The sequence below is a fragment of the Trachurus japonicus genome, chromosome 22 (genome assembly GCF_045865225.1).
Source record: "Trachurus japonicus isolate A0001 chromosome 22, Traja_1.0".
In the NCBI taxonomy this organism is placed as follows: domain Eukaryota; kingdom Metazoa; phylum Chordata; class Actinopteri; order Carangiformes; family Carangidae; genus Trachurus; species Trachurus japonicus.
In genome coordinates, this window is record NC_140928.1 from 26,166,896 (window position 1) to 26,298,606 (window position 131,711).

Here is a 131,711-nt window from a genome sequence, read left to right on the forward strand (position 1 = left end):
CAATAAAAGATTGCTGTGTTGCAATCAGTGTTTCTTCTCAGAGGTGAAAGTAAGCTGAAGTAAGTTGGAGTGAGGCCTAACTTACAGCTAATACCAAAACAGGTAAAACAGGTAGAGCCGAGCCTTTGATGTATATGACCTCATTTGCACCATTAGGCATGGTAATTGTCATGTTCGTGTTCGAAGGATGAGGCCGTGTTGATAGCAAGTAACTTAGTTTAATGTCTCATGTTCTCAACAACATACATGTGGCTCCATGCAGTCTTGCTCTACTGTGTTATATGGTACGGTAAGCTGACTACTAACCAGTACTGCCGCCTAGCGGTCAAACATGTAATAACATCTAATCATAACATCCCCCCTTTTCTAAGGTAAAATGCATTAACATGAATTATCACATTAGCTGTGTCAGTTATTTCAACCATTTTACATTCAGCATAACTCTGCAACATATAAGCAGTATAGACAGTTTATATCAGATTGCATAACTCATCTCTAAGCCACTACTAGACCATTTAGAACACATTCACAACATCAATCAATATACATTTTGTTCAACATCTTTAACATGCATATTGAATTTTCTTTGTTTATAAGTTCAGTCTATCAGGCTTTCTGATTTCTCTTGTGGACCTTCTTAACTCAGGTTCGCTTGGAGTAGGTGTGTGAGAGTCAGTGTTACAGTCCATAGCAGGTGTGGGAGTTACCTGAGATTCACCACAGGTTACACTGAGCTCACCAACAGTCCCTTGAGGAGTCTTTAATAGACTGCGACGATTGCGTCTGAGGATTTGTCCATCATCAGTTTTCACTGTGTACGATCGTGGAGCAACTTCTTGCAGGACAGTTGCTTTTGTACTCCATCCATCAGCATCCTCAATCCTGACTGTGTCGTTGGTAGTCAGTGGAGGGAGATGCTTGGTTGTTCTGTCATAGAATGACTTTTGCATCATTTTCTGATGTCGTAGCTTATGTTCAATCTTTGAGTGATTCTTTTGCTTTAATTTGTCGTTTTGATGACTCGGCAAAGTTGTTCGTAGCTTCCTCTTCATCAGCAGTTCAGCTGGTGATAGGCCGCACTGAAGAGGTGATGCTCTGTAGCTCAATAAAGCCAGATAGGGATCCGAGTCACTGTCAGCTGCTTTCTTTAGGAGTTGCTTGAGAATGTGAACTCCTTTTTCAGCTTGCCCGTTTGACTGTGCATAGTGTGGGCTTGACGTCACGTGCTTGAAATCATATTGCACTGCAAACTTCTGCCATTCTTTGCTGCTGAAGCAGGGGCCATTGTCGCTCACCACGATGTGTGGGATGCCATGCCTGGCGAAGATAGATTTAGCATGTGTTATGACACAAGTTGACGTTAAGCTTGTTAGTAGCGCCATCTCAGGGAAGTTTGAGTAGTAATCCATTACCACTAAATAGTCTTTACCTCTGAGATGAAACAAGTCCATTCCTACTTTGTGCCATGGTGCTGTTGGCACCTCAGCTACCACCATAGGCTCTTTGCTCTGCTTGTTCCTGTGTTTCTGGCATGTTTCACATTTACTTATAAGTGTTTCAATGTCTTTGTTCAGTCCGGGCCAGAAAACCGTGTCTCTCGCCCTCCTTTTGCACTTTTCGATGCCGAGATGGCCTTCATGTATCCTGTGCAACATGTCCATTCTCAAAGCCCGTGGAATAACAATCCTGCCCTTTTTCAACAGCAGACCGTCCACAGTACTAAGCTCACCTCTGACATGGTAAAATTGTGGACATGAACCAGCTGGCCATCCCTCATCCATGTTCTTCATGACATGCTGTAGCTCAGCATCCGTTGCTGTAGCCTCCGCTATTTGTCTTGACTTTGTGTCAGACACAGGCAGTGTAGCCGACACCATGTTCACGTGACACTGTATGTCTTCGTCTGTTGCACTCACACTGTTGCCTGTAGTTGCTCTGGATAGGGCATCAGCAAGGACTAGGTGTTTACCTGGAGTATATATCAGTTCAAAATCGTACCTTTGCATCTTCATCATTAACCGCTGAATCCGTGGAGACATTTCATTCAGATTCTTTTTGATGATGGCAACCAGCGGTCGATGATCAGTTTCGACTGTGAAAGATGGCAGGCCGTACACGTAGCTATGAAACCGCTCCAAACCATACGCCAGTCCCAAACATTCTTTTTCGATCTGAGCGTATCGGCATTCAGTTTTTGTCATAGCCCGAGATGCATAGGCTACCGGTTTCCAGTGCTCACCCTCAGCTTGGAGTAGAACGGCACCAATACCATCTTTGGAAGCATCTGTAGACACTTTTATCCTCTTCGTGTGGTCATAAAATGCCAACACAGGTGCTGTGCTCAGTGTGTCCTTGAGTTTTTGCCACTCATGCTCATGTTTCACTGTCCATTTAAACTCACAGTCCCTGTGCAGAAGCTCTCGTATGCATGATGTCTTTGCTGTCAGATTGGGAATGAATTTACCTATGAAATTCACCATCCCCATGATGCGTAGCACCCCTGTCTTGTCTGTGGGCCTTGGCATGTTCTGTATTGCATGTATTTTGTCTTTATCTGGCTCGACACCACGTGCAGACAGCTTGTCTCCCAGGAAGAGGATCTCTTGAACGCCAAACTCACATTTACTCTTGTTGAGTTTCAGTCCATACTTTTGTATGCGCTCCATAACTCTGTTCAGCCTCTCGTTGTGCTCTTGGGCTGTGGACCCCCTATGATGATGTCATCAATGTAGACTCGAACTCCATCCAAGCCCTCGATGATCTGCTCCATCGCTCTGTGAAATATTTCAGGTGCTGACTTGATTCCAAAAGGCAGTCTGAGAAAGCAGTATCTGCCGAAGGGCGTATTAAAGGTACAGTACTTGGTGCTGCTTTCATCCAGTTTCAGCTGCCAGAAGCCTTGTGAGGCGTCAAGCTTTGTGAAGTAGTTGGCACCTGACATTTCACTGAGGATCTCTTCACGTGTAGGTATTTGATAATGTTCACGCTTTATGCTCTCATTTAGGTCTTTAGGGTCCATACATATTCTCAACTCACCATTCTTTTTCTTTGTGATGACCAGTGAGTTGACCCAGTCTGTAGGCTCATTAACCTTTTTGATCACTCCTAGCATGATCATTCTGTCGAGCTCTTTCTTTAGGCAGTCTTTCAGTGGAGCAGGAACTCTGCGTGCTGCATGCACAACTGGTTGGGCTCCTTCTCTCAACTGTATTTTATATGTGAAGGGCAAAACACCAAAACCCTTGAAAACATCTGAAAAGTTCTGAACAATTGTGTCCATAGAGTCAGTTGTTGGGTTTATGGTTGGAACGATGCGATGCACTCTTTTCACAAGCCCCAGTTCTTCACAGGCTCTGTCACCAAGAAGTGATTCACGTCCCTCATTCACAACAAAGAAGAATAGGTGGTGCACTTTTCCTTTAACTGTGACACTCAACCTGCATGTGCCCAAACATTTGATTGGCCGCCCATTGTAGTCTTTCAGTCCAGATTCTTTTCTTTTTATTTGTGGCTTATTTTTCATTGCCTTCACATCACACATGCTTATGAGGTTTGCTTTGGCACCAGTGTCCAATCTCATGGTGACTACAGTCCCATTTATCATTAGAGGAGCTATCCACTTATCTTCTGTAGTGACATCATTTACATTGTCTGGCTTATTTATTTGTTCACTTTCACAATTCACCATTCCAACAAAGAACGTGTCACTGAGATCAGGCTCGTCTATTAAGTTTACAGTTTTTTCTTTTTTCCACTCTTTCCGTTTGGAGAAGCATTGTTTAGCAAAATTATTCTTGCCTTGGCAAGTGGAGCATTGCTTACCAAACGCTGGACACTGTCTAGGCTTGTGCTGTGAGCCGCAGCGCTTGCAGTTTATCATCCCGTCCTCCTGCTGTGCAGGCCGGGTCTGTGTGCGCCGTCTCCGCTGATACGACACTGCTCCAACCGCTGCCGCGCTGTCGCTCTGCGCCGAGGCGACTGCAGACATCTCGCTGAACGTCCTCACGTGCCTCTGGGACAGCTCACTGGCCTGGCAGATCTTAATGGCTCCTGCCAGCGTCAGCTCCATCTCCCGTAGTAGCCTCTCTCTGACCTTTTTATCCTCCACGCCGTACACAATCTGGTCCCGGACCATGGAGTCACTCAGCGTTCCGAAGTTGCAGGACTGCGCCTTTAGCCGCAAGTCCGTCAGGAAGCTATCAAAGGGCTCATGCTGCCGCTGTGTACGAGACTGAAACACGTACCTCTCGTACGTCTCGTTCTTCTTCGGAGAACAGTGAGTATCAAACTTGCTAAGCACTACATCCAACTTTTCATTATCTACAGGACTGTCAAACACGAACGTGTTAAATACTTCTATGGCCTGTGGCCCTGCTATTGTTAGCAGCAGCGCTACCTTTCTTGCCTCCGGCTTTGCCTCGAGTCCCTTAGCAGCAACATACAGGTGAAACCGCTGTTTGAAGGTGCGCCAGTTCTCGTCGACGTTCCCCGTTAGTTTCAAACTTTCCGGTGGTTTTAAATCCATGTCGTTCATTCGACCCCACTCCTGGTACCATGTCATGTTCGTGTTCGAAGGATGAGGCCGTGTTGATAGCAAGTAACTTAGTTTAATGTCTCATGTTCTCAACAACATACATGTGGCTCCATGCAGTCTTGCTCTACTGTGTTATATGGTACGGTAAGCTGACTACTAACCAGTACTGCCGCCTAGCGGTCAAACATGTAATAACATCTAATCATAACAGTAATGTGTCTTTGTTGAAACTCAAAATTAAAGCAGAAGTAAGCAGAATATTTGTGTTAATATAAGTCTTAAATAGTTGTATCTTCCGACAGCAATCACTTATATAGAGTGTTTGGTCTGAAACACGGGTCTGTCAGTCACTCTGCTCTGCTCTGAGCCCAGGAGAAAACTTTCCTTGTATCCTACAACCTTTATCCAATGAGGAGAGAGAACGGCATAAAGGGCTGTGTGTGGGGGCGGTGTGTGGCGCAGTGGGTAGAGCGGCCGCCCCATGTAGAGGCTACAGTCCTCGCCGCAGGCGTCCCCGGTTCGAATCCCGCGTCGGGCAGACCTTTCCTGTGTGTCATTCCCCCTCTCTCTGCCTCCCCATTTCCTGTCTATCTCTACTGTCATCACTATCAAATAAAGGCAAAAAGCCGAAAAATATACTTTAAAAAAAAAAAGGGCTGTGTGTGCAGCCAAGGGATGCGCGAGCATGTGGTGACGTAGGGACGAGGACCAATAGATCCATGACGAGGGCGGGGACTGCTAACTGCTCCATCGGCTGACAAGAAGTTAGCCAAAACGACCGGATCGTTTACTTCTGCTTTAATCAAAGCAAATTAATTAGGTTATTAGCTAGTTCATAAGCTAAGATAGTTTGCCAGGTAGGATGACCCCCAGACACAAGTACCTGTTAATCAGCACTAAAGTTGATCAAATATTTATAGAATTTGACTCACCTTGAAAAAAAAACAGGTACACAGACTTCTCCACATTGGTCACAATAAATCATAATATTTTTGGATATTTCCATTAAAAATCCACCAAAAGGCACAAACACCCAGGAACATGCTCAGTGGTGACTTCATTTGCAATTTATCACCAATTATCTGAAAGCAGACACGCTGAATAAGCATAACTTTAAGACTTTAAACTATTTCACCAGGTGAATTATATAAAAATGTACCCTTCTTGCAGTTGTTGAAAAGGAGGAAAATTAGCTATATTGACAAAAACACTTTCATGTTTTATGTTATATCTGCTGTAAAGTGGGGTACCTTTAAAATGGGAGTCTATGGTGACTAACTCAGTTTTGGAGCTAGCATCATGGACCTGCAGGTTTTGGTGGCTGAGGTCAGTGGTTATATGCCCCTCTATGTAGGACCATGATGAACTGTTTAATAAAAGCAAACCATAGTCGTTTTCCCTTTGCTGTGTTCAGTCGTCTTGGACTGTTGTCTGTCACAATGGGTTACATACGCACAGCTCTAATTGCTTCTTTTTTTTGTATGATTCAACTTTTATAGAGTTTTAAAAAAAATGTTTTACAAAACCAAACTAAAAACAAGTTTTTAAAAAAAGGCATAATTGCTTCTTTCTTTTGAAAAAAAAAAAGGAAATTTAAAAACTTCACATACATACCGGTAAATGATATGATCTGAGAAAAAGTAGCTTACATCATTGTACCTCACTAACTGGTGCATTTAAAGCAGAAGTAAGCGATCCGGTCGTTTTGGCAAACTTCTTGTCAGCCGATGGAGTTAGCAGTCCCCGCCCTCGTCCCTACGTCACCACATTCACGCGCATCCCTTGGCTGCACACACAGAGAGGACTGCCCCTTTATGCCGTTCTCTCTCCTCATTGGATAAAGGTTGTAGGATACAAGGAAAGTTTTCTCCTCGGCTCAGAGCAGAGCAGAGGGACTGACAGACCCGTGTTTCAGACCAAACACTCTATAGAAGTGATTGCCGTCGGAAGAACTAAGACTTAGGGTGTATTCACACCTGCAGTGTTAGTGCGCACTAAATCTGGTGCGCACTAAATTTGGTCCAGTTTGGGTTGGTGTGAAAGCACATCGCACTCTAATGCGCACCAAAACTAGTGCGGCCTGAGGAGGTGGTCTCGGTTCAGCTCCAGCCGAACTCTGGTGCGCACTAGTTTAGGTGTGAAAGCAACCGCACTCTGGTGCGAGCCAACTGCCAGGCGAACTCAACACGTTTGAGCTAAAAGGGCTCCCGTAGTCACTGACAACGGGTTAACGCAGCGGGGAGACCGCCCGGTGCTCCGGTCCTACGCAGCTCTGTCCCCACAAACGAAGCAGCAGCAGCGGGGCAGCCGGTCGCTGCGTGTCCGCTGAGTCCGCTCAGACACCGGACAGGTCGGCGGGTCCGTCCCTTGTGTCCGCGGAGCAGCTGGTTACCAAGCAGCAGAGGTCCGCCGTGTTTAACGTTTAACCGGGAACTAACAGGACCGAGCTGGGTGAACGCAACCGGAAACCAGCCGGAAGTACCAAACAGAGTTATACATGCAAACAATATAGAAATAAATGACAGAGCTACTAACAACCGGCTCTACTTGAGTCTCCATCATGAAAGTTTTATCAATCAGCGCTTCCAGATTCCAACCGGTAGTCATGGAGACGTGACGTTCTCCAAGTTTGGTCCCGAGTGACAAAAAGCAGGTGTGAACGCAACCGCACTAACTGAAAAATGAAACATTGTATCATTTTAACATTTGGTGCGCACCAGGGTGCGCACTAAACAGGTGTGAATACACCCTTATATTAACACAAACATTCCGCTTACTTCTGCTTTAAGGCCTAATTGCCACATTATCTAATATAATGTTGTTGTTGTTGTTTTTTGGGGGGGGGGGTTGTAATATATTTTATTGATTTCACAAACACAAACAACACAGCCAAACTGCAAAACAAAAATACACTAATTCACATACATGAATTGCACATCATACTACATACAAAAACTGACATGGGGACTATACTGAGAAAAGGAGAAGAGAGCGGAAATCAAAGTATTCTATGACTTATTGATGAAGGCTAAATATGGTCGCCCTTTCTGCAGCAGGTCAACAAGGTCACCAAGAAGGTAATTCAGGAAAGGTTGCCAGACACTATAAAACAAGTCATCATTGCCATTTAGGCAAAACCTTGAATATTTCCCTGTACCACTGACTGATGGGGGTTTGTCTTTAATCCACTGAAACAAAACACATCTTCTCGCCAAAAGAAGAAGCTTACCCATTAATGTAAGCTGTTCAGCAGGTAATGAAAGTTGCCCCTTCAGATAGTCCTTGGGCCAAGACCCAAAATTTCACATATCGGTATCACCTGGGAAGGCAAGTTCTAGTTGTGATTTTTTTATTCCTATACACCCCTAGATTAAGTTTTGATATGATAGACCTTGCTGACTGGCAGCTTTATAGTATTTATCACCTCTTAGTAAAGTACAGTAATAGACTGTTGCTGTTCAGAAACGAAAAAAGTGCCTTCCCTGTATATCATCTTTGTTTCATCATATCCTCTTCAGATATCTGATTTGTATCAGATTTATTTCGGCTGTCTTTACACTGCACGGTTCAAGTGGCTCAATTCCGATTTTTTCTCTCAAGTGGCTCAGATCGGATCTGTAACATGAAAGTGTAAACGGGACAAATACGCATGGAATCAGAAATTGTCAGATCAGATTCAGGCCCCCGTTATATGTGGAAATGAATCAGATAGGCCTACCTCTGTAGCCTGTGATTGACACGTGGGGCTGACCGGGACTACCTTGGCCAGTTGTCACAGGAAGTCTATGCGGATCGATACAAGGGAAAGCAAGGGAGTGTGAAAAGAGAGAGCGCGCGGGACAAACACCAGATTTCGTTTTCCTGCCGGCAAAAACTGAATCGAGCCCATTAGAAATCAAGACAGGAAAATCAAACAATGTACACAAATGTGTCCAAGAGGCTTGTCCTGTCTTCACTTGAGTGACGGAGGATTGAACGGTGGCACAACTGTCACCGTCACTGTCGCTGCTCATCTCACAGCAGCTCCGCTCCACGCAGCCACTTCACTGACTTGATTTAGTAAGGACAGACTAGGTGTTCACTTTGTAAACAGTGACGGGTTGGATATAAACTCTGAACACCAGACTCACCTTTGTTTAAAATTATTATGGAATCATAACGTGACAAACTCCCGTCTTAAAAAAAAGAAAAAGAAAAGAAATAACTAGTTTATTTCCAGCAGGTTGTTTCACACAAACAAAGCAGGTGTAAAGGCAGATATCAGATAGTCACTTCTGATTGAAAATGTAAATAGACAGTCAAAAAAATAGGATGAAGGCAACAAATTGAAATTGGGCATCAAGGCCTGTACTGTAAAGACAGCCTTCCACATATAATGGGGGCCTGAATCTGATCTGACAATATCCGATTCCATGTGTATTTGCCCCATTTACACATTCAGGTCCATTTTCCAGCATGGGTGTTTGCTCCGGCTCGAAGGACCATGAAAAAACTATGATGTGTGATGTCCAAAAAGAGTGTTAGATGACTTTAAATGTGTTATTTGGCCGTCTGTGTTCTTTTTGGAATTAATGACAATCTGCCTATAGGGGAAAATAAGAAAATGCGAAAAAAAATATATAAAAAGCTGCTCCTATGAAAAGGCTATCATATTTTAATTTACTTATATTGACCCTAAAAAAAATGTAGTATAGGTAAGGTTTTGCCCACTCAAGTGATACCGGTATCTGGTCTGGCCCAAGGACTAAGAAGAAATAAGATGGGTTCCAGCTTTACTGTTTTGTGAAAGATTGAGCTGAGTTCCTTAGCAATATTTTTCCAATATCTGGCTATGAAGGGACACTGCCAAATACAGTGATAGTAGCCTATGTCCCTACCTCTTTTTTACCCACATAAGCAGGAGATCTGGGGATTTATTCTGTTTAGAAGGTGAGGGGTGCATTGTAGCCTGTGTAGCATCCTGTACTGGCTTTCTCTGAGTCTATTACAAGTAAAAAAAAATAAAAAATAAAAAATCTTTATATATTCAAAGGCGTCTGACCATGCGTTGGCATCAAGGTCAACCTCCAAGTCCCTTCCCCATGACTCCATAAACATGTTGGCAATGACATGATTAACAGAATATAGTTTTGCATAAAACAGGGAAATTATTATTTTTTTTTTTTTTTACTGTTCATGGAAGTTAAATTAAAATTAAGGAGGAATTAAGCTATCAACTGGGCTAACTACTGGTTGGTCTGTTGGGAATGTAAGATTAGTTTTTACAAAGTGTCTCACCTGGAGAAAACCAAAAAAGTGATTGTGTGGTATTCTGTATTTTGTCTGAAGCTGTGTGAATGACATGAAATTATCTTTTTTAAATAAGTCAGCTACTAATCTCAAATCCCTATTTTAAAAGTTTAAAATGTAAACTTGAAACTTTTTCTACATTTCCAGCAAAGAAACAAACATTGGACATTTGTATCATCATCATCATCATCATGTCTGGAAAAGAGCTCCACAAGACAAATGAAGCTGTTTTAATGTAGTTTTTCACCTGTTCTGTATCACTACTTCTATGAGTTACCGTATGTACACGTAAGCTGCCGTTGTCACGACTTCCTGCTGTGAGTGTGGAGTGGAGGAGACGGAACACGCGAGGGGCCGCGTCACAGAACACGTCATAGCGGTCGACGCTCGCGCCTCACTCACTAGAATGAATGAGTTCACCGACACAGAGGAGCAGTGAGTGAGAGACGGACACACACACACACACACTACACTCTGGTCACAACGAAACATGTCGGCGTGAGGCGACTTTCCTCCTTCCTCGGACCCTGAACATTATCGCGACACCTTCAGAGAGCAATTAATTTATTACTTCATTGTCTTCGAACCGCAATGGCACGAGGAGAGGGCGCCGAGCAGTACGCCGCCACTTTATTATCAGTCAAACCTATAAATACAGAGGTGAAGACAGCGAAGGTAAGACACTGGAGATGTATATTGAATATCTGCTGTTAACTGAATGAAATGAAATGGGCTCTCTGTTTTGGCTCCTATTCATTAGGAGCGGTAAAAGGCGCCGAAATTGAACGTTTTATGAATTGAAGCCAAGCCTACTTCCTTTCATCAAACCTCAAACACTTTACCACTTTCTCTTTACGATTTGAATTCCCCTCGGTTTGTGTGTGTGCAGGCAGCGGTGTGTCAGGTTGACAGCTTTAAATGGGGGCGTATTGTAATTCAGTCGTGTCAAATACACCCGGCATTTGATACAGATGTGCAGCCAGCAACAGAGATGTGAAGCTGCTGCTGCTGCAGACTGGTGCACGACTCATGGAGTAGCTATTCGGTTTAGGAGACCAGCATTAAATATATAGTATATTCAATAGCGACATTTATAATGATGAACTATTTGCAGTTTGGAGGGCTCATTCACAGACCAGCCACCACCCTGAAGCATTCAATGATTTCATATTGACAGCTGTGTGTGTGTGTGTGTGAAAGCCTCCAGAAAACCACCAGTGCTGGTGTTTTATATGAAAAGGTGTGACAGTGTTGCAATTTTTTTCCTACAGATTAAAATATAACAGCAATATCATATCACAGGGTATTCCAGCTGTTCTGATTTATTATTAATTTCAGTCATGTTTCAGGTAAAAATTAAAAATAAATGCAAGTTTCAAATTCTTTAAAGTGCATATTTTAAGTTTTTTTCTGCCACATATGAAGTTAAGTGAATGTATTTGGTTTTGGATTGACGGATGGATAAAATGAACTATTTCAATCTGTTAATCTGTGCATCCTTGGGTTCAGGGAAATTAGAATTAGAGCTTTCTGTCATTTTACAGTCAATGTTTGATAATGAAAGTCACAGCCTTAGATTTTTCCCATTCCGTTAGAAAATCCACCTGATGTGTGTGAGAATTTGTCACAGTCACAAAACATTGCCAACGAACTGCATTCACGTCTTCGGCTGTAGTTTTTATTTCCAGCTCCGTATGATAATAATTAATGCCAGCAGAGTCTATGCTGACGAACGGGACACGGGACTGTGTTCTTATTCATTCCCCTATTTGTGTGGAGGCAGCAATTTCTAACATGAGGTGATGCTGCTTTTGTGTCTGTGGCGGATGTGAATTGGGATCTATAAGCCCACCCCACCCCCTCGCTGACATCATCAAACCAGTACAGGTGATTGGCTGTGGCTGCTGACTGTTGGCTACTCAGCATGTAATGTCATACTACCTCCAACATCCTATTGCTGCAGCCAATGACTGCTCCGGAGTCTGCATGATGTAGTTGGTGTGTGTGTGTGTGTGTGAACTACAGTAACCTCATACAGTAGTTTCACACCACTAACTGGAGTGTATAGGCCCACACACTGCATCGTCACTCTAATCTGTCTCTAATCTGACATTGTGAGCAGTGGGGTGAGGTAAATGAACCAATCTCGGTCCTTCACGGTAACAGGTTGTTTAACACACCATCGGTTTTCTCAGAGTTAGTGACTCAGGGATGGATGAGGGCAGCTGAAGCAGAAAACGGGGATTAAATAAACTCCTGAGTGCAGAGTACAAATGCAGATAATGATCATGTTACACTCCACTGCTCTCATCACATCACCTTGATATGTCCCATGAGAGTACGAAAGCTTTATTGTTAGCGGTCAGAAAAGGCACATACCGTACTGTTATACTGTACATCCAAACTAACTGAACAACATCTTTCCTCTGTCCTCCCTCCTCTCCTCTTTCTCCTCCTCCAGTCAAGGCAACAGAGGAATCGTCTGTCTGTGTGCAGCAAACTATGCTATGCCATCGGTGGAGCGCCCTACCAGATCACAGGCAGCGCTCTGGGCTTTTTCCTCCAGATCTACCTGCTGGATGTGGCTCAGGTAAACGACAACACAAAAAGAAGAGCATCACAAGAGTCAGTCAAGTGACACTTTTTGGCCTTGTTTGTCATATGAGGAGAAATTTCATATTTTACAGCAGAAAAACGTTGTAGAAAAACTTGAAGAGGCAAATTAAATCTCATTTATATTCACCACTCTTCATGCAAAGTTCATCTATTCGTCAGTTCTGCAGGACTTAAAGGGATAGTTCAACGTTTTGACAAATTGGCCCATTGCCATAATCCCTATCGTTTTAGGAGTAGGGGCGTTACCTTTAATTGCGTTTATTTAGAACAGCCGAGCCGAGCCGAGCCACGAGCTGCTCAGAGCTACGCTACGGAGGCTCATGAGATTTCTTGGTTTCCCTCATCAAATACACAATCCAACAACTAGAACGTTCTTGTGGACAAGTTGTGACCTGCACATTCAATACGCTATGAGATAATAACGTAACGTTACGAGACAGAGTTGTTCTCGAGGTAAATTCATGCAAAACCACTAATGTGCGTGATGATTTGCCACAAAAACAACTATGTTACAAATAAAGGTAACGAACCTACTGCTATGACTATATGGATTATGGCAATCTGCCAATTTGCCAAAATGTTGAACTATCTCTTTAAGTTGGAAACTCTTTTTGCATCTTTGCAGTAGCAGCAAACACTTTTCTCAGCCTCATATCAGTTTACTGTAAGAGTCTCTGTCCTGCAGCGGTTGGTCAAGCGCATTAACCTGGACCCCTACTGCTTTGCTTTGTTACTCAATTAGCAAATTAGACTTTTCCCTCTCTACACAGTGGGGGCTTCAATAAAGGCCATTCATCTCAACGGATGAGATCATTAGGGTGGCTGTGAATGCTACTCTGCTCTTACACAAGATGTCTTCATAACTTTGTTGATGTCACGACTCTTGTGAACGGTTCACCACATTTATCCAGCAGGAGCCATATGAGGTATGATTGGCTCTTTGTTTTGGTTTCATGCTTCACTCCTTTTTTCCCCCATGTCTTCCCTCCAGCTGGATCCCTTCTATGCCTCCATCATCCTGTTTGTGGGCCGGGCCTGGGACGCTGTCACTGACCCAACAGTGGGTTTCTTGGTGAGCCGGAGTAGATGGACCCGCGTCGGCCGCATGATGCCATGGTGGGTAGTCGCAATCTCCGAATTTTGCACCGAATGCAATTCAGGAACAAGTTTACAAAGCAAAAAAAAAAGGCATTATTAAAGGGATACTTCACCCAAAATCAATCAATAATTCACCAATCATCTAGTCACTGTCATGCCAAGGAAGGGTTTGGAGAACTTTTGGAGTTATCAAAACGCTTTTGGAGTTCCGGGGGGGTCCGGCTGGCAATGGATTTTCATATAATGGCGGCGGATAGAGTTCACTTTTGAATCGTCCAAAACACACACATCCAAATACCTCCATACTGTTCGTCCGTACTGACCCAAGTGTCCTGAAGCCGCAACATGAAAAAGCGTTTTGATGACTCTGAGAGTTCTCCAAAACCCTTTCTTGACAGTGAGTAGAAAATTGTTGAATTATTGATTTTGGGTGAAGTATCCCTTTAAGGAAATGCTGAAAATGGGTAAATATAGAGTGGTGTGAGGAAAATGTACTGACAAAAGGCAGCGTATAAGCCATTAGCGGTAACCATGGAAACAAGGTTGAAGTGACTGCTGAGGAAGATCAAGTGCAAGAAGTCTGTATGTAAAGTGAGTGTGCAATACCAACCCAACGTGCTTACACTGACCACAGAAGGCAAACACAGACGAAGCACTTGCACTTGATACTTTGGATTTGTCACCTGTTCAGAGATGCAGCTGTTGGGGGGGCTCAAGAGACCTGGCTCTGGGACAGGTTTTTAAGACGTAGCTATATAGGCACAAGAGGGAGTCGTACATTTAACTGTGTGTACCAAGATGTATCCTATGGCATTCCCTTGTAAGCAAAGAAAACATTTAGTGTTACTCATCAAACGGTGTTGTTTGTATCCTTGAGGCCTGACAAACATGTCTGGTGCATCTTTTCCCAGATAAGACATTTAAATTGTTGATGCACTGTTTACATTCCTGTTTGTTTTTGTGCATCATTTCCACTGTGTACTTTTGCATGTTTGTCCTAATGCAAATATCCATCACAGCGGCCAAAAAATCTAAAAATGGAAAGAAAAGCCACCTTTTGTATGAATAGAGAGTGCTATATAGATAAAATATGCTATTCATAGATAGATAGATAGATAGATAGATAGATAGATAGATAGATAGATAGATAGTTACATACATACATACATACTCAATGCGTTTTATTTTAAATAATAGGCTAGTTGAGGCGTGTAACTTAGTTTAATTGTTAAAATTATTTTCTTTAAACAACTGTAACTGTTTTCTTATTTAGAGAGAATCCAATTGTGTGTTTGTCTACAGTACATGCACTGGCTTCATGATACAGCTTGCAACCTTTCAAGGGTAACCTTACCTCTTGCTAAATGTCAATTTTGGCCTCAGCTTCTTAAACAGATCAACACGGAACAAGGAAAACTGCTGCAACTGTAAAGCTGTAAAATGTAAATCATCTGCTTCAGAGGACATAATGACTTCTGCTACCACATTTATACAGCTGCAAAAACGTGACCATGTATTGCTGACAGCTGGGGGAAGTCCGTTTGTAAAGGCTGACGATGACCTTGACACTCTGCTCTTGTAGTGAAACATGCACGGCTTCATTCACACACATGAACTGTGCGTCTGAGAGGGGAAGCAGAGTGTGAAACGCGGCAGTGTCAGGAGAATGTCTGCTTCAGTAACCACCACGTTTTGCGGGCATTTTCTCTCACATGATGTCACGGTGATATCTTGAGCATCGTGGGTATTTGTGAGTCAGAGATGCCGGCTGTGTGCACGAGCTCCGCACATTGTGGATTGGGGGAGGGGGAATGCTGTGATTGGTCAAACCCACAACACACCATCAGCTTCAAATGCAAAAAGGGGTGTGTCCACAGTGTGTGTGTGTGTGTGTGTAAGTGTAACAGAAGCAGAGAGTCAGAGAGAGGTTACCTTGGGTCGATCTCTTGAATACTGGAGGTCATTGTTAAAAACGGCAACATGGACATGATCCTCTGTGTCGGTTTTCAAATGATGAAATGAAACTAGGACTCAGATTTGAATACGCAGATGTCCTCGCTGCCATTTCTATTTGTGCTACAATATATTTTAACATATTATCAATTATTTCTGTTGTCATTTATTGTATGTACCTCAAGGTCATTTTTCTTACTGACCTCAGCTCTGTGGCCTGTTTTCATCATCATCACTGACTGGCCTCTATTTCCAGACAAGTAGCTCTCATTAACCTAATTTTACTCAGACATGAGACAACATAAGGAGGCAGTTTCTTACTCATTGCCTACATGTGCCAAACCAGAATGGGTTTGGAGTCCGGGAGGGTGAGGGGGGTGGGGGGGGTTTCATATAACCATGTGTGAGCAGCAGAAGCACCATGTGGCATGAGGACGTGCCTCTGTGTGCAGTGTTATGGCTCCCAGAGAAGCATTTCCTCTCTCCTGTAAGACGGCTCAAAAACAAACAAAAAATTGGAGAAAAAATATTGATTATATGTCAGACTTGTTGTTATTTTATAACACTGCAGGAGGGTGAACTCAAAAAGTGAAACTCTTAACACACTTGATAATCAATTTAACTTTCGTCTGTGGTTTCAATAAAGTTTTGCATCTAGAAAGAAGAAATGACAGCTTTAAATAGTTTGTTTGATCAACTGACAACCTAAAATTCAGTTAGATATTCAGTTTACTATTATATGAGAGTGTGAGAAGAATATTTGACATTTTTGCTTGTAAAATGAGTTAAAGACACCCAGAGGAGTTTGCTTTTGGTTATAAAAAAGTCTCATATTAATGTGGATGAATCTGCGTTACCCAGACTTGTTAATGGGTCCATTTTTTATAAATATATCGTTTTGTCTTTATTGTTATTTTGATATTATTATTAGTGGTTGACTCGCCCAGCATTTCCTAGTGTCAGTTTTCCGGACGCTGCCCGGCGGGTCATGGGAATAATGCCACCGGGTCGCTAGTTGGCATTGTTTATGGTCGGAACTACGACAGTATCTGATCGTCTTCCAACCTCCGACTTTCATTCTTGATCAATGAAAACATTTGTGGCAAATTATTTCGCTTTCATCCGTCTTGCGCCGGCCCAGGAATTTCACAGTGCGCGCAGAGGCTCATGGGAAATGTAGTCTGAAAAAACTTCTGCTCTCCAAAACTCCTCATAGTCTACATTGTTTCTCAACAGAGTAACCAATTATTTTCAGTCATTTGCCAACAAAAGACCTGTTGTGCCTGTTGGCACAAAACTATCTAGTAATGTTTCTGTCTGCTGCTCCATAGCCGTGCCCAAGTCCTGACTCAGATTTCCTAATCTTTACTAATAGTCGCAACTGGACTGTGGTCTGTTTTAAAAACAAGTTTCTGAAGTGGCACCAGCTCCTCTGAGCGAGCCCTGGCACTGAGGTCAGCTGGAGGGCATAACAAAAAGCCCACTGAAACTGAGTCGGGGGGCGAGAGCGAGGTGTGCCAAAGCGGCTTCCCTCGGGTCGGCCCACCCTCACCTCCTTCTGCAGCCCAGACTGAGCCCCTTTCACCACACACGAGCTCCAGCAAGGCAGGATTAGAGGGATTATTATGCACAAAGCGAGAGGGAGAGAGTAGAAAAGAATTGGCTGAGATGGAAAGTTGGGGGTTAAAGTACAGTAACAGTTGGCAGAATTCATTGAACAAACTCTTTCACAGCAGGAAACAGACGGCAGAGCGCTTTTTAGTTGCAAAGCAAAACGGCACAGAATGAAATTCACATATCTTTTTTGTCACTTAAACAATCCTCTACCCACTTCTTCACAGGATCCTTTTATCCACTCCATTTGCGGTGATGACTTACTTCCTAATCTGGTACGTGCCTCCGTTTGAGCAAGGGAAGGTCATCTGGTATCTGATCTTTTACTGCCTCTTCCAGTCCATGCAGACGGTTGGTACTTCATATTGACACACCCCAGTGCTTCTTCTCCCCCTCTTATCTTTATTGCCTTATCTCAACAAACTGTGTGTTTGTGTACATTCACAGTGCTTCCATGTGCCGTACTCAGCCCTCACCATGTTCATCAGCAGCGACCAGAAAGAGAGGGACTCTGCCACCGCCTATCGTACGTCAGCCCTCCTCTTTGTGATCCAAATCGTTTTACACGTGTGTTCTCCTTCATGTTCTAACGCTCAGCTCCTGCGTTGCTCTCAGGTATGATGGTGGAGGTGATGGGCACAGTGTTGGGCACCGCCATCCAGGGCCAGATTGTGGGCGGCTCCTCAGATTGCGACACCAAGCCTGACGGCCTGGAAAGCTGGAACTCCTCCGTATCCAACGCATCAAGAGTTTCACTGGCGGAGACGGTGAGAGTTTGGATCTCTCTGCATGATGTTAGATAAATGATGATGATATTTATCATATCTACGGGAGTGTTGGTCCAAGCTAATGTTGTCTTTTTTCTGTCTCCAGAAACAAGCTTACTTACTTGCTTCAGGGGTGATCTGCATCATCTACGTCCTCTGTGCTGGAGTCGTGTTTTTTGGAGTGAAGGAACAAAAAGGTATGAAACTACGTGATAAGAAGACAGGTTGTCAGGTGGAATGATTCACTTGTGCTTTTTGACGTGGAATATCTGCAGATCAACCCCATGCACAAAGATTAAAACTTATGCCAGGGGGGAAAAAAAGTGTGTGAAGGGATCAAAGCTACGTTTTCTTGACAACTCAAATACTTTGAATCAACAAAAAAAATCATGTTGCATGAGCTCAAGGGAAAGCTGTGTTTGACTAGCGACTACGACTTCACACCAGTTTGTATCAGATGTGAAACATTTGGCCTCCTCATCACTCTGATGCAAATATCAAGAGGAAAAAACGTGAGGGTCAAAAGTTTACAAGATAGAAACTAGACAAATACAAGCCGACTGTGTCTGATTACAGTGGGTCTTACTGTGTATTAGACAGAGATGTTCAGCTGGTTTATCTCTGTTCTCCTCCATGTTGCATTTCAGGGAGCCGACATAAGAAGGCAGTCCCTCTGACCTTCCGTCAGGGCCTGTGGCTGGTGATGAGCCACACACCGTACGTCAAACTGGTCATTGGCTTCCTCTTCACCTCTCTGGCATTCATGGTAATGTTGTGTGATTGTTTTTTGTTTAATTATCTGTCTTGTAGTGGAGGCGGTGGTCATTTTGAGTCTAAATTAAAGGAGTAATTCAACACTGAGGGAAATCTCATCATTAGCTTTTCTTGGTGAGAGTTAGCTCAGAGGGTTGATCCCAGTCTCATGTCCTCAGAGTAAATGTAAAGATTGGAAACAGCTAACCTCAAAGCAAATAAATGTTTATTCTCAAATGCTGAACTGTTCCTTTGACTGTAATTTTCTCAAATGTGACATTTCATTTCTTCTTATAGCTACTGGAGGGAAACTTCGCCCTTTTCATCACCTACGCTCTGGGGCACAGGAAAGATTTCCAGAATATCCTCCTGGTCATCATGGTGAGTGTTCCCATTTGGCACCGAGGGACTCTCTGCCGCCTTGTAATGGCCCTAATGGGCATTAGATGTGGAGGACATGAGTACAATCTGTAGCAGTAACCCTGTTGGACTGGCCTTGTGGCGCAGATCAAACTCCCGGTGTTCGTGGGGTTTTCAGCTTTCTCTCTGAAGCCGTTCCTCACACGAGGGGATGCGTGGCACCGGGGCTGAAAGGGCAGATTTTCAGGGTGAGAGGAGGTGTTGTTTGGGCTCCTGGGAACCTGTCTCCCGGCCACACATTCACTCACAGCTAGCAGGAGATGAAGGGAGAGACAGACACACAGAGGAGCTTTTGTTGCCCAGGCGATCTCTCACTGCCGCCATGGGAACTGCAGCCACTGGTTGCGTCCTCCTTTCCACTCTCCCCTCCTTTTGGCCTCTGCTCTGGTCTTTCCCTACTGATGAGGAGTGGAGACATTGTTGGGCACCAAGCATCATATTTGTAGAGGTGGGAGTGAGGGGGCAGAATTGAAATACTTCCTCAAGGCAGTCTTCTTCTTGTGTGGTCATTTAACACACTGGTTGACCACTGACCAATAGGTCAAAGGTTGTCTGCCCCCTCCTGGGCCAAGTCAGGACCCCCACAAAGCATATTGTAGCCTTGTCCCTTGACCTCCTCCTGCTCCATTGGACACTTCATTCTCTCTGGTTCCCACATTTCCCACAGCTTGGTTTTAGGTCTTAATGATTTCAATGGAGAATCATTTTCTTTTAGGGATGACCATCCATCCATTAGATATACTGCCTATCCTGCAGGGTCACGGAGAAGTTGACATAGTTAACAGGTCACCAGTCTATAATAGGGTTGACCTATAGAGACGAATAACCTGATGGGTTTAGGGATAACCATTTCACACAGTTCATTCGATTAATATTCATACTCAGAGGATTTTAGATGTATTGAGGTCTTATAATACCACAGGTCCTACATGCAGCTTTTTTTCTAGATTGATAAGAATAGGTTGGATAAGAATAGAAATCAGGCCTCAGATGTAGCATCTTTGTCCATTTTCTTGCATCTACATAAAAACATGGTTATATGAGACTAAATTCAGCACAAGATGATTCAAGCCACAACCAGAATATCAAACTACAAGTTGGTTTTGGTGCCTAATATTCGTCTTGTAAGCTTTTCTTCTCCCACTCATAATTTCCACCAGTTTTGTTTGGCACAAGACAAAAATCACATCATCAGTTTTATACTTTTTTAAGTGAACATGAAGTAGTATCTGCTCATATAATCACAACATGATGTTTTTGATGAAAACAGAGATTCAGAGGCCTTCTCTTTCTTTTCTTTTCTTTTATCATACAAAAAAATACATTGGCAGCCCTTATTTTACAGTCTGCCTGTGTATATAATAATATTTTATAATACTGATAATTCATGTGTCATTGCCTCCAGATATCCGGAAGTCTGACTATCCCACTGTGGCAGTGGTTTTTGACCCGGTTTGGGAAGAAGACAGCAACTTACTTCGGCATCTCAGTAAGTGAATGATGCTTGTTTAGGTACAACAAAGACACTCGTCTGAAGAGGGGGAGTCGTTATAGAAGTGCTCACATCCATCTGTGTCTCTCTACAGTGGGCGGTGCCCTTCATGATCCTCATCGTCTGCATCGAGAGCAACCTCATCATTTCCTACATGGTGGCGGTGGCGGCAGGTGTGAGCGTGGCGGCAGCTTTCCTCTTGCCCTGGTGAGCACAGGTTCATTCACAGGTCATACAGATCCAGATGGATCACAAGCAGGGTTTTGTTGATTGTGGTTTGACTTTGCCTCTGTGTGTTGTGTTTGTCTGTTCAGGTCAATGCTTCCTGATGTAGTGGATGACTTCAAGATTAAGAACCCAGACATCTATGGCCATGAAGCCCTCTTCTACTCTTTCTATGTGTTCTTCATTAAGTTTGCCTCTGGGATATCCCTGGGTATCTCTACCCTCAGTCTAAAGTAAGTTTTTTTTTAACCTTTATTTAACCAGGCAGAATCAATTAAGAACAAGTTCTTATTTACAATGATGGCCTGACAAGAGGCATAAGCTTCTTGAGGGGGAGGGGGAGGGGGGCTGTGAGGGAGAAACGATAGGTTAAAAGACCATAGCAAATATGCACAACTATACAAACATTCAGCAGAAAACAAGGCATAAAAGTTAATAACAAGGATATTCAAGCATAAAAAGACAAGATTTTTACAAGCATAAAAGAGTAAATAGCCAAGGTTTTTACAGACATTACAGGATTCTTTAGAGAGCCTAAAAGTTGAGAGAGAGAGAGAGGGTAAGGAACAGGGTTATCAGTAAGGATTATTTACATAGAAACACTAAAAGACAGAGTTAGTTTCAGTAATTAGTACCAACAGTGTGTCACAAAAAGTGGCCTAGGCTGACGGCGGCAGGTACGGGCATTCAACAAGCAGAAAACTGAGGAAAAGGGTTAAATAGTTAAATAGTTAGATAGTAGGGAAGCAGCTGCAAGAATCTGTAAAAAGGTGTGAGATGGCGTCTTTGAAGGCCGGGATGGAGATGAAGTTATCCAGTTTAAGGTGTTTTTGTAAAGCATTCCAGTCAGAGACAGCAGCTGACTGGAAAGATGCAAGGCCGGATGTAGATCTGGTTTTAGGAGTTGTTAACAGAATGAGATGGGAGGACCGAGTGTTGTATGTGACAGGAAGTCGGTGCAGCAAGCAAGACAGGTAGGGGGGTGTATGTTGAAGGAGGGTCTTGTAAATGAGAGTGAGCCAGTGGGTCTGACGGCGGGTGTGAAGTGATGGCCAGTTTACCAGGGAGTAAAGACTACAGTGGTGGGTATTGTAAGGGGCGTTAGTGGCAAAACGGATAGCAGAATGATAGAGTGTGTCCAGTTTAGCAAGAGTGCCCTTACAAGCAGTGCGATAGATGGTGTCACCGAAATCGAGTGTAGGGAGAATTGTCAGTTTAATGAGAGTCTGTTTAGCAGAGGAAGTGAAGGCGAGACGATGTCTATAAAGGAAACCGAGTTTAGCCCGGACCTTAGCCTGTAGTTGAGAAATGTGGTGTGAGAAGCATAGCGTGGAGTCTAACCAGATGCCGAGGTATTTGTAGGCAGAGACATGGTCCAGGATAGCTGTTGGATAATAATTAATAATTAATGAAGTTAATGTATCCATTCACAATTATTTATAACTTTTGTTTTCATCTTTCTTCACTGTCATCCCAACTTTGTATGACTTCATCAGCACTCTGCTAATGCTTGCTAACCTGTGATCTCTAACATTATAAGAGATTAGTTCCACATTAGAGTCCATCAGTCCAGTGGTCATGTGGCCAACAATCACATAATCCTCCAGCTAACCCATCTTGCCAAACTGTACTCACATCAGCTCAACTTTGCTCCCTCTTTCTGCATTTTTCTGCAGATTTGCCGACTATAAGACCGGGAGCTGCACACAGCCCGAGGCGGTCAGTTTAACCCTGAAGGTGCTGGTGTCTCCTGTGCCTGTGTGTCTCATTGCCGTGGGGCTGTTGATATTGAGGACTTACCCTATTGATGAAAAAAGGAGGCAAAACAACAAAGACCTTCTGCAGAAAATCCTGTAAGTGAGCAGAGAAAAGCACACTCAAGCACACACACATTTAAAGGGATAGTTCAACATTTTGGGAAATTGGTCCATTGCCATAATCCCTATAGTCATAGCAGTAGGTTTGCTACCTTTAATTGTCAGTGCAAGCTATTTTTAGAATGGCGGAGCAGAACCGCAAGCTGCTCAGAGCTACAATACAGACGCTCATGTGATTTCTTGGTTTCCCTCATCAAATACACAATCCAACAGCTCTGTATTGTAACGTTCCATTATTATCTCATAGTGCGGAGAATGTGCGGGTCACAACTTGTCCATGAGAGCGTTTTGGAGTTGTTGGATTGTGTATTTGATGAGTTTGACGAGGGACATCAAGAAATTCCATGAGCTCCTGAGCAGCTTGTGGCTCTGCTCCACCGTTCTAAAAACAGCTTGCACCGACAATTAAAGGTAACAAACCTACTGGGCCAATTTGCCAAAATGTTGAACTATCCCTTTAAGACATTGGTCTTTTATCCAGGATAACTGGATGAGGCTTGGTTCTTGTTGCTGTGCTGCAGGCCTCATGTATGGCCACAGTAAACAAACCAGAGATACTAAATCCATCTCCCATCTGTATAACTGATGATGAAGTACTTTGTTTCTTGTCATTTACATTCATCATGAACACAATGTCTGTAAAAGCCAAATCATTTGTGTGTGACCCTTGACTGTTCTCCTGTCCTTTAAACAGAGACGCCGAAACAGACTCTGAATCAGAAACTTCAGCACTTGGGAGCACTGTGTAGCAGGCGGAGGATGAGCCAACCGCAACCAATGGTTTATAAGTTTACACAGGCGGTCGCTGGGCATGGCCACCTACTCTGTAGTACCAGAGAAGAGACCACAGACACCACTGCTGCCCACACATCATCAGCACTGATCGGCTCCCTCCAGTGGCTCACACAGGTTGACGTCGCCCTCTAGTGGACAAACAGTGCCATTATGTGTGATTCAAGTATTTTCTGTTGTCCTTTATCTCCAGCTGGTGTCCCACCTAAACAGCATTTACTACAATGAGAAACATTTGTCCGTTAGTGTAGAGCCAAAGTCCTGGGTTAACCTCTGTTTTTGTCGCTTTCACTTCTCAATATGCGTTTTACTTTTCGCAGGTTTTCTTTCCATGTTTAGCTGAAACACGACACTGGGATCTGCCCATATTTTAACCTAAAAGGGTCTAGACCACTAAACTGGACAATAGAGTTTGATCACTTTATCACTTTAAAGAAGACAAGACATTTTCACCACTACAGCTCCTGTGAGTGAATGGCTGAGGCTCATGGGAGCTGTGGTCAGTAAATCTCGGTGGAGTTTTCCTCAACAAATGGAAATTAAACATTTTTTTTCCAAAGATGGATCATTTTGTTTACTGAGATGATCCTTAGGTATCTACCTTGAGTAGTTGTAAGCGGCACCTTCGTTTTGTTTGTGCATTGCATTGTGGGACAGTAGTACTCTACTTCCTGGGACACTGCTTGTGATTTGTGTTTTTTTTTTATGAAGTATTTATTTGATAGTTTACAGGATTGGACCTTCACTCGTGCAAACCTGAGTGTGATGTTACCATTGATGTTTACCATGTCTGAGAACAGCTCTAACTTTCCATTCAGAGCTCTAAAGGAAACATGTTTCATGAAGGGTGTACCAACACTATTCCACTCACTGCAGTTGTGTGGAGCTATTTTTTTCCCCAATTTTTACCTTTCTGCGGGTGGTGTTTCCTATAGATCATTTCATCAAGGCAAAAAAAAACTATTATTGTACTTGAATCTTCTGAAGGGGAAAAGGCGCCTCATGATAATATGTAGTGAATGTTGATCATGTGAATCATTGCCTTATAAGCACATCTTGTATAATTACCTTGCAATGAGATTTTCTGTTGAACTTGTTACTCCAACTGTTGAGTTTATTTTTCTTTTTTGCTACTGAAAAGGATTTCCCATCACACCTTATTGTGCTTTATTATAGCCGACCTCCACTTAAAGACATTTCATCTAGCATGTTCTCACTTCCCAGGGGAAGAAAAAGATGCTTTATTTAACTATTTATTTAAACTAAGGGATTATGATTTTCTTATGAAAGCACATGTGTATAATTTATTAACAGCGAATGGTTATCGATGGTTATGTGACCAGGTGATTTTATAGTCCTGTAGAAAACGTTTCATTTGTTTTTTCTTCTCGTAAAGGAAAAACATCACAAGTTGCCATAATGTGATTAAACTATCTGCCTTCACAGTATTGTGACTCCACAACAGCAGCACGAACCCAGATTTTCTATCATAAAGATCTCTTACATCCAGGAGATGTGTCCTCACTGTCATTCACTTGATTTCACCTTACCTGTTCTCAGACACTCACTGGATAAATGAAGCCTCAAATCTAAATCTTAATATATTCCTGTGTAGTTTTCCTTTTTAGACCTTTGAAGTTGCACTAAATGAACTGAAGGAAGCACGTGACATCTGTCCTTGGTGTTAATATGCTGCTGTGTACATTGTAAATACTTTTTCTAAGTCTGACTATGATGAGCACTATATGAATCAGAGAAGAAAAGAAGTAATGTGCTGTACATTTGTAATTTTAAGTCTGTGAATAAAGTTTGTCAAAAAAAACAACAATCTGTTGCTTCACCTCAATGAGGTTTTCTATCAATATTTTAGGAGTTAGCCTTAGTTTTGTTTATTTGCACCATAAAGATCAAGAACAGTAAGTGTGGGAGAGGCAAACCCTATACAGTATGGGCTTATATAAAAATACCTCCCTGCAATTAAAAAACAATTCAATAACAACAACAAAAGAAACATATAGAGTATGATCCAACTTGGAATGGAAACTATTGGGAGTCTTGATATATCAGGTAGGCCTTCAGTCTGGACTTGAAATTAATCAGAGATGAAGATATTTTTTTCTATTTGAAGATGAGAATTCCAAAATGAGGAAGAAAACTGAGCAAAAGGGAGGATGAAGTTTATCAGTGTGTCTTGTATTGTAAGAATGGACCTGAGATTTAACTGTAAAGAATTCATTGAATGATTTGGGAAGTAAATGTGGAAGATTAATAAGTAAATATGCAAGATTCAAGGTATCAATGTCATAAATTGACAATAAGTTTCTGAAATAGAGGGGCAGATGGAGACAAGTAATTAGAAGAGGTGGTTAGTCTAACAACATGAATGAATGAATGAATGATCATTAGGTACTGTAAGTTAGTCAAATGTGCTTGCCCAATCAATATCACAATAACTGAGATGTGGATAAATACAGTCTATGGAGGGCAATCTGAGATATGAAACCACCCTAAGCCTCTTTGATATCACTGAGATTGAACAATAATGCTTCCAAGAATGAAAAGACAAGAAAATAAACAAAAACTTGTTTGGAAACCGGAAGTCAATTGGTGCTCCTCTGATTACCTCCAGCTGTGAGCGGGGGCTTCACGTGCACATTGAAAGAGAAAGGTCGAGGCACAGCAGTCTGCTGCGATGAAAACAAAGTGGCATCTTTATATCTTGTGGAGTGTTTTATCACTTGGCCTCCTCAGCTGTGCAGCGGACACTTATGAATCTCGTTTGACCAGAAGGAAAAAGCTCTTCAGACTGGGTTCTCCGAGATCCGGTCCGGTCCACATGTCAACTACCGGCGACAGGAGACCACCCCCTCGACTGAGCCCCCAGAGGTCTCACCCTGCTCCCACACCTGGAGCCCCTCGGTCCATGCGTCCGGGGAAGCCCAGGGTGAACATGCAGTCGGACTTCGCTCACCTCCCGGACGTCTCGGTCACCTGCTCCACGTCGGACTTCGTGGTGCGGGTCAAACCGGCTTTCTACGGCCTGGGCGCAGAGGCGCAGGAGCTGAGGTTAGGCAGCAGCTGCAGGAGCAACGGGGTCCTGAGGCCGTACGGGGACATCCTCTTCACCTACCCACTGACGGCGTGTGACGCCGTGCGCGAGGTAAGAAGCCCCACCATCTGTCTCCAGAGTGAGAAGACCCTGCTAGTGATGTAAGGGAGGGGGGGGTGGATGTAACACTTTGTCTCAGCTCCCATAACTTGCAGAGTGTTCATGGTAGGACTCTCAAGTTTGGACACAGTGTCCCTTCATTTGTCCTCTACAAATAGCAGTGCTTTAAACTTCTCAAACTAGGGTATATCACAGGGTTCACTATTTGATGTCAAATGCAAGGAGTGCCACTGTTACAACCTACCCTACCAGGGTAGTGCAACACAACCTGGGGTAAATTGTAACAGTGAGATTAAAAACTAAAAGCTGAGACCAAACCAAAAAAGCAAGTATGTATGTAAGTTTATTGTGCATGTTCCAACACTAAAGCATCTTCCTATGGTTCAGTATGAACAAAAAGAACTCATCACTGATGACTGAATGAAGAACAGTGGATCCTAACATTAGAAAGCTGTCTTTAAGAACATCTTCTGTTAATACCAGTGAATGGTACATGTATGAATGTAAACCTTCAGCAGGAAGTCAGAAGCAGCTCATAGTCCATGTATAATTCCAGGAAAGATGGTGACACTTAATGATAGGCTACTAGCTGTTTGACTAGCTGTACCAGCATGGTGGTTTGAAATAAACACTGATGAAATGACTCATATTTTACCTAAGAACCTGCTCTAATCTTTCATTTTATACAGGTTACCTAATTCAAACTTCAGCTGTATCGATACTAGTAAAAATTTAGGTCCAAAATATTAGTTTCTGACCTAAATAAATGTTTTTGGTAGGTTGCAAAACCTACACACTTATTGACACAGCCATGCAAATTCACATGATATTGATCACATAACTCTAATGTTATCACTTATTGGTGAAAGTGATGCTGTTAAACCATCCCCTTGTTACAACCATCCCTGGTCTCCCTTAGTCAAGACCACCTAACCTGAGACCGTCAAGACCAAGACAAGACCAAGACTTTCAGGGGGTCGAGACTAAGTCCAAGACCGAGAGAGACCATTACTGTATTCAGTAATCATAATAATCATGTGGCTTGATATTTACATTATTCCTCAGCTAAAAAGAAAATATGATTATGAAATCTATACCATAGTTAATTGAGACAAAGTTTGGATTGAGCAGAATAACACGGCACAGAACCTGGTAAAGTCTCCCACTTTTGACACTGGTGCAACCAAGTTTTTCAGGTGATTACACAAACATACATACAGAATAATTTAAATTATCTTAAAGTTATTGAATTACATCGCATAAACCAAAGTGAGCAAGTGACAGAGAGACATTTTTTTAAGTATATTTTTTGGGGGGTTTGCCTTTATTTGATAGCACACAGTATATAGACAGGAAAGGGGGAGGCAGAGAGAGGGGGAATGACATGCATCTACATGGAGCAGCCGCCTTAACCACTGCGCCACGCACCGCCCTGATAGAGAGACAGTGAAAAAAAGATGCCACTGCAGCTGTGGTCTTGACTGGTCTTGATTCTGAGCCAAGACCAAGACCTTGAAAATGTGGTCTCGAGTACTACGACACTAGACCCTGGTCTGCCTCTTTAATCTTGAAATCACAGCAGCTGTATCCCCCCGTGACAGGTGCCCCACGGTTACCTGGTCTACAGATACATGCTCCATTACGAACCCTCGCCAAAACGGTTCCCCAGCAGAGCGCACCGGATCAGTGTAGACATTGAATGCCGTTATCAGAGGTTGGAGTTTGTTTCTAATTCTCTATTTCAACATTTAATGTGTAAAGGGCCATTTTCTAACATCCTGCAAACTCTGTCCAGGAACCATCATGTGTACCAGCTGGCTGTGAGACCCACCTGGCAAACTGCTGTCGTACGTAAAACGCTGAAAGGTCGTCCCAGTGACTTCCAGGTCGAGTTGATGGATGGTATGTGTTGAGATCACTTGTAGGTTAATTCAGACCATTATAAATCACAACCTTAACCGGCCTCATGTAATAGCTTGACATTCATTATAAGATTCATGGAGCAAACCAGCCAAGCCCCGTGTGTACCAGCTTGGACAGACGGTAAATGTCCAGGTCTCCGCCCCTCATCTTCCCTCTGGAGGAAAACTGTACATCAGCAGCTGCCATGCAACACCATCCAGTGGCTCTCATCAGTCCCACAGTTACACCATCATTAACAATTTTGGGTATGTCACCAATTTAAAATATCTTGTTTTGTGCTGATCTGTGATTAACTAGGACCAGTGTCCTGTTGTTGTCATCTATAGCTGTATGCTGGACAGCAAGAGCAACCCAGGAGCCTCGCAGTTCATCTATCGGACAGACAAGACCCTACGATTCACCCTTGAGGCCTTCCAGTTCACTGCTGATCCTGACACTGAGGTGAGAGCCGGGAGACAATACGTTTTTTCTGGACTCACACAGTTGTGATTGTGGCTGAACTCTATGTCTGTGTCTGTGTGCAGATCAGCATTCACTGCAAACTATTTGTCACATCAGAGGAAGCAAGTCCTGTACACAAGTCCTGCACGTACAGAGGGAACAGGTGGGCGTTGATGCTATAATTACTCTACCTTTTCTCTACTTCTACTCTACTTTTCACTGTTTCCGAGTGAACTGAGCGTATTCTGTGCCTCTGCTGTGATAGGTGGAGAGCCCTCACTGGTGATGACTCCATATGTGAATGCTGTGATTCACAGTGTGTGACCTCTAAAACCCGAAGGGCCATGATGGAAGGTCTGTGACAGTCTCCTTTTCTTTTCTTTTTTTGCATTTAGTAGATTATAAATATTTAAGCACCCATTTTGTAGTTGATTCATCTTGCACACCAAGTGTCATATATATTTTTTTTAACATTAAAAATTTTTTCCTCAAGGTTCTGCCAGCATTGTGTCGCTGTTAGTCTCCGATCAGCCGGACACAACAGGAGATGGTGTTCTACTAGCCAGCCCCTCCCTGGTCAACATCGGCAGAGAAGAAAATGCTACAGTGATTCGGCACAGTCCAGTGACCCCATGGGACAGTACAGATGTAGTTAAATATGAATATGATGATGATGATTATGAAGAAGAGGAAAACATGGAGGAGGAGCTTAAAGAAGATGAAGTGGAGAGCAGGGTTATCCTTGAAGTGATGACAGATGGAGAAGAGTTAGAGAAACTAGTTTTCAGGCACGGTGTTTTAGTGGAGGAGAGTAAGGTAAAGGATTCAAATGAGACAGGAGTGGATGGCTCTGGGTCAGGAGAAGAGGAGCATTTATTGATGGTTGAAGAAGAGGAAGGAAAATCCAAGGGAAGAGAAAATGCAATCTCTGACGCACAGCAGGCAATCCATTTGAATCAGAAGGAAGGTGAAGTGCTCCGTCACTGGGCACAGCTGGAGAGGCTAAAGGTCAGCCTGCAGAGAGAGTGGCAGCCACCGGCCTCAGAAGGCGAGGAGGAAAACAGGAGTAATACAGGTAGAGGTGAAGAGGATGAGAGGACAAGACCCTCTGAGGTGGAGAGGAAGAACAATGACAGTCTGTCAGATGTAGCAGATAATATGGAGACATGGTATTTCACATGGAGGTAGTATTAGATCAATGAATCTGACTGCTCTAACTCTTCTTAGCCAATTTCATTTCAATAAAAATAGACATGAAAATGCAACTGAGATACAACTGTCTTTTATCACAACTTGCATCAGGCAAAGACACCTCCTTATTATTACAGTGAAAAAATGCATGCCATTGCCGGACAACAACCTTCTCGGAAAAAAGGATCCTCCTCCATCAGTGATTTCATTTGTCCATAAATCTTTATTCTTTTCATTATAAATGATCATGTACTACTTTTACATGATTATGTCTGAAACCAGTTTCAAATATATTATAGTTCAATACAGAAACATCCCACTGTTTGCGCCACAGTAACTCCATTATCAGTAACTAAAAGCAGCAGAAAAAGATGATTCCAGTATTGCTTATGGCGTTTGCTCTGTATTTTTTGAAATCAGGGGGTCATGCACATGGTTAGCTTTAAATCACAAATAAATGATGTGGGATTTTTTGAAAAGTATATTTGGATATGATTAAGAACTATACAAGCAACTTGATTGAAATTAGGATTTACGCAATATTGCAAAGACACTGTCTCTGGAGACTCTCCTCTGAACATGACAGGAAAAATAACTTAAGATAATTTTTTAAACAAATATTATTGGTGGGGAAACTCTTTGGGGTAAATACAGAAATGCAGAACAGAAATTGAAAGCACAGGTCCATCATTATTGGATATGCTCAATGTACAAAGTGTTGCTATATTTACAGGTGAGCAACCAAAAGTCCCATTGTTATGAGTACTGACTACAAGCTCTGAATCAGCAGGACATATAAGTGGTACAATCATTGTTCAGCACTAGAGGGCAGTATATCCCCATCTCCTGCAACGGTAAAGCTCTGAGTGCCCTCTGGCAAAACAAAATTATATTCTTATTAAAAAGCTAAATGTGTACTTTAAGACCCACACCATTAACATCACATTCAAAAGATTTCTATAAAATCCAGAATGTTTCAAAATAAGCATATTCATCTGTCCAGATCCAGTTTCTTGTCTCACACACAGACCAACTTGCAATGAATTCAGCGTTATGTGCAAGTCCTTCCCGTTCTCCTTCAGTCTTAACAATCATGTGGATGATGTGTCTCCTCCTTCAACAGTACATGCTGTCCCATTTGTCTTCTCTTCAGCATCTGAGGTAGAGGAATTAAAACAATTATAGTTTAAATGGCTCCAGATGGACAATGGAGCAACTTTTAGCCAATCTAGGGGCATGGCTATAAGAGAGGAAATGTTAAATGGTTATATGGATTGCCACAATGAGCAGGAATAACCCCTATGATTCCTCCCATTAGCCTCACCTATGCATTAAGTGCTAATAAATTTTAGCATGATAGCACTTGCTAGAACTGTGTTCACAGAAAGTCAGGAACACACATGCAATGTAGATAATCCCTCTACTAACTTTGTAGACACAGCATTTACGTGGCCTAAAATATCACATTTTCCAACCAAATGGTGTATACCTGAATTTAATTCATTCTGATACTACTCATTGATGGTTTCGCGTCCATTTTGCTAACAGTCAGGTGACACTTGACATCACAAAGTGGAGCATATTTGGAGTTGCAGTTTGAAGGTCAGCATATTTTTTCCCTCACTAATTTTGCTTGTAATTGCAGTCAAAAAATGATGGTATTGCAGCCTGTTAGCATTTCATTCAGCGTGCTACCATAAGCACTCAACTGAAGCTGTGCCAAAGTACAACTTAAAGAGCTGCTAGCATGGCCATAGATATTTGTTCAAACACAATAAGCCATCATAACATTCTAGTCTAAATCATCATAGAGGATATCTCTTACCCTGGATACTCTCTTGCTGTGCTTCCTGTCCTGCAGTTTGCGCTGTCTCTTCACTGGTCTCATTCTCTTTGGCCTTCGATTGGGGTTTCTTTGCTACTGGTGGTGGCACTTTGCCTCCCTTCTTCACTGACTCTTCTTCACTCACGACCTTTGTTGTGGGGGAATCCTCCAGACTATTCAGAACGCTTGCCTTGGTCTCCAGGGTCGGCGTTGTCTCAGTGGCCAGCTTCTTGTTGCTCTTGGAGAATATAAAACTCGCTGTGCTAGAGGGGGACTTACGGAGATCTGTTGGTGATGTAGGTGAGTGCAAGCTGAGGCGAGACGTAGGACTCTCTTTTGATCTATCTGCTGTCCTCAGACGAATGGCCTCTAATAGATTCATGGATCGAGTGCCAGTCATGGCAGAAGGAGACTTTTTTGTAGGGGAGGTAATGGTTGAAGATGATGTAGATTGAATCACAAGAGACTGGGACTTGGGTGGTGCTGCTTCTGAAGTATCACTGACAGGTGGAGAGGCGGGTGTGGGAGAGGTCATTATTAGAGACCTTCTGATGGGCTTTTGGGGAGCTTCTGATGATGTTGGGACCTGATTGCTGGGCTGCTGATCCCTCAGTGTTACCTCAGTCTGTGGTTGCTCTTCAGTTTTAGGGGGCTCAGGACTGCTGTTGACGGACCGTAACTTGACCATTTGCAGGAGTGAGGGCGTGGCAATGGGAGTGGGCTCCTCCTGTACAACATGAGTAGGGCTTGGCTCTTGGCCTTGGTTTTCTGTGCTCACTTGACTAGGCTGGTGCTTATTGCTGGTAAGACCTTCCACAGGTAGAGGTGGATGTGCAGGGATGTTTACAGGTGGAGAAGGAGCAGATTCTTGAGCCTTTTCTGGTGTTGGAGAGGTTTCAGGAGCTGGTGGATTTGAAACTTCAGCTTGTGGCAAAAGTGGTGCTTCGTGGGTTGTTGGATCATCAGTATTTGGGGGTTCAACTTGAGGTTGGTGCAGAGGCTTGGTGAGAGGTGGAGGTGGAAGACTCTGAGGGGGAGTGAGAATACTGTTTGATGAAACTGGGTTAGTTTCATCTTCTGATAGGACTTCCTCTTGAGGAACATCAACATCCTTCTCTGACAACTGGGGTTGTGATGCGAGCGGTGGTGGAGGTGGAATACTTTCTGGGGGACTGAGCTTGCTAACAAGTGTTGCTTCTACAGTAGACTGAGTGGTATCTTCTTGATAAGATAATAGAGCAACCTCTTCAGTAGGTGGAGGGGGGATCTCCTCAGGAGGCGAAGGGGAAACATCTATAACAGGGGGCAAGGGGAGCGTCACAACCTCCACAGGTGGTGGGGAAACCTCTATAGGTGGTGGAGAGATTTCCTTAGGTGGTGAAGAGACTTCTTTAGGTGGTGAAGAGACTTCCTTGGGTGGTGAAGAGACTTCCTTAGGTGGCAGGGAAACTTCTATAGGTGGCGGGGGAACTTCTTTAGGTGGCTGGGGAACTTCTTTAGGTGGTGATGGAACTTCTTTAGGTGGCGGGGGAACTTCTTTAGGTGGCTGGGGAACTTCTTTAGGTGGTAGGGGAACTTCTTTAGGTGGCTGGGGAACTTCTTTAGGTGGTAGGGGAACTTCTTTAGGTGGTGATGGAACTTCTTTAGGTGGTGGGGGAACTTCTTTAGGTGGCTGGGGAACTTCTTTAGGTGGTGGGGGAATTTCTTTAGGTGGCTGGGGAACTTCTTTCGGTGGTGGGGGAATTTCTTTAGGTGGCTGGGGAACCTCTTTAGGTGGTGAGGGAACTTCTTTAGGTGGTGGGGGAACTTCTTTAGGTGGCTGCAGAACTTCTCTAGGTGGTGAGGGAACTTCTTTCGGTGGTGAGGGAACTTCTTTCGGTGGTGGGGGAATTTCTTTAGGTGGCTGCAGAACTTCTTTAGGTGGTGGTGGAACTTCTTTAGGTGGCTGGGGAACTTGTTTAGGTGGTGAGGGAACTTCTTTAGGTGGCTGGGGAACTTCTTTAGGTGGCTGGGGAACTTCTTTAGGTGGTGGTTGAACTTCTTTGGGTGGTGGGGGAACTTGTTTAGGTGGTGGAGAGACTTCTCTGGGTAGTGTAGAGACTTCTCTGGGTAGTGGAGAGAACTCCTCAGGTGGTGGCAGAAAGACCTCCTTTGGTGCTGGAGAGACATTTTCAATTGTAAGTGGTGGAGGGGGGGCCGTATAGGGTGGGGGAGGTGGGATATTTATTGGTGGAGATTCCTTCCGCTGGGATGAATTGGACTTCTGTGGTTCAGCCTTTGTGGTCACTGGTGTCACCACAGGTACAACAGATGTACAGGAGGAGTCACCTCCAGGAACAGACCTCTTAGGTGCCACTGGAGCAGGTACGACTAACGCTTCCTCACCAAACAATGGGGGAGGCGGAAGGGGAAAATCTATCTCATCAGGCCCACCGACAGTCACTTGTGGAATTGGCGGAGGTGGTGGGGGCCAGGAGGACTCTGGGGATACAGCAGCTTGTACTGATACAACAGAATCTTTTTTGAGGGGTTGAGGAGGATGGTGCGACACTGGAGGAGATGGGGATGGAGAAATGCGTGCTGATGAAATGGTAGGTAAGGTATTCGTGTAGGTCTCTGTATGTGTCGACGTCTTCTGGGCTACTTCTTCTCTTGTTGGTGCCAGCCTTCCTTCACGTTTCTCTACGGCCTTCACTAACATTCCATTTAATATATCACTTACTCTTACTTTCTCATCTTTTTCTGTCAACGTGCTGTTTCCTTTCAAATCTACATTCTGAGCCAGTCTTTCATCATTCTCTCTATGGATCTCTGCATTCAAAATCACATTCTCTTGACCTTTCTTTCTGTCCAACACATGTAGGGATCCATTGATGGACTCCACTCTTACAGCAGGATTCTTTTGTTTTCTTTCTACCACCAAGCTCTTCACAGAGCCCTCTGCGGATGCCGAGGGTGATTGCCTCTGTTGTCTCCTGTCCTTTGGATTCTTCTTTATGATCGCATAAAGATTGTCAGGTGCTGGGGGCCCCAGTAGCAATTCAACGCTGCGCTTGCTGTGAGCCCACACCTCTGGAGGGGGGGGTGGAGGTGCATGGACTTTAGGTGGGGGAGGGATGTTGAAAAGATCTCTCAAGGTTCTTACAGGGGCACTGACATTGACCGTGTCAACCAAGTCAGATTTAGGATTCCCATTTGAATTTGTGTTTTCCAGCCGTGTGAGAGAGGAAGGAGCCGAACCAGCAGACGAGGACCCAGGAAATAACCTTTGAAGCTTTGCTAAGATCCCTCTCTTGTGACCTGGAGATGGGCTGTGGTTGTGTTTAGAAAGTTGTGGGGACACGGCATCTTGGCTGGAGTATCCACTGGAAGGGGAAATTATTTTGCCTAGCTTATTCTCCTGAAGTGGGGCTTGCTTCTCCTGTGAGGTATCTCTGGAAACTTTCTCCTCAACCTTTGCAGCTTCCTCTGCCTTTGGTGCTTGGGATTTTGTGGGACTGAATGACACAGAGCCTGTTGAGTCGTCCAGAGAACTTGTGTCAGCATTATAGCCTGGGCTGTCTATGACTCTGGAGGACATAGGTGAAGATCTTGATGTGTTTTTTTCATTTTCCTTGCCAGAGGTGGTGATTTGGTGGGGAGAAGAACCCCCTGAAATGACTCTAACCTCTGCTAGATCACGTGATCGTCGTTTCATCTTATTGTGGAGGGAATAGGAACGGTTTGGAGGGGGAGGAGCCTTCTTGGGCTTCATGACAGAGAGGCTACGTGCAAACTGGCCCTCTGATTTAACTGCATCCTTCCCTATGAGCCTACCATTTGAGGTGCATTTGGAAGCCTTGCTGACAGAGGAGTGAACACTGATTTTGTCATCTCCATTTTGCGACCTCCTCTGCCTGGGGGTGCTGCTGCTGGAGATAGTAGATGAGTCAGACACTAAGGTGTCTGAGGACTCGGAATTGCTCCAACAAGAGCTGTCAGACAGACTGGGCAGGTTACGGGAGGCAGAGGTGAGGGTCGAGCCTCTGGAGGAGGTGGTTCTGACTGAAGAGGCTCTAGAGGAAGCACGGGATGGGGCTGGGCTGGAGAGCAGCAGGCTGCTCTTGCTGACAGTGCGGACGCTGCTGCGACTCCGTCCACGGCTGATTTCTACCACCTCGATGGACGGAGGTAACACAGCATTGGGAATTATTTTGGACATGTAAGGAGCCTGGGGCGACATGGACATGACCGGGCTGGGCAGCTCTGGCTGGAGGCTGTTGGCAGTGGTCATCCAAGGAACAGCCAGGGACCTAGGCCTCTGTCCATCTGGCAAGTCAGGACCCAGGCGGTGCAATAAAGCCAGGTCGTCCCTATGACCAGCATGGGTAGCATTGTGCTTCTCGACTTGGTCTTTGTTGAGGGGATGGAACCCCTTTGTGTCCTGCAGGTTGGCATCAGCTCCCTTTAGTGACTCTGCTGCCTGCTGTGTGCCATCAGTGGTGGGACTGTCACCATTATAAAACTGTTCCTCATCTAACTTCTGATTCACTCTCCAGCCAACTCTGTCCAACCCTGATAGAAGACATGAGAACTAATTAGCACAAGTTTGTATAACAATTAAGGAAGTGGGCATGTAAAAAAAAAACATAAAAGTTTTTCTACACATAACACAATAACCTTAATACCATGAAATCTGTAAACATAGCACAGATAATCTAAGGACTAATTCACAGCCTTATGTAAATAATACATTTTAAATAGTATCTGCATACCCAGCTCTCTTTGAACATGGTGTGGAATTCCTGCAACAGTCATCCTTTGTCTTCTTCGTTTCATCTTTTCCTTTTTCCCAGAGTTCAAGGGCCTAAATGTTGAACCTGGGCAAAGAGAGGTGTGAAAGAAAGGAGAAAAACTTGATTCTTTAAATCATGTTCTTTAACTTTGTCTGTGTGCATCACTATAGTGTTATGATCAAGTGGTGTTCTGAATTACGATGAAGTTACCTTGCCTGGTGAGTCCAGAGCGGGATGATCTGGTGGACACAGATGATTGCATGGAGGCGACAGATGTTGTGTCAGCAATGGTGCTGTCTGTTGTAAAACCTCCACCTTCCCCATCTGTTTGGACCGTTATCGTTGACTGGCAAAAAAGAGAAAAAGATCAGTCATAAAAGTGAATTTACAGTGTGTGAAAGAAAACAGCAACTCGTGATGTGTCACTTACAATTGTGCTTTCGTTATCCTGGTACTCCACTCCACTATTGGTTTCTGCAAGGAGAGGGACATTTTACTCTGCTGATTTAAAATGACACTCAAGACAGTGTTCATATCCCTTGGTGTACTGTACACCCTTTCGAGCAACATGTGGACAGTTATCCACATGCTGCCGTGGGACACCTCGAATTTAGTGCTGACATATAGTGGGTGCAGACTCATCATTATAATGTATTTTACCTTCCTGCTGCATCATTTTCAGTCCCTCCAGGGCCTCAGAGTGGAGGTCCTCCAGGTACTTGGGCCTGCTGGCCTCAATGAACACGTTCTCCTGGAGAAGCGGGGGTGCCAGGGTCTTGTCGTCATCATCTCGCTTTGGGGGAGCTTGAAGTAAGAGAAGGGAGAGGGGATCAGCCTGGATCAACTCAAAGCTCTGTGTTACTGTAACAGCAGACGAGGGGTCCATATGGGCAGGGCGAGAGCAGTAAGGTGTCTGCCAGGGGCATTTAAGCACCACAACAGTAAATATGTTTGAGAGTGTGAGTTCAAATCTAAGAAGGCTGAACTCTCCAGGTCCACTCGTGCAGGATTAAACTCAAGTGACTCTGACAATGACTTTTAAGAGAGGATTATCAAATCAAAAATCTGCTGCCTGAAACATATGCTTAGTGTAAGATTTTTTCTGGCCTGAGTACTATTTAATTAGACAGTTAAAAGGCCACAAATTGCTGTAATATCTTACACACATGCTTTGTCAGTTCAGTCTTTCATTAACTCATTATAAAATACCTGGAATACCATGTCATGAGCCATGGTGACAAAAGTGACAATTTACTTTGAGAGCAAGTTGCGTGAAGTCTTATGAACCGCAAAAACCTGAAAAACCTCCTCTGATGACATAGTATCAGAAAAATCATGCTGAGTGACAAGTTTTAATGTTAGAACTTCAGAGTAACAGTCCAAAACACTGCATGAATTACTGTCATTATTGTATTTTAGATCAATTTAATTTCAAATAAGCTACATAAAAAACAATAAACTCAGTGACCACCTTGCATGTGATGCAGCTCTAATACATGTGGTTAATGGGTCTTTGGGCTAACAACCTGCTAAGACACTTTTATGTAATGGTGACAGCTGCTCTACATTTAGCCGCCTACTGCACTCTGTCCCCACTGTCACTGTAAGACCACGCTGGAATTAGCCCCGACAGCCATGTGCTCAGAGGTCTGTACTAATTGTCACCCCTGTCTCTTCTGTAACGGCATTACAGGTGCTTGGGTCTTAGAGAACTCCAATAATCAAGTATCTATAAATAAGCGAAATTCTAATAATTTGTCTCCGCAACAAGCATTAACAGCTAAAGTGGGGCTATGAATAGCATGTTATGTATCAGCAGGAGTAAACATGACACAATGACAGTGCTTTTTATGGTCTACATCTACAGCGAACAACCACACTTTAATTCCTGTATTTGCTGTAATAAATGAGCCGGTCCATCCACCCTCACCTGGTAATACCTGAATCCCAGAAAAGAAATTCCAACAATGGCTCAACTCATAAACCAATCAGGTTTGTTGTCTCAAACAAGTGGCATAATGCTGTCACTCACCTCTCCTCTTGAAGACAGTTGCAAAGCAGTGGATATTAGTACTGGAGTTACTTGCCAAAAGCAGCACCATGATGTCTCTTAAATCATGTAAAAGTGCATAAAACTATGTCCAAGTTGAGGCAAAGAAAAATAAATTTAGAAAATGAGAACTAAAGGTGTCGTCCACAGTACGTCAGTTCCAAAACCATCCCGAGAGAAGATCAAGACAGGTTGATGATCTTGGTTGTTTTTGATGAAGTTGTTATTGTCAGTTCAGGGCTATGCAGAGCAGAGACGTCTCTACAGCCAATAGACAATCAGAGCTCAGACACTAATCCTCAACTGCCTAAATCCAGCCCTCTCTCTCCCTCTCTCTGTATCCCCCCACTCAGTCCCTGCTCAACAAGATACCCAGCATCCCCACTGTTGCTCCCCATCAGCAGGCAAGCTTGCCCCTGATTGGACAGTAAGGGCACAGATCAAAGTGAGATCATACATGTAAACATTGAAAGGGAAGAGAAAGCTGTTGTCAGGGATTTGAGGTATGATGGCGTCACGGGAGGCTCCCTCACAGCTTTAGCTCTATCAAATAAATACCAACATGATGCTTTGTTACATTATACACAATTCCTATATAAATCTCTAGCAGCAATTTTAAATTTACATACTTCCTCAGACTTTTGAAAGACATATAACTTTACCGTTTTGCCACAAGGGGGAGTACCTGAATTGAAATGATGTGGTCCTAAAAAAAGATTTTAAACATTTTTTAAAAAGAGGCCTGGAGCTCCACTGCACATGGTCACACATGTGAAAAATGGTCCTTATTGCTGCCAGCAGCACTACATTAATATAACTGTCACTATACAGACCTTAAATTCCTAAATTAATAAAGAGATGATTTTTTTTCTGATCTGGACACAGATCAAACACTTTTTTCAAAACTTGTTTTGAAGTCAATTCTATGTTGCTGTGACTAATTCTAAATCTTTTTTTTTTTTTTTGTCTTTTCCATTGAGGACACCTCTAACTAATCTGCAGCTAAGCGGTTTGTTCACTTCCTGGTGTGCTGAGCAGACATGACATGGAATGTGTGACATCTGAACAAATGGAAAGCATTCCCATAGACGTGATCCTACCGAGCAAGTTGGACAAAAGCAGTTTACAAAGCAAAGAAAAGAAATGAATCACGTGTTTTAGCCGTGCATAGTAACAAGATGAGACACATCACCGCTTTCAAACAACCAACTGCTAAAGTGGATACTTCAGCCCACAGAGGGTTGATATGAAAGTCTTAGAGTTTTAGGACAACATGTTTCTAGTTACCATGACAGTACGCAGTTGATGGGGAGGCCTGGGGTGATGGGTGGGGTACGCCTGAACGTTAATGAGGGGCTCCTATTATCACTGGTGCTGTGATCACATTGTAATTGCGTCCATATTAATCACTGTCATATTAAAGACACCATCTGTCACTGCTGGATTGTGCGGACGCTGACAGTATTAACAGGCTCCCAGTGATTAAATATGTACGAACCCCAAACTGATGTTTACATCTGGGATTTGGATAAAGACACTAAATCTAATGGATGTGAAACTGCGTGACCAGTTTATCCAGTTTATAAATTACAGCCTCCAGAATGGAAAAAACAATATGTTAAAAAAAATCTGCTGGAGGGGGGAATTATGATGAAACTGTAAGACATGTAAATAAAGGTGGATCTAAATGGAGCATTTTGAATGAGCAAACATCTGTTGGTAAATTTGTTTTGGTAAAATATGGATTGTCTCGCAGTAAACAGACACAGAGGGGGGGGGGGGGCTGAGGAAATACGTTACATCACCAACTACAACAGTAAACAAACTACAGCCGGTGTGTTTATGATAAGTAATACTTTTTTTGATTGGACCTGCTGATTTATCAAGCTACCACTAACTGCACAACGTAAACACTTAATACAAGTCCCATTTAATTGTTATTATTATTATTATTATTTTAATTTATATCATTTTACAGTCAGGCGTAACATATTGGTTGAGAAATAGTAAAATCTTTTTATTTTATGAAGCAAATGTTTAACTCCATGGAGTCTAGAAGTGCTGCTGATATCAGCCATGTGTTGCTTTTTATCTGTAGAACGTGAACCTCCCTGCAGGTCGCTGTGCCCTCACCGTCCTCTGCAGTAACACTCTGCCTGACACCAACATGCCTCACTCTAAACCTGGAAGACACACTGACTTACAGCTCAGACAGTTTTTAAACGTCCCTGCTCCGGAACATGTGCAGGACATTATGGTTTGGAACAATTATGGACAAAAGACGGACGAGTTGTATGTATGTATACAGAGTTCAAATCAGTCCACACGGACATCCATCGGCACAGACAAACTGACATTCAAGTGATGTGGTTCTTCCTCGGACTGCTCCATGGGAATCACACAGATGCAAATACCCCCCCACACACACATACACACACACGCACACACACTACTCATGTCCCTGCCCTAACTTGCCCCTCTCTCTTGTTTTGCACCACTAGGCTGACAGCCATGCAGAGACATTCTCTGTAGCTCTGAGGGAGCTGTCTGCCAGGTGCTTAAGCCTCTCTAATCAGCACAAACCCAACTCAACGCACTGTGATGAGAGTGGGAACGGGCTGAGGACTCACTGTTTCTCTGCACAAAGTCATCCGGGTCCATGCCGTGCGCTCCGCTGACTGTTTTCATGCTCTTGGTTTTCAATGAATTAAACATAAAGAGCAGAAAGGAAGGAAGGAGTAGTGCGGTGCGACGTGGACAACAACCCAGGTAACAGATATACCTGCACCGCCTGGCACACGGGGATACACTCCAATTCACTGTCAGACAACACAACCTGCGTGCCAGCAAATCTGCATCATCACATACCTTCGAAATAAAAACAGGCCCCCATTGCACAAAGATGTATGTCTATATCACCATCATCACATTTTGCAATGCATCATAAACAATTATAACATCAGTCTACATCCACAACCTCCCACTGTCACAGGTGAAAGGTCAAGAGTGAGCAAACTGTCTGACTTAGTGTCTCTGGATAAGTTGAGTTATCAGCGACTGTATTCTGTATTCTTGCCTGTTTTATGTAAACACCACTTTGTTACAGGCTCTGACAAAATGAGATTACAGACAACAGACAGTGTGAGCAGAAACACGACCAGAGGGCTGAATGTCCTCTGATAACTAAGGCAGATTAAGATGACAACTTTACTTAGAACTAGAAAAAGAAACATTTCCAGCAGGAAATGCATGTGAATGCTGAAAGCAGCTGAAGCCATTGCTGAAGCAGTGCTGGATGAGCTGAAGAAATTGTTGAAACAATGCTGAATTAACTGAAGAAACTGACTAAAGGAAACACACTGACATAGCCTACTCTAAACTAAGTGCACAATTAAAAAGGCAAGTGCCCATACTGTGCAAAGTGATGATAAAAATGTAAGAGCACTGGTGCTAGCTCTTTTAAAATGTAATGTAAACATAATAATAAATAAAGTAATAAATAATGCAGATAATGTTCATACTGATATGTACTGAGAGTTTACCTGAAGTGTTAGCATGCTAAGAAGCTAAACTACAATGGTCGTGTCCATGGAAAAAACCTGCTAATCACTGTGCTGACATCGTTAACGTGTGCGCGTCAGCAAGTTAACACAAATAAAGTTAGCTCAAAGCACCACTGTGTCTCTGTGAGGTTTCATATCGTTTACTATTAACTCTAAACAAATGGACGTGTGGATCTCTGCAGCACCTTAAGGCTCTGAATCAGCAGGTTGTGCTGATGTACACTGGGCAGTGTTGTCATATAAAAGCAGCAAAGCTCAGGCTTATCACAACTCAGGTCCTGAGAGAACAGGCTGTTCTCATGTGTTCTCAGAGAGGTAAACTTCACCAACCAACACCTTCATTAAACTTTGCTTACTAGTGAAGTAAAGCCAACAAAGCTATCTTCGTCTTTACTATTTGCAGTCGGCCTTATGGCACCCAAACTGTCAAATTTGACTGCAAAAGTCATGACTCACAATCACAAAACTTTCCAAGCACATATTTATCAGTCTGCCACAGTGTGTCCACAAACTTTTTCCTCTCTGTGACAATAGCCCCCGTGCAGCTGGTGCAAAGCCACAGCAATGTATCTGCATCTCTTAACAATGAAACAATACGTAAAGAAGAAACTGGCTGCTCTGTTGGGTTTAAGAACATCAACACCAAACATTAAAGGACTGAAAAGAATAAAAGCAACTTGGTGAGATGAAACCAGAGCAGAACATTCAGGCGGGACCAGAGGGCAAACTGGCACTTAGTAAAACTTCTCTCACCATTTGACTGACCTGAATATGATCCCCTCTGTCATTTGGGTGTGGTGACAATACACCTATTGAAAGAAATCCAAGTAAATTCCCATAAAACCCTCTAATTATGAATAAGTATTTGTGTGACTGTTTACCATACAGATAGTCAAGTCCATAACTACAGAAATTCCCACATTGTTGATTCACACTAGCTAAGCACAGCGTGTGTGCTGCTGTTTTGTTGTGTTGCTTTCAGCCTGACCTCAGTTTTAAGATATGTTGGATTTCCAGCGACCGGTTGATGCTGAAGTATCATGAAGAGCTGAACTCTCTTTCCCACTAAATGTGTTAATTAACAGAAAGTGTCTTTGACATGAGGACTGGATGAGGACAGCTTGTGTCTGAAGGGATCCGTCTCCCTGGGGGGACACTGTATTAAAAGGCGGTTGATAACTTTCCACCATGAGAAGAAGAAAGTGAAACTTTATCACCTGTCAGTTCTCTCAAACCAGTTCTCCTGCCCGTCACTGTTATTGTGTCATCATCACAACACTATAAAAGACATCCTGTGTCCCACAAATACTGATGTCAACAATATTACGGCCTATTCTTGCCAGCGCTATAAATCTTCTGTTAAAGACACCCAGAGGAGTTTGCTTTTGGTTATAAAAGAGTCTCATATTAATGTGGATGAATCTACGTTAGGGTCCATTTTTGATAAATATATCGTTTTGTCTTTATAGTTATTCTGTTATTATTATTAGTAGTCGACCCGCCCAGCATTTCCTACTTTCAGTTTTGCGACGCTGCCCTGTGGGTCATGGGAATAACGCCGCCGGATCGCCGTTTATGGTCAGAACTACGACGGTATCTGATCGTCTTCCAACCTCCGACTTTCATTCTTGATTAATGAAAACATTCTTGGCAAATGTTTTCACTTTCGTCCGTCTTGAGCCGGTCCAAGAATTTCACAGTGAGCGTGGAGGCTCATGGGAAATGTAGTGTGAAAACACTTCGCTTTCCAAAACTCCTCGTTGTCCCTTTAAGTGGATAACGGGGCCTTTTCGTCTTTGACCTCTAGAAGGATTTATCACTTGTGCTTTTTTACCTCCGTGATGGTGTTTTCTTTCACTTCCCTACATGAACCGTAAGTTGCAAGTTAATTCTCCACTCCTGATTTAAGCTGCGCTATCTCCAGATGTGACGTGAATACAATGTGGACGAGGTCACACAAAAACTAACCTCGTGATGAACCTGTTGAAGCTGCAGATCTTTTATACGGCTGTTATCAAAAAACTGATGTGGCAACGTTTTATCAGAGCTAACCCTCCACACAGCAGCTTGAACTGACCCAGCTTTACATTATGATAAAGTGACAGTGGAGCAACAGATAAACACGCTCAGGCTTAACAGACCTGCTTCGCTTTAGCTGTGTCCACAGCTGAATATTCAACAAAGGAGGTTGAATAAAGTGGTTCATAGGATCTAAACTTGGCGTTGCGAGCCAAACACACACTCTGACACACAAAGGGCTCCCTATTTCTAGCTCCTCAAAGAAATAACTTTATAAAGCTGAGGAATGTGAGGAATCTCTCAGGGAGTGTTTAAAGTGAACAGGTGACCTTCTGGGTGTTCTGTGGTAGGACAGTACGACCTTATCAGTCTTTCCTTCTCTTCGTTTTCATTTTAAATGAACAAGGGCATTATTCTCAAAGCCCATTATGAAGGATCGGAGTGGAGAGTTGCATAAGAGAGGCCTGCTGTCTATTTTTACAGGGGATGGAGTAAACTGACAGCACGGCAGGGCCATAAATCACTGTCAGACTGGTACACAAAGACTCACACCAGCAGCATGAGGAATCAGACAAATGAAAGTGAATGAAAATGAAAAGAAAGATAACCTCTGCCTTCTGCCTCAGGAGGAAACATCGTCCAGGTTATCAGAGAGCACAATGCAGAGTTAATGGGTTAATCGCACTGAAAAAGTTCTCGAGGCCAGAGTTCATCTCTCCAAAACCTGCTACTGCTGCTCTCCCTCCCAGGTCAAACTCCAGGGGCCTTGTTTACAAAAACACATTCCCACAAGAGCAAAGGAAGAGATAAAGTGAAAAGTTCTGTTAAGTAAAACTAGTCGTTACTAAAATAAAAAAAAAACAAAGATTAAAAAAAATAGAATCACAGAAATCCTAAATTTAATCTAATTTTTCTGACTCATCCAGCAGCCAAAGAGTCTTGTGATGATGGAAACAAAACTTTTTTTTTTTTTTTTTTTTGGAAAGTGCCTCCCAGCACTGTTGCAGAAATTCCCACAAATGTGTTGCACATGTAGGTTGATTTGCTTTTCACCCTCCGTCCAGTACAACCCAGGACTGAGCTGCTCCTCCATCGCATTTCCACATATTACTGTATATTGTCTTAAAGGTCCAGTGTGCAATATTTGTCAGGGTTTATTGTTAAAATCTGAATATACTACCAATGAATATATTTTCATAGCCTTATAATTCTTCTTTTATATACTATAGGCTACATATAGCAAGGGTCTTGCTTAGAGAGTGTCGACATCTTGCACCACCATGTTTGTACGGAATGGAAAATCCAGCCAACCAGAAAGCACATTTCAAGGGTTATAAATATAAATAAATATATTATAAATAAAAAATAAAATTATTTAATAGATAAATAATAGAATCAGAAAGCTAGATGTCACCATTTTCCCCTAATTTTACACACTGGACCTTTAACAATGCATCAGTGATTCAACACACAGACAGACTGGAGAGAGATGCACTTTACCTCTTAATGTTAAATTACTGATATTGACTTGGAGAGCAGAGAACAAGTTCACCTGATTGTTGTTAAACAGTGTGTGTTACATCTGATGGACTTGTTGCATGTGTGTCTCTAAGTTAGAAGCTGAACTGCCACAACACACACACACACACACACACACACACACACAGTGTTTGATGCTGTGTCTCGGTGTGCGATGAGGAACAGTGTGAGCAGAAGGGTCAGGAAAAACAGAACCCCTTGTTCCCCTCTCACTGCAACGGTCCTGGCATGGCTTTTAATTAACTGGCACCGTGCCTGCCATACCAGGCATTTATTGGGCAGGGGGGCCCCTCTGGCGTCAATACACATCATCATCATCATCATCATCATCATCATGAGGGGGCTCAGCTTGGAGGTATCCAATCTTACGGCTAAGTGTGTCCTGATCTGGATGCAGTTTGGGAATAGCTGAGCTCTGCTTCTAATCAGAGGAAGCGTCTGGCGAGGAGTCGGCTGTAGCTGTTGCCAGCGTCAACAATCATACACACTCATACACAATGCCTTAACTGCTGGGGGCTCTGCGGCAGCGCGTGTTAATACCTGAGTTAATAGTCGACAGTTCCTGTTTGGTTTGACGATATATTTCTGTCACCTTAAGGCTTGTTGTACTGGTTACAGAAATGTAGCTTCTGGATGTTTAAAGCTTGACTTCTGCTTTACAGAATAAATGCAGACAGTGCAGCTTCTCTCAGGGTGGAGGTGGAGGGCAGACTCTGAGGCGACCTTGGCGAAGAGAAATACTTTATCTCTTTTCACAGTTTGCTCTCTATTACAAAACTCTTCGCTTTGGCCGGAGCCGACTGTAATACAGTGCAAAGATTGCGTAATGTTGTCTCATACTCGCACTGACGCACTCGTCTATACATTTCTACCACTCTACCAAAGCATGTTTATACGTATTCGTCTTGTGCTGTGGTTGCAGTTCGACTGGGAGACTGAATGGAAATCCCCTAGCACCGTTCCCGCCAAACTACAAGATGTGGGCTTCCACCATGAGGAGACAGCAGAACAAAAACCAGGCGGAGTCTCTTGTGTCTGTAAAGCTATCAGGCCAAGACTGCACAAGCACTGCCAGACAACCGTACAGAAAACAGAACTAAGCAAACACTGCTGCCACTTTTGTGTTTTCTTTTTTTTTTGCGCAACCCGACTCAGTACAACAAGCTTTTGTTTGTGCGTCTGCTGTTTTTGTGTTCCAGATCTGACTGCATCGAGTTGTGATTAATGAGGGTATAAAACTAAAGTAAGTACAGTGCACAAAAGAAAAAAAAGCGATGTTCATAAACAGAAGGCTAAGCTGCTGCAGTGCAGCACGCTGACATACGAGTGCACATGTGCAAGCACTGACAAGATCTGCCCAGCCAGCACAGCTCTGGGAAAAGTCAGTGTGTTGCTGTAATTTTCTTGGGAGTGTGTGAATAAGTCTTTTTTTGGTTGTTTGTTTTTTACACATTCACGTTGTGTGCGAGTGTGAGAGTTTCACCTAACATGTTGACCGTGTGCACGCATGTGTGTAAAAGTTGACACACGCCGTCCACACATGAAGCGGATTGGTGGGAGCTGCCAGCACTTGGCCCTGTGTGTAACCTGATGACCAGGTAAGTAAGTGGGTGGCGGTATCACGGAACAGGACAGACAGAGATTTTTCACAGCAAACAAAGAGAGCTGAAGGTCGGAAGGCGAAGTAGGAAGTCATTCTGTTCAAACATCTCTCCGCTGAGCAAACACACATGCCTGGGAGGCAAGGAGCAGGATATTCAACCAGTTCCCAGCACCTTATCCCAGCTCGTCTTGGATGTCACATGCTTAAGCTGCTCTGTGACTAAACGTTCTTGAGAAATGGCTCCACTTGGCAATAATCTACTTTCTATTATCGATAAACATGTTTTTAGACGTCAAAGTCCCTAGGGAAACCTACTTCCCTCCAGGCACCTGTTGGTTCCTTTCATCTCGGCACAAAAAGTTAATGAAGTGCTATGTGGACTATTTACCTTATACGATTATCATCTGTGTCCAAAGGGCCTTGCCTATAGTGCCTGTGGGTCACCTGATGCCACCTGATGAGCGACATTTTTCCCACGACTAATAATTATTCTCAACATAGATTAAACTTAGTTATTCATGTGAATGCATGAATGCATCATATTCCTTTGCAGTAACTTTTTAAACTTTTTAAAAATGTTTTGCTGCTACAGGAGAGAGACTGCCAAACGAAATGTTGTTGTATATGCTCACATATCATATTCAATGAAAATAAACATAAAGAAACTATTATTTGTTTAATCCAACTGAAACACCTAAATCCAAAGACATTTAATTTGCGGTGATATAGGATATTTTTGACACTTCATGTTGACACTCTCTGTCTGTTGACACTCTCTGCAGCAGTTTCAGTTTCAAAGATCTTGATCCTAGGTAGATTAAACAACAGCCTCATTCATTCAAATGCTTCTGCTCTTTCCCCATCAGGTTAATGTTTTATTCCACAGAACGTGTGATGTCATTGTTCCTGGTGGGTTGATTCACCCTAAATTCTCCAGTACTGGCAAACAGTGGATGTTATGGTGCTTTGTCATCAGTCCAGTTACAGTCCATGTACATTAACTTGGAGGAAATGAGTCAACTTTCCAGAGGACTCTACTCTACATCTAGTGGACTGTCAACGACACAACAACTAAATACAAACTCATTCATAAAAGATGGGCTGAAGCTGCAGGGCAGATCCTGTATGTTCTTCTTACCATGACTGTTTCCATGTGGATGCTGTTTCCTCTGCCCAGCAGGGTGTCCGTCCATGGCCATGTCAAATGTAGGACCCGGGCCCACCACATTTTGTCCGTTAGCAGCCAGATTCTTCCTCTTCCTGCGCTTGAGCCAGCCCAGAGCCCGGCCGAGGGAGTGCCTGCGCTTCTTGCGGCCCCTTTTGCTGTGCTTATCCTGGGCGAAGACATGGACCACGTCCTGGGGGAGCAGGTCCCCGAACCCCAGCGAGTCACGGTTTGACATAACCACCTCAGGCCCGGAGCTACGTCCTGATGGAGAAGCAGAGAGGGAGAGAGGAAGAAACGAGGTTAAGGCAGAAATGAAATCTTAGTCATCAGCGTCCAAGCACCACATGTGCTGGCACAGTAAGAGTTAAAGGACCAGTCCAAACCCATTTATTTTCAACCTTTTCTTGCTCCCAGTGGATGTTATTAGTACTGTCAGACAATTAAAATCAACTTACAGAGAGCGTATACTTGCTTCAGTTCCATCATCACAGAGAACAAAAGACAGAAAAATAGTATAAAATTCGTCTCTTTTATTTTCATTGCATGCCAAAGTTACCCTGTCATTGTGTAACTCTAAGCCGGAGAAAGTTATGAAAAACAACCTCATGGAAATCAAAGCATCCAGTATTTGAAAGGTGGCTGCTACAAGGTAACGTCTGGAAGTCAAAAAGCTGCCAAGCGCTGACATCTGATTACACTCCGCCTCACGGCGCTGATCTCCCACCAACAAAGGTCATCTATCTCACACTTTTCCTGCAGTTGATGTAGTAGATGTTGGTTCTAGTTTCTTTCTTTGGATGTACCATTTAAGCAAAGAAACGTGGATTACATGTGTCATATTGGAGAAAGAAAGTGAAGAAAAGCCTGCAGCGTGTAAAAAGAGCTCCAATGCAAAAATAGATTTATTTAGACTACATGACGTTTCGAGCGCACGGGTTCTTCCTCAGATGTTACATACGAAAATGAATGGGTAGAGACGCCATTTAAAGCCAAGTCCCATGCCATGATCATGTGATCTCACACACACACACACACACACACCAGTTGTTCATTCATATCAATCACACCAATCAATAGTAGAAAAATATAAAAACCTCATACATCTAATGTTCTCAAGTAGGGATTCAGGCTATACAAACTGTCATAACACATAGAAAAACCATAAGAGGCGCCTATTTTTAAACATGATACACAATACATAAATAGGGACCAATACTTGATCCTAAAAGTATATATATATATATCTGAGAAAGGCCATTCTCATTTTGACAAATATGAAATCTATTGTGTTTTGGAGCAGGATGGTTGGTAGAAATGTAAAGTGTAACAGATCTCGCTCCACTGATGAATGTAGTCTTCCTGCTACAAATAAATACATCAGCCAACACGTGTCCACAGTTGCAAAGTCTTAGCAGCCGAGTGTGTGTGTGTGTGTGTGTGTGTGTGTGTGTGTGTGTGTGTGTGTGTGTGTGCGTCTCCGTGGGCACTGCTCATTCAGTCCACATGCTCAGCCAACACAGACCCCCCCTCCTGCTCCTCTAAACCAAACTTCACAGTTCTGCAAAGAAAGAACTGGCACCGCTCCCTTCATTCCATAACATGGAGTCATAATTCACAAAGCCGCACCCGTCGTCTCACGCACTCTTACACACACACACACACACACACACACACACACACACACACACAACACGACAGCAGCTAAGGAGCAGAAAAATAAACAGTCACCAATCTGCACAGTGTTTTCCAAGCGAACACGTATGTCTCAGTGCAGGATTTGTTTCATTGGCCTTTATCTTTTTTTTCATTCTCCGTGCAATGAGCTCATCTCCTTCTCCACCCTTCACCTCTGAGGCAGATTTCCGAAGCCGTCCTCCTGGGGATCCGCAAGCTTTACACTGGGCTTCTTCCAGCTGCGTGCTTTATTAGATACTTATCTCCAAATCACAAGCTAAAAGTAGGAAGAAGCTGTTGAGATGACAGGAGCCAGAGCCGGTAAATAAGGAGGCGAACAGGGAAGGGAAGGTGGGAGTGCAGTTGTGAGTGAGGGAATTATGAATACCTTTGTGATTTACAGTTCACGAGGGTTCATGAAGAGTGTTTGACTGCTGTTTCTTCACGGCCACGCATGAAAAAGAAAAAGAAAAATGCAGACAAATTTTAGCGTAAGCAGCAAAGTGTGAGTAATACAGTGGAGTACTTTTCCTGCACCACGACGAGACATGAAACCAAACCACAGAATACTACGTCATGTTGTCTGATGATTAGCTCTGCTGTGTGTGTGTGTGTCTGTGTGTGTGTGTGTGTGGGTGGGGATAGGGGGCATGATGAAACGTTTAAGGAAGGATCATGTACACTGATCATGATTTTTGATTTTTTTTTTTTTGGTGATATTTATGGGGCAGGAAAGCAGGGGGAATGACCTGCACAAAGATCAGCTCGGTTGGGAGTCAAACCGGCGATCAACGCTTCAGGCATATGCCAACATTGGACATGCTCTCTCTGGATCTCTGTGAAGTAGTTCAATGTAATCCAACACAACAGCTCTGCCTCCTTTATTAAACTAATTATCTTCAATTACTCTTGAAAATGTTCAAAATATGTTAAATACACCGACATATTTATTGTTGAAGTTATGGATAAGTGCTGTTGTGCTGAAGTGCGTTATACTGAGAGGTGTTTCTGTTTCTATTTCTATCTATTAAAAACACCTCAGAGCTAAAACATAAATTAGACATCACATGCATCATAAAAAGGAGGAAAAGTCAGAACTAGTTATAATAAGAAGTGATTTTCCGAGCACCACAAATATTTAAAATACAACAGCGGTGCTGCTGGAAAGGCTAAAAACTAAACTAGTGATAAATCTGGTTGTGCTGTGCCCTGAAGGAGAGGCTCATGTCACAGGTATGCAGTCCCTGTTGGGAGGCTTAAACTGAGCACTTAGGAGCTGTTGAACCTTTCTCAAATGTTAGGCTATACTTTGAAGCAGTCTGTTAATGTAGCCAGGCAGAACTTGTTCTTCTCTACAGTACGTCTCGGTGTGTACGTCGTAGCAGACTTAAAGGCGTGCGTCGCAGTGAAAGGTCAATAACAAAGACGGAGCATCCATCTCCTCTCTCTGCACTCAGCCCTGTGTTTCTGCTCCAGATTACAGTCATTTAGCCATGACTAAGATCCCTGCGTGTGCGCTGGCTGCAGTCGCTAATAATCAGACGGCTCTCTCCGGAGAAGAGGGGGCTGCTCCATTCACTTCTAACGAGGGGTGGGAATCTTTTACTATCTCACGATTCGATTCGATTCTGATTTTTGGGGCTACGATTCGATTCAAAATCGATTTTCGATTCAAAACGATTTGATTCATAATGATCCTCATGATCTACTCCAGTCTGTTTTGCAAGACAGAATGACTAAAGTGTCTTTTTCACATTTATTGAGTTTTAAACATTTATCCATGCTTAGATGGAATTGTTGAAACTGTTGCATAAAAGCAATACCACATATTGCTAAAGTAACAAAATTAAAAGTGCCTCTAATAGTGCAGATAAACATGCTGCCTTTTAAATTCTAAGGAAATGGAGGGCAACAGTCAGCACATTTGTTTTATTTCTTTATTTTTGGGACATTTTATATCGATTCTGAATCGTATTAAATGAGAATTGCGATTCTTATGTGAATCGATTTTGTGGCACACCCCTACCTCTAACCCACAATTTCAGTTTATTTAGGATAGCCCCTTGAGATGCACCATCTTGTTTTCAAGGGGGTCCCGACATACAAAAATAACACAAAGACATAACAGCAAATTGAGACACAACAAACAAAAACACAAAAACACACTGCTCTCCCACTTCCACAGCCCCCATGCCCCACAGCTCGTATTGTTTCCATCACAGAGCAAGGCTAAGAGCTGTGGGACGCGGAGGAGGACCACCCAGCCCACACCGCCAGCCTGTGAAGCGTGGGCACGGGGAAGTTGACTCATCGCCACCGTTGCCGTGGTTACGCCAAAAACAACCTGCAATTTTCAGTTTTTGCAAACAAATTTAACGAGGTGACGCAGGCAGCGGAGCGTCCTTTAAAAGCCTCGCCGCTCTCGGCCTGTTTGCCTGTTTTGTTTGTTTTTTTCATTTCATTTGTAAAAGGAAACCTTCACATCTACTCGGTTTATTTAGGCGAAATCTTCCTGTCGCAAGCCACTCTGTTGTAAATAAGCTTTGAACTGGGGAAAGCCGGTGCACTTAAATGTTAATTACAAGGCTGCTTCAATGTCACAGTCATTCTTAACCCCTAACCACACCTCTTAGTTTATAAGGTTGATACACACACACACACACACACACAGGAAAGGGGAAAGAATATCCAATCAGATGTTTTGCATCCGTTTATGAGACAAAACATGGAGAACCTGACTTCAAAACCAGCAGCATCACCTCATCAAGGTGTATCATGAGAACGAGTTCTGATAAAAAAACAAAAAAAAAAGTTGTGTGTCTCTATGTCTGTGCCTCTTTCTCACACACTAAATCCCCTGTGGTTTTCAGGCCCAGCCCCGGTCCTGCCGGAGCAGGCATGTGTTCCAACACGCTGTTTACTTATCCTGCACAAAAGACGTCAGGCCATCACATTGGACAGGAGGCACCGCTCTAACGCAGCAAACCTCAGCGCAGTGAGTCAATACCTGCAGCAGCAACCGGTTATCTGACATTGACTGCAGTGTGTACACATCAGCACAGAGTCAACCGGGGCTGATCATAGTTTACACTGTCAGGAGATGGACTCAGCAACAGCATCTATCGATCGTCTACCTCCGACACCTCACAGCAGATGTTTCGAAGCTCCGGGACATGAATTCCTATGTAAATCTGGGTCTACTGATGCAGGCAGGGTCAGCGGGGTTAAAGCAGCGCACTGCACTGACACCTGTCTTGCCTCCAGCAAATACACAGTAGCGTAGGTTACTGTACACAACCAGGTTCCTAAATCCAGTAAAATACAGCACAGATCTCCATCATCATATTGTTATGTACGCTGCTGCTGGACAATCTGAATTTCCCTCCTAGGGAGTAATAAAGCATTTACTATTCTTTCTATTCTAAAAAGAAAGAGAGAAATCCAGTTACTGAAAATGACTTTAAATCCAAATAAGTGTGCAATAAGTGTGCACACCCGAAACACATCTGTACTGAAGCAGAATTGCAAATAATTCTCAGTATTTCTCAGCAGAACGCCTTAAGGTGACTGGTGAAGGTTTTTCTGAAACTCTCCATCTGTGATGAAACTTAGAGTGAATTCACATGGTGCTCATTTTTAATCTAAAGTGCAATTGCCTTGTGGCAAATATGAACATTGTGAATTTTGTGGGCAGTGACATGTGAGAGAGAGAGGGAGGGAGGGAGGGGGGGAGGGGGGGTCTTCAGGAACAGGCGATGAGTCACATAGGGAAGCTGACGGAGCAGACTCACAGGGAGTGGCGCTGATACAGACAGACAGACACTGTTGTTTGAGTTTGATCTCAAGCAGAAGGCCGTTCATATCTCGGTCCGCTGCGGTGTGACTTGGCCGTCTGCGAGCTGAGGTTAAGGTCGGGTTGAGCGTGGTTAGTCTCTACATGGAGGAAATAACAGATTAGGAAGGTTAAAAATCTCTGTTGTGGGGGGGTTTGGTGAGATCATAAGAACTGGTTTTCCATTTGGGCAATGACAGTTTTTACAAACAACACTGTAGCTGTACTGTAAGTGGTGAGCAGTGCTCCAACTGGTGTTGCTGTGCGGCACCTGCAGGCATCAGGCAGGGCGTTGGCCGTCTTCTCCGGGCATTATCAAACAAAGGAGAGCACTGCTGCTCAAGAGCCGGCGGAGGAACCGTGTCTGGGCTAGAACTCTGCACACGTGTGTGCAAACGCTTGATGAAAAAGAGATATACTGTACTGTGATGGATGATGAACTGGAAAAACCTAAAGGGATATTTCAACATTTTGGCAAATTGGCCCATTCCCATAATCCCTATAGCTTTAGGAGTAGGTTCATTACCTTTAATTGTCGGTGCAAGCTATTTTTAGAACGGCGGAGCAGAGCCGCAAGCTGCTCAGAGCTACACTACGGAGGCTTATGGAATTTCTTGGTTTTCCCTCATCAAACTCATCAAATACACAATCCAACAACTCCAAAGTGGACAAGTTGTGACCTGCACATTCACCACACTATGAGATAATAACGGAACGTTACGAGACAGAGTTGTTTTCGAGGTAAATGTAGAGACTGCTTGCCGAAAAACTGCCCCTAACGGGAATTTACCTCGAAAACAACTCTGTCTCGTAACATTACATTATTATCTCATAGCGTGGTGAATGTGCAGGTCACAACTTGTCCACCAGAGCGTTATGGAGTCGTTGGATTGTGTATTTGTTGAGTTTGATGAGGGAAAACCAAGAAATCCCATAATGAGCCTCTGTAGCGTAGCTCTTAGCAGCTCACGACTCTGCTCTGCCGTTCTAAAAATAGCTTGCACCGACAATTAAAGGTAATGAATCTACTGCTATGACTACAGGGATTATGGCAATGGGCCAATTTGCCAAAATGTTGACCTATCCCTTTAAATCCACCAGTCGATGAGGTTTGAAACGAGTTTCTAGCAGAGCTCTGTGGGGCTAAATGAAGGATTTCCCACCTTAAAAAGAAGCGATCTTCCTCTGTCACAGCACACCGCTCTTTTAAATTGACACCGAGGATTACAGGACACGCCAACAATGGGACCAAACAGCTCATGAAAATGTAATTTGCAGAGCGGGGAGTCCGACGAGGCCACGGGTTTCCTACAAATTTGGTTTCGTACCAACACATCAGCATAAACACACGGCGGTGAAGGACTTGGACGCAAAGACAATTCTGTACTGACATTATGTGGTGTCTTTGTTTGGTGCAGAAAAGGATAAGGTTTCAGAAAAATACCATGTAGGTAATGGCTGTGATAAAAATACACACAACAAGGCTGTAAGACAATAATGGCACAAATAAACCAAAATGCTATGTAAGTGAACTCACTGAGGTTGTAGACACTAAAATGTGTGTGTGTGTGTGTGTGTGTGTGTGTGTGTGTGTGTGTGTGTGTGTGTGTGTGTGTGTGTGTGTGTGTGTGTGTGTGTGTGTGTGTGTGTGTGTGTGTGTGTGTGTGCACATGGTGGCACAGTGCAGAGATCTGTGTGGCCATGCAGCAGCTTGTCTGGTAAGAGCAGCAGCTACATTCCTGAGAGATTCATAATTACCGACTGAAGAACTCTTCTTTCCAAATCTGCTTTCACCCCCCCGACACATACCACCTCCTCCTCCTCCTCCTCCTCCCCCCTTCATCCGCCCGTCATCCCCCTCCCTCACTACCCCCCCCCCCCGCCACACATCCCTCATACAGTGGCCCAGGAGGCCGAGCCATGAAAGAAAAAGGGGATAATGGCTGGCGCATGAGAGTCATTTAGAGATAACATTATAATGTGTGGTTGTGTGCACTGGCTGTGATTATTGTTCAGTGACTGGGCTTTTCAGAGGGGAGTTACAAATATTTTACTTCTATGGCAACAGGGCAGATTTTTCACTTACAGGGGGTGTGGAAACATATTCATCAAAAACACTTTCCAACTACAGATGATAGATTACTGAATATTCTGTCAAGACAAGGAAAATGGAAACGCCTTTTAGTCAAGTGATGTCCACAGTGATACAATTATATAATACTGCATTAAGATGTGGTGTGTGCGTGTTATGTTTAACAAGACTTCTTCCAACCTTGGATTATCTGTGCTTTTGCAATTTCATAATTGATTGATCTGAAGATTATTCTCATGACCATGAATCATTTGGTCAATAACGGTTGTTATAATTCCCCAGAATGCAACAGGACGTCTTCAAGTCCCACACTCCATGTGACCATCAGTTAAAAAGAAACCAAAATATTCAGTCTGGAATCAAACTGGACCAAGAAAATGGGCAAAAACGCACAAAAAAGAAAATCAAACAACTCAACAATCAACTCGGCTCTAATATTACAATCAGCTGATGTAGTGTAGTTGGAAGTGTACTTCAGTGTATGGCATATTGTATAAACAAACGTTTGGACCAATTGTGTGTTTGAATCCAGACAGTCTTAGTTTCCATTGTTTACTTTTTGTGTCCTGGAAAAAAAAAGGGCACAAGTAAATTTTGGAAATGTAAAAAAAAAGAAGTTGTGTGTTGGTATTCGGAGACTGCAGCCTGCACAGACAGAGGCAGAGTCTTTTAGCTTTACTCCTAGAGGTTACCAGGGCTAGAGGTCTGGACTGCAGCCTCTTTGGAGCTTCAGACCCTTGGAGCTAAAGGTCAGACAAGGGGGGGGGGGGGGGGGAAAAAACAAAGTGGTTGTGCAGCAGCAGTGACCAGCTCATATAGTGAAGCCAAACACAGCTGGACACTGGGGGTTTCAAATGCATCCTGGGATTTCGGCGTCTCTGCTTTGCCCCAGTCAAAACAAAAACTCTGGAGCTGCTTTGAATCACTTTCAGCCTGAAGCTCATTCGCTCTGACCGTGTCCACAGTGGACGGAGAAAGCTGCAGTGTGGGAATAAAATGTCCCCAAAAAAGAGAAGAAAAAAAGAAACAAACACTGGCCTGCTTTTCCTTTTTCACCCCCCTCTCCACCCCCACCCCCACCCGACTGCCCCAACAGCCACTGATTCAATTTTGCAGTAAGTGTTGATGAGGACCCACTGATGAGTAACTCATCAGCTAATCCCACTGATTAACAGTAACACAGTGTCCCACTCATCAGCCAGGAGTCTTCCTATAGCTGCAGGCCTGCATGACACACACACACACACACACACACACACACACACACACACACACACGTCACTCGGTCCCTGTGCCTTTCTCCATTACAACACCGATTGTTCCTCCTGTTGCCCTCTCTTAACCTTCAGCGCTCCCCTTTCCTCCACTGAGCTGGCATCTCGTCACTGATTGGTCATGAGCTCGGTAAACACACGGTAAACATGCATCAGCCCAAAGGTGAACCCATACCTGTCTGTCTGCCCCACATACACACTCCTGATCGAGCCCGATCCCTCATCTCCTGCCATACCCCACCACCCACCCACCCGCCCCTCCCTCCCTCCCTCCCGTGTGTTATCATACCGTCCCTTCCTTCATGTCCACCCTTAATCTTTGTCTGGATCTCAGGTACCAGTCCCTGTTGTGCTCACATAACACCTGTAATCTCTATGAGTACAAGCCCTGGCACGGTAGGGCTGGCTGAGGAAGGAGCACCAGTATGCGACACACCCTTTCTAAACAAATGGCTCTGTCTCAGCCTCACCTACCGTAGGGTGCAAGAGGTAAATGTGAAACCATGGAGATACACACACACACACACATAAAAAAAGACAAACAGCAAAGCATTGATCCGCTGCAGACTTTTCTGAAAAGTTGTGCATTTGCCTCTAGTCCAAAGTCCAGGAGTGGCAGCAAACAGAGGAGGGGGTGGGGGGTAGGAGGCGAGGGGGCACCCCGGAGAAGACCTGAGGTTCTGGGTTAATCAACAAGCAGAGGGTCTATAATGAAGAGCACATGGGCTGTCATTGACTGGCATGGATTAAACCAAGTGGCGGTGCAGCACGCTGTCAGCCAGGCTGGGCCACTAGTGACCAGAAAATAACAATAGTCTGCATTGTCATAAGCTTCATAGCTGAGAGAATCACTACGGCTCTTAAATTACCTCTGTGTAGGATCCCTGAAGGCCGGGCCAGGTTGATGCCCCACACCTAGTTTTCATGCATGCCTATACTCAGCCTGCACACTTTACTCAGTTACACTTTAGAGAACTAGTTTTGACATGTGTTGACATTCTGTGCTTTGAGAAGTAACTAAATATAACTCTTTTTTTTGCAGTAGACTGACCAGTCAACATGATGCTGCAGTTTTATTAAAACGTGTTTTCTGTGTAATTTCAAAGTCGATCCTGGTGTTACAGTCCTAATACACACTTTTATGTATTTTGTAGCCTATCTCTGCAAGAAAACTAAACTACATTTCCCTCTCTAGCCTACACAGTGCCAGGGAAAGTTTAGGAAGTGTTATCAGGAGGAACTGACAGATTCCTCACCGCCGGGGAAATAATAACCGCACTCATCTGTCAGAAACTTTAAAACAACAAAACAAAGTTGCGTGGACTGTTCATCATACCTTGTAAAACTTTGATGATCCAGATGTGCTGATTCACCCTCTCTCCATCTGAAACTTCTCCGTCCTTATCCAGCTCCACACTTTCACCGTCCGAGGGAAAACTTCAGGTGAAGAAGCATTTCCGTGAGAAAAACTCTTCAGGAAACAACTGGAATCTGGATTTGTTTGTTTCCCGCTTGGAGCGCCTCTCTCTCTCTGTCTCTCTGTCTCTCTGTGTGTGTTCGATGCCAGCTACTCCGACTGGCACTGCCAGCTCAGTCTGCGGCCGGTCCACTGGGCCGGAGTTGGGAAATGAGGAGAAGTTGCGCTGCTGACGACCTGCAGCTCCCACCTGGAGGAGGAGGAGGAGGAGGAGGAGGAGGAGACTGGGGGCGCGCGCTCAGGTGAGAGTGACAGGCTGCGGTCAATGTTGTGAGGACATCTAGTGGTGAGATGGAGGAACAGCAGGTCACACCAGAGGAAGAGAGGAGGAGCACTATTTATTTATTTATTTATTTATTTATTTAGGTGACTAGGAATATATATATTTTTTTAACTTTAATCATTAAAAAAAATCAGTAACCTACAAAACCATGCAACAGATATAAGACACTAAAAATAGTAACAGCATGCAAGTCTCTGTTCTGTGAAAAACATCCATCTCTTTTCTTGACATTAAAAACAACCCTGTTTCTAGCTATTGATGATCCATTTGTATCACCCAGTGGTTTTTAAACTGTTTATTTATGCTGAATTAGATTGTCCCCAACTAATGACAGACCATAGGCTACACCCCTTCAGAATGACACGTGGAGATGGATGGTTTTTGCTAGGACAAAAATTAGATATAGGCTAGCTAAATAGGGGGCAATGGGCGAGGTGATGCACTTAGAATAACAGACATACATAACAGGCATGTTTCCATGCTTTAGATCAGTGGTTCTCAAAGTGGGGTCTAGGGACCCCCAGGGGTCCTTGAGAGGGTTCAAGGGGGTCCTCAACTTTTTCTCAAAATTTAACCACTTTTCTTTTCAGAAATATTAATTTTTTTTTTCTTGAAATTTTTCAAAGAATTTATGCCATTGGCAGTAATTTGAATGTACATTGACTAAAAGAAAAGTAACGTTATTCAGTCTCAGAACAGATATTTGTGGTGTTTGTCTCAAAATTTTGTCCAATGGGGGGGGTCCATGGTCTAATTTGTGTCAGTTTATGTGTCCTTGATGTAAAAAAAAAAAAAAAAAAGAAAGTCTGAGAACCACTGCTTTAGATAGATATTCTCGGGAGTGGTCTCCACCGTGAAGTTCTTCTCTGCATATCCCTGTGTCAGCTGGTGCATGTTTGAATATATGTCTGTGGAGCAGTAAATTGGCATCATGCAAAACACTGTAAACAAACATTGTACTATGCTCTGTGCAAACTGACTGAGCTCAGTACTATCATGTGCACAAGCCTGCTAATGTGTCCACCTGAGTCTGTGCTGCAGTCTGTCAGGCTGCAGGTTCTTCAGGTAGGAAGTTAAAGGAAGTAATCCCTCAGACAGTTTCTCTCAGATGCAGATGAACATAAAAACAGGCTGTAAAGAAGTGTAAATATAGCTCTGTGTGGCACCAGGCCGCTCCGGTCATGTGTTTGCTGATGCATCCAGGGCATGTAGGGCCAAGTCAGTCCTCAGCACTGACACAGTTTGTGTTCCCATGTGGAGGGGGCAGTGGGGGGTGAGAGTCTTAGATAGAGTTTCCCCCTGTGCATGCTGTGTTATTAATACGCACAAAGTGTGTCTGTGTTTTCCTGGAGACGGACACAGTGCTCAGCTGTCCTTCAAGCTGAAAGCAAAACGTGTCCACAGCTGTGTGGAAAACATCTATGTGGACTGTCGCCTTCGGACAAAGTGAGTACAAGTAGATAATATGAATTGTTGTTGTTTTTTTGTAGAAGATATATTCTTATAATGACCTGAGGGTTTTTAAGGTCTTCCTCTGTGATTGGCTGACTCACTCTATTTGAGATATCTCAACTTTTAACTTCATCAGATTAACAGTGGGTTTTCTTGTTATGTAAATTACCCTTAAATGGATGAGGAGATCAGTGACATTTAAAAGCCACAATCTCATCAGTTATTGACGTTGGAGATTTGAGTAATTACCTTTTCCCTCTTCTTGATGTCTCAGTATGGACGATCAAAGATCAACAGAGGATGAAAAAGACGTTGATTCCGCTCAGGACTCGTCTGTGGGACGTAGCTTTGTTGGAGAGATCACAGAAAGCAGCAACTCTGAAACAGAGACAATCACTCTCCTGGATGAGAGCACACAACACCCTAGTGAGCAAATGGACCAGGCGGTCATGGACAACCTGGGACGGCTGTTCGAGCACTGCATCCAGCGGGTGTCCCATCAGGAGAAGCTGAGGGACGAGCTGATCCAGGAGCTCCTCTCCCTGCACGAGCCCATGCTGCGGGTGGTGAAGCACCTGAGCCAGAAGGTGGTGCAGACGCAGAGGCTGCTCACTCTGGCCCAGCTGGATTATGTGGCCGTCTATGAGGAAGTGCAGCAGGTGAAGAGGAAACTGTTCGCCACGGCCAGAGAGTGCATCCAGAGCCAGGTGACGCTGGCTGCACAGGAGTATGAGGTGGCTCAGTCTGCAGTTACACAGGTAGGAACCGTCAGATCCATCAGCGCTGCTCGTTACTGATGCACTGGGGTGGCTTAAAGGCTATCTGAGAACACATTTAGGTGTGTAGATGTAACATCAGTAACATAGATTATGCATTGATCTGAAAACCATATTACACTAAGTATAATGACACATTTTTTGTGTATAGGTACCTAATCATATGTAAAATACTTGAGCCATGTTTAATTGTTTTTCATAATAAGATGAAATAGAATAAAATAAAATTAAATAAAAGTAAGCAATTATCTTCTATAGCATTGGTTCCCAACCTGGGGTCTGGGCCCCCCTCAGGGGCGTGTCAGAGATTTCAGGGGGTCCACAGAGCTTTGTCTGTTCTGAGGTTATCAAAATTATGTTTGTGCATATTAAAATTTTAAAATCAGCCAATTGGATAATGAAAATCATGTGTAAACAAAGACAATAGGAACAAAATCCTACAACCTACCAGCTTAGAGGGACATGATAACAATTATGACACAACAAAGGAAAATGGACAGAAAGATAAGATAAAAATAAAATGAAATAAAATAAAACAAAAGGAGATAGAACAAGATAGAATAAAAAGAATCAGATGAATAATTCAGAAAGGATTCAAAATGTATATGGGGCTCCTCATACATACCCATGTCAGGACTCCACCTTTTATCAACTGTTTATTTTTGTGAATAAAAGTTTGAATCACATTATTCTTTTGATGCATCTGTGCAGGCAGGGGTTGTGGATGAGGTGGGGGTGAGGGGGGGGCTTCTGGTTTCTTCAACAAAAGCAGGGGGGGCTTCAAGGAAACAGGGTTGGGAACCATGTTCTATAGGATGACTGTCCTTGTCTGCTTTTACATCTGTCTGTAGGAGGAACTCAAGGCCCAGATCCAAAGCCTCACTGAGGAGTTGACCCAAATCCAGGAAGCCCAAAAAAGCCAGTTGGACTCCTTGAGGGACCGGGCCACTAAGCTGTGCCGGCCCAGGGCCATGAGCGACGTCAGCCAGTGCCGGCAGGCGTCCGTCAGGCTGCAGCGCAGGCTGAGCGGCAGCCTGAGGGCGCTGGAGGGCTGGTACGAGCCCCGGCTCATGGCCCTGCTGAGGAGGAGGCAGATCGGAGAGGACGCCCTGAGAAAGAGCAGGGAGCAGGCCACGGACCTGAGGGCCACGCTGGGGCCCCTGACAGACGACATACAGAAACTGGAGGTGCAGAGATCCTGTTTGGAGCGGAGGATCTCTCTGATGGAGAGGGAGCGGGAGGAGAGCGTCACCCAGTACAAGGTAGAGTGACCCAGGTCAAGTAGTACACAACGAGTGTAGAGAATGTGTGGTGAAACTAGACTAAAGACTTTTCTCCACTTTGCCACAGGAGGCTGTGGAGAGATTAAAAGACACACTGGGAGAACTAGAGGTGGAGTTTGAGGTTCAAAAAAGGTCTAAAACACATTTAGAGGAGCTGAAAGACGGCCTGTTGACAGAGCTGACGTTTCTGAGGTGAGTTTATTCTGATCCAGTCGCACTTGCTGCAGATTTGTGTGCATCAGAATTCAAAGATGACTAACGCAGGCCTTATCTTATAGAGGCTGTGATGAAGCCAGTGAAACCACTGCAGAGGAAGAGCCCTAGTTTTCTATTTCCAGTGGATGTTATCTGCGCCAGACCAAGCCACGGCATTACATTTCTTTCTCATGTTTAACAGCAGTGATAATAATATAAAGCACGGTACTGATTCACTTAAGTCATGTACTTAAAACCTATTCATAGAGTTCAATAGTGTACATTCTGTACCGAAAACAAAGCCAAATTAACCAATTAAATGTAAATATTTTTATTATGAATATACTTAAGTACACAACTGACCAGATGCAGCACAGAAATACAAAAAATGCAGAGAAAAAGACACACACATACAAGAGAGACACACAATCTGGAAAATTCCTACTACAAATATCAAGCAGATAAAAGGAAAACCTACAGTATGTACAAATTTATTAAAAATGGATCTCTGTAGAAATGTTTGTTTTTTTTAAACAGAACTAATCAAGAGTAAAGAAATGAAACCATCAGTATGCTGACCTGAATGATGATGGATTCATCTGTGATGGTTTCGTCACAAGCCAAAGTGGAGGACTGGGAGTCTGAAAAACTAAAGATCTAAAAAGTCTGACCGATACTGACTGTATTTTAAATACCTCACGACATGATGACAACGCAGCATTTTATTCTTTAATTTTCTACAAAACCACTGCTGCCCAAAAAATGTGTTTTCTTTTAAAAAGACGTTACTGCTTATGCACCCAACACTGGAAATGTGATCCGTTTTCATTATCTTCGAGCAGGTCAAATGAAGAGATGTGGAGCTTGAGCTCATGCCTGGACCTCTGAATCTGCAGCACCTTCTGGGTCTTCATCATTGTAGATGTTTTCAGCCTGTTGGAAAGAATTGTTGAAATATTTACTGTAACACCTGTTTATTGTAATAAATGCACTTTAATATCAAAGTTCTCTCTGTCCCATGTCAAATGTTGTCTGTTATTATGATTCCACTTGGTTGGATGAAGATGTGCTGCCCACACTGAGGCGGAGCTCTTACCATCTGCCAGACTTGCATGATGTTGTCCTCTGATACAGAACAGATGACCCACGGCTCGTTAGGGTTCCAAGAGAAATCTGAGATCTTTGCTGTGTGTCCTCCATGGATGAACTAAAGATACACAGAGCAGGAGGGATTACTATAACAGGTCAAATACAGTTTTAAACAAGGCATCCCATTTCCTACTTCTCTTCTTGTTTTGATATCCATAAGGATTTTGTTAATTATACAGTATCTAAAAACATAGTTTTGCATCTCATCCGTCTCAAGAGCAGAGCATTTTTGTTGTTACATGTAACTAGAATAAGGGAAAAAAGCTGAATGGGGTGCCGGAACTGCCGGACTGTGACTATATTGAATTGAATTGAATAAACTTTATTAATCCCAAAGGAAATTCTCATGCCAGCAGCCCATGTATACATCCAGACAGAATAACAATAAATAGACAGAATAAATAGATAAACAGACAGACAGTACCTTTAAAATACATCTAAAACAATGTGGTTGAAACATCAGCTTATTACAGAAGGTCTGCTGGCTTGTTTCAAGACAGTTTCACAGTTACAGTACAAATACCCAACATGCAAATGCCCACACACACGAAAAAACATAAATAAAAAACTGACCAGCAGCTCAGGAGGGCCATCTTCAGCATCCTCTGGAGACTGTTCCTCTCCGATCTTGCTGAGGTCCCAGACGTTGAGCCGTCTGTCGGTGCCGCTGGAGGCCAGGATGGTTTCGTTATGAGGAGACCACTGAACCTGTTGTGATGGGCCGAGACAGATGTTTCATTGTGTGAACATTAAATTGAATCCATGTAAACATCATCAACAGTAGTTATTTTCTCAGCAGCAGGGTGCCGACTGTTTGTGGTGTTCAGGCTGTCCTCTATTTACAATGACCCACTTTGACTCAAATCAGAGCTCGGTCGGTTTAATAGGTGTGCTCCAATTCAAAATAAACTGCTCTCCACAACATGGGTTACTGGGTCACAGCATTTTTGTGTTTGTGCTTAATAATATAAAAAGAAATTGTGCACATGAACAGGACCACCTGCCCTCTGATTGGCCTGTTATTATGTAGTCCCATTCAGATGTAAACACAAAGTCATGCAACTTCAGTGTCACATTGGGACATTGAGCTCTGAGTGAGTTTTTCTGTTTTGTTATCTGTTCGCATGTTAACAAAAGGCCTTTTGTGTCCATTTCTACAAAGATAAATATTCTCTACTGCTGTACAAATGTGATTTATGCAATACAGCTTTGATTTATTTATATTCATGTATTCCAATTCTATACAATAGCGTGTACATAATACATTTATGTACAAACTTAGTGCAACATTAAGACACACATCTGCGTGTGCAATCATGTGCTATGGGTATAGTACAATTTAATTCAATCCTGCACTTATGCACTCGTCACTTTAGCAAACAGCACTTTAGCACATGGCACACTAATCAGCACTCTAGCATTTTATAACTTTTCTCTAATCTTTTGGTCCCCTTACATTTTTGGCCAGTTAACTGTTGGTATGTTGTTTAAGTTATGATTTTTTTTTGTGTTGTTGTCATGTCTATCATGGCACATTGTTTTATGTCTTAGTCCTGCCTCTTGTACTTTTTATCGTCATTGTTTTTATGTCTAACATCAACCTGCCAGTGAGACATCACCAGGCTCTTCAGAGAGGAGAGGAGCCTGTTTCTGAATTTTGTCTGCATTCTGGTTCTGGTTCACCAAAGTAAAAGTGTTCACTAACATAAAACCTATAAAATAGACAATAACTTGTAATACAATAAAAGAAAAATGTTTACTTCATGGCTCGGGGATTTTCTTGTAAATTATATTCCTTAAATTAAAAAGTTTCACTGCATTTTATTAGCTTGGTGCTTTTATTTTGACGGAAAGGCCTGTCTCTCTCGCCCTGGTTCCGGTTGCTTACCAAAACAGCGAGTCAACGGCCCCAGACTACTACAATCCCACACATTTACATGCCAATGTTCATTAATATGTACTGTCCCCATTTAAAAAATAAAAATAAATCTGAAATTTGTAAACACAAACTGACCAGAGGTTCGGTCTTACCTGGAAGATTTCGTCTTTGTGAGACTCAAACGAGTGCAGCTTTAACTTCAGATTCCTCAGGTCCCAAAGAGCCACGGTCTAAAAATAAAAGGTGGTTTTCAGTCACTGATTCCCCTCATTATACTGACTTCATAACAGATCATGCGTCACTGCACAACAACTTGCTGCTAACAGCTGTACAGGGCAGGGACATACCTTATCTGCAGAGCCAGTGGCCAGTATGAACTCACTATAGGGGTTGAAGGACAGGCAGTTGACTTCAGCTGTGTGGGCATCCACTGCATGGCTGGGCTTGGAGGTGTTGTTGGACCGTGTGTCCCAGCTGCGCCAAAACAGACAAAAAGCACCATTGTTAAGAGGAGCTGGAGAAACTCTCCGAAGCCGCTGGTGGATTTGAGGAGGAGCTGCTCACATCATCAGTTTCTGGTCGTCAGCCACAGATCCAAAGAGTGACTCATGGAGTAAATGCCAGGAGACGTCCTCCACCACCGCTGTGTGGCCTGTGAAAATGGTCTTTGCGTCCACAATCTTCCCCTCCTTGGGTACGGTGCTGATGTCCCACAGGCAGATAGTCTGTGATAGAGAGCAGAGCCGAGTAAGAAAATGTACTGAGCAATAGAGGGATTATTTGTTTACCAACATGGCGGATGCGTGCGCAACTTGACTGCAGAAAGAACCGCTTGTCATGGTTACCTTAAAGTTTACTCCATGGATCTAGTAGTGTACTCAAAGCGGTGTTAAATTCAGGCAAAACCGCTGATGTGCGTTCCCGTCAGGGGCAGTTTTTCAGCAAGCAGTCTCTGCATTTACCTCGAAAACAACTCTGTCTCGTAATGTTCCATTATTATCTCATAGCGTGGTAAAAGTGCAGGTCACAACTTGTCCACCAGAGCGTTTTGGAGTTGTTGGATTGTGTATTTGATGAGGAAAACCAAGAAATTCCATGAGCCTCCGTACCATAGCTCTGAGCAGCTCGTGGCTCTGCTCCGCCATTCTAAAAATAGCTTGCACCGACAATTAAAGGCAATGAACCTACTGCTATGACTATAGGGATTATGGCAATGGGCCAATTTGCCAAAATGTTCAACTAACAGACAATCATGTTCAGGAAAATACTCTTAGACAATTACAAAACTTTGTGGCTGTGAGGACTGAGAGGCTGCCTAGTCAGTGACCTGACCGCAAAACTGCACCTGCATCGCTGAGTATGTCATTTAAAATAATATAGCTTAACGTTAATTAATCTTAGCTTGCTTTCCATTACTATGTAACCTCGTCTTCAGTCCCTGTTGTTATCGTAGTAAACATTTCACAACTCATTTTCTGCAATTATAGAGCTGTGCCTGTGGGCATATCTAGCTTTATCACCATTCAAACCATTATATATATCACTATTTTTTCTCTCGTTTGCTTGGAAAGGGGTGCAAGTTGACGGTCGGCTGTAAAACTTGCGTATTTTGTTATTTTTATCAAAACAATTAGTGCAACTAACAGCACAATAAGACATGATCATGACTCTTGTTGCTTTCTTTCTGCAGGTGACATGCGCCGTAGAACGTCAGTGACGTAGACTGATAATCCCTCTATCCACCTCTTCCCGAACGTCAAAAACGTAAGCCGGTTTTCGCTCTTCCGGTGGAATTGTATGTTTACGTTTCCATGCTTTTCAGTAGTAGTGGTAAATACATAGATTTTTTTTTTTTTTTTTTTAAACCTGTAAAACGCATGGATCATCACGCCAGCTTTTGACATCCATGTTAAAAGCCAGCGTTAATAGATCCATGCGTTTACAGCAACTATGACAACGACTGAAACCATGGAAATGTAAACATATAATTCCACCGGAAGAGCAAAACCGGCTGACGGTTTCGACGTTCGGAAACTTGTGGATAGGCTTGGGCATCATCTGAGAAGAGAACAGAGGAGAGAGAGAGAGAGAGGGGTTGTTTACGTGGTCATCAGAAGCACTGAGGAGACAGCCGCTGAGGTTTGGGTTCCAGGACAGGCCGTAGCCCTCCTTCTGGTGGCCTCTGAGGCGCAGGTCTGGGGTGCACTCTCCTGAAGGGTCTGCAATAACACAACATGACTGTAACAAACACTGACAACAAACTATTTATTTCAAAACTGTTCAGATCAATTGTTTCGAAGGTCATCTTACCGGGCTTAGAGGGATGTTTTGTGTAATCAAAGACCAACACGTCACTGGTGGGAGTCTTGGTGGCAATAATGCAAGGATTCTGAGGCATGTAACGCGCTCTGTTCACCTCCCCTTCGTGGTTGATCTTGATCTCAATCTCTATTTTCCCACTTACAGAACCAAAGCCTCCAAACTCTGGATCAAGAATAATCATATACATAAGATGGTTGTTGCAAATGTAGATGTATGAAAATGCAATTCTGTTCTACTAAGCATGTTAAAATGGGGTATGGTCGTTTAACTAACTAAAATATTGTTCAAAAGCAAAAGAAAATACATACCTATATTTTCTGAAGCATTAAAGATTTCAGCAAAATTTAACTTTCATTGAGAAAATATGTGAGCCACAACATCCTAATATGACAGTTTTATTGCAATGAAAGACAGTAATGTTTCTGTTTAGTATCACAACATGGTGTCGCTCACCTCCTTTCTCGCTGTCATAGTGTGAGGCGTCAAACTGAGCGTCGTCGTTCGGGAGCTGAACGCTGGCAATCACAAGGTGATTCTGCTCATCAGAGGTGTGTGTGCCCAGAACCAGCCTGTGCACGCTGTAGTCTTTCCCCTCCGGCCTGTGAGGAGGAGCATCATCACACACACACACACACACCTCTCTCTCCTGTCGTGTTACGGTGCATGTCAGACTGCAGCACTCACCTGGTGACGTCCGGCAGCCACTGGGCGGTGAGGCTGGGCCACTCCAGGGCGTGAGTCATAACCAGGTCGTAGAGGAAAGGGGTGTTCTTCTTCCAGATCTTGTACTCCTCATTGATCACCCTTTCCTCCACGGCATCGTCGAACGCAGCTGCAAAAGTGTTATATAATGCCAGCAAGAGTTATGTTCTGATCTGCCGCACTAGAGCGGATCAAAAAATGGCTTAAATAATAATTTTGCTCACTGTAAAAAAAAAAAAAGTCAAACATCCTGGCCATTTCCTCAGAGGACATGCCAGATGATGACAATATTTATAGACAGTGCTGCAAACTGTATGTGTAGGCAAATACTCTTGCTCGCAGGTTTTATTTGTGTACAAATGATGTCAAAATATCTCTGTTCAAAGCGTACTGTACACCACATACCTGTGGGTTAACTATGAGAAAGCAAGCATGCAGAAACTGCAGGTTGCCTACAATGATGCATTAAGAATTTTACCTAAGAGACTTTGCTGGCTGTTTGTTGTGTCAACAATCTTATATGTATAGATTTCTGTGTGGGCATGTCTCATATATAATCAATAGTTGGGATTTCTTCATCCTGCTCCTTTTCATTCATGATGAAAATGTGTACACAATGTATATGTGCAACTATGTGAGAACCATGAATGAAATAAATCAAAATGAAATGAAATGAAATGAAATGAAATAGTTTGACCAACATCAACAGTAGCCCCATCAGGTTTCAGCCTCTGTACTGGAGACACTGGTACAGTTGTCTCTTTTTAACTTTCTAGTAATTTTAATTTTTGACATCAAATATGTAGTTTTTGTTATTTTTTATTTCAGCTTTGTTCTCTTTGGTTGTGTATGTTGTGTGTCTGTTGTTGTGTGGTTCGTCTTGCCTATGGTCCTCGAGTCTGAAATAAAGATATATAGATATATTATTTGCCATGCAACACAAAGCAGTCAAAGGATGCAGTTCTACTTTAGACAAGTCTACTTCCTTGTTTCATCCACACCATCAAGCACTCGAGGTTTATTATGCTGACAGGCTAACATTAGCACACGGAGCCAGAGTTGGATAAACAATACAACATTTAAATTAGACTGAAGTTTGTCCTAAGGCTAAGCAACACCTCAGCCTGTGTTAAAAAGTGAGTTACTAAAAGCCCGGTGTGTGCAGGCAGCCGGCAGCTAGCGCTAGCTCCCGGCGGCTAGCAGCCTGCTGGGTCTACATTACAACAATGAGAGGAGATGCTGACCGGCGCGCCAGCAGCCGCCGGTCCAACCGGAACAGAGCTTTCTGTCGCTCGGGACCACCCGCGCACACAGAGAGCCACGCAATGCATCACTTACCTTCTTTGTCCGCCATTGCGTGTGCAGTTGACCCGCGTGTTTTCGCAAAAAGTGGTGTTTTTGAGAGGGGAGCGCTCTGGAGACAGCACGAAGGCTCGCAATGGCGCCAACTCCGTGGAACGCGACGAGCCAATCAGCGAGCGTCCTCCAAAGTGAACCGGAAGTCGTCACCTGCCCTGCTATTACTACATCCGGGGGCCGCCCCCTGATGCCCATGTTGTAACCCGGTTGTAACAGCGACATGGTGAAGAAGAGAAGACTTGTTGTTCATCTTTTTAGACGTTAAACAAACCCCCAGCTACAATGAGCGACCGTGAGCTGGACCTGACCGCAGCACAGGAAGCCGTCAAGGCCAAATATCCACCAATCAACAAGAAATATGAGTGTAAGTCTAAACCATGTTGCTATAGGCTACACACACAGTCTCTCTGAGCTCATGTAGCTGCTCTAAGTTGCTGTAATAACGATACATTGTCTTTCTCTGTGTTGTCCTGTGTGTGGTTTTACAGATTTGGATCATACAGCAGATGTACAGTGAGTGTGTTTTGATGTATTCACACAGTGTTTGTCAGATCTCATGTCCCTCTGCTGCTGTTTGTCAGTGGTCGTCATGATCATAACACACATTTTCCTTCATCCCAGAATTCACTCCTGGGGAGATTCCCTGGAAGAAGCCTTTGAGCAGTGTGCCATGGGCATGTTCGGCTACATGACGGACACAGAGACGGTAGAGCCCCTTGACACAGTTGAGGTGGAGTCAGAGGGTAAGAGCCACCGTCTGTTCATCAGACTCTGGACCCAGAGTCTGTACTAATAAATTATCTATCTATCTATCTATCTATCTATCTATCTATCTATCTATCTATCTATCTATCTATCTATCTATCTATCTATCTATCTATCTATCTATCTATCCATCATAAGCCTCAGGTAGACCTTTTCTATGAGTCGTACTGTCATTGAACTCTGGTGTTTATGTTGTGTCTTCACAGGTCACGACATGGAGTCTCTTCTCTTCCATTTTTTGGACGACTGGTTATACAAGTTCTGTGCAGATCTCTTCTTTGTTCCCAGGGTGAGTGTGTTGTTGGTCCGTGGTTAGTTACAGTGGACAAACAAACTGCTGGAAGAGCAAACAATTCCAGTTTAGTTTTAGCAGACCTGATTTTTTTCCTGCATGGTGTTTGTTTGTTTTTCCTGTGTCCACATGTGTGTCCCATGACACAAAGACACAATCAGTAGATTGCAAACTGTGAGACAGACAGGGACAATTGTTTTTTAAAGGGGAATTGCTGGTTTTTTTTTTACAATCTGGACCTTATTTCTAGCATCAAATACGATCATTTACTCACCCAGATAACTTTGGTGTCATTACAAGTCGTTCCAACGAAATTAGATCCAGCAGAGAGCTACGTGTATCTACGGGGCAACAGCCTAGCCTCTAAATAACACATTATCTGCCAAAAAACTCATTCATTTCACCAATATTTTGTTATGATACGCTAGTGCCATTCCCTTCTGAGTTAGCTGTTATCAACATGCGAGGTCTGTAGGTTGACCTACTAACCTCTGACCACATTCCGCTGCCCTATAGACTCGCATTATATGGATATGCAGCTCTCGACTGGATCTCATTTCGTCTGAACGACTTGTAATGACACCAAAGTTATCTGGGTGCTTAATAAATGATGGCAATTTATGCCAGAAATAAGGTCCAGATTGTAAAAAAAACTAGCCTGACAAACCAGACTATATCATTAAAATGTAAAGTCTGGCAACGACCGGTAGACCTCGGCTCAATCCAGGGGGCGGGATGAAGAGAACAGATAGAGCGCTGTGATTGGTGAACACAAACGGTGTTCGAGACTCAAAAAGTTCCTATGGCTCGTTTCTAGGCCGACCTGCGGAGCAAATATATTTGTTGATGTCCATGTGTTCTTCTCTTGACAGGAGGTCAAAGTGGTGCACATAGACAGACTGCACTTCAAGATCCGCTCCATTGGGTGAGTCCTGTTCCTCATGACATGATGGATGTTGCTTTGAAAATCTGCACATCAGAGTTTCATTTTGCAGATTTTTACAGCTGTTCACTACCATTCAGTCTGATGTAACCCACACTGGTAGCAGTGTTTGTCAGTGTGACTTCATTACTTCAGATGTTAAAGGAATAGTTCAACATTTTGACGAATTGGCCCATTGCCATAATCCCTATAGTCATAGCAGTAGGTTCGTTACCTTTAATTGTCATTGCAAGCTAATTTTAGAACGGCGGAGCAGAGCTGCGAGCTGCTCAGAGCTATGCTACGGAGGCTCATGGGATTTCTTGGTTTCCCTCATCAAATACACAATCCAACAACTCCAAAACGCTCTGGTGGACAAATTGTGACCTGCACATTCACGACCACGCTATGAGATAATAATGTACAGAGTTGTTCTCAAGGTAAATTCATGCAAAATCACTGATGCGTGTGTCCTTCGGGGGCAGTTTTGTAGGCAAGCAGTCTCTGCATTTGCCTCGAAAACAACTCCAACCTGTATACTCTGAGTCCAAATAGATCAGCATGAAAGGATGTAGTTAAACCAAACCCTTTCTTTTGTTTATTAAAGGTGGGGTGAAGAATTCTCTCTGGAGAAGCATCCACAGGTAAGCCAGTGAAGGAAGTGAATTAATATTTAATAGAAAAATGATCTGATATTAAGAATGAAAGGTTATGTCCTGTATTGTCGTTCCAGGGGACAGAGGTGAAAGCTATCACATACTCCGCAATGCAGATCCATGATAAAGAAAAACCAGAGATATTTGCCATTATTGATATCTGACAACATCTCCAGAGGAAGATGACACTCCTGGTTCAGTGGAACTGGAATATCTACATGGCCAGTTTAAGTGGCCTTTTTAATGCAAGGCACTGATGATTGACTTGTGAAATCTATTTTTGTTTTTTGTTTTTTACCTCTGGGGTGAACTGTTTACTAATTAGCTCTTGGTGAGATTACAGATTAATTATATAACACTGATATATTTTGAGACACATTAGCACAGAAATCATTTATCAAATGATTTTTCATTTTCAAGTTATAACTTGTGTTGATCTTCTTTTCCGAATTTGACAATATGTTGGTGCCTTACTGATCACTGTAAATAAATCAACATATGTTTTTATTTTTATTTTGGGATTGATTAAGTGGTCACTAGCTGGTACTTGAAAGTAAAATCTCATTACAGAATATTTTATGGATATTAAGAGCTCTACATGGTAAATACTATATTGTTATGACTTTTGAGCAATAAATTATAGTAAATATTATAAACAAATTATACCCATATCTCGCATATTTTGAGTTGCAGCACAGCAACAAATTAGAAGCTGTCACGTGGTTTATCTGAATTACTTCAATCCATACAAATTTATATCAATGTGAGTATTTGCTCTTTCTACAAAAATAAATAAATAAATACAGAAGAATTGCAGGGGTTTCTTTTCGAGGCCAGGGGCTGAATGTCAAATTGAAACAAACTGTAATCGTAGAAATGTGCAGCGTGTGTGTCTTAAAGGTTGGGTTGGAGATCTTATTCTGGATCAGTTTTTGCTACTCTGCTAGAAATCCTCTTACTGTAACACCCAATTGCAACTGAGTAAATAAAGGCTTTTTTACAAAAATGAAAAAAATCACTTGCTTGGGAACGAACAAGCCTCAAAAAACACCATCCAATCACGTACAATGTCACATTATAGTCAATTGGATCTTGGAGTCTTCACCCACGTCTGCAGAAAGGTGAAGGCGTGGCTTCAGACAGGAGTCTGAGGAAAGGGGCTGGGACTTTTGACTGGTGTTTTTCAAAATGTGGCCTGATAAAACTGATTTTCCAGGATCTCCAACCCTACCTTTAATTAATCACAAGGGTTAATTAAATCAGAGAGAGAGAGAGAGTGTGTGTGTGTGTGTGTGTGTGTAAATCCTGTGCACTGGCACGTCAAATGTAATATAGAACAGACTTTTGTGCCCCAGATTATAAAGAGGGTTCATGTCTGTGCTTGTGAATTGACTGAACAATCCCATGCAGGCAGGCTCTTGTAGCTTCAGAAACAACTAATGGTTTGGCATGTTGACTGTTGATGATGAGAAAAAGCTTCTCATCCCATATTTCTAGAGCAGGACAGCCGAGTGCAGTTTCACCTGCTTTGGAGCTCACATTGGAAACATCAAGGAGGCTGCTGGCTGAAGACCTGAGGCTTCTTGTTGGCTCATAAGGCACAAGAAATTAGTTATATATCTAAGAGCAAAACCATTTAGTGCCAGTTAAAATAATTTGATAATCAATTCAGCCACATAAGGAAGTAGAGTCGAGTCGTTTTCCAAAATAAAATGACTAGTCAAAAAAAAAGAAGAAAGTTTAAGCTGGAATAGAAATTTCTTCTAGCAATAATAAACTTCTAATTCTGTTTAACTACAAGTGCTGTACCAGCTATTCTGCAAGTTGATTGAATAAACAGGCAATTAGCCTATCACTTGATTTTTTGATCATTTAGTCTCGACTTTTTCACTTGAGAGCTGTTTGTCTCACTGTCTGACTGCCTTGAGTTTCATTAATATATTCAATAATTTATTATTATAATAACTAATAGCCTACTTGCTAATAATTACTGACATGACTGAAATATTGGAGCTCACAACTACAGGTATAACTGTACGTCTTGCATCAGTTGTGCATTCAGAAGATGAACTATGGATGTAGGTACCATGGATGTATGGTAGGTACCGGTAAATAGAGTAGCAGCCATAAGCCAAAGATATTCAATAAATGGAAAGATACTCCATGAGCGGCTGCTCCAATGATATGAAATGGTATACACTTCCTGTCTCTCTAAGTGGGCGTGGCCAACCGTCACCCCACCTCGTCTGTGAACGTGTGTGTGGATTTATACAATTTGTAGGTAGATGAAAGTGAGATATTTATATTTTCTTATGATAACATTAAATATTTACACTACTAACAGTAATATTTAGCATGACGAAAATAATGTAAATCATTTTCACGGGAGTTCGCGGCCGTTTGTTTGACGTTGCCTAGGAGATCGGTGCCAAATCTCGCGAGAGTGTGTCGTAGAGACAGAGACAGGTCTGGAACAAAGTGGATTTTCTCCGGATCTCTCCGTCTGAAAATTACCATTTTGGTGTCAAACTGTTCAGAAGAGATGTGGCTTGTGAGAAATGAGTCCAAAATTTGCTTCAGTGACCGTGGGGAGAAAGACCCGATCATAATCGGTGTTCACATTAAATTGTCCCTCCTGAGACCCGGCAATGCATTTTTGTACACTGTAGTGCACATCATATTCAAACCCATTTCTCTCATACTAAACATGTCACCTTATTAAGTCCTGTTGTTCACTACAGAGGACAACTGGCCCTTTCCAATGATATCTTGTGTGGGGGGGTGTGACCTTCCAAACTTTCTGTGCATCTCTTTTAAAAATGGCCGACATCGCAACAAGCAGATTTTATGGGAAAGAGTACAAGTGAGCATGAAATTTACAATTTTAAGTATTTTGAGTCCTATAGGCCTATGTTGATTGTTTATTATAAATAAGCATCTCAGCAACACTGAAGTCAATTTTCAGGACTGAATTGTTTACTTTTCATATGAAAAAAAGCAAATTTTACTAATGTACACTGTAGTGGACATCGGGACTCTGTACTTGTGTTTCCGTCACATTTCTTTGGGAACAGCTCATTGACAGAGGCTGAGTAAATTCTTATATTCTTAAATAGTTGAGGGGGATTCAGAAATTGATTTATCAGAGGATAACAGTCCATGGTAAAATGATGACCCTGTAGGAGAGTGTAAAAGTTCAGATGAGGAAGAGCCAGATGAGGGAGATCAAGACAAAGAGCTGACGTGGTGCACCATTGGTTTCTATGGGCCGAAACCAAAACATAGAGTTTTGAGGTTTTAAATCAGTGCAAAATGAATGCCCATGGAAATATACTCCAGAAAACAGGTACCTTGATTTTGTTCTTGACTCTAAATAATGATTTAGCAATGAAAACTGTTCATGGATGGACAACAAGCCTTTTGTTGAGGCATTAATCAAAATAGCATAAGATGCAACCTGTTTGTCTTTTGCTCTAAAACGTCTGAATGGTCAATGAAATACCATCTCTAATGATGAAATCACAAAGATAAATAGTGTAGTTGATGAAAAAGAATGAAAACCCTATAATTGACATTTGTTTTTATAATATATTACTGTATTTTACATGATAATTCTAGTCTTTCCATGTACATTATAAGCATCAAAATATTACACGTTTGAGAACAATATAGTCCTGTTGTACACTACAGTGCACAGGTTATAAAATTAAAATAAAATAAAAATTTCAGATTTTTTTCTTTGCAATTTGTTCTTTACCATCCCAACACTTATGTAAAAAAAAATCAAAATGAAAAAACTTTTTTTTCCTGGGTCTCAGGAGTAGCCTACAGAGAGCGCCTCTTCCTCCCCTCGAGCTTCGTCTGAACCTTCCTGCTCAGTGGCGGTGACGTCACTGTCTCCTCCCCGCTCACTCAAATGCAGCTGCGCCATCTCTCCTTTGTCCATTGAACAGAGTCACACCACTTTCCGCGGAAACATACCGGAGGCTGTGTGACGCGACCGTTTTCTTTTTTAAAAACCGCTCTTTACCTGACCGCATTATTTTTTTTTTGTCGGGCAAAAGCTAACGAAACCCGCGAGGCTTTCGTTGTGTCATTCTGGCCGTGCTCGCGCATTATGAGCCTGGTGAATGCTAACAAGAGCAAATCTGAGACAGAGATAGAGTCGAGCCCAGCGCAGAAGAAAATCAAAATGGAAGACACCAAGTACCTCCCGGAGCTCCTGGCTGAGAAAGACAGCTTGGATTCGTCGTTCACACACGCCATGAAGCTCATTTCTGCAGGTAACGTGGCCGGTTTCTGTCTGCAGGACTAGCACGGGCTAGTTAGCGTTAGCGGGGCGCGAGGCCTGGTCGCTTTCTGTTGTCCCGGGCTCAGCGGCCTGAACAATGGCGCTCTGAACACGTGGATGAAGCGATCTGGGTCAAATCCTTCTGCTTAAAATATGTCAGATTTGATCATTTAATTTGACTTATTCGACGATTCATGTAAAAATATTAGATTGTGCACGGATGAGCGTTTCTTAGGCACAACGGTGAATGAAGAGTTCATTCAATAGCTTGACTGACCCAGATTTGTGGTTGTAAGACGCATTTATCGCTGTGGCTCCGTTACTGCACCGATGCAATAATAAGTATGTTTCCCAAAAGAGATGCTGAGTGTGTGCTCCAAGAGCTTGATACTCATAGATTCACATAGGAGAGAAAGCAGCTTTGTGTTGACCGGTGCAACAAAGTCACGTGTTATGCAGCTGATATTTTTTTTGGGGGGGGGGATTACACTGGAAATACATTTCTGTGCACACCAGAAAGTGCCACATTCTGAAAGACATCCCTCTTTATTTCCCACAGAGATCGAGAGGATCCAGAAAGGCGAAACCAAGAAGGAGCCAGAGAAGGAAACATACCTTGATCTGTTTGCAACCAAGAATCTCAAACTCAAAGAGCGAGTACTCATTCCCACCAAGCAGTATCCCAGGGTGAGAAGATGCTCGCTTTCTGTCTTTCTTTCTTTCTTTCTTTCTTTTAATCACACGGTCTTTAACCATTGTCCTCATGCCTACAGTTTTAGGGTGCTTGTCAGCAGATACAATCAAATGAAACGATTGTGGCAAAGGACTCTGAGTCTTTAAGAGTAAATTTGATCAGAAGTCCAGTTTATCTAAGTAGAAGCAACACCTCTTCCACTAGCTTTACCAACGTAGAATACAAGTCACATGTTTTAAGTCTCATTTTTGCATTTTTTTGCAATGGCCTTAGATGCATTAGTGGTAGTAAAGGGAGAGCTATTGCAACTGTGGCATGGTGGAGTTTTTTCTTTGCTGTCCTGACCTGATTTCAGTTAAGTTTTTGCTATTCTACTTCTCTGCCACTATATTTAGTTGTAGTTGCCTTTCTGTAACGGTAACAAGAATGGAAAATGTAAGCCTGCAGATTTTAACTGTAACATTCCCCACAGGTAAACTTTGTTGGCAAGCTGTTGGGGCCTCAGGGCAGCACCATCAAGAGACTCCAGGAAGACACTGGTGCTAAGATTTCAGTCCTGGGTAAAGGCTCCATGAGGGACAAAAATAAGGTATGTGTGTTCATCGCTTCACTAAAGGATGTTGTCCAGTATTATTCGTGCGAGTGTTGAAGCTGATTGGCATCTGCTTTTGATGTGTTTGTCAGGAGGAAGAGCTGAGGAAGGGTGGTGAGGCTAAATATGCCCACCTGGCCATGGAGCTGCATGTGTTCATTGAGGTGACGGCACCCATCCCAGAAGCCTATCTGCGCATGGCTCATGCCATGGAGGAGGTCAAGAAGTTCCTTATCCCAGTACGTGTCCAGGAGAAGCTCACATATATGTTTTCTGCACCCACAATTTAATTTTTTTACACAGATGTGCAGAAAGACTTAACATAACTGATGTACTTGATATTAGGAACCAGGTGAGCACGACCCATACATGGACCCTCACTTCCTGAACGGATCCCAGGACGGTTCTGGTAGGGGACGAGGTGGTCATCTCGGAAGAGGCAGAGGTGGACCTCCTGGTGCTGGAGGACCAAGGTAGGACCTTCATTCTTGATGAGTGAAACACTTAAAGGGATAGTTCAACATTTTTGGCAAATTGGCCCATTGCCATAACCCCTATATTATATCATCAAATAGACAATCCAACGACTCCAAAACGCTCTTTGTGGACAAGTTGTGACCTGCACATGCACCACGCTATGAGATAATAACGGGATGTAACGAGGCACAACTTGTCTACCAGAGCATTTTTGAATTGTATGTTTGATGAGGGAAGCCAAGAAATTCTATCAGCCTCCGTAGCGTAGCTCTGAGCAGCTCGCGGCTCTGCTCCGCTGTTCTAAAAATAGCTTTCACTGACAATTAAAGGTAACAAACAATTTGCCAAAATGTTGAACTATTCCTTTAGTTTCTGCCACTGCACATCATTACATCATCTTGCAGCACATTGAATGTCAGCTAGCAGCATGAAGTAAAAAAAAGTCAAACATTGGTCAACTGTTGTGTTCATGTAGTTGTGCCTCATTTTAAACCCGGCTGTCTTTCCACAGGGGGCGAGGAATGCCACGTGGGGGCCCGCGAGGAGCGATGCGTGGTGGAGCTCCGCGAGGAGGACTAGGACGGGGCAGCGCCCCTAGAGGTGCACCATCTGGTAGGGGTGGTCTACCTTCTGCACCTACTAGAGGAGGCTCAGCTCCCCGCTCTAGACCCCCTGCAGCCGGGGCCCCAAGAATGCTTCCCTCCGGAGCCATGTCCCACCAGCAACACCAAGTTCCCCCTTCAGCATCACAGCCCAAAGCTGATGCCTACGAGGACTATGTGAGTGTCTTGCAGCCTCTAGTTTGTGATCTCACATGAGCTGTTGCTTGATAGTGCTAGTGCTGCCTTGCTTGGAGTAGTGTGAATGCTGACACGGCCTAACTATGGTTTGTTTCCCTCTAGCCTCCATATGAAGAATCCTATGCAGAGCCTGCATATGAAGGATATGATAGTTACTATAGTCAGCAGTCTGCACCTGCGTAAGTCAGTTAATCTTTGGGAGCTTTACTGCCCATTTAGTCTGACCATGTTTAGGTTAGAGGCGTGTCGTCCTAACATCGCTGTGTGTTTGTCCTCAGGGATACTGAATACTACGACTACGGACACGGAGAGGCCCAGGACTCATCATATGAGCCTTATGGTAAGATTATGAATTTTATATTCACTGCTTTGTGTTTCACCAGTGAAACAATCTCTGACACACTGTTAAGATATGATTAATTGATTGAACAACGCCTTTTTTCTTTTCTTCTTGTCTTTTCAGCTCAAGACGAATGGGACAACTCATGGTCCAACTCTGGGGCGGCAGGCAAAGCCCCCCCACCATCCAGACAGTCCAAGGGATCGTATAGGGAGCATCCATATGGAAGATACTGAACGGCTACTGGTAGAGAGTTGCTGCGGCAACTGTCTCCGATTGTAACTCACTTAACTTTACAAAAGTAATTTCCCTCTCGTTTGTTCCATTTTTTTTTAATGCTTTATTTTTATTATTTTTGTTTGTTTTTTAAACTCGGTAGAGACCTTCTGTTGGATGTATTATAGTGCCAGGGGAGAAACATGAGCGCACGCTTTTTTTTTCATTGTTTATACCTGTTTCTATTTAATGACTGTGTCAGTTGCATAGTTGACAGTTGAGGTCCGAGTAACATAAACCAGGGTCGTTTTAGTGATTATTTGATGGTTATTTCAGTTTCAGTGGTTGTGGCGATAAACTTCTCTCACCTAGGCTGCATTTCAAAAGTCCTTCTTGACTGGACAAAAATGTTTCATAATGCCTCAATGTAACTTCACTATAACTAGAGATTTAGTTGCAAACTCAAAGCCCTGAGCCGTTGGATTTAAAAACAAGTCTTATCAGATATTTGTTACTATACTACAATACAAATTTCGTGTTGTATGAAGTTATAGGGTCTCCTAAAATATTCCACTATTGAACTACATTTGACAAAGAAAAATGCCTCTATTTTTGTCGGTCTTTACAATTGGTATATTCTGCTCTGTCAAAATCATCGTTGATGTAAGACTAATTCTTGTTAAGCTTGAAGGGTCAACAATCCTTACTGTGTGTAAGGAAGGCTGCAGCCAACTCAACAATATTTTGTACATAACCTTAGGACAACTGTGTATGCTTTAAGCCGTGCCGTCTCCAAAATGCATAATGCCTGTGTACCTTTGGCTAAATAGGATCCTAAATATATCCCAAAATGTTTTTCTGCAGTGCGTGTTTCAATAAAGTTTCTAGTTTCTTTTTAATCAATCTAAACATGGTATTTTGCCTTTGTTGTACCAAAGGAATGCCTTCAGTATGTGAAAGTGGTCCTCAGTGGTTTCTCAGCAACGCCGAATAAGCTGTATGTATACACGTCAGCCTCATTTAAAAAAAGAAAAATACAAAAAAAAGCAGTGTTTTGCCAGTGACGTTATCCTCCTGTTTTTCAAAACTTACCTAAACGACACTTGTGATGTCAAAAAATAAAGCTCATCATTCCCTGAGGTAATGTGCTGCCAAATACATGTTTGACTTGAGAATGATATAGTGCTTGAATATGTATTGTCATTAACCTAGTTAGTGTATCTCTTCAAGCTCTCGAGAGCAGTGTATGTTCAGCCACTTGAAATAACCGAATTTCAACAGTATTTCAAATCAAGCTTGCAGGGATCTTACTTGACTTTGATGCAAAGTCATGCTGGCTGGTTTTTATAAAAGAAAAAAATCGCAATGGAGAGGATTCTAAAAGCCTAAAGATCGCCACAAGAAGGTAAAACTAACCCCAACACTCATTTGTTAGATTCTTTTTGTTTTGTTTTCTGTGCAAAACATCCAAGTAATTCAAGTCATCCAAAACATATCAAAAACATTGAAGTACAAAATTATGCTATTAGTAGTTATTCCGAGCAAAATAAGCCGTACAAAACAATCAGAAATGGTTGTGATGCAACTCTTGCTCAAATAAAACCAATAATGGTCCATTCATTTCACTTAATACTTACAATTCCATCTTGGTTATTTCTGTAGAATGTAGATTAATGAAAATTAGTAGTTGCACTCAAAGCGTTAAAATATCCCATTGGTGGACAAAAAAAACCCTTCAGCTTGAGTTGCATGATACTTGTAGTATGAAATTAGTCTTGCATGTGTGTTGTCTATTGTGTGTATTAAGGTACCTGTGTGTCCAAGACCTAATTTGTGTTTCTCTTCTTAGGTTGTCAGAGAACTGCGTAGATGCAGTTGGCACATGAAACTCCAGCTCACCAGATCTTTGCAGGTCGGTTCACAAGAAATGTCAGATAATCATTAACTTTGGGTTTTTGTCACCAAGCTGACTGAAATCTTTTGTCTGCGACAGGTTCATTGACATTCCCTGGAGAGAGCAGAGGCCTTGCAGTGTCTCTGAGACCGAGCACCTGCTTATCAATACTGATCCCATGAGGGATTTGTCTGCTTTTTAAGTGTGCAGAGGGAGCTTTATTCCTCACTGAGAAAATGTTCAGCTCTTCTGAAATATTGCTGAAGCATTGAAAGAAAGTATTTTTTGTGAATTTTTTGTCTGATCATTTTGAATCTTTTAAATGTGTCCAGATTACATTTTTACTCTAAAGACATAGCTGTTTTTTATGAGAAATAAATGTCTTTTTTAAAAACTAAATTGTGCATTTATTTTATGTTATATTGCCAAAAATGAACTGTAAGGGTTACCTGGATAATTTCTTTTTTTTTACCTAATACTGTACAGAGGTTTCCCTCAGGATTCAACACGGATTGAACTTCTTATATCTTCCATCTCATAGCAGCAGATACTTTTAAAATTGTAAATGTTTGCACATTTTCATTAACTAAGCTGACATGCACCTTAATACTAAACAGACAGGCAAACCACAGTTTGTAGTTGTATTGGGCCTAAAAGGGATAGTTCACCCAAAATTCAAATTTCACTCATTATCTACTCACCCTCATGTCGACTAAGGGCTGGGAGAATTTTCAGAGTCCTCCGTGCCTTCCCGGAGTTACGAGTCGACATGAGTCTGAGTAGATAATGAGTGAAATTTGAATTTTGGGTGAACTATTCCTTTAATGTGGGACTTGGAACATTGAGTTGGATTTTCAGTCACAGTTAGATCATGCTTACAGGGCAAGAGGTTCTTCATTTCTCTTCATTATACAGCATCATCGACATGTTAGAGCAGTGATGTGCTCAGGGGTCGATGTTAGGGGCTTTGGTATTCCACCTTTATGCCATGGATACATCTTTAGAGATGCTAAAATGTCTGTGCAGGTCACATCCGAAGGTAATCCAGGTGAAACAAACAAACAATCATCTGCCATCTTGATGAAAATATGTAATTTTGAATGTATAGTTAACTTCAATCACATATTGGATCTTGGTGAATTCATTATTCCATCTGAAAATCTTTACTGATACAATTAGTCTGAGAAAGAAAAAAAAAGGCACAACATCAGTGGAAACCAAACGTATTACCCCACCCTGGGATGGAATCACAGTCACGCTTCAAATCAAAGTGAAAGTCATAGGCTGATCCACTTTGCATGAATGTCCTATCAGCAGCAGAGCGATCGCTCTCTGTACACCTCTATGCACACACATGAGTTGGGGCATCTCCTCCTAGTGAACTCCTGGACATGTGGTGGTACCTGGCAGCGCTGGATGTACCAGTACATAATGCCCCATAGGTCAGTTGAATCAGGGCAACATGGGGGGCAGTTAACATATCATCAGTGTCTTTGTCCTCCATGAACTGTCCACCCAGGGTCCACTGCACCAGTGTAAGGTGTCACCCAGCACTTACCCACTACCAAACCAGTCATGCTGGATGATGTTACAAGCAGAGGTCTTGTGTCCAAACTTGGTTTCAACTGGGTAGCTGTAGCAGGAAGATCACAGGGGAGAAGTCATTAAAACCTACTGTCAGAACATGTAAAGCAGCTTGGGGTGCCGTGCTGCTCAGATCAGTAACTAACTTCCTCATGTTATCAGTGATGCTCTGACCACTAGTCTAGTCTAGACTGTCTGAGATCCCTTGTGTCAACCGATAACTGTACTGTAATCTTAATTTCCCATAATGAATGCACTGCCTCTTTTTTAAGATTTTTTATTTTGATATATTTTTAAAATATTTCTTCCAGGCTTTTGTATTTACTCAATTGTAAAGTACTTTGAGTTGCTAGTGTGCATATGAATCGACTTTACTGAAAGCACCTTTGTATTGGCCAGAAACTTTTCAGATATTTCCATTTGTGAGTGTCATCTAAAACAAATGTAAAACGGTCAGATGCCACATGCCATTTCCCTGTTAATACATTTATAGGTCACATGTTTATATCTGATTAGATATAGATTTGCAAGGGTTCTGAAATATGCAAAGGCCATGCAGGAACCAGCATGGTCATTGTGATCACATTTCAAACAATAGTGTTAATCATGGAAGGTAGGAAGACTTTAATATGACCAAAGAATGATGTTAGGCATTGATATAAAGAATATAAGTTTACGGGTTAAAACTTCCACAGGCCCAGTGCCAGTACTGTCCAAAGGTCCTGCATGACTGTAGGGAGAGAGAGGTAGACTTCATGAACGTGGACGGTGTCTGTACATGCAGCTGAAAACAATTTAAAGTAAATTACAAACATTGTGCAACAGCAAGACAAGAGGCACTGACTCTCTTCACCGAGACATGAGACATTCAAAATAATTATGCAATCTACAATCAGTGCACACAGGCTGCACCACAGCACAGCAGCTTTTCAATGCACATTCAGCAGAATGACGTGCACGCACTAGACTATATCCAGCTGTGACCACCACTATAAGGTCACTGTGTGCACTAGTCGAGTTGTAAAAAAAATTCAGGGGGGATGGTCAACTCATGTAAATACGATATCAAAACAAAACACTGAAAAAATAAGACTTCTTAATCCTCTCAAATCAAATCAAGCCAAGTTTATTTGAATTTTTTTATTTGTGCCCTCAGATTTTATTATTTCTTTTATTCAACATGCGTAGGCCTACTCTCTAATGATGAAATAACGAGGGCTGTTAATCTATTAAAATATTTAATCCCGATTAATCTCATTAATGTCATAGTTAACTCACGATTAATCGCAAATTAATCGCACATTTTTATCTATTATAGCCTAAATATCCCTTGAATTATCATTTTAATACTTTTATCAACATGGAAAAGTGGATAGGCTTGATTTGTGCAAATGTTTTTTAATGAAATCAACTATCAATAGATTTTTTTTTAATTAATGTTAAAATTGATTTGACAGCCTATAATTACAAATTATATGTCCAACATTTAATGTAAAAATGGGAGGGATGGAGAGGGGGGATGGCATTTTTTCAGGGGGGATGATTTTGATCGTTTTTATTTCAGGGGGGATGCCATCCCCCCTCATCTCGACTACTGACTGTGTGGGCCACTAAAGAAACATCCCACCACCACCAGCAGCAGCATGTTCAGCTGGCCTCATGTCGCGACGGAATGTTCCTTTAAATGACTTCTCTCCTCCCACAGCTCTCTATCATACCCGCGCCCCCCATCTATCAGCGGCCACTTTCACATCAACAATGAGTGTCTTGGTTGATTTCAGAGAAAAACACGCTCGCGTTTCCACGAACACCCTGAGGATTTATTGTGTCTAAGGTGCAGCGGCGGCAGCAGCGGGAGCAGGACGGAGCCACTGGCCGACGGAGCGACGCTGTGGCCGGTGAGGCTGCGTTTGTTTTCTCGCCCTGCCTGTTTGGTGAGCAGCTTGTCTGGGAGCTAGGCGGCTAAGCTAACCACAGACAGACAGTGCTAGCTAGCCTAGGCCTCAATCTTTGTATTTATTGAAGCGTGGTCTTGGCGGACACACCGGGGTCCGTCCCTCTTTGTATGAAGGTCCACGCTGGCCTCGGCTGCTGCCACATGTCCCCGATAGAAACGGCTCTTTAGGCGGTATTTGACCCGGGAAGTGGACTCTTCGTGCAGCTAAGGAGCTAGCTTGTACTGTCAGCTTCCGTAAAAACTTGCACCATGTTAACGGTTTCCATGTACACGGTGCAAACTTCTTCTAGTCTAGCCGAAGTTTGTGTTGCTGCTGCTTGTGTGTAATGTGTGAGGGTGGACGCAGGTGTTTGTTTTAGCTGGCAGTAAGATGGTAACATTTTAAAGTAAAGTATTTGCATTGTATTTGTTGTGCCACTCCTTTCATTATCAGCTCTCTGTCAAATCCAATCACTGAATCACTAAATATCATGTTCATGTCACTACTGATGCTGGGTCAGTAGCTCTGCCCTACCTGACACATGCCTCAAAACGACTCGAATAATGTATCAATCAATCTTTATTACAGACACAAATAACTGGTCCATGTCGACAGAAAATGCAATATAATAAAGCAAAAGCAAGAGAGACATATCAATTCCCCATCCCCATACAGTTCATATGCAGCCTAGGCTATCCTGCCAGTGTTTTCTAAGCCTGCATGAAAACCTGAAGCAGCTCCTCTTAGTGGAGTTGTTGTCAAGACCACCTGACCCCAGACCGAGTCAAGACCAAGACCAGAGCAGACCAAGGCTTTGAGGGGGTCGAGATCGAGTCAAGACCAAGACCAAGGGGGGTCGAGACTCGAGTAGACCATACAGTCTATGGTCAAGACCAAACCAATGCACCATTACTGTAATCATAATAATCATGTGGCTTGATTACTCAGCTAAAAAGAAAAGATCATTTTATATAAAATCCATCCATACCAAATTTGCATTGAACAGAATAACGCAGCACAGAACCTACTGAAGTCTTTCCCACTTTTGACTCTGGTCTAAGTTTTTCAGATGGTTACATAATCAGATACTTTTGTAGAACAATTTTCATTATCTTAATTATTGAATTGCATTACATAAACCAAAGTGAGCGAGTGACACATTTGTGTTAGAAGAAAAAAGAAAAAGATGTCACTGCAGCTGTGGTCTTGACTGGACTTGAGAAAAAAATCCCGAGTCCAGCTCAACTGAGACCGAGACAAGACCAAGACCTTGAAAATGTGGTCTCAAGACCGGTTTTGAGTACTACAAGTTGCTTTACAGTTAGGTACATATCAGTAAACAAACAGTTGACCAGCACTGGGGCACCTGAAGCAACAGCCTCAATAGGCCTCTATGAGCCGCTGCATACTACCACTCCTCTTCCTATAGCTGCACCAGACATGAGCTGTGTACAGAGGAGTGCAGAAAGCTCTGAATAAAGAACATTTCTACGTCAACTGAGCATATACCGAACCTACGAATGAGCATGATTGCTTCCAACACTGTCTATATGTATCTTTGTCTTCGTTCCATCGGTCAGTCAAGAAAATGACCAACATACATGTCATGAGAGGATTATCACATAGAATAAATACTTCTGACTGTCATGACATTACTCTTCTTGGCATTGAATTTAATGTCATGTCCGATTCTGTAAACAAACCTTAAGTAAATTTAATATCCAATACAATAATGTTTGTGCAGTCATCACACGTGGGCTGCTCCTCCCACTCTGTCTGAGCTGCTTCTCTCTTTGGAGCAGGTACAAAGGGGAGAGATCACACAAGTCGACACGCAGCAGCAGCAGCAGCAGCAGCAGCAGAGACAAGTGAACCGTGGGTGTGTCTGCCATGGCCGGTGGAAGGAGAGGGGCAAACCGCACCACATACTGCAGACCCCCCCTCAGCAGTGAACCAGGCTCCGTGGGCAACGGGAACCACTCCACCAGCTCCCCGGTGACCGGAGTGCGCTCTCGTACCAGGTAGGTCCGGCTTGGACGTACGCATCCTGGTTGTGAGAAGATATACAAAAAAAAATGCTTTGTAAAAGGTTCTATGAGGATTTTGTGCTGCGTGTGTGTGTGTGTGTGTGTGTGTGTGTGTGTGTGTGTGTGTGTGCAGGAATGGGTCGGGGACGTGCATGTCCAGCCCCCCGCTGGCGGCTCAGACCGTGGTTCCCCTGAAGCACTGCAAGATCCCAGAGCTGTCTGTGGACTGCAACGTGCTGTTTGAGCTCCATCTTTTCTTCTGCCACCTCATCGCCCTGTTTGTTCACTATGTCAACATCTACAAGACTGTATGGTGGTACCCCCCCTCTCACCCTCCCTCACACACATCATTGGTGAGTACTGCGCTGTGTCTGGTGTATGCATTAATGTTTTATTTATCCAGATCCATGGACCTGGCTGATCTTCAGTGTAGACAAATTGAAGTGAGATTTCTGTGGTAATAATCCTGAATAAATGTTCTTATTTACAGAATTTTCACCTCATTGATTATAACATGCTGGTGTTCACAATCATCATACTGGCACGGAGATTAATTGCAGCAATTGTTAAAGAGGTAAGAATTTTATTTTTTGTTTTGTTTCTGTCTTTCGTACAGTTTTTTTTCTCTGTGCCTTTGATTCTTATTTCTGTGTCTGACCTGTTCTCTCCCTCAGGCGTCACAGAGTGGGAAACTCTCCTTCCCTCATTCGATCTTTTTAGTGATGGCTCGGTTTGCTGTGCTGACGCTGACGGGCTGGAGCTTGTGCCGCTCCCTTATTTACCTCTTCAGATCTTACTCTGTCCTCAGCCTGCTCTTCCTCTGCTACCCGTAAGTGTCTTAAGAAGAACAAAGAGACTCATATTCATATTCATGCCAGCTACAGGATGTGAGTGATCATTCACATCTTGTTTGTGAGTTATGCATGGTATTTCGTTGTTTTTTTGTTTTTTTTAACACGGTAGTGCAGCTTTCAGTTGAGGCACTGTTTTGTAACATTTGGTTTATGAAATTTTAATAACCTAATGTGGCTTGAAATTGAGCTAGACTGATGTTCCCATCAGTTCCTGGCAGACCGGAGAGCTTATGCAGTTCAGATGCTGTTCACAGGGTGTCCGCGGGGTCTTGAAAAGTATTAAAAGGTGATAAATCAATTTTGGGAAAATTAAGACCCTTAAAAAGTATTAAAAAGTCTTTTCACGACTTTATAAAGTCTTAAATTTTGAAGGTATTTTTTCTGAAGTAGCTGTCCAAGAGTTTGAGTCCTAAAAAACATTGTGAAAGTGTGTGAATTTATTCATTTCATTAAAAAACAAAGATGAACCGGTACATAAAAAAGAAAAGAAGATTGTTGTTTTTGGTTTTTGAGAGTGGAGCAATGTTTTTTTTTTTATAAACTCTGCTGTTGATTTATTATCCTTGAATTCTGTTGTATCATAGTGGTCTAGTCTTTATCACAAACTAAAACTGTTATTACGTTAAAAGTGTCACTGATGTAAATGGTTACAGCTTGAAGTGGCGGTGAGGTGTTAAAAAATATTGAAAAGGTCTTGAAAAAGTCTTAAAAAGGTTTTAAAATTAACTTCAAGATTCCTGTATAGACCCTGGTTCAGCATGGGTGGTTTTGGTAAACGACCTAGCAAATAGATGAACAGATGACAGACTGTAATGTTCAGGTGGCCACATTTGTTGTTCGTGTGTTACACATCCATGATACATACTTGTACTTTTCTCACAATTATGTACCTGTGTTCTGTCAGTACTACTCTGACAGTAGAGATGTCATGAACTGATCCAAGTCATTGTGCCCCACAGGTTTGGGATGTATATTCCGTTCTTCCGGCTGAACTGTGACTTCCGGAGAGCAGGCCCGCTCTCGCCCATCGCCAGCATCGGCTCCAAGGAGGTGGGCAGCGTGGGTCGGGGCAGGGACTACCTGACTGTGCTGAAGGAGACGTGGAAGCAGCACACCAGCCAGCTGTACGGCGTCCAGGCCATGCCCACACACGCCTGCTGCCTCTCCCCGGACCTCATCCGCAAGGAGGTGGAGTACCTGAAGATGGACTTCAACTGGAGGATGAAGGAGGTGCTGGTCAGCTCCATGCTCAGTGCTTACTACGTGGCCTTCGTACCTGTCTGGTTCGTCAAGGTGAGAACCCAAAGTGCATCTTTTAAGTATAATTTAAAGGGATAGTCCAGGATTTTGGCAAATTTGCCTATTGCCATAATCCCCATAGTCATAGAAGTAGGTTCATTACCTTTAATTATTGGTGCATGTTGTTTTGAGATAGGCGGGGCAGAGACGCAAGCTGCTCAGTGAACACAATGGAGGTGAACGGTACAGGTCCCCTGTCCCTCAAAACTAGGCAAAATACACAACCCAACAACTCCAAAACACTCTTGGTACATACTTGGAACTGCTTGAAATCACTCCGCCCAGCAGCAGTGTCTGGAATGTAGTTCCAGCTATGCATTTGCCCCAAAAACAACTCTGTCTCGTAATGTTACATGCTTATCTTATAGCATGGTGAATGTGCAGGTCACAACTTCTCCACGAGAGCTTTTTAGAGTTGTTGGATTGTGTATTTGATGAGTTTTGAGGGACAGAGGACCTGTACCATTCACCTCCATTGTGTTCACTGAGCAGCTTGCGTCTCTGCCCCGCCGATCTCAAAACAACATGCACCGATAATTAAAGGTAATGAACCTACTGCTGTGACGACAGGGATTATGGCAATAGGCCAATTTGCCAAAATGTTGAACTGTCACTTTAACCAGTGAATATATATTAATATCTCCCCGCCTTCAGAGTACACAGTATGTGGACAAGCGCTGGTCCTGTGAGCTGTTCATCCTGGTGTCAGTCAGCACGTCGGTCATCCTCATGAGGCACCTGTTGCCACCTCGATACTGTGACCTGCTTCACAAAGCTGCAGCTCACCTGGGCTGCTGGCAGAAAGTGGACCCCTCACTCTGCTCCAACGTCCTTCAGCACATGTACGTCCCACACAATGTCTGTCACAGGTCATCAGGTCGACTGGGTTTCAGTTTTATGTCACTTACAATCTGACCCTTGCACCTCATTTTTGCACAGCTGGACGGAGGAGTACATGTGGCCACAGGGAGTCCTGGTCAAACATAATAAGAATGTCTACAAGGCCATGGGCCACTATAACGTCGCTGTCCCATCAGATGTGTCCCATTATCGCTTCTATGTGAGTATTGCTGAAGGCCCTCAGAGTCTGTGCTCACATTTTCTGTCTTGTGAAATATTTGTGGTATTGTGGTATTTATGGCTGTTTGCACAAACTGACTGCATCCTGTCTTGCTTCTGCCCCCCAGTTCTTCTTCAACAGGCCTTTACGAATACTCAACATACTCATCATCCTAGAGGGGGCCATGATATTCTACCAGCTCTACTCTCTGATATGCTCAGAAAAGTGGCATCAGACTATATCGCTGGCACTGATTCTCTTCAGCAACTACTACGCCTTCTTCAAACTTCTCAGAGACAGAATAGTCCTAGGAAAGGCATACTCGTACTCAAACAGCTCATCAGACCAGAAAGTCAGTTAGACTTAAGTTATTGTTCGTCACATTCACTTTGGAACAAGACAAACATGCCTAAGAGCTCTGTATTTTATAAACCGCATTTTGTGTCACGTTTTTGTTCTGTTCTGCCATAATAAAAAGAAATATTTTTGTATTCCTTTAAAGTGTTGTCAGAGTCTTTGTTCTTAAAACATGTTTCCATTCTCACCACAAGAGGCCTCTGTTTCAGAAATAAAACTTCAAATTAGAAACAGGAGCAAATTTCAAGTGATTGGCACTAACTTACTCTTTACTGCTTGGTCAGTTTAAATGTTGTGCGGTTGCAGAATCACAATATTTGTTGGGGTTTCGCACCAATACTTTGTATTTTAATGTTTAAGAGTCCAGATGTTTGAAAAGAAAGAAAAAAAGGTTGATTAGTTTTTAGATCAGAAAAATGAAAAGTAAATAAGAATACCGAAGTCTGGATTGGTAACATTCAGACACCAAACCTAAATTTGAAAATTCAGACCACCACATAAGACACCTGTCCAATCAGGCAAAACTATCAGTCATCTGATTGAAGGAGAGATTGTTAGAGTAACTAGATACTCCATACCCTTGAATTTTCTGTCTGACATTATTGAAATGTCTCTTGTAGGAGAAACTCAAAATGCTGCAGATTCACTACATCTCTATTATTGCATTTTTAATCAATTTGATGATTTTGACAAGAATGTATAAAACCAATGGAAGCTGAGTTGAAGTCGCTGTAAATTCATGTTCCAAAAAATGCTGGATCACACAATCCCACTATGCAAATCAGACATACAGTATATGAGGGTAATATTACATAACAACACATCCTGCCCTCAGGTTGTGAGACAGTTTCTTTTTTGGGGGTCTGACAACAGACAATACAACAATGGAATATAATTAAAAAAAAAAAAAAACATTAACATAAGGCATGACACAACTTTCCACATGTCATTTTTCACATTTCTAGATGTCAGCTAAACAGATGTGGAAGATGTAGATAAACCACTGGTTGGTTTATCTTCGGGTGTGCAGTGACTTTGTATCTACACACTCCCTCTCTCTCTGTGGCCTATATTAAGATGCATAAGTGGGTTAGTTGCAAAGAGCCGTCGGTTGGCAGCTGCTCAGTGCTGAGCTGAGCAGGACGCAGCATCCTGTCGACAGCGGCGCTAACGCAGCCAACACAACACATCAACCTGCACGTCTACGCCCCCTGGTGGCGGCACGCAGAGACACGGACTGGCCCTTTAAGGAGGATAAAAGAGCCGAGCGCATCGATGCCGCGCGGCGCGTTACATTTCATCTTTACATTCATTCACACGGAGGAGGAGGAGGAGGAGGAGGGATAATTTAACGGTGCTGCGGTTCATTAAAGCCCACTCTTATGAAGTGGACGTGGACGTGTCACACCACGGAAGGAGGACGCGGCGCCGTGTTTGCTCTCTGGTGCGTAATTGATTCGGTAAGTCTTATTATTGGTGTCATTTCGCCGACGATAAATCTGCTCTGAACGTGAATCTCTCTCTCTCGCACTGAATTCAATCACGACGGGTCACAAACCGCTGACCGCAAACCCCCCAAACCCCCCAAACCCCCCACTACAATAACCCATCACACAACACCCACAGAGTCCAGCTGGAGGCGGGTCTGGACGTCTGAAGTTGGCTTTGTGTGTGAGTTGAGTGGCCATCTTTAGGTTGTACTTGGAGCTGCGGCTGGCGCAGTGTCCACGTCTAAAGTGTTTTTATTTGTTGTGGTGTGGTAATGAGTGGTCGTGGCTCTGTACAGTAGCACTGTGGGTCACCATGACGAGCAGCCATAACAACCACGGTGCTGCTGGGATGGTTGTATAGCAACAAACCCACAAGAACCGGGCGCAGAACTGCTTTTTAAGTCTCATAATATGACTTAAGAGGAAGCGAGTTACTGTGATATGTTTGTATTGGATGTTGCAGTGCGTTGGAAAGATGTTAGCTCGATGTAAACAAACATGGTGGAGCTGAAACCCCCCCAGCCTGGAGGGTGAGTCTCACTAAGAATGCAGTGTATTGATTTCCCCGTTCAGCTGCTTGTTGTTGAGTGATGTACATTAGCTGCTCTTATAGGACGTTGTGAGGAGTCTTTGTTCAGCTCCAGGCACTTTGTCTGTGTGTGTGTGTGTGTGTGTGTGTGTGTGTATGCATGTAACCCACTCAGGCTGTGCTGTGTAAACCATTAAACCCAAGGCCACTGCAGTGTTTTCTAGTTTGTCTGGGTTTGAAACTGCTCTGAACAAAACACTACTGCAGCCTCACACTCTCTCTGGAGGCTCTAATCTAAAAATATGTTTATAGTTTGCTGGTACACTCCCACTTCTTTTTACACCAGGGATGCAAAATCAGGAAATTGCTTCCATTAAAACCGTCATGGTAATGCAATAACATTCATAAAGGTGGGATAGTGGTGGTGCACTCTTCCTACTTGTTTAAATGCAGCTCAGACTGTTTAATTGTTTTTTTTTCCTTTGGCAGATCTACTGTAAACCTCATGTGAGTACATGGTGATGCTGATAAGCTTAAGAAAACATCACTTTAAAAAAAAAATATATATCTTTATTAGGATGTAAGGCACATTAGAACAGAAACTAATGACATATTTCCATTGAGTATCACATCACATCCCTATCACAATTAAAATATAAACATATTGATGCAATAGAAATACTGAAGAGCAAGGCATACAGTCTACCTCCTGGTGTTTTCTTACTTTTGTAGCCCACAAGAACGTGATCGGCCAAAACAAGAAACAATACACAATTAGAAAAATAATAATAATAGATAAATAACTAAGGATACTTGTATGTAATAATCACATAAGTATGTAAGCTATAAAATAAAAGGGAACCCAAAAGGAAAAAGGAAAAGAGAGGGGATGAAAACATCACTATACGTTTATCTGCAGTGTGGAGGATCCTGAGCTGCAGCACTCATTCTGGCACTGTGTGTGTGTGTGTGTGTGTGTGTGTGTGTGTGTGTGTGTGTGTGTGTGTGTGTGTGTGTGTGTGTGTGTGTGTGTGTGTGTCCTCCACTCTGCTGCTGCTGCCTCTCAACTTCCTACCTCTGTTGTTGCAGGACATCCTGTGAGTGATCCCTCGTCGTCTCGCCCCGGAGGGCTTCACCTCGAAAAAAACAAACCAAACCAAACCAAAACAATGGAAGACAAGCGCAAGAAGCGCAGCCCCAAAGTGTCTCTCCCGCAGCCCCCTCCTCCCCCCATCAACCCCCGCAAACTCTCCGTCCTGCCCGCCAGCAAAAGTGCAACCTTCTCCCTCGGCCTGCCGCAGCCCCCCTCCCCCAAAAACAGAGGCAAGTACAAGAGGTCCATAGGTGCGGTGGGGCAGCCCAAAGAGGTGTTCACGGCCGTCGTAGCTCCACCAAAGACCACCAGGTTGGTATCCGTGGGAAACAAGAACACACATGCTGCAAATGCTTTCTGTTTTTCTGTTTTTTTTTTCTTCTCTCCTATCATTCATTTTCCAACACTGTATCAGGAATAAAGGAAGCAGGCCGCTAACTGCTAGTGATCATGATGTATTGTTTTGCTTCTCTAAGGCCCCACAAGGAGAAGCCCAGGGCCCCCCAGCCAGCAGGGCCCAGCAAAGTGGTCCAGTCGTCTCCCCTGCAGCACTCCTTCCTCACAGATGTGTCAGACGTGAGAGAGATGGAGGGAGGGCTGCTCAACCTCCTCAACGACTTCCACTCAGGCAAACTCCAGGCTTTCGGTAAGACGACCCTGACAAGACAGGCCACCGGGGGAATATTCTGTTACGGGCCGAAAATAAAAGCCGGTTGAAAAGTGGCTTTGTTACACGAATCAGACTGAAACCAAATAGCAGTGGCGCTATTTTTACACACCTGCTGCCATGGAAGTACTCCTGACTTTGCTTTTAGTTGAGTTTAGTTTAGTTTAACTTTATCGTCCACCTAAGTGGAAATTTGTCTTTGGCTTCCCCACATAAAATTACAGTGAGAACACACAGACAATAAAGGGAAAAGAAAGCCTACTTAAAATCAGGTGCAGTTGCATTTTTAACACTTAAAGGGATAGTTCAACATTTTGGCAAATTGGCATAATAGTGAGCTCTTTTTAGAACGGCGTAGCGGAGTCGCGAGCTACTCAGAACTACGCTACGGAGGCTAATGGGATTTCTTGGTTTCCCTCATCAAACTCATCAAATACACAATCCAACAACTCCACAACACTCTGGTGGACAAGTTGTAACCTGCACATTCACCACGCTATGAGATAATAACACAACGTTACGAGACAGCGTTTTGGAGTTGTTGGATTGTGTATTTGATGAATTTGATGAGGGAAACCAAGAAATTCCATTAGCCTCCGTAGCGTAGCTCTGAGCAGCTCGTGACTCTGCTACGCCGTTCTAAAAATAGCTTGCACTGACAATTAAAGGTAACAAAACCTACTCCTAAAACTATAGGGATTATGGCAATGGGCCAATTTGCCCAAATCTTGAACTATCCCTTTAATGCTGTAGTGAAGTCACAGCTGTGTTGAACCCCTCTGGTGTCCAGGTAAGGTGTGCTCCTTCGAGCAGCTGGAGCACGTGCGCGAGATGCAGGAGAAGCTGGCGCGGCTGCACTTCAGCCTGGACAGCCACGTGGAGGAGCTGTCAGAGGACCAGAGGAAGTGTGCATCGGACCACAACCTGGAACACCTGCTCAGTAACGTAAGCACATGAACACAGCAGCAGAGCAGAGGGCCGGCTCATCAGTATGCAGGAGGGGACGACAACAGAGGCACTGTCATCAGGGTTATCCTGGGTCTGCTGGTACTAACATGAGGGCTTGTTGTTTTGTGTAGAATTAGTGAAGAATGGTTTGGTGTAAAATACCACAACAGCTGGTTTGTTTAAAGTCTGGAAATTAAAATATTAGAAAAAAGATTCTTAAAGGAGACATATTATGGCCCTTTTTAAAGACATGTCTGTGACATGCTTTGGTCAAAACACCCCAAGGATCAAACATCACAGATCTTTTCCTCCTCTAAACAGCCCTGTTCAAAACGGCTGGTTTCAGTGCCTGTCCCTTTAAATGCAAATGAGCCACTGCTTGCCCCGCTCCCTCCACTGGTACCTGTACTCACAGGTAGGGGTGGTATTATGCAAATTTGAAAATTAATGATGTCATTGTATGACAGCTGAGGGAACAGCTCATAAAACCATGTGGATTTCAACCTAGGGAGCCTGAACATTACAGATGTTTTTGTCAATTCTCACATTTTAGGGGCCGAAAGGCAAGACAAACACCCAAAGCGACTTCAAAAAGTGATATTTCCATAATATGTCCCCTTTAAGATTGCTTTGCCATTTTGTAATTTACATTTAAATAGTACCATCCATTGTCTATACTTCTTATCCATGCAGGGAGGCTGGAGCCAGTCTGGCAATGATGTAACTAGTTTTAATATTTGCATAACCCCACCCCTACCTGGTACCAGTAGAAGGGGTGGGGCGGGGCAAGCAGTGGTTAATTTGCATTTAAAGGGAAACCAGCCGTTCTGATGAAAAGAGAGCTTTGATGTTAGATCCTTGAGTTTTTTTTTACCAAAAGCATGTCACAGATGTCTTTAAGACACCTGGGAACTATTTTAATTTGTGGAAAGGGGGCATGATATGTCTCCTTTAAGGGACAACACTCACATACTGTATATCAAGAAAGACGTTGAGTTTCATAGACATGGTTCTTAGTCATATACAGGTATTAAATAGAATAGAATAGTCTTTACTTTTATTGTACACAAATTGAGCAATGAAATTGGTGGGGCATCCCCGCCCTGTTCACTTAAAACTACTTAAAAAAAAAGTTGTGAAATGCTCCTTATGTATCCAAATGTTATTAACTATTATCCAGCACAATGTGCAGTCAAAGAATGCCATCATAGATTTGTCTGTTGTGAATGTGTGTGTGGCGCTCCTAGTTACCCACGCCTGGGGCTGGTATGCTCGCTGTGGGGAGGTTGCAGTGTTGTGTGTGTGTGTGAGGGAGGTGAGAAAAAGCCTTCAGCTCATTTCAGACGCCGCTGCCAGCAACACTCTCTCGCCGTAGCAGCAGTGAATAATTGTGCCAGATGGGCCGTGAAGTGATTTTTCCTTCGTGTAGATAAGGAAACTGACCGTTTGTTTTTGTAAACACCGCGGGCGAACGATGGAAATTCAATTCCAATATTGATGTGACACGCAGGCTGTTATGTAATATGATCACATTTGGCCATTAGAGCCTTTGTAGTATCAGCACGGTTTCTATTTTTGGCTGTTTATGTTTTGTTTTTTCAGTCCAACCTCTCATCCATGTTCATTCTGTTCCATTTTGTTTCTGCAGCTGGAGGAGCTCAGCACCTCAATGTATCCTTTCCTAATTAAAACCGTTTATTTATGGGAGCTGCCCAGTCGCTCCAGGTCCAGACACAGGATTAAAATAATCTGTTTTCACTTCAAAGTCCTTCTGTGTGAATCCTTGATGTGTGTGCGCTCAGACAAAAGCTCCACTTGGCCGAGAACCAGGACCTGCCCAAGACATCTGGTCCCTGACAAAGTGAGGTGTGGAGGACGGCGACCGAACACTCATCTTCTCCCAACATCTAACCGGTCCAGGTTGCCATGGCATTGATCCAGCTGCCTTAGTAACAGAATGGAAAGATCTACAGGAGGAGGGGCTATTTTTTATTTTTTTTTTTCCATTTGGTCAGCGAAGCCCAGGGAACGACACAGTGACTCAAAGCAGCTGAGCGTTAAATGAACACTCAACCAAAATCATAAAAAAAACCCTCATTCACGGCACAAGAAACGATCAAAGGTTTACGCAACTTATAGAAGAAAACGTTTTTGTGTTTTAAGTTCTGAACATTTTCGCAGAGTCAACGATCTTGGGTTCAGTTGGTAGTTGTATCTCAGTGAATGTACTTTTGTTTTTTTGTTCCCTTTACAAAAAAAAGAAGCACATTTCAGAGAGTTTAAGACGTTATATTAAGTTTCTTTAATCTATGTTACGCTTGTGCTTTTGTTGAATTCTGGACGGCGTGTGTCACTGTCAGCAGAGCTGAGAAATATGAGCCATACCTACACAGCAAGTAGCAAATGTGGCCCTCGACTCGACAGCACCACTGTGGTTAGCTCTGAAGTATAAAGGGAGGCTTCACTTTTGCTATTATTCTGAATGCACACTATAATTTTTTATATCTTTGCAAAAAGTCTAATACTGGAACACAGACTGGATTGAATACTGTCTGGATGAGCCCTTCGTACAGTATGTTAAAGGGACAATGTGAGGACACCTAATGGTCAAACTGTATGTTTCATTAATTTATGCTGTATGTAAAATAGTGAAATGATGTGCGGTCGAGTGTATTTGACACAAAATAATTTACTGTTTGGAGAATTTAGCCAGTGCTTCTTGAGGATAAGTTTTATTTTTTCGAAACAAAGGCCCAGTAGCAGCGTCCCTCCAAGCACAAACTCCTCCAATCTGCTACTGACATGTCTTCTACACGTCATGTGTGTGTTACAGGGGGACATCCAAAGTCTAGACGGGCATAGATCTCTGTGCAGTACTATTTCAAAAGGGCAGCTACTTAGCCTAGCCAATAAAAAGTGCTATTAGTGGTAAAATCTGAAACACCAGAGTGTGTTCTGTTATTCAAAATGTACAATACAAGTCTTTTTGTACTGCTTGCTAAGCCTACCTCTTTTTCCCAGGCCTTTGGAACATGTGATTCATTTCTTATTCTGGTTGGTCCATCCAGGGTCCTTCTCAGTCAGCTACGCTCTGTTATTTTACTTACTAAGAGAGGTAAATCCACCAGAGGGACGGCTTTACACAACATGCAGTCAAAACAACAGAAAAGTTGTGAAGAATCTCATGTGTGTTGAGTGACTGTACCCATGAATAAAGCAGAATTGTGGAGAAGGCGTTGTGATGTGAGTTTCTATCTTGAGAAACAGTAAAATAAAAGGTGTGGTCAAGTCCCGCCCCCTTTAAAAGCTGAATGAAACACCTGGAAGTTAGTTTTACAGAAATAAAACACTTTATTTATATATCAATCCATCTTTGCTCTTGTTCACAAACAAGTTTGATATAATTTAACAACAGATGAATTAAAAGGCTACTTGAAGACTGGCGACTGGCACTATTACTGAGACACAATCAGATCTGGGCCTTCACGGTTTCTCAGGCAACCACAGGAGTAAAGCTCCACTCCCTTTTCCTCTCACGATGTCGTCAACACAACAATCATCTAGGCATCAGTGTACACATGATGTGTGTATGTATATATATATTTATATTTATATATGTATCTCCTTAACAAAAATAGAAACAACTTTGATCCTGCCAGTAAATTTTGGTCATGCAAAAAAGACAGCATCAGCTCACACATCATTTAACATTGACTTTAAAACCATTACACAATAGATAAATTATAAACTGTACCATACAGCATACGATTAATACTGTGCAAATACACATCTGAGCTGTACAAAAGTATTTTGTATTATTCTTGTTAATCTCAATTCACAACTTTTTCAAAACGACTACGTTAAACAGCATAAAAATATCACATTACATCTGATGAAACAGCAAAAATAAACACCTCAGGTCCCTGTCTTCTTCCTTTTTTTTCCTTTTTGTGCATTTTAATCTTACATTCTGCAATAGTGTCTCTGATTTGTCTACAGTACATGTTCAGATGATGAAAAAAAAAAAAGCAAACATGGGATATATGAGTATAATGTAAAACTCATGATGTCTATCATGATAATGAGCTACCTTTTCAAAGTGCAAAGAGAGCAGGTTGAGTATGTATAAGACCTGATGTCAGTATGTTACATTGTCCATGCTTCTGTACCAGAGGAAATCTCACTGAGATAAGAATTAAGAGCGCCTCATTTTGAAGGACTTTCTCTTTATTGATATAAAAGTGCAGGCACTATAAGAAATGTAGAACATCTCTGTCTTCAAGTAAGGTCAGTGTTAATGTTCTTCTCTTCCAACATTTTGGTTGTGTTTGGATTCGGCTTTACCTTTACGATAAGCTCCTCAGGAACTCGTTTAAACCTTTGTGGACGTTGGCAGGCTGGGAGGCGGCGCACTCGCTCAGGCTGGACCCCATCTGGGCGTAAAGGGCTTGGCACAGGTTGGCGGTAGCACCCCTCACGCTTCCGCCCCGGCCGTGAATGGTCCCGCTGTGACTGGAGGTGCCCAGCAGGTGCCACAGCAGGGGCAGCACCTTCTGCTCCACCACCTGGGGTTTGCGAGGGTACAGCTCCGTCACGAGATCTGGGGATGTAAAGTGAGGAGAAACAAGAATGGGTCAGACATACAAATATATCAGAGAGCAGGGGTATATTTGTCTTAATACTTATCTTGGTTTGGTCTTATGTGAAGTTATTTGGGTTCATTATTTTGTATGCACTATTAGCGTAGCCTGACAAGCCAGACTATATCATTACAATGTCTAGTCTGGCAATGACCAGTAGACCTCGGCTCAATCCAGGGGGCAGGATGAAGGCTGTCTTTCAAACTGCCTCTGCATGCAATAGGGCTAATCAGACTAATCAGAGCAAAGAGCAGGATGACGTAGTCAGAGCGGAGCAAGCTGGTAGATTCAACTTTTCCCATATCCCGTCGGCAAAACACCAAATACATCCTTCTTCGAAATGAATGACTTCAGTGCAGTTTCTTGCTCAACTTTTAAAGAAAATGACAAGTTTAATTCTTTCAAAATTGATGCCAATGCCGATTCAAACGATTCCTTTGCCAAAGCCATCTTCTTGTCATGTTTTTCACTGTCACAAGTATGTCGTCATTGCATTAAGCCCGCCCAACGACTCTCTAAACAGATAGAGCGCTGTGATTGGTCAACACAAACGGTGTTCGAGACTCAAAAAGTTCCTATGACTCGTTTCTAGACTGACCTGTGGAGCAAATATATTTGCTGCCGCTAGGGTGCGTCTAGATTTCTAGGCTACTATTAGCTACAATCTCTTGAAAATTATTTGGTGACATAATGGCATACAAATTCAGAATAATGAAACGATTAATTGCATAATTTATTTACATGATACACATCTAATTACTCAAATGTTTTTACCGATAAGTCTGAAAATTAGGGTCTGGAAAAAGTATGGAATTTAGCGTTAGACATACCTGCAACCTTTTCAATAAGATCCACCTTCGCTTTGCCACTTAGAAACTGAGCCTTGGTGCAGAAAGGCTGGAGAAGGAGTATGTTATCTGTCACGGCAACAAAGAAAAGTACAATATTAAATCAAATTCATCAAATTTTAGCTAAACTACAGAAATACACATGCTTGAAGAGAGTACCCAGATTGAAGATAAGTGCATTAATGGCTCCAATAGCAGCAGAGTAGACGGCATTGTTCTTGGAGTTGAGGTGATTGTCCACGATCGCTGGGACCAGCATGTTGACGACTTGGGACAGGTTGTCCTTCATCAGGTGGATGATTTTCTGTAGAGACTCGAGGGCATACAGGTTGACCTTGCTGTTGGACTCCTGCAGCCTGGCCTTGAAGGCATCAAACACCTGACCACAGGAAGGAGAACAAGAAAGAGGGACAGTTCAGTGCATGGTGGCAGGTCAGAACTACGACAGTGCAAAACAGAGCAAGCACTAAAATCAAGAAATGTGTGAAAAAAGGACTGAATGTTTTTCTTGAGCTGATCATCTGCCTTGTCTTTTGTTCTTGTACACATGGATGGGACATCATACACAACAAAACAATAATAGAGACAATAATCTCAAAATGCTATAGCACAACATGCTGTCACCATAGGGCTGGTCAGAAAACCAATATGCCACTTGAAATGAGAAAATATGCTGACTGTGAGCACTTTTAAATCCAGGTTAAAAACATTTCTCTTTTCATGTGCTTATGGCTGAGCTCTTTTTAAGAACTTTAAATCATAATTTTGGATTTGCACTGTATATATATTCTTTTTTTGTACTTTCTTTATTCTTTTTTTTCTTGCTTTTAACTGTATGTTTAATGTTTACAATATTTACTATTCTGGGTTATTTTTATTTTAATGTTTTAGATCTTTTTCCGTTTCTAGTTCTTACTGTTAAATGTTTTGTCTTTATGCAAAGCACATTGAGTTGCCTCTTGGTATAAAATGTGCTACATACTGTAAATAAAGATGCCTTGCCTTGCCTACTGTAGCAGCATTGTCGTCATGGAGATAAAAGCTCTGTAGAAAAAACTAATTTCTGTCCACTGAACTCTGGGGGGCTTTTAATTTGAAATGGCAACAGGAAGTATTGACTTTGCATTAAGGCATAATGGTGGACAAATGACAATGAATGAGAAGGAATCACATTAAAATACAGAGGGAATTACAAGTTATGGAACTGTTACCTTCTGCAGATGAGTTAATAAAAGCCCTCCCTTACCCTGTCATAGGGCAGCTGAAAACAGCTGGGAGTCTATTACATCTGCTGTAAATGCTTTGTTGCACCATTTTCAAAGAACAACGTCCAACTGAACATGTTAAACGCTCCGTCGCTGGTGTTACTTCAGTTCACTGCACTTGTACTAACCGGGAATATACTATTGATGACCATGTTGGGGTTGTGCTGGCAGTCGGCCACCAGCTGGTCGATTCCCTTGATCCTCTCTCTGAAGTCCTTTGAACCCAGCAGACCTGAGATCTGCTTGATGTATTCAGTTTTGTCCGCAATACTTTGTGTTTGGGATCTACAGCTGTAATGGCTATTGGACTCCCTGTAGATGACACAAAACACACCGGATGGTTTGCCTTCATAACAGAGTTCATTATGAACAGCCTATGTATTACACAATGTGAGAAATCAGCTGCTTCAACAAAGACTGTTGTTAGTGTTAAAGGGATAGTTCAACATTTTGGCAAACTGGCCCATTGCCATAATCCCTATAGTTTTAGCAGTAGGTTCGTTACCTTTATTTGTCGGTGCAAGCTATTTTTAGAGCTGCTTAGAGTTACGCTATGGAGGCTCATGGAATTTCTTGGTTTCCCTCATCAAACTCATCAAATACACAATCCAACAACTCCAAAACGCTCTGGTGGACAAGTTCTGACCTGCACATTCACCTATGAGATAATAACGGAACATTACGAGTTGTTTTCAAGGTAAATTCATGCAAAACCGCTGATGCGCGTTCCCATCAGGGACACTTTTTCACCAAGCTGTCTCTGCATTTACCTCTAAAACAACTCCATATTGTAACATTCTGTTATTATCTCATAGCGTGGTGAATGTGCAGGTCCAGGGATGCAAACGGGTCAGGACCAAAAAAGAGAGGAATTTCCCGGGGGGGGGCAGCTCACCATTAACAAATAAGTACATTACAATATCACGGAAAAGTCAATTTCCAGTAGTTCAACCCCAACCAAGTATTGAGTGCATATAGATGGACATAGTTTTCAGAAGGCCAACATTTCTATATTAAAAATGCTTTTAAAAAAAATTCCTTTGCAATATTTCCATTTTTTTCCAGATACTGAATTTTAGGTCTTCACTGAATGTTAGTCATAATTATTACTATTAAAATAAACTGAATAAATAAAGACATGGGATGTTTCATTCAGTGTGTAATGGACATATATATAGCCTAATGTGTTAGTTTCACTTTAATTGAACACATTCTACATCGCGGAGGCGACGTCTTTAGGGCTTCCTTCACCTCTGAAACGGGGCAGAGCTCCGTGGGAAACATCTGCCTGACACAGCAACGTAGGGAACCGTGCATGTCCGCGGCGCACAGCTCCACGGTGCACGGGGGAAAAAACGGCGTCGCCGTCGCGCGTCAACATTGGAGGTCGGCTGTTATCAGTATAATCAGAGACCATGAATGAGTTCGCCTCAGTTTCACGTGATTGTCACTGTCTCATTCTGTTAGAAAAACATTTTACTGACCCCAGCTGAGACCCCCCCCTCCCTCTCAAAAACAAAAACTCTTCGGATCTGAACGATTCACACAAGTCACCTAATTGGTCATGAAAAAAGCGAGTTTCGCTTTTCAGCGCGCTGTTTGCATCCATGAGGTCACAACTTGTCCACCAGAGCGTTTTGGAGTTGTTGGATTGTGTATTTGATGAGTTTGATGAGGGAAACCAAGAAATTCCATGAGCCTCCGTAGCGTAGCTCTGAGCAGCTCGTGGCTCTGCTGCGCCGTTCTAAAAATAGCTTGCACCGACAAATAAAGGTAACGAACCTACTGCTAAAACTATAGGGATTATCGGCCAGTTTGCCAAAATGTTGAACTATCCCTTTAACAGCTGAAGGGCTTGATATTCACACCCACCTGTTGGTCTGGTTGAGAGGCTCCCTAGTGAGAGACGAGGCTCTGACGGTGCCGCTGGCTGGGAGGGAGCGCCGGCCCCGGGCTGACTGGGTGTCTTGAGGCATCTCACCAAGACCCTGAAATAACCCACAAACTCCAGGTCACATGGCAGTGGGGCCTCTGGGAAAACACCAATATGAAAACACAAAGAGGAACAGATGCTGCACCTTTGTCTTGAGAGTGAAGACGGTGTCTCTGACAGTTGGCAGATCTTTAGTGGGGATGTATTTCTCCAGGATCTTGTCAAAGTCAGGGTGGGACGACAGAGACAGCAGCATTCGACGCCCGAAGTACCTGTGGATCGAACCATTGTAATATTATAACACAATGACATGTTAGGTTTTCCTTTAGGGCTATAAATACTGATTTCACAGTGCAGGTTTGTAAGATAAGTTAGATTATTCTGCACTGTATATTTCTCATACTCCATAAAATTTCAAACAGTTTTCACACAGCACTGTACCACCACCACCACCACACTCTACCACATCAAAAGTAACCACAGAGCTCATAATAACAGTGACAATAATAATTGTAATTAATGTACACTTAGTCTGTAATTGGTAGATTGTAAAAACAAAACACAACAATAAAAACTCCACCTGGCTTCCTGTGACGAGTCTTGTGCGAGTTTGGTGACAGCGGGTAAGATTCTGTCAGTGAGGTCTTTACCCCCAGAGAGGAGACGGGCAGCACCAACCTTCTCCACCACAGTGGTCAGATGTTGAGCAGTGCATTTTCTCACAACTGCATTGAGGTGACTATCAAATCAGAGAAGAAATTAATTCAGCAATCATATATACAGCATATACAGTGTATATACTGTACATATATATATATACATTTTGATGTATAAAATAGGGTAAATCCACCTGCAATAATTCCAAACTTTAAGTTTGGTAGAGCAATAATCAGTGTGTGTGTGTGTGCATGTACACAAACCTGAGTCCTCCTGTTAGCAGAGCGCTGATGCTCCGAGTGGGGGTGCAGTGCTGCACCATGCAGTCCAGTGCTGCATCAACATCCTGCCTGATGAAGGCGTTACTCTCCCCAGCCTTCTGCAGTAAAGCCTTCACTGTCCTCTCCAGCTCCTGGTCCATCCCCTTTTGCATGTGGGTGTACATGTCTCCCAGGGTGCACACCGCCACCCTGGACACACTGGACCTCAGGTTCTTCACCTGAAGAAGATGAACCTCATTAATAACACTTGAAAGGGACACAATCCAATGTCAGCATCAAACGGTAGGTCATGGAGAGATAATTAAGATATCTGACAAAAGAAATGCAAGGAACAGGCAGTGGAGGCAGAGAATATAAAGTGTATGATTACCGAAACACTGGCAAATGAATGTGACTGTGTAAAATAAGACATTAACATTCAAAACTGACAATTATATAGAAAGGAATGTGGGAGTGTTATCCAACAGCTGATACTACCTCTTGAATGAGACACAGGCAGACATCATGAAGTCTGCCCTGGAGTGTGTCTGAGTGGTAATGGGCCAGAGAGCGCATGAACACCAGACCTTCAATCTTCTTCTCCCTGGATTGATAAAAAAGACGCAATTGACAGCCATGATTCATCGAGACCTTACTTTCTTCACCAAATGTAAATATACTGGTTAATGTTGAAAATGTTGTGTTGAAAGAGGCTGGGAAATTGGGAAGAATGTCAGCTTTTTGGATGAGAGTAGATTTATAGTGAGATGGTTTTAAATATTTGTTTTGTCTAGATTTTATTAAAGGGATAGTTCAACATTTTGGCAAATTGGCCCATTGCCATAATGCCTATAATCTTAGGGGTAGGTTCGTTACCTTTAATTGTCGGTGCAAGCTATTTTTAGAACGGCAGAGCAGAGCTCAGAGCTACGCTACAGAGGCACATTTATTTTATTTATTTATTTTGTTTAACCTTTATTTAACCAGGCAAGCAAATTAAGAACAAAATTCTTATTTTCAAGTGCAGCCTGAGGGGGAAGGGGGAGGGGAGTGCTAAAAGTGAAACAAGGTTAATAAATTACACAGAAAAATTCTATACAATACAGTACATACAATATATCAATATAATCAATAAAATACAATACAATACAATGTAATTAATCAATGGGGCATGACAAGAAGCCTGTTAGCAAGTGCAGGAGTCGACTGTGATTTGTAGTAAATTTTGTTTGAAAACAGAGAGAGACGTGAGGACAGAAAGTTTAAGGGTGTTTTGTAAGGTGTTCCAGTCAAAGGCTGCAGCGAACCGGAAGGCACTGCGTCCAAAGACGGTGCGGACTTTGGGGATGGAGAGGTTGATGAATGAATCATCAAACTATCAAATACGCTCCGTTATTATCTCGTAGCGTGGTGAATGTGCAGGTCACAACTTGTCCACTAGAGCGTTTTGGAGTTGTTGGATTGTGTATTTGATGAGTTTGATGAGGGAAACCAAGAAATTCCACTAGCCTCCGTAGAGTAGCTCTGAGCAGCTCGTGGCTCTGCTCCGCTGCTCTAAAAATAGCTTGCACCGACAATTAAAGGTAACAAACCTACTCCTAAAACTATAGGGATTATGGCAGTGGGCCAATTTGCCGAAATGTTGAACTATCCCTTTAACATGTGTAGGCACAGGATGTTTGAGTTGTGTTCAGTGTTTCTCACCAGTCCTCCGAGCTCAGCAGGTTGAAGCTCTGTATCAGCACCAAGTCAGGTTTGGAGAACGGACGCAACTCTGGAGGCTCGGAGAGATTTTTCTTTGGGCCCATGGTGCCAGGGGACAGCTCATCTAAATGGTCCATCAGACACCACACACACAGATTCAGTTTCATGTTACATCTCTATCCATCTGAAAACAAGTACTGTGTGTGTGGGCAGCGGTGCATTAACAGTAGATTGTCAAAACACAGCAATGTGCCACATTAACCAAAGCAAACATCTTATTCAGCCATGCTCTAATGGCCCTGACTGTCTAATTAATGTACCAGCATTTTCCATAAACAAAGACCTGTTAAAGCGCTGGCTCATCTATTTATAATGCCGTGGAGCAGTGCTACATTGCAAGCCAGTGTCAGTACAAGTGAGAGATTACACAGTGCAATGTTAGACAGACTCACAGGGACAGTTCATGGTGTATAAAAGCAGGTAACTGAGCTCCACTTTTGGTGCCGCATGTAACTTAAGTGTTGTTGTTTTTTTTAGATCCACAAACCTGAGCTATGAGACATGGAGGGCCGGGTTCTGCTGAGGCTAGGAGCCCTCCGAAGCCGCGAGAGGTTCTTAGGGTTGGGGGGCACGGTGGGGGGGCTCGGCTGGTGGGGCGGAGTGTAGCACTTGATGGGGCTTTGGGGTCCCGGCGGGCTGACGGGGCTGGTGGGGCTGAGGGGGGACTCATCAGAGAGAGGGTCCGCTCTGGTTGAAGGCAGTGTGCTGCCGTTCAGATGCAGATCTACAACACAGAGGATCAACATTTCAGATGTGTCAAAGTTTAAATTGTATTTTGTGCTGATTTATTTTGTGAATAATTAAACTTATCATGTAATGTAAATGTAACAGACAGCTTCAATAAATAAAATACATTGAATGTGTGTTTTTAAGTATCCATAGAGTGGTCATTTTGCTTATCTATAACAGGCACATTTTGACAAAGTCTGCTTAGCTATTAAACTCCAATTCATAAAGACATTTAGCTTTCCATAAGTGTCTCTTGCCTTTAATGATTAATGCTCTATTGTCCTCTGTGGGTGAATCAGACAGCATCTGTCTGACACGGCGAGTCTTGTCTCGTGCGATGTCCCCTTGACTGGCTTGCCCCTCCTGCTGATCCAGACGCTGCGGCCGCACCCTGTCCCGGCCGACCCTGGCGTTCCTCACCCTCTCCTGCGCAGTAAACACAGCGGCTGGTGCTTTGATAGCTGGAAAACTTTTTATGGCACGCTGTGTTTTAATCGCTGGATGAAGTGTGACTAACCTTAAGCTCATCTGGACGCGGGCTGTCATCACCGTCTATGTGACTGCCAGGCAGAGCGTGGCTGTGGATGCCAACAGAGGGATCAGCGGGGGGTGCGGCGCTCGAGTCGCCCTGCTCGAGTGACAGGGCGACTCCTGGACGGCTTGACACTGCAGTGCTGAACATGCCTGAGACACATAAAGAGGATGTTTGGAGATTACTTGAATGCATGAGTGAAAATGTAGACAACACAGCCTGAACTGTTGAATACAGATACGATCTGCTTCACTTTTAAAAACAACAACTGTCTAAATGTCTATTTATCTTTACAACTGTTATGATAAATAGACATCTTGTACTTATTTATATATGAGTCTATTGTAAAAACAGCACCACACACGCTCAGGAACAAAACAAAATACCAAACAACTGAACAATGAGTTACACTCTCCACAGACTGACCTCTTCCAATGACTCCCTCAGGCATGTCTGTGCCTGGTGAGTTCCTGCTGCTGTGGCTCTGTGATCCTACAGATCAAAGCACATGTTTTAGACTCTGATTTAATCATTTAAGCACACTAGATATCTTTACCAGGTGAATCTAGTGTCACTGCTAGCTGACCGTTAGCAGGCTTCAGACCTCTGACTGATTCGCGAATGGCGGGTTTGACCAGCGGAGGGGACGGTCCTGTTGTCTCCTCCTCAGTTCTGCTTGCTCCGTTGGAGTAAGAGACTCTCTGCCCGACAACGCCCACCTCAGGCGACAGTTCACTCCTCTGAGACAGTCCTTGACAAAGGAAAATACGAAGATGTAAATACGACACCACCCATTGCGACAGAATATGTAAAACCATCTCTTTTATACCTTGAAGGCTGCTGAAGTCCATGGACACAGAAGACCTTAGTTTTGCAGAAGGCATTCTTGCGATGCGAGGCTTCACTCCTGAAGAGGCAGAGCTTCCAGGACTGTCGACACATGTGACAAGTGAGAAATTATGCTGCGAAAATGCTCGGCAGTGCTCAACACATTGTCACAGAGCACCAGATGGATGTGTGTTCCTTTTCACCATGTTTGTGAGACGTGAGAGTGCTACAAAGAGGAAGCACTATGCAGGACATAAAGGGATAGTTCAACATTTTGGCAAATTGGCCTATTGTCATAATCCCTATAGTCATAGCAGTAGGTTCATTACTTTGAATCATCGGTGCATGTTGTTTTGAGATCTGCAGGGCAGAGCCGCAAGCTGCTTAGAGCTACACTACGAAGGCTATGGGATTTCTTGGTTTCCCTCATCAAACTCATCAAATACACAATCCAACAACTCCAAAATGCTCTCGTGGACAAGTTGTGACCTGCACATTCACCATGCTATGAGATATTAATGGAATGTTATGAGAAGGAGTTGTTTTCGAGGCAAATGCAGAGACTGCTTCAGTGAACACAATGGAGGTGAATGGTACAGGTCCCCTGTCCCTCAAAACTCATCAAATACACAATCCAACAACTCCAAAATGCTCTTGTGGACAAGTTGTGACCTGCACATTCACCACACTATGAGATAATCATGTATAATTATGTAACATTACAACACATGAAGCAAATACTCAGAACTACTTGCGCTTTTGAAATCACTCTGCCCAGTAGCAATGGCAATTATGGCAATGGGTGAATTTGCCAAAATGTTGAACTATCCTTTTAAGAAGAAGAAGCTGAAAGATAGAACACAGAACACTGTTGGTCATTTACCTGCTTTTGATGCCATTGGAGCTGGAGTTGGCGACCGAGCCCAGACTGGACAGACCACTTTCACTAGCTGAGGTGGTAAGCTTCGGAGAGGTGTGCGATGGCGAGTCCAGACCCAGGTCTAGCCTCACAGCAGAGTCAGGGCTGTCTGGATCCGGACTGCTGAGGCTCGCTTTGGCCCTCTTCTTGGCAGCGCTGTTGCGCAACGAGCGCAGAGAGTTCAGCATCTGTGGGAAACACACAAAGTGGCACGTTAGTACAGAAAGGTAATATTATTAATGAAGGAGGACTTCAAGGCCCTGGACAAGCAGACGGTCCTCATGTCGCCAATCATACAGGATCATACCCACAATACTGAGAGCTTTATTTAAGAACTGTCACATGCTGACAGTGCACGTGTCCCACATATTCGAGCCGCGTCTTTCTAGGAAAGACGGACAGGTTGCTGACCTCCTCCATGTCCAGAGGATCATCCTCTTGCCACTCGTTGACGTTATCAGAGTCCAGATGGAGGCTCTTTTCTAGCTGCTGGTTCTGAGGGCTGCTTGAAGCATTGGACCTCTGGCCATTATAGGACTGGGTGTGCTCTACTGGAGGGACTACTGGTGAGATAGAGAAGCTCGCCCTGGTGCTGCTCAGAGCCCGGCGGAATGATGAAGTGGAAGAAGAACTCACAAGGGAGGCACGGAGAGGCCTGGGGGAGCATCTGCTAGAGAGATGAGGGTCTCCTGGAGGGGGGGGGGTAGAAGTAAGAGAAAATGATGATACAAAACAGAGGCTACAACATATTCACATTCAGCAGACTAATCAAAAACAGCAAATAACCTTTTACTAGATTACCCTTTGCTGTGTCTGCGGTGTCGCTCCAGGGGCTGGTGTCTCTCTGGTGGGGGCTGGTGTCTCTCTTGTTGGGCCAGGTGTTGGACATTGACAGGGAAGCGTCTCTGTGGTGGCGGGACAGAGTTGGAGTCAGCATGCCTCCTGGGAGTGCAGCCAGAGGGTAGGAGGGCAGCAGGAAGGAGCCGGACGTGGAGGGGTTAGAGGGCAGGGAAAAGGTGCGCTCAACGCTGGGGTTCCTGGAGAGCATGCGGCCCTTGGGTGCCACTGTGAGACAGGGTGTTCACATGTTAGCATGGAAAACTGGGTGTGGGAGTGGAGGTATGGTGCATGCCTTCGTGTAGCTTCAGTTAGGGCTTGGTGATAAATCAATTTAAAAAAAACAACCTGCATTTGTTTTAGGTCGATTATAAAAAATGAAAATGTAGATTTTCTCTTCCCTCAGGCTGCTGTGGTTCACACCCTCCCCCTTGTTTACCTCTTAGAGAAACACACACACAACAAAAACATGACTTCCGTTCTAAATGAGTTTGTTCCCAAAAAAGTCACAGTCCTGCCACTTGTCTGGAAGTGTTTTGGTTTTGAGGACTCAGACTTAAAACACATCACGGTCCGCTGCAAAGTTTGTTCCAAGGCTGTTGATACTGGAGGCAGCAGCAACATCTCAAACAGAGAGCAGCTGCTGAGTGGGAGAAATGTGTCTCGCTGCGAGATGCACAACACTCACTAACAAGCAGGTAACAGCAGCTGAATCATTTCCTATTGCAACGCTCATGTTAAGAAAAGGACTTGGTGGAAAGCTATTACTGATGCAGTCATGCAGAATCGCTTCAGATATGGTGACTACAACTCCCTCGGAGATTTCATAGTGCATTCTTAGAAACAACATTTAAATCTGCATGATAACCACAGAAGTGAAATCAAGTTTGCTTTTGTTAAAGGGACATTGTGTAGGAATTACTCCCATCTAGCGTTGCGGTTGTATATCGCAAGCAACTCAATCAAATTTTTGATGCTGCATTCATGTGAAATTGGGCAGACGGCAGACGGACGACAGCTGCTGCATGTAACGGCATAAACAAGCCTCTATGTAAACAAGTGGTCCGTCAGCACGAGGCAAAACAATACACGTGACAATATGTTGTCATGGCGATGTCATATTGTTTACCTGACCCACGTTTTACCGGCTTTCTCTGGACTTCTGTGACTAAAATGACATCTGGTTTGTTACCGACGGCCGTCTGCCCGACTGCAGGTGAATGCAGCATCAGTGTAACGCTCCATTCCTCCTCACTGCGTTACCGCGGTGACTTTTCACAGACGCCACCTCCACCTGAGCCGACAGCTCCGGTGTCTCCGCTGAGTTTCCGTGGTTTCCTACCGTCACGCTGCCACTGAACTAAAAACATGGCGACACCACATGGCAGCAGCACCGAGCTTACCGTCTCCATGGAGATATGAATGACATGAACGGCTCATTCAGAGCTGAAAGGAACACTTCACTTTGTTGATGGGGGGGATTATTGATTAATGAAATACAGACTTTTGAACGAAATAATCAATTTTCATGAATAGATAACAGGAGAAGTTACACAATGTCCCTTTAAATTCTATTAATAAAATAAAAGTGAGTCATTTCTTTGCTATTTGTAGTTTGTTTTTTGTTTGGTGTGAAAATATCTGAGGTTTTTATTTTTATATTGCCCAGCCCTAACTTCAGCACATCATTTAGACAATGGTTTCTTACCAACATCTGGGTCAGAGAAGTTGGCGGTTTTAAAGATGTCAGGGTCTAAGTTGAGGCTTCCACTTCTCCTGAGGCGAGAAGGGGACTCCCTCCGCCTGGAGGACTGTGGCTTCTGTGGCTCTGCAGAACCTGGGTGGAAAGTGTGTGTTGCCATTTTAATTCAAAACAGAGCAGACTTGCTAACGTGACAGAAAACCATAAAAGAAAAACAAAAAAAAACACTGATCTTAACAGAAGACATAAGACTGAAAATTACATTGTTTATCAAACTGGAGTACTAAGTATTGGAGGCAACCAGAGGCTCAAAAAGCCTCTCGGTGCCTGTGAGCACAGACAGATCACACACAGCTGCAGCTACAAACACTGGACATGTACGTATTAATATTACACAAGAGTGGAAAAATGTAGCAGGGAACACAACTGATTTTAAAGGGTGTGGAAAACAGCATGAGATGAGATCCAAATATTTTAGGCACACATAAACTGGTAATCTTTTCCTCAGCATTTGTTTAGATAATATAACTTATGGTAAGAACACTGGACAGCCAGTGGGTCAGGAATATGTCCAAATCTGATAAGAGACAATCTAAAGCGTGATATTTTGTCGTTTAGTCAGAAATACCCTGTACCTTTATTTATTTCCTTTCGACTTTCCCATTACTACTCCTCAGAGCTAAAACTGAGGAGCAGTAATGCGACAGCTGGCTGGGAGGTTCTCTTTAATTCAACCACACTGACGGGCTGCTATAAACCCACAGAAGCATTGCTACAGTTACAGCTGCAGTAACTGCACATATTTGGAGGAGCAGGCTCGCTGTTGAAGCTGGAATACTATGAGAACTCACTGCCCTCTCTTATTTATTACATTCTCCTTCTCCATGGAGCTGAACAACTCCTCATTTCCTCAGTGTATCAGGGGAAATGTTTCTGACAAGTACATGAGTAAAAGGAAAACTATCAACGTATGGTCTTACACTCATAATTAGATAACTGTTGGCATGTTGTGAGACTGGACACTTATCTGCTTTGCAACTGTGTTCATGTCAGGGTCTTTGGTGACATGTGGCTTGGTGACTCCTCTGACTCATCCTGCTAATCCAATTTAAAGTCACTCTAATTTGAGTCCAGATGAGGTTGACCATTCAATCGTACTTGTTAACCTCATATGGAATTAATACCAGCGTCATCGTGTGTGTGAGAAGAAAATATTTGCACGCACCAAAACTGGGAATGTATGTCTCTGGACTCAGCTTCCTGGACATGGAAAAGAAATCCCCACTGGACACCTGTGAACGGACAGAAAATGATTTTTGTTAATAGCACTAAGAGAGGATAAAGTTTAAATAACTAACCTACAGCAACCTTTAAACACAACAAGAGCCTCGGTGTAATTCCATCCACTGCCCTGAACAATGGGATGTAGTAGATATTTAGCCAGCTCAGATAAGAGACGCTGCTCTGCTCGCTCTGGGTGGATCTTAACTCCATGTATATGATGTCTAGATGTTCTCATTAACGTTGCACTGTCACCATGCAACCTGTGACACTTCGGTCGGACATAAGCAAATGAAACAAAGGAGGTTATGGCAGTAAATGTATCTCAGCCTCTGACAGTGAGTGCGCTGTTGAGGTCAGCCCCGCCGCTTACAATCCGATCAACACTCGGCGCAGAGAGCACTCGGCGTTGATTGCAATCAACACTAGAGCAGCAAATAAGCCATGTTTTACAAGCATAACCCTGTGATATTTCCAATTATGTTTCACGCCCCCTCCACTAAGTGTGCTGTGTGGTAATGAGGTTGCCGGGAAACAGGACACTGCAGTAAACAGAAGGTTTTTTTCAAACGGAGCCTCTGGAGCTTGGACGGCGAGAGTTTCCAGAACAAATATGGTCAATTAATACCTCATGAAACGCAGCCACTCATCACAACCCAGTGCGTATTAATAGAATAGAGCTGATGGCAGCTTATGTTCAACACATCCGTCTAGTTTGTTAGCTGATAAAATGAGATGCAGTGCAGGTTCCGCGACGCGGTGAGTTGACCCTGATGGTTAGAGGCTTATTGCCAAGAGTGGATGCTCATCTTTGCAGGGACAATGTCAGTATACAGGGGGATGAGTCACCTATTGTGTTTCTTCCAGAAATAGGCAGTAATCATGGAGTTTACCTAACTGTTCCCTTCTGTTTGTATGTGTGTAATAGAGACACATATTCAGTCATATAAATTAGCCTATTGTTACCCTGCTGACAGATACTGATTCATATCTAAAGACTCTTGCCGTGCATTATGAGCTGTCTAGACAATACGCTGCCAAGGAAATGTGTGTACAGTGAGATGTGGTTGAAGAGGAGACCACAAAACTGCACAATAAGATGCGGAGGATACAACAGCCCTCCCCTCTGTATTTCATCCACACAAGCATCGGGAGGGACATTAACTATATTTAAACTGTCTCTGCGGAAAGTGCCACCTTGAATACATATTTAGTCTCTTTGGACTAGCACTGCGGGTATGACTCAGCTTCTTAAAACAACAGGACAAAGAGGAGAAAATTGTAAAAAAAAAAAAAAACTACAAAAAGTTGACAGTGGGGAAATTGAGAATTTGTGTGAAGAAAAAAAAAGATTTTGGAGAAAAAAGGAGAAAGAAATCACCAGGCATAACATATTTACAATATCTGCATCTGCCTGGTCCTTGTGATCCTCAGTAATTACAGTCAATGTGAAAACCCCTCCAGTGCACCTAAAAGCAGGCAGCGAACAAATGACTGATTAGGCCCTAATTGCTCTGGATCTCAACGTGTATTTTTAGAAGTCTCTTCAATAAAAAGGTGAACCTGCTTGTTGATTTAATGGCTACTTCATAAATGTCAAACACGGACATCTAAAAGAAGTAGATTCCCAGCTGATATCCAGATGACTAACCTGTGGTACCTGAATATGCTTTGTCCTGACAGAGAATAATTAAGTAAGCAAATGTTCCCAGATGGCTTAATTATTATACAGGATAGGTGAGACTAGGATGATGGACCCCACCTGGTCAGAGCACTTGCCATTAGGCATACAGCACTGCTGCTCGTTCTCAGTGGACGAGAAGCTGGCCATCTCCCAGGGCAGTTTGTTCTTCCCTTTGCCTGCGCTGACGATCCTCCTCTGAAGCGGAAGGTCGTCGGTGAGGGAGCCTAAGCTGCCGTAGCCATACAGTCGGTCACCGTCCGGCTCAGTCCTGTGGCTCCTGGCGCTGCTTATCCTCCCTCCGTTCATCACCCAATCCAGATCGGCCCCAGAGCCGTAGGAGCGCTGTCCAGGTTTGGGCACCACTAAACCGTACTCCACTATCCCCTCCGGGGAGAGTTTTGGAAGGACGTGCCTTGCCCGTCTTGCCTGCACAGCTGCCATCAGACCCTCAGCATCCTCATTAAGCTCCACCATGTCCACAGCTTTCATCAGGGGCTGCTTTTTCCCTGTGTCAAGGCAATAGTCAAAAAGAGCAAACAATTCAAGGGCGGCATGGCGCACTTTCCTTTTGCTGTCTGCCAAATATGGCGCAACCTCAAAACAAAGCTTGGGGACGTTGAAATCTTTCCTTGGATGAGTGAGCATAGCTGCCATGATGATGTTAAGCACATCTTCCCGAACCCTTGAATTTTTGTGCTTCAAATTGTAGATGACATGATCTAACACTCGTTGCGGTGCAACAGTTTTCATCAGCTGTCGAAACACATTCATGTATTCATTCCTGGTGATGGTGCGAGTGTCTCCGAGGACTTTGAGAGCCACCAAGACTAACTGTTTGAAATATTTGTCTGTACTCGTATCTAGCTTCTGGATAAGTAAGTTTAAAACCTGTAAGGTGCTGTACAACACTTTAAAATTACTGTCATCCAAAAGTCTAGGGAGAAAGTTGATGAAGGTCTCAATGCTGTCAGCAGGGACCGACTTAATGTCCACTTGTGAGAGGATGTGTTTGAGCTCCTCCACGCCATTGGTGCGATTCTGGTAGTTCTTTGGGTCGAGAAGTTGCTCGTGTAACTCCTGGGAGATTAATCCAGGTATCATTATTGACGGTCTTATGGATGTGGTCAAATCTGAGAATCCAGAGAGGCAAACACAATCCTGTGAGGATGATAATATTCCTCCTCTTTACTTCCTGCTTTCATCCTGAGTGGTTGGTGATGGAAAACCACTCTGCTGTTTGTCAAGCTGTGAATGCAAAACAGAGAAAATAGAGTATTTAAAAAAAAATCCCATTTATAAATGGTGACATAAACTTAGAGAGAGGAACAACATACATGGTGGCAGAATCTCTATAAACACGTTACAACACCGAGTTGTGTACCAGTATTAAACTGAGGATGTAATTACCCTTCAACATCATGATGGTCGGTCGATACGGTAGATTAACGGGGGCTCGGACGCGACCACTTGTAGCTGTCAGCCGCGGTATTATCAGCTGAACTGTAGAGATAACCTAACCTTTACGGCTGTAGGTTATAACATTAACTTTACTCTGCTATCGCAACGTTTAAGTTATTACAGTGAAGTAACAGTTCAGTCTCCCGGAGTCTTAGCCAGTCACTTGGGCACCGACTAAAATCTTCCGTGGGCTTAACGTTACATTAAGTCCGTTGCTGTTTAACGTTACCGTTAAGTAGCGTAATTAGTTAGCTGCCTGCTAACTGTTACACTGTTCAAACGGTGCTAAGCTAAGCTACGGTATCTCGTTACTCCGCTGACCGTGTCGGTGGTCCTGGCCGGGCTAGCAAAGTTGGAAAAACAGCAGAAACAGACCTCGCATTTTCCCCCTGGTCCTCTTCGGTGACGCTCGACGGGACTATATATTGTTACGTCGTCCAAACATCCATGACACGGTGCTGCTGCTGCGGCTGCTGCTGCTGCTGCTGCTGCGGCGGCTAACAGTTACCAGTCTGGAAGAGCAGACATTTTCACTGGTTCTTCAAACTGGCAGCACATTGAGTGTTTAGTTTGGGAGCTACAGAGGTATTCACATCGAGAGGAGCCCACACACACACACATTCACATTCACACACACATACACATATACACATATACACATACACGAGCAGACACACACACACCGAGGCAGCAAAATGGCGAATACATGTCGCAAACCGAGCGCTTCCATGGTGACGCGAGATCCAGGGCAGGCTCCTCCAGGCGGCACCACCACCACCATCACCATCATCACTGGAATAGTCGTGTAAATAACTTATGTTGGGAACAAATCTGGTCTCTTCCTCAAACATTTTTTGTGGTTAATAAGGTGAAAGAAGTGTCATTTAAAATTATTCATAGATGTTACCCAGTTAAATCCTTCTTTATCAAATTCAAAATTGTTGACCTGGATCTGAAGTGTGCCTTTTGTGACTCCCATGCTGAGACTCTTATTCATCTGTTTTGGAAATGTGAATATAGGCTACCCTCAAACTGTGGCAAGATATTTGTAGATTCATTTTAGATAATATCTGCTGTGATTTTGAGCTCCTCTGGCAAAATGTCCTTTTTGGATTTATAAAGAGTGACGCTCCAGCTGAAAAAGAATATTTTTTAATTAATCTCATTTTAATTCTTGCAAAGTTTTATATCCACAAGTGTAAATTTGCCAAAGTAAAACCCATTTTTTTGTGTTTTCATGAAAGAACTGGAGGTGTATTTCAAGTCAGTTTCCTCTGCTAATAACAAGAAAGCTATCAAAACTATAAATCTGTGCTGCCACTTTAATATCTTTAAAGGATCATAGGGCAGGATTAATGAGAACGGCCAGTGACGCGACGGCCGCTGCGCGTAACTACAGCAACCAGGGAAGCCACCGGCACGGGAGCGCGCACAGACTTTTCACTGTTTACTTTACTCTTTACAGTCTTTCCTATCTGGGGAGGGAGGGTATTTTACTGTAGGTTCTCGCTCTCACAGACAGACAGACAGACAGACAGACAGACAGACACACACACACACACACACACACACACACACACACACACACACACACACACACACACACACACACCTTCACTGTGCTGCAGCAGGAGGCTGCTTGTCTGTTCCTCTGAGCTCCTATGCATGGATCTGTATGGGCTCCTGCTCCTACTGGCCGGTACCGAGAATTAACGCGCCGGGTCCGGGTGTCGGGCCGCATCTGTCAGGGTCCGCGGTCCCATGAAAACCAATAAACACCGGACATATTCATGATTTCATAAAAAAAAAAAAACGGACGCGTCGCGGACACGGCGGCCAGGACGTGAAAAGTGGACGTGTCCGGGCAAAAGAGGACGTTTGTCCACCTGCCTGATAACGTTGTTAAAGTTATAACGTCGGCTTTTAACCGCTAGCTGCGGCTAACGGCTAATAATAAGACAGTAGTGAAGAGGGAGAGGGTGTGTAAGTTAGTGACCTGCCTGCTGCTGTGTGCGTGTGTGAAGGGAGGGGGAGAGAGAGTGGCGGCGGAGGGGGGGGGGGTTAACAGGGCTTTCAGTTGTGCTGGGTCGTTTGCTGGCAGTAACAGTAGGCCTAATTTGGATCCACCGTGGTTCAGAGCGATTGATATAACAGGGAGTGTCGCCACTCTGTTACTGTATCAGTCGCTCTGCCGCGGTTGCCCTCTTCATGTCTCCATTCCATTGATCCATTCGAAGGCAGTCGTGGACGCGCTGACGTCAGGTCCGCCGGCCAGCGCGCGAAATTCACCCCCTGAATTGCAGCGCATTTTGCAGCACAGACCCCGTTCAGGGCAATGGAGAGATACGCGGGTGGGCTCGTTCTTTTTGGTTTTGAACGCTTCCTCACCCATTATTATTTAAAAAACGTAAAACGCATGGGTATTTTCCGGTATTTTCTCACAAATCCTGCCCTATGATCCTTTAATTCAATTTAATTTCCATTGCTCATATCCCCTGGTGTGTCTTACTTTTTTTCTTCTCCTTTTTATTTATTTATTTTACTATTATTTATTTCTATTTATGTATGTTTTTTATTTTATTGTCACGTCTATTTGTTATCCAATTGTTACTAATATGATGCTCATATGGTTTTATGCACTATTTATGTATTTTGTAAAGCAAAAATAAAGTTGTTATAAAAAAAAAAACATCACCATCATCATCATCCGCTAATAATATTTACATTTTTTTATTGAGCAAGTAGGCTATAACCAACAGAACCAACAAGTATATTAATGCATAACAGCACATCAAAATGCATAAACACTCAAAACATAATAATAAATCAATACAAAACGTTACATATAAGAAAAGATGAATTAATAAATAAATTAAAGATGGGCACAAAAGGATAAAGAATAAAATAAAATACATAGAAAGAAAATAAAAAGCAAACAAAACAACAGCAAATGAGGGTCAGTCAGGCTTTACTGGAACACTTTTTTATTATGACTCAGTAATGTGTTGCTTGCACACGTAACATCAGTTATTTCATTCATTTATTAACTACTTTGTTATATAAAAAAGCATACAACAATGACAGGAACAATTAAAGAATATTAATGCTGGCCAAAAGCACTCTTTTGATGTCTTTTTTCCCCTTCATATATGCAGTTTAATCTCAAAAACTTTTTTTTTTACTCTGCCACTAAATAAATTCTAACAGTTTGATTTTGCAACAACAGGAATCAGAACAGCTTAATTAGTTACCAAAAAAAAGAGAAGGGGGGGGGGGGGGTTAGTGAAAGTACAAAAGCTGGTAAATGTAACGGCAAAACATAAACAAAAACTATAGTAAAATAAATATGTTTTCAATATATAGGCCTATTTGAAGTGTATGCACAAGTGGACACAAGAGTAAATGTTCAGTGTTCAAAAGCTCTCAGGGTAAGTGAAAATGATAACCAAAAATAAATAACAGGTATATCTGAGCCAGCCAGTATAATGCTGGTCCCACATCAGTTGTTATTTATGCACTAAAATATAAATAATATATATAAATAAATAAAGTTGTGGGATGGCTATGTATTTATTCCAGTCAAACATGTTTGACTGTACTGTTTATAATTGCATTTTCAAATCACGATTAAGATTTGATTTTCTTAATGAATCTTGTTTAGATGAAGGTCTGTGTGTAATTATATTTATTTTCCTCACTTTTTTAAATGTAATTTGTTTTATGGCCTGGTGCTAAGGAATCAATCAATCAATCAATCAATCAATCAATCAATCAATCAATCAATCAATCAATCAATCAATCAATCAATCAATCAATCAATCAATCAATCAATCAATCAATCAGGCTTTATTTGTATAGCACTTTTCATGCCCATGGCAGCTCAAAGTGCTTTACATGTTAAAAACAAGCAATATAGGGGACACATATTGGGAGACATAGGGAACACATGTTAGGGAGACAAACATAGATTCGCAAACACATACACATTCACACAATAATTTTAGAACATTGGATTTTATCGGGGAAACGCTATCTAATACCATGTCTAATACTCACTCATTTGCAGTGGGGAAAACACTAAATAAAATGAAGTAAAATAAATAAAATTGAGAAGACGAGAAAGACACTAGGTAAAATGAAATAAGATAGATAAAATGAGAGGATAAGAGAGATACTATATCAAATGAGGTAAAATAGATAAAAAGAGAAGACCAGGAACAGGAACATGAACATGTCTCCTACTTGTAAACATTTCTGGATGTGGTTTTATTTTGAAAGCAGCGGAAGTGGGTGTGCTGCTGCTGCTGCTGCTGCTGTGGTGGCTGGTCGGTATAAGAGCCTGACGGCAGCTCGGAGGCTAGCAGCTTCGCTTCGCTTCGGTCGGCTCTCGGTTGTTTTCCTGATCGCCGCCCGGGGTCCTCGCTCGCTCCACCGCTGCAAAGTCCCGTCCTCAACGCTACGGCGGCGCACGGCAGACAGGACCACAGGCTACAGGTTGGTCCTGCTCGGTCCGCCGGGGTGGACGTGCTGTGTGCCAGGCAGCGAGCTGTGTCTGTCAGCCATGTTACTGTAAATCAATCAATGGTGCAGCTACTAGCCACAGTCACCGCGTTTATTTTTAGCTGCTAACCTGCGCTGACTGCAGTGCAACGAAACAGGGGGGAGAGACTGGCCTGGCGCCGTGTATGTGCTGGAGCGGAGCAATGTTGATGAATGTTGATATTGATTTATTGAATGTGATATATCCGTGGAAATGTGTCTGCAGGAGAAATAAAAACAACAAGAAGCTGTCGGTCGCGTCTCGGAGTGTGTTAACGCACTAGCTGTCTGCTGATACGAGGCTAATAAGAGGTTTGCTAGCGAGGTTTGATCTGGCCATGTTCCCCGTTCAGAAACCAAGCCAAGGCCCGAGTCAAACAACACAACATTTACCGATGTCGCTGCTCGACGTCCTGAAGCATTAAGGCTCAGCAGCGAGGGGCTAACATGAAACACATATGCTTTCTGGTCAGCGCAGATGGGTAACTTTAAGCAGTCTCAGCATTGGATTAAAAGGAGATCATGCTTCTTTAGCTCTGGCTCGCAGGCAGCAGACCGCGGACGGACACAGCGGGTCGTAATGACTGCTGTGTTCACTTCAAAACACCCCTGAACGCATCACGCCGCTCAGACATGTTTCCGACGCGTGCTCTCATTACGTCATGTTGCACAGGCCCGTGATGTGTTGTGTTGTGTTGTTGACTTTTCGAGCTTGTGGTCTCATGGACAAGATCACAGCTGGTCGTGGTTTCTAGGATTCACAGCAGCATCACTGTCTGTTTGTTTGTCACATGTCAGTGGATCATTAGTGAATGTGCCCACTTTGCACCATGTCTGCTCTGACGTGTGGGTTTCTCTGCCCTCAGATGGACCAGCAGGACCAGTCCTATATGTTTGCCAGTCTGACACGGCCCCACTCGGAGCAGCTGCTGCAAGGCCTCCAGCTCTTGCGGCAGGATCACGAACTATGTGACATTGTCCTGCGAGTGGGTGATGCCAAGATCCATGCCCACAAAGTAGTGCTGGCCAGCATCAGTCCTTACTTCAAGGCCATGTTCACGGGGAACCTGTCGGAGAAAGAGACCTCGGAGGTGGAGTTCCAGTGCATCGATGAGACTGCCTTGCAGGTACGCTGGGAGCCGCCACCGATTAACTGCTGAAATGTGTGTTGTTTTTTTCCTTTCTGTGTATGTGATGCAGTTATCTCTCTCTTCCAGGCTATCGTCGAGTATGCCTACACCGGCACGGTGTTTATCTCACAGGAAACAGTGGAATCTCTGCTGCCGGCTGCCAACTTACTCCAGGTTAAGCTGGTACTTAAGGAGTGCTGTTCCTTCTTAGAGAGTCAGCTGGATGCAGGGAACTGTATAGGCATCTCCCGCTTTGCAGAGACTTACGGCTGCCACGATCTGTGCCTGGCCGCCACCAAGTTCATCTGCGAGAACTTCGAGGAGGTCTGTCAAACGGAGGAGTTTTTCGAGCTGACGAGGGCCGAGTTGGATGAGATAGTGTCCAACGACTGCCTTAAGGTGGTGACGGAGGAGACTGTGTTTTACGCCCTGGAGTCGTGGATCAAGTACGACGTAACGGAGAGACAGCAGCACCTGGCTCAGCTGCTGCACTGTGTTCGCCTTCCACTCCTCAGCGTCAAATTCCTCACGCGCCTATATGAAGCCAACCACCTTATACGAGACGACCACGCGTGCAAGCACCTGCTCAACGAGGCCCTCAAATATCACTTTATGCCCGAGCACAGACTTTCCTATCAGACTGTGCTGTCGGCACGGCCCAGGTGTGCTCCCAAGGTGCTGCTCGCGGTCGGAGGCAAGGCTGGACTGTTTGCCACCTTGGAGAGGTAATGATGATGATGATGACAATTTTAAACACATCTGTTCTTTCTGTTCCCCACATTATATTTTGTGTTTTTAAAGGGATAGTTGAACATTTTGGCAAATTTTCCCATCGCCATAATCCCTATAGTCTTAGAAGTAGGTTTGTTACCTTTTAATTGTCAGTGCAAGGTGCAACGGTGGAGCAGAGCCGTGAGCTGCTCCGAGCTACGCTACAGAGGCTAATGGGATTTCTTGGTTTCCCCCATCAAATTCATCAAATACACAATCCAACAACTCCAAAACGCTCTGGTGGACAAGTTGTGAGCTGCACATTCACCACGCTATGAGATAATAACGGAACGTTACGAGACAGAGTTGTTTTAGAGGTAAATTCATGCAAAACCACTGATGCACGTTCCCGTCGGGGGCAGTTTTTCAGCAAGCAGACTCTGCATTTGCCTCGAAAACAACTCGTGTCTTAGCCTCTGTAGTGTAGCTCTGAGCAGCTCGCAGCTCTGCTCTAAAAATAGCTTGCACCAACAATTAAAGGTAACGAACCTACTCTTAAGACTATAGGGATTATGGAAACAGGCCAATTTGCCAAAATGTTGAACTATCCCTTTAAAAACAAACAGCCTTATTGGTATGATGTCTGCCTTTCTCTTGCAGCATGGAGATGTATTTCCCTCAGACGGACTCGTGGATCGGCCTCGCCCCGCTCAGTGTGCCACGTTACGAGTTCGGCGTAGCGGTGCTGGACCACAAGGTGTACGTGGTGGGGGGCATCGCCACGCACATGAGGCAGGGCATTAGCTATCGGAGGCACGAGAGCACAGTGGAGAGCTGGGACCCCGAGAGCAACACCTGGTCCTCGGTGGAGCGCATGGCCGAGTGCCGCAGCACCCTCGGGGTGGTGGTCCTGGCCGGAGAGCTGTACGCCCTGGGAGGCTACGACGGCCAGTATTACCTCCAGTCGGTGGAGAAATACGTCCCCAAGCTGAAGGAGTGGCAGCCGGTGGCGCCCATGACCAAGTCTCGCAGCTGCTTCGCCACCGCTGTGCTGGATGGGATGGTGTACGCTATCGGAGGCTACGGCCCAGCCCACATGAACAGGTAATACCGCTGAGTATGGTTATGATATTTGTTTGTTGTAGCTGTTGAAAGACATGACACTTGCTGCAGGTTTTATTTTTTAAAGCGGAAGTAAGCGATCCGGTCGTTTTGGCTAACTTCTTATCAGCCGATGGAGTTAGCAGTCCCCGCCCTCGTCCCTACGTCAACACATTCACGCGCATCCCTTGGCTGCACACACAGAGAGGACTGCCCCTTTATGCCGTTCTCTCTCCTCATTGGATAAAGGTTGTAGGATACAAGGAAAGTTTTCTCCTGGGCTCAGAGCAGAGCAGAGTGACTGACAGACCCGTGTTTCAGACCAAACACTCTATGTAAGTGATTGCTGTCGGAAGATACAACTATTTAAGACTTATATTAACATAAATATTCCGCTTACTTCTGCTTTAATAAAGAGTACACACATTCTTTTTTTGTAATGGAAAGCAGGTGCAGATCAACATGTCTGTCACTGCAGACAGGAAACATAAATGTATACCGTACAAGCTTACAGACATATTCAATAAACACATACACACATACTGTACATATACCAAGACATTAACCATTAAGAAATAAATGACAGAAACAACAACAACCAACAACACTTACATACGTACATACAACTTCAACCATTAATCAAAATTCCTATCATTACTGTGTACAATTGGCAGACACGAGTCAAAACTAAAACAATAAGAGATGCAAGAAAAATAACAGCACAGCACACCTGCATATTTTATAGCTTATAGCTAGCTACTTTACTCTCTTTTTTTTTATTATCAGAGTTTTTTTTTATATATTTTCATTATTGTAAGAAAAAAAAGGGTTCTGAAAACAAATAAAACATAAACTAGAAGGCAGGCAGGTAGGAAGGCCACTCAACAAATAACAGCATACATCCAGATATGAAAGGCAGTCCAATATTCGAGGCAAAATGTAAGGCCTTGCTCTAATACACTCTAGCTATATCAAGAATATCAATACATGGTCTGGCTGTTCCCTTTTGACATCGGTCTACCAAAACTGTCCCATCGTTCATTCGTCCTTCATGCAGCAACGTGCGAAAACTTTCTGATGTAAGAACTATGAATTGCAAAATAATGTACTCGAGTTTAAAGATAGGCTACGTGACGTTTAATCACTTTATGTTGATCAGCATTTTAGCAAGACTGAGATTATTTCATATAATAGCAGCTCAGTCTCTTTTCCTTCTAGTCTAACCCGTTCCACTGAAATTTCAAAACACAGGGCGAAGCTTTCTTTGTATCTATGACATTTGATCCTAGTGAAAAACCTCAAGCCCCTTTCAGGCCTCCTAACCTGGCTTTCCCTCTCAAGGCCTTGTGACTTATTTAATAGAACTGGCGATCAAGTGAAGGATGTCAAGTGTTGTGGAGAAAATGCCCAGGAACCTGTGAATGAGTGAAGAGGAGTCAGAGGAGAGGTGGTTGCTGAAGTTTCATTCGGAGGTTGCCCGGCTGTTTGCTGCTAGTTAGACCTCTGTTGTTGCCGTGGATCTCCGGAGAGCAGCGCCTCTGTTGCTTGTTTCCCTGACTCCCGAAGCCCCTCAGGAGAATGTGTTTGGACAAAGAATCTTTGGGGACGATTTTTTTTTTTGTACCCCAGTGGTTTATATCTCTGCACACAGCAAAACAAGCCCAGACTGCCAGGGTACCAGTAACTCTGGTCAAACTCTGTAATTCACCGCTGCCAGTGCTGTCGTCAATACGAGACTCACTGTGTGTGTGTGTGTGTGTGTGTGTGTGTGGGGGGGGGGCTTCAAGTAAAGTCAGTAACACTTTATAATAAGTACACACTGAACTATTAAGCATTAGTTAAGCATTAAATACTGAATTCATAATTTATGACTCATGAATACTCATAAACACAGTTAAAAAGGTTTTACTCATAGGGTTAGGGTTAAGCACTCGCTGTATTTATAAACTACACACTAAATGAGTATTCATGCTTTATAAATGAAGAATTCAGTATTAATGCTTAATAGTGTGTACTTAAATGTTTGTTTTTTTAATGAAAGAGCCAATTAACTATGAACTGCATACATCTAACCAACCCTTTACATATGTTTACATTTTTCTTCAGTTTGTAGTTTCCGTGTGCTTTCAATATTCGCTTTGTGGAGCAAAACTGAACTGTCATATTGTAGATATTCACTAGAGCAATAACTGGAGATCTATTGAGGAATTGCAGTGAGCTTTGAAACTTATCGGTTTACATTTTGAATTGTTAGTTTACTGAAGCACATTTAATTAGTGTTAACCTAACTTGTTCAGATTCATTCCTTATTTTATCTGTGATAAACGAACAACAAAACTTGATAATCCCAAAGACATAATGAACTTTTTCAGTATGTGAAGACTCATATCAGATGTCTACAGTTTCAATACTTGTAAGCAAAGCACACCCACTTACTTAGTGGTTATATTATTTAATGGCCTGTGGTTTTTATGTGGTAAAGCTGCTGCTGTGAGTAGGGACTGTCTGAAAAGTCTTGTTGCTGCCTTCACAGATGTTAAGACATTAGAGTTCTGTACTGCACAGCTTGGTGCTGGGAAAAACATCCAAAACACTTAAAAAACAAAAACAAAACAATAGACATAAAACAAAAACTGTCACCAGAGCTGGCTGTCACCAATTGATGATAATTGTAATTTGGGTGAAGCGACTCTTTCATTCCACCACTGTGCGTGTTTTTTTGTTAATGTTACCGCATCTGTCCTGCACAGCGTGGAGCGGTACGACCCCAGCAAGGACGCCTGGGAAATGGTAGCTCCCATGGCAGACAAGAGGATCAACTTCGGAGTGGGGGTCATGCTCGGGTTCATATTTGTGGTGGGTGGACACAACGGCGTGTCGCACCTGTCCAGCATCGAGAGGTATGACCCGCACCAGAACCAGTGGACAGCCTGCCGGCCAATGAACGAACCGCGCACAGGTCAGTTCACGTCACACCCGCTAAGTACGGCACGATGATCAAATAAACTCTCGCTTCACAGGATTCATTGTTGGTAATATCTGGACCTTGTCTTGGTCGTCTCACAGGTGTGGGCTCTGCCATCGTGGACAACTACCTCTATGTGGTGGGAGGCCACTCCGGCTCGTCCTACCTGAACACTGTCCAGCGCTACGACCCCATCTCAGACAGCTGGTTGGACTCGAGCGGCATGATGTATTGCCGTTGTAACTTTGGTCTAACCGCCCTTTGACCCATGGCCCGGCCGGCCAGGACCCAATAAGAGAACTTAGACACAGAGACTTTTCTTTTTTGTTGTCTCCTCCTCCTTCCCCACATTCATCCTCCAGGTGCAGAGGAGCAACTGCACGGCCGACGGGAACGCCAGAGGAGCCGGAGCCGGAGCCTGCTGGCTGGATGGATGGATGGATGGATGTGCCGGGCTGGCTGGCTGGCCGGCTGGAGGGGGACCACAGACGTGGCTGCAGAGATGAAGAGCTAAACAGCTGTGCGGACACGAAAGGAAGAAGACGACGGGACGGCTGTTGTCACGGGCACAAGGAGACGACCGCTCTACTGCTGCTGGACCACAATGAGGACTCTGAGCCATTTCCCAGAGGATTGTGGGAGAAATCTTGTCACTTTTTTTTGTTTCAAAACTCTACGTGATGTTAGCAGACATTTGTTTTGTTTTCTTTCATGCCATTAACAATGTTTAACACTTAAATCTCTTTTTTTTTTTTTCATTTCCCTGCTGCAACCAGAACCACGTGTTCAAAGTTTTTTTTTCGTAGAACACCGCAGTTTGCTTGTGTATTTGTATGAATTTATGTGGTTGTTGGCCATGTAGTGTGTATGTCCGTGTGTATGCTCAAGGGGTACGTGCATGTCAGATAGGATTGTTTGTTTCGTTACGTGTTTGCGTGCAGAACCGATGCTCGGGCTCAGCGACACAGGAGCTCTGCATCGAAATCAGTGCTTCACAAAACAGAGAAAAGTTGGAATCTTTATATTTTCTCAAAAAGGGCTGCCTTTTTCTCTCTTGTAAATGGTCTAAATGAAATGTATAGATATGAATATATCCTCTAGTGCATTGCCTGTAAATGTTTTTTCTGCACTGGGTCACTAGTGTGTGTGTGTGCGCGCGTGAATGTGTGTAGTTCAACTCCAAGGGTCGACTTTTTAGAGATGAATGATCAATTCTCTTGAGAGTGTTTGCCACTAGTCTCTGCTTCACCCCTGGAGCCCTTGGAAAAAAATATCCCCCATGTTCTAGCTTCTGTTACATCTTCCTGAGGTCAGGTCATGCACTTGCTACTCTTCACAATAGTTGAACTCGACCTTGGCCCTCTTCTCACCCTTTGGTCTGTACACAATACCAACTGGTGCTATATTTAGGATTCAGGATTCAGCTGTTTGTCTGTGTTGCCTCACACACAATTAGGCCAACCTCTGTTTGGCCTCTGCGTTATTACCGCGTTAGGTGTTTCATCGTTTGATTTATGTGCATTTAGATGCGTAAAATCGAAATTGCCCCCAACCATGCAATAAAAATAACATTTCACTGAAAGGGAAGCCTGTGGTACAGCCACAAACCTCTGTCCTCATATTTTCCTAAAACTCTAAAAAAAAAAAAATTGGCACTGTGTTTTTTTTTTTTTCTTTCTATTTTTCATTGAAATGATGTCTGTTTCTCCACGCTGGCCCTGGTGCAGGATATGAGCATGCTTTGCCATTGTCTCAATTTCCGGCACAGCGTCCGTCTCTTAGCTGCGTCTCTCCAGCCAGTGATTGGGTCTGACACCTGGTCTTTTGCGCTCGCCAGCACACCACCAAACACGTGATCCTCAATGTGGCCAAGTCTTGCTCGCAAGCTCAGGTTTGAGGTGATCCGTTCCCAGCATCGTGTAAAGTGCCAACTCCTGGGCATTCTCCCCGTTTGTCCCCACCCTTAGTGCTAGAAAACATGTCTCCTGTGTGCCACAATCAAACACTTTCTCCTCATCCCTATTGCCGATGTAATAGCATTATACTCTTCCATACTGTCATATGGAGGTGGATGATAAAGCACCAAGGGCTGCGCTAGCCAACTCAGGCCACGTTGTCACTGTCACCGGTCCTGTGTCCTGGGAGAGAAACCAGACTAGTGGACTCCTGAGTGCTCCCCTGGGTGTGTTTGACCCCCAGGCTGGCTAAAGGTGTTGCTCTGCGCAGATTTAAAGGGATAGTTCAACATTTGGGCAAATTGGCCCATTGCCTATAATTTTAGGAGTAGGTTTGTTGCCTTTTAATTGTTGGTGCAAGCTGTTTTTAGAACGGCAGAGCAGAGCCGCGAGCTGCTCCGAGCTATGCTACGGAGGCTAATGGAATTTCTTGGTTTCCATCTTCAAACTCATCAAATACACAATCCAACAACTCCAAAACGCACTGGTGGACAAGTTGTGACCTGCACATTCACCACACTATTAGATAATAACACAACGTTACGAGTCTCTGCATTTCCCTCTAAAACAACTCTGTCTCGTAACGTTCTGTTATTATCTCATAGCGTGGTGAATGTGCAGCTCACAACTTGTTCACCAGAGCGTTTTGGAGTTGTTGGATTGTGTATTTGATGAGTTTGATGAGGGAAACTAAGAAATCCCAGTAGACTCTGTAGCATAGCTCTGAGCAGCTCACGGCTCTGCTCCGCCGTTCTAAAAATAATCTTGCACCGACAACAAACCTACTCGAACTGACGGACTTGACGAGCAGTAGCACAGAAATAGAGGGGGCACCAGACTAGGAAAAGGCTAGGTGTGGTGTGTGTCTTGTTGAGTCGCCGTTCATGTTCCAGCGTAGTTTGAGTTGCTTTGTGCACCGATGTTTGCACAGACGTGGAAACTTAAACCGAGCTCTGCATTGCACTTACCAAACTATTTGATACATATTGTAATTTGTACATATGTTTTTTTGATTTTGGCTGATGGCATTTAGATAATGCAATAAGACGTCTGTTCCCTGTGTGGATGATTTTATGTTTTGTGTTTGTCTCTTAAAAAAAAAAAAAAGCCAAGGCATTTCATATTGCTGTAACAGAACCCCACATGGCATGTCTGTTGATTCACACTGTCGGCCAGCGATGTGGACGTCTAATCAGAATGGTTACCACTGACTTCGCCTCATCCCACCAGACATCTTGTGTTGTGTTGTTTTGTTGTGCATGCTGGTTCATTTTTTACAAGGCGCATATATATATATATTTACCTAGGCTCACAGATTGATTTGTTAGTGGCCAAACTGATTCATATACACCTTCAAGAAAATTCAGACTGATTTTCCAACCACATAGAGGTCTTGCAAACACTAGACAGGATGTGCTCTTCCACTTTTCTCTAGTACTCTAAACCTGATGTGTTAGACATCGAACTTTAAAGACATCTGCCTTGCATTTGGCCCAGGGTGTCACTGGTGAAACTTTTGAGTTTGTTGCACATTGTTCACATCATCATACAGAGTACTTTCCTTTTGATTTCACTTTATTTTGAAAGGGTCACACATTAAGAAACCCAATCTGTATTTCTGCAAATGTCATTTCATTTTAGAAAGATGTGAATGAGTTTGTTTTTTTCAAGTTTTTTTTTTCTTTTTTCATATTTATAATTTGTATTGTTCATGTCCTGTAACCTGATTTTTCTGTTTTCTGTC

At 43.3% G+C, this 131,711-nt stretch overlaps 11 protein-coding genes across 15 annotated transcripts; 8 read left to right on the forward strand and 3 right to left on the reverse strand.

Moving 5' to 3' along the window:
* The first annotated feature begins 10,205 nt into the window (after nt 1-10,205).
* Nucleotides 10,206-24,876, forward strand: LOC146964147 (sodium-dependent lysophosphatidylcholine symporter 1-B-like). Its single transcript, XM_085767328.1, has 14 exons — nt 10,206-10,498; nt 12,285-12,413; nt 13,431-13,555; nt 17,332-17,455; nt 17,552-17,630; nt 17,720-17,871; nt 17,978-18,068; nt 18,519-18,637; nt 18,922-19,005; nt 20,450-20,533; nt 20,631-20,743; nt 20,851-20,994; nt 22,438-22,614; nt 23,333-24,876. The coding sequence occupies exons 1-14, from the start codon at nt 10,415-10,417 to the stop codon at nt 23,385-23,387; spliced, it is 1,560 nt and encodes a 519-aa protein (XP_085623454.1). The 5' UTR covers nt 10,206-10,414; the 3' UTR covers nt 23,388-24,876.
* A 1,172-nt stretch (nt 24,877-26,048) lies between these two features.
* On the forward strand, nt 26,049-30,228 carry LOC146964148 (zona pellucida sperm-binding protein 3). The gene is made up of 8 exons (XM_085767121.1): nt 26,049-26,590; nt 28,201-28,313; nt 28,395-28,501; nt 28,593-28,767; nt 28,849-28,963; nt 29,047-29,126; nt 29,229-29,317; nt 29,457-30,228. Exons 1-8 carry the CDS (start codon nt 26,123-26,125, stop codon nt 30,149-30,151), a joined length of 1,842 nt encoding a protein of 613 aa, XP_085623247.1. The 5' UTR covers nt 26,049-26,122; the 3' UTR covers nt 30,152-30,228.
* A 129-nt stretch (nt 30,229-30,357) lies between these two features.
* On the reverse strand, nt 30,358-59,233 carry LOC146964149 (uncharacterized). Of its 3 annotated transcripts, none has more exons than XM_085767880.1 (9): nt 58,905-59,233; nt 48,667-48,957; nt 37,415-37,558; nt 37,185-37,228; nt 36,965-37,100; nt 36,734-36,838; nt 34,081-36,533; nt 31,980-33,744; nt 30,358-31,310 (listed from the first exon to the last, which is right to left on the reverse strand). In XM_085767880.1, the coding sequence occupies exons 2-9, from the start codon at nt 48,929-48,931 to the stop codon at nt 31,246-31,248; spliced, it is 4,977 nt and encodes a 1,658-aa protein (XP_085624006.1). In that variant the 5' UTR covers nt 48,932-48,957; nt 58,905-59,233; the 3' UTR covers nt 30,358-31,245. The 3 variants fall into 3 exon arrangements, with proteins under 3 accessions (XP_085624006.1, XP_085624005.1, XP_085624004.1); XM_085767879.1 differs by having other exon boundaries at nt 34,060-36,533; XM_085767878.1 differs by having other exon boundaries at nt 31,980-36,533.
* A 1,330-nt stretch (nt 59,234-60,563) lies between these two features.
* On the forward strand, nt 60,564-64,038 carry LOC146964150 (syncoilin-like). The gene is made up of 5 exons (XM_085767882.1): nt 60,564-60,774; nt 61,055-61,538; nt 62,408-62,818; nt 62,907-63,031; nt 63,118-64,038. Exons 1-5 carry the CDS (start codon nt 60,581-60,583, stop codon nt 63,161-63,163), a joined length of 1,260 nt encoding a protein of 419 aa, XP_085624008.1. The 5' UTR covers nt 60,564-60,580; the 3' UTR covers nt 63,164-64,038.
* LOC146964151 (histone-binding protein RBBP4) lies at nt 63,350-70,540 on the reverse strand. The gene is made up of 11 exons (XM_085767881.1): nt 70,425-70,540; nt 69,069-69,216; nt 68,838-68,983; nt 68,373-68,546; nt 68,166-68,281; nt 66,627-66,787; nt 66,410-66,536; nt 66,215-66,292; nt 64,757-64,891; nt 64,131-64,241; nt 63,350-63,967 (listed from the first exon to the last, which is right to left on the reverse strand). Exons 1-11 carry the CDS (start codon nt 70,438-70,440, stop codon nt 63,905-63,907), a joined length of 1,275 nt encoding a protein of 424 aa, XP_085624007.1. The 5' UTR covers nt 70,441-70,540; the 3' UTR covers nt 63,350-63,904.
* Nucleotides 70,541-70,608: 68 nt separating this feature from the next.
* tslig1 (tRNA splicing ligase complex subunit 1) lies at nt 70,609-73,579 on the forward strand. The gene is made up of 7 exons (XM_085767883.1): nt 70,609-70,809; nt 70,934-70,958; nt 71,067-71,188; nt 71,417-71,499; nt 72,375-72,427; nt 73,032-73,068; nt 73,158-73,579. The coding sequence occupies exons 1-7, from the start codon at nt 70,728-70,730 to the stop codon at nt 73,242-73,244; spliced, it is 489 nt and encodes a 162-aa protein (XP_085624009.1). The 5' UTR covers nt 70,609-70,727; the 3' UTR covers nt 73,245-73,579.
* Nucleotides 73,580-76,978: 3,399 nt separating this feature from the next.
* Nucleotides 76,979-82,776, forward strand: khdrbs1a (KH domain containing, RNA binding, signal transduction associated 1a). 2 transcript variants are annotated; one of them, XR_015034772.1, is made up of 11 exons: nt 76,979-77,363; nt 77,931-78,058; nt 78,538-78,654; nt 78,750-78,896; nt 79,003-79,130; nt 79,646-79,913; nt 80,037-80,113; nt 80,213-80,274; nt 80,398-80,575; nt 82,340-82,402; nt 82,484-82,776. XR_015034772.1 is itself a non-coding variant. In XM_085768208.1 (9 exons), exons 1-9 carry the CDS (start codon nt 77,198-77,200, stop codon nt 80,508-80,510), a joined length of 1,206 nt encoding a protein of 401 aa, XP_085624334.1. In that variant the 5' UTR covers nt 76,979-77,197; the 3' UTR covers nt 80,511-81,393. The 2 variants fall into 2 exon arrangements, 1 of the variants encoding a protein (XP_085624334.1); XM_085768208.1 differs by lacking the exons at nt 82,340-82,402; nt 82,484-82,776 and having other exon boundaries at nt 80,398-81,393.
* A 2,904-nt stretch (nt 82,777-85,680) lies between these two features.
* On the forward strand, nt 85,681-91,646 carry tmem39b (transmembrane protein 39B). The gene is made up of 9 exons (XM_085768209.1): nt 85,681-85,866; nt 87,708-87,926; nt 88,066-88,285; nt 88,423-88,506; nt 88,607-88,761; nt 89,746-90,079; nt 90,740-90,927; nt 91,025-91,145; nt 91,273-91,646. Exons 2-9 carry the CDS (start codon nt 87,796-87,798, stop codon nt 91,504-91,506), a joined length of 1,467 nt encoding a protein of 488 aa, XP_085624335.1. The 5' UTR covers nt 85,681-85,866; nt 87,708-87,795; the 3' UTR covers nt 91,507-91,646.
* A 1,083-nt stretch (nt 91,647-92,729) lies between these two features.
* ccdc28b (coiled-coil domain containing 28B) lies at nt 92,730-99,204 on the forward strand. Of its 2 annotated transcripts, none has more exons than XM_085766680.1 (6): nt 92,730-92,962; nt 94,611-94,926; nt 95,091-95,260; nt 96,072-96,226; nt 97,878-97,900; nt 98,032-99,204. In XM_085766680.1, exons 2-6 carry the CDS (start codon nt 94,691-94,693, stop codon nt 98,084-98,086), a joined length of 639 nt encoding a protein of 212 aa, XP_085622806.1. In that variant the 5' UTR covers nt 92,730-92,962; nt 94,611-94,690; the 3' UTR covers nt 98,087-99,204. The 2 variants fall into 2 exon arrangements, with proteins under 2 accessions (XP_085622806.1, XP_085622807.1); XM_085766681.1 differs by having other exon boundaries at nt 92,774-92,946.
* Nucleotides 99,205-99,563: 359 nt separating this feature from the next.
* Nucleotides 99,564-117,290, reverse strand: togaram1 (TOG array regulator of axonemal microtubules 1). Its single transcript, XM_085766682.1, has 22 exons — nt 116,187-117,290; nt 114,369-114,435; nt 113,150-113,278; nt 111,406-111,669; nt 111,016-111,293; nt 110,569-110,792; nt 109,687-109,787; nt 109,444-109,608; nt 109,284-109,349; nt 108,843-109,009; nt 108,583-108,751; nt 108,084-108,320; nt 107,537-107,660; nt 106,331-106,436; nt 105,836-106,071; nt 105,496-105,654; nt 105,061-105,187; nt 104,855-104,970; nt 103,111-103,294; nt 101,877-102,096; nt 101,700-101,786; nt 99,564-100,829 (listed from the first exon to the last, which is right to left on the reverse strand). Exons 1-22 carry the CDS (start codon nt 117,207-117,209, stop codon nt 100,576-100,578), a joined length of 4,503 nt encoding a protein of 1,500 aa, XP_085622808.1. The 5' UTR covers nt 117,210-117,290; the 3' UTR covers nt 99,564-100,575.
* A 4,697-nt stretch (nt 117,291-121,987) lies between these two features.
* klhl28 (kelch like family member 28) lies at nt 121,988-129,103 on the forward strand. Its single transcript, XM_085767344.1, has 6 exons — nt 121,988-122,060; nt 122,972-123,232; nt 123,323-123,960; nt 124,607-125,050; nt 127,798-128,006; nt 128,114-129,103. Exons 2-6 carry the CDS (start codon nt 122,972-122,974, stop codon nt 128,275-128,277), a joined length of 1,716 nt encoding a protein of 571 aa, XP_085623470.1. The 5' UTR covers nt 121,988-122,060; the 3' UTR covers nt 128,278-129,103.
* The last annotated feature ends 2,608 nt before the right edge of the window (nt 129,104-131,711 follow it).

What these genes read in the sequence shown, in the direction of transcription:
- LOC146964147 (XM_085767328.1), top strand. Translation starts at nt 10,415, where the DNA reads ATGGCACGAGGAGAGGGCGCCGAGCAGTACGCCGCCACTTTATTATCA. An exon ending in CAGAGGTGAAGACAGCGAAG is followed by an intron (nt 10,499 to 12,284) that starts GTAAGACACTGG and finishes CTCCTCCTCCAG; the next exon opens with TCAAGGCAACAGAGGAATCG. An exon ending in ACCTGCTGGATGTGGCTCAG is followed by an intron (nt 12,414 to 13,430) that starts GTAAACGACAAC and finishes TCTTCCCTCCAG; the next exon opens with CTGGATCCCTTCTATGCCTC.
- LOC146964148 (XM_085767121.1), top strand. Translation starts at nt 26,123, where the DNA reads ATGAAAACAAAGTGGCATCTTTATATCTTGTGGAGTGTTTTATCACTT. An exon ending in CGTGTGACGCCGTGCGCGAG is followed by an intron (nt 26,591 to 28,200) that starts GTAAGAAGCCCC and finishes CCCCCGTGACAG; the next exon opens with GTGCCCCACGGTTACCTGGT. An exon ending in TGCACGTACAGAGGGAACAG is followed by an intron (nt 29,127 to 29,228) that starts GTGGGCGTTGAT and finishes CTGCTGTGATAG; the next exon opens with GTGGAGAGCCCTCACTGGTG.
- LOC146964149 (XM_085767878.1), bottom strand. Translation starts at nt 48,931, where the DNA reads ATGTCAAACCGTGACTCGCTGGGGTTCGGGGACCTGCTCCCCCAGGAC. An exon ending in TCCACATGGAAACAGTCATG is followed by an intron (nt 37,559 to 48,666) that starts GTAAGAAGAACA and finishes TCTTACTTCAAG; the next exon opens with CTCCCCCAAAGCGAGATGAT. An exon ending in CCATGTTCAAAGAGAGCTGG is followed by an intron (nt 36,534 to 36,733) that starts GTATGCAGATAC and finishes GTCTTCTATCAG; the next exon opens with GGTTGGACAGAGTTGGCTGG.
- LOC146964150 (XM_085767882.1), top strand. Translation starts at nt 60,581, where the DNA reads ATGTGGAGGGGGCAGTGGGGGGTGAGAGTCTTAGATAGAGTTTCCCCC. An exon ending in GACTGTCGCCTTCGGACAAA is followed by an intron (nt 60,775 to 61,054) that starts GTGAGTACAAGT and finishes TTGATGTCTCAG; the next exon opens with TATGGACGATCAAAGATCAA. An exon ending in CTCAGTCTGCAGTTACACAG is followed by an intron (nt 61,539 to 62,407) that starts GTAGGAACCGTC and finishes ATCTGTCTGTAG; the next exon opens with GAGGAACTCAAGGCCCAGAT.
- LOC146964151 (XM_085767881.1), bottom strand. An exon ending in AAAACATCCCTCTAAGCCCG is followed by an intron (nt 68,282 to 68,372) that starts GTAAGATGACCT and finishes GTGTTATTGCAG; the next exon opens with ACCCTTCAGGAGAGTGCACC. An exon ending in CCACTGGCTCTGCAGATAAG is followed by an intron (nt 66,293 to 66,409) that starts GTATGTCCCTGC and finishes TTTTATTTTTAG; the next exon opens with ACCGTGGCTCTTTGGGACCT.
- tslig1 (XM_085767883.1), top strand. Translation starts at nt 70,728, where the DNA reads ATGAGCGACCGTGAGCTGGACCTGACCGCAGCACAGGAAGCCGTCAAG. An exon ending in ATCTCTTCTTTGTTCCCAGG is followed by an intron (nt 71,500 to 72,374) that starts GTGAGTGTGTTG and finishes TTCTCTTGACAG; the next exon opens with GAGGTCAAAGTGGTGCACAT. An exon ending in TTCAAGATCCGCTCCATTGG is followed by an intron (nt 72,428 to 73,031) that starts GTGAGTCCTGTT and finishes TGTTTATTAAAG; the next exon opens with GTGGGGTGAAGAATTCTCTC.
- khdrbs1a (XM_085768208.1), top strand. Translation starts at nt 77,198, where the DNA reads ATGAGCCTGGTGAATGCTAACAAGAGCAAATCTGAGACAGAGATAGAG. An exon ending in TCAAGAAGTTCCTTATCCCA is followed by an intron (nt 78,897 to 79,002) that starts GTACGTGTCCAG and finishes ACTTGATATTAG; the next exon opens with GAACCAGGTGAGCACGACCC. An exon ending in CCTGGTGCTGGAGGACCAAG is followed by an intron (nt 79,131 to 79,645) that starts GTAGGACCTTCA and finishes GTCTTTCCACAG; the next exon opens with GGGGCGAGGAATGCCACGTG.
- tmem39b (XM_085768209.1), top strand. Translation starts at nt 87,796, where the DNA reads ATGGCCGGTGGAAGGAGAGGGGCAAACCGCACCACATACTGCAGACCC. An exon ending in CTCCCTCACACACATCATTG is followed by an intron (nt 88,286 to 88,422) that starts GTGAGTACTGCG and finishes TCTTATTTACAG; the next exon opens with AATTTTCACCTCATTGATTA. An exon ending in TGTCCCATTATCGCTTCTAT is followed by an intron (nt 91,146 to 91,272) that starts GTGAGTATTGCT and finishes TCTGCCCCCCAG; the next exon opens with TTCTTCTTCAACAGGCCTTT.
- ccdc28b (XM_085766680.1), top strand. Translation starts at nt 94,691, where the DNA reads ATGGAAGACAAGCGCAAGAAGCGCAGCCCCAAAGTGTCTCTCCCGCAG. An exon ending in AGGCAAACTCCAGGCTTTCG is followed by an intron (nt 95,261 to 96,071) that starts GTAAGACGACCC and finishes TCTGGTGTCCAG; the next exon opens with GTAAGGTGTGCTCCTTCGAG. An exon ending in GAGGAGCTCAGCACCTCAAT is followed by an intron (nt 97,901 to 98,031) that starts GTATCCTTTCCT and finishes GTGTGCGCTCAG; the next exon opens with ACAAAAGCTCCACTTGGCCG.
- togaram1 (XM_085766682.1), bottom strand. Translation starts at nt 117,209, where the DNA reads ATGATACCTGGATTAATCTCCCAGGAGTTACACGAGCAACTTCTCGAC. An exon ending in CTGCTAACAGGAGGACTCAG is followed by an intron (nt 105,655 to 105,835) that starts GTTTGTGTACAT and finishes CTGATTTGATAG; the next exon opens with TCACCTCAATGCAGTTGTGA. An exon ending in TCTTATTGAAAAGGTTGCAG is followed by an intron (nt 100,830 to 101,699) that starts GTATGTCTAACG and finishes TTACATCCCCAG; the next exon opens with ATCTCGTGACGGAGCTGTAC.
- klhl28 (XM_085767344.1), top strand. Translation starts at nt 122,972, where the DNA reads ATGGACCAGCAGGACCAGTCCTATATGTTTGCCAGTCTGACACGGCCC. An exon ending in TCGATGAGACTGCCTTGCAG is followed by an intron (nt 123,233 to 123,322) that starts GTACGCTGGGAG and finishes TCTCTCTTCCAG; the next exon opens with GCTATCGTCGAGTATGCCTA. An exon ending in AATGAACGAACCGCGCACAG is followed by an intron (nt 128,007 to 128,113) that starts GTCAGTTCACGT and finishes GTCGTCTCACAG; the next exon opens with GTGTGGGCTCTGCCATCGTG.